Here is a 143,631-nt window from a genome sequence, read left to right as displayed (position 1 = left end):
AATCCAAAATTGCACACACATAACCAAAGTAATCATGAAGTTGCAGCCATAAAGCAATCCAAAGTAATCATGAAGTTGCAGCCATAAAGTAACAGTGAAGTAACCTAGACAAGTTTGGTTACTAAGCCAGAGCATGAGCATCAACATTAAGTAACAGTGAAGTAACCTAGAGAATCCCTTGCCAAGACTAAAATTTAGTCACAAAGATCATAGTTAAGCAAAGAATTGGATAATGATCCTGTAAACCAATCTCTACATCCACCTCAAAGCTTTAATCAACGAATGAACAGAGAAATTAAAATCTAAGAATCACTTTCCTTAGACTCACTAATCTGACCAACTTGGCAGCATCAACAATTTTATGTCTAAGTATACAGAGACAGATGAACAGTCACATTTACCTTGCCAAGACTAAAATTTAGGCACAAAGATCATAGTTAAGCAAAGAGTTGGATAATGATCCTGTAAACAATCTCAACTTCAAAGCTTTACAGGACTACTTTACAGGACAATCGGAACTAAGCTCAAGATACATGTATAACAATGGTTTCAGCTAGAAAAAGTAATAAATTAGCGACATTCATTCTTAGTTTAGGCCAAAATTAGCTTAATTCAGATCAAAATTTAGGCACAAAGATCGTAGTTAAGCAAAAATGAACCTGTAAACCAATCTCTACATCGACCTCAAAGCTTTAATCAACGAATGAACAGAGAAATTAAAATCTAAGAATCACTTTCCTTAGACTCACTAATCTGACCAACTTGGCAGCATCAACAATTTTATGTCTAAGTATAGAGAGACAGATGAACAGTCACATTTACCTTGCCTAGACTAAAATTTAGGCACAAAGATCATAGTTAAGCAAAGAGTTGGATAATGATCCTGTAAACAATCTCTACTTCCACCTCAAAGCTTTACAGGACAATCGGAACTAAGCTCAAGATACATGTATAACAATGGTTTCAGCTAGAAAAAGTAATAAATTAGCGACATTCATTCTTAGTTTAGGCCAAAATTAGCTTAATTCAGATCAAAATTTAGGCACAAAGATCGTAGTTAAACAAATATGAACCTGTCAACCAATCTCTACATCCACCTCAAAGCTTTATTCAACGAATGAACAGAGAAATTAAAATCTAAGAATCACTTTCCTTAGACTCGCTAATCTGACCAACTAGGCAGCATCAACAATTTTATGTCTAAGTATAGAGAGACAGATGAACAGTCACAATTCCCTTGCCAAGACTAAAATTTAGGCACAAATATCATAGTTAAGCAAAGAATTAGATAATGATCCTGTAAACCAATCTCTACTTCCACCTCAAAGCTTTATTCAACAAATGAACACAGAAATTAAAATCTAAGAATCACTTTCCTAAGACTCACTAAACTATCACTTTCTTTAAGACTCGCGCTAAACTGACCAACTTGGCTCTCAGCCCTAAAATACATATCCCAAAGAAAGGAACTCAGAAAGCCAATGTACAATCCACAAAGTTCATCATTATCCCAAAGAAAGGAACTCACAAAGCCAATGTACAATCCACAAAGTTCATCATCATCTTGCTTTAAATTTTTTAAACTGTTACGAATAATTGCAGCTGCCGTAAACCAGTTAGCATTTACATCTAACAAAAAAATTGAAACAAAAACACACACTAGTTCAAACAAACACACACTAGTTCAAACAAACACACCAAATCCATCAAATCCATGTCTTCCAACGTGTGCTCGGCTCTAAATCAACTCCGGTGGTACGTTAACATTTCTGTCAAAATCAAAGAAGAAAGAAAACATTAGAAATCTACTTCAATTTTATTAATAATCTACAAAAAACATACAAAACTTACTCGAGTACAGTAATCCCGTTGTCAGCGGAATGGCAAGTGAGAAGGCCAATGCACTGCCAAATTGAACATAAAGCATTCGGTTGTAATGGCAAGAAAAACCTCCTAACGATTCAGAAATAGCTTCAGACTGGCATTTCAGTGAATGAAGAACATTGAGCACTGATGCGGTTCTTTGCAATGGAAGATCCGCTACTTGACCGGAAGAGACAGCACCAGTGGGTTCAGTGGGTCCAGAAGAGGGACCATCAAAATTCTCCACTTCTTGAAAGAGCTTTCGATTACGTGCACTCAAACCAACTACCACTTCCCCCAATTTCCTTAACGTTTGGTATGAGACAATAAAGGGTGGGATCATGCCAAGAAAGAATCCGAAAAAAAGAAGCATAGTGACCCCAATGATGAATGAAACATTGGTATTGTCTTCATATGGGAAGATTAAGGTCATAAAAGCAATCAAAATACCATACAATGGCATTTGCATAGGCAACAGAATAACATCATTACCTTGCTTCGTAGCAGCTAATTCTTCATTTTTAAGAGCAGAAATCCTTGAACCCAAACTAGTAATCATTGCCTTATCATCATCACCTTGCTGTGGCTGACACTTCAACTCTCTCCTCATTAATTCCTTCTCTTTCGAATCTACTGCTATCTCTCTAATTTTCAGCAAGTGGAGCATCTCAGTATTCTTAATTTCCAACGAATTGAGCATCTCAGTCTTCTTAGTTTCCAGATCGTGGAGGCCCGTAATCTCCTTCAGAGAGAGCTCCATCTGACCCAGGGCCAGGACCTTCTCCTTCTCCTTCAGAGAGAGGGAGAAGGCCAGGTCTTCTTTAAGATTCTTCACAGCAGAATCCATGTCTTCCTTCAAAGACCTCAGAGACACAGTCACATCATCCTCCAGAGCCTTCAAAGACACAGCAAGCTCATCCCTCAGAGCCTTCAAAGACACGGTAAGCTCATCCTTCAGACCCTTCAAAGATACAGCAAGGTCATCCATTGACATTTGAAGCGATAAACAAGAATTAGGGTTTAGCGGATGCTCTGGTTAGGGTTTAGGTTTTTCTGTAGAGAAACAATTGCAAAATTTACAAACTTAAAAAGAAGGCTTGGTGCTGGGCCAAAACATACATTAGTAATAAAATTACTGGGCCAAAGGGGAGAATTCTGTAGCAAAAAAATTACATTTAAACTGGTTCAGAAGCAAAAATTTAAAATTTAAAGTATACATTTTCAATAATTAAAGTAAATCAGCAAATTAATCTGGTATTTAAATAATGAAACTTACTCAAAATTATTAAAACTAAACTAAGCATTAACCGAAATTTATTAAAACCTAACTGATACTTGATCTAAACTACCAAAAACTTGAATGGGGTAACATTAGGTTAAAACAGTAAAGTAACTTTTGTTTATCAAAAAGAGTATAATAAAATTTTAACAGTTAAAAATAAAAAGAGAGAGTATTGGGTGTTATTATTTTAAATGTTGCTCAAAAAATTACAAAACTTACAAATTAGGGCTTAGTAATAAAATTACTGGGCCAAAGGGGAGAATTCTTGGGAAAAAATTTACAAAACTTACAAATCAGGGCTTAGTAACATCAATTCTACCCTTCTAAATTTCAAAAAAATTAAATTGAGTTTGCTTTTGGAAAGTGTTTAATTTTCCAGCAAGACTCAAATCAAATACATGTTTGAAAAAATTGAAAAACATTAAACGTTTTGAATAGAACCGAAAAAGATAGATCTTGAGAAGAAAACATTCAATTAAAGAAAAAAAAATGAACATGATTTGTCTAAAAAAGATGTAAAATTTAACAAAAATGCAAAATCAAAGAAGCAATTAAAAGTACATATAATTAGAAATTGAAAGCAGTAGAAACCAAACCCAACTGATTATTCAATTGGATTTGGTTTCTATTGCTCAAATCTCTATTTTTCTCAGAGTCTTCAGAGAGTTTAGAAGGAACTTTAGATCTAGTTCATAGATTGTGTCGTACATACTGATTGCAGATATATACTCCTATTTTAGGGTTAAGAAGCCCTTCCCAAAATACCCATTCTACCCTTCTAATTTTCAGTTTTTTTCAATTAAGTTTCCTTTTGGTGTGGGCTTTTAAATTGGACGAGATGTCAGTTCAGCCCTTTTTGGCATTATATTTTCCATTAACTTTAAATTATTAATAATTAACGTTCACAACAAATTTAAACTGAATTCTTTTATTAATTAATATTATACTGCCACTCTTTCATTCACTTTACATTTATATCTTTTTAATTAATTGGTGATATATATTTACATATCTCTAATTAATCTAACCATTGTATTGGTATTTTGATTATATTATTTTCATATTGACCTCCTTGAAAACCATATATGCTAAACTTTTCATTTTTTCTTCATAAATTTTATTTTTATATACCATATGTGATTTTAATATTGATTCCTTTACAGCTAAAGATGCTAATATGTTTTTACTTCTCTTCATGAACTTTACTTTTTAATATTATACTGTTGATATATTTTGTTTTCAAAACAATTAACTAAAATTAATTTTGACACAATTTACGGGTTTAAATTTATTTATGGCTAGTCACCTTCTTATAATATGCAAATAATTTATAAATTGTAATTATGAACTATAATTAGATAAAAGAATTAATTTATAATTTAAGTATTATTAAATATATTATAATCAAAAATGCATGGATGATTGAACTCTGCAAAAGCATTGAAAATAAAATACGACAATCATTAATGTAAAAAGGTAAATGAAAAGTTACAAATATTTTTTAAAATAACCAATTTACCATAACTGAAATAGTTTGATAATTTGATTCCAATACATAAAAGTTACGAAATTAAAAATGAAAAGTTTCAATAAATACATTAAAAAAAAAGGTCTACCCTTAAATGCATGCACAAAAATATGGAAACACTATTGACCTAATGATATTTGCATCAAACAGCCCCGATATATTATTTCTTTTTCGATAATGAGAGGCTTTTTGATGAAAAAACGAAGTGTTTCTGCCCCCCCCCCCACCCCTCCCTCTTTAAGCCGAATGTTTGTAGACCGCTGTCTCCACACACCTCCTCACACCGAATAAATTTATCAAGGTCTGCTTCAACTTTTCGATGTTTTTCCGACTCGGTATAGTTTAAGACATTCTGTTGGAGCTTAAATAACTTCTCTCACGTGCCTCTAATTCTCCCATCCAGGTTTCCAACCACATTCTTATTCCAATCGGACAGGTTATTGAGACACAATCCAATATTTTCCCAAGCATCCATACATCCCCTTTTGCTATTATGAAGCCAAGCAGACCTCACAATCATCTCTACGGACCCGCATCGCCTCGAATCTTTTCACTCTAGGACTCTTCCTTTTCTGGTTAATTAGGGACAACATCGGTGTCTAATTAAATTGGAGCGTGGTTAGAGCATTCTCGCAACAAAATATAGACATTATGCGGATAACGAAAAGACTCGCTCATATTGGAGAATAGATTCACAGGATTTTATCATAAGTTTTCATCAAATTTATTAAAATTTTGAGTTGTTTTTTTTATTCTCATTTGTGTTCTTTAATTTACATCTGGCAGTTTCACAATTATATTCGTTTTTATTATATTTTTATATAATTTTTTTAATTAACATGGTACGATTTAATTGGTTGTTAATCTAATTTTTTTTATTGACACTTCGTACTTTTACAATCATTCTTATATTTTATTTTTTCTAATTATTTTGAAATGACTATAGTAAGTTTCTATTGATTTATTTATCTAATTTGATAATATATTTTTTAAAAAAAAACTGCTATATCTTTTCTTTTCAATATATATGGCAAGATTGAATATTTCAAAGTATTATTCATTAACTTATCAAATTTAATTATATTTTTTTAAAAATGCTAAATAATTTGGTAACATTGTTTCCTTTAAAATTGCTTTGGCATTTCTTTTTAATTGGCATTGATAAAATTGGTTCATAAATTACTTTTCTAAGATAATTTGTAACATTGTTTTCTTTTAAATACATTGGAAAATATAACGTATTCATTTGATTAATTGTTTATATTAATAACTAGGGGTGGGCAACGGTCAGTTCGATCATCGAACCGTCCAAAAATTTAAAACCGTTCAGTTTTTAAAAATTTCGGTCACCGAACCTTATTAACCAAAATTATATCAAAACCGAATTAACCAAACCAAAATATTTCGGTTCGGTTGAAAACCATAATATTTTTTGTATGATTTTTTAAAAGAGAAAAAACAGTTTTTTCAAAAAAAGAAAGAAAATGGATAAATTTAATCTAGAATGTACATTTGCTTTAAATTTAACCTATTTTTATCATTTTTATTCTAAAACTACAAAAATAAACATATTTAATATATAAATGTATGTGTATAAAAGCTTAAAACAACGTAGTTTTGAAATACGGTTGGTGTTTTTATTACGGTTATTTTTTTTTTCAAAACCGTAAACCGAACCGAATAGCCAAAATTTTAAAAAATTGGACCGTAACCATAATGTATTTTCAAATTATATTTCGGTTTGATTAATTTGGTTTGATTCGGTTATTCGGTTTTAACCGTTTAATGCTCACCCCCATATGTAACATTATTTTATGGGTGTCGGTATTTCCAGATCAAATTTTTATAGGATCAGAGCAATTTTTAAATTTTAGACGTTATTATCTTTTTATAATTAATCAAGTATTTCTTTATTTTGGTTTATTTTCTTTATTCTTATATTAGCCTTTTTTTAATAATAAACAAACACTTAAACATTAATTAGCAAATTTGTTCATCAAATTGATTAGGTAAGAAAATATTTTTAATTTCTTTAGTTACGAATTTTGACAATGAAACAACATAATTAGTGTCCGGTATATTTCTTTTTATTGAATGCAAGTGCTCTTTTTTTAACAATCGCATGTCAGTTGGTATTGTATTTTCATTTCATGTAATTAATAAAACACCGGATTATAATTATCGACAGTCCCCGACTTTAGGCCCTCCGATCACGAAAGTCCTTAAGTTTAATTTTCGATTACAAAACCCCTTGAACTTCGATTTCACAATCACGGATGTCCTTTTTTCCGAAAAATTACTAAAATACCCCTAAAAAAATCTAACCATATTTAATTCAATAAAACCAAACCTAAAACCACATAATTAAACCTCTGACCACATAATCAAACCAAAAACCACCTAATCAAATCTAAAATCATCTAACCATATCTAAAATCGACATCCGCCGTAAAAAAAATTCCAATTAATTTTTTTTAAGACGAAGGAGGAGCAGCTCAGAGCAGATATGCTCCTCGCCTTGTTCCTCAGGCGAGGAACAGATATGCCCTCGCCTGAGGATCTGCTGCTCCTCAACAGAGGAGGAGCAGATGCTCCTCGCTTTGTCTTCATATTCTCAAACGAGAGGAAACGAACCTGTTAGGTTCGTTTTCTCGTCTGAGAAGACGACCAAGTTTATTTGAGACGAGCCACAGACGACGAGGTTTGTCCGAGACGAACCTCAACAGATTTGTTGACACGTATTTGTTGATATGTGTTCATCAGACCTGTTGAAACAGATCTGTTGAACATAGATCTGTTGATCTGTGTTTAATAGATTTGTTGAACACAGATCTGTTGATCTGTGTTCAACAGATTTGTTGAACGGTGGCGATACATGCCGTCAGATTATTTCTTTTGCGGTGGGTAGGTGGTAGCGGAGTAGCTTCCGGCGGGTTATGGCAGTTTTAAGTGGGTTTTGATTTTAGATTTGGTTGGATGATTTTAGGATTAGTTAGATTTGGTTTTGTTGGTTTAACCGAATTTGGATTTTTTTGTTTTACTCGTATTTAGGTGTATTTTAGTCATTTTTTGGACAAAAATATATTCGTGATTGTGAAATCGAAATTCAAGAGTTTTGTGATCGAAAATTAAAATTAAGGACTTTCGTAATCGGGGCCTTAAAGTCAGGGACGATAAGTGATTATAAGCCTAAAACCCATGAGTAAAGAGTACAAAAATATGGCGATCAAAAAGAAAAAGAGTACAAAAATATTAGAATAACTAATGATTATGATGAATAGAAGTGCAAGTTAGAATATTAATTTTACAGGATTTTGTTTGATTAAAAAGGGCTTAATTACTTAAAAAAACCCTCACCTTTAATCTTTATTTCGTTTATACCCTGAATAGGAAAAATGACACATATACTATTGACGTTGTGATTTTGTTTCACCTCTACCTTCAAGGTATTAAATTGACCTTTTTTCTATTGAAAAAAGTGTAAAATAATCCTTCATTTTCAGCATATATTCTAATTACAAGTTAATTTTATTAATTATACCAAAACACCTTCTTCTCTAAAAAAATTCACCTCATGCTTTTTAATTAATTTATATTAATTATCAAAAAAATTAAAAATTTAAAACTGTTAAAAAATAATTCAATTCCGACCTACCACCATACTCCGATTTAAAAACCCGCTATACAACAAAAAAAATCATTTTTCCGGACGACCGCCAGAAAGAGGAGCAGCGGAGGAGCCGCTGCTCCTCCTTCCACCGGAAGGAGGTTGTTCCTCCTTCACGGAAGGAGGAACAGATCGTTCCTCCTCCTGAAGGAGGAACCATCGTTCCTCCTCCTGAAGGAGGACTCTTGAAGGAGGAATAATGAGGAATAAATTTTCTTCCTTCCGTGGAAGAAGGACGCGGCGGCGGTTTTAAAAAATTCCGGCGGCGGGTTTTAAAAATTCGGGTGGCGGAGGAAGTCGGATGGCGGTTCGATTTTTGTTTTTAAATAAAAAAATTAATTAAATTTTAGGACTTATTTAAACATTTTTAAATGAAGGGTTTGTTTGTACTTTTATTAATTGAAAAAAGTATAAAATAATCCTTATATTTAGTTGTTTTAAATAAATCATTTTTTTTTTTGAATTTTGAGGTAGAGGTGAAACAAAATTACAACGTCAATAGTATATGTGATAATTTTTCTAGGTCAGGATATAAACGAAAAAAAAGTTAAAGGTGAGGGTTTTTTAAGTAATTAAGCGTTAAAAAAGACGAGACTAATGTGAATAAATTAGTCAGGTTTAAAAGACCAATTTAAAAACAAAAGCAAAAAATAAATAGAAGAAGGAAATAATTTACTAACTATTAAAGGATATAAATGTCTAAAATCTAAAAGTTGTTGTGACCCATAAAAATTTGATTTGAAACTGTCGTCATTTTTATTTTATAATCGTATTTTATTAATTAAGTGACAAGATAAAAAAAAAGGAAAATTTAGTAACTAGTAAATTTAATGTATTAATTACTAGTTTTTTAATAGGTAATTTTTTCCTTTAATTAAATTGGTCAAATTTAATGTATTTGTTGCTTTTTCTGATTTGTAAAATTACTGAAACTATCTTGATTTTGCTAACATAATTACGCTTGTTATCAAAATTTATTCACTGATATAAATATATAATTACATTTGCTCATTTCACTTTTACTAACCTAATTTGGAAATCAATTAATTATCAACCTTAATTATTTGATATATATTAAAATGAGAAATCAAGAGCATTAAATCAATGTAATTAAAAGAAAGTTTAGGTTATACAATATTTATTGTGGAATGTGAAAAGCATAGCTATTAATAAAATGAAAAAAAAAGTGAATAATTGTAGAGATGGCACATGTCAATTATAAAAAAAAAAAGCATTTTGCTTTATATATATATATATATATATATATATATATATATATATATATATATATATATAATTGATTTATGTATATTATCTTTATTTAAATTAAACTCCAGCTTATTTTATATTTTTAATATAAATTGTATCCTTAATAAAAATTATTATCGTAATTTTGCATGTCCCCTTCCCCCTGCCCTAGAGCTGATCATGTACCGAATCAGCCCGTGAATCACTCCGGTCAAACCCGGTGTAGATTCGGTCAAATTCAGAACCGGATCAAAATCGGCCCGGAACCGTATGAAAACAGATTTCAGGCTGGTTTCTATTTTTTTTGAATCGGAAACCGGCGGTTCCGGGTCGGAACCGACGCTCCAAAGATCTGAACCGTATATTTTAAAAAATATATAACTCAAAATTATATATTATATGTTTATATATGATTAATTATAAAATTACCATACTATATTTATTTATATTACATACAACTATAAATATATTAAATATTTTTTTATTTATGTTTATTATATTTTAATTTATCATTCCATTCAAAATACTAACTATTAATTTTATTTTATTTTTATATATATAAATAATTAAATATTAAAATTTACGGTAAATTAAATGAAAATTTTTAATCTAAGTATAATAAATCATTTATACTAAGTTTAATTTTGATTGTAGCTTAATTTAAAATGTTTGGATTAAATTTGCATAAAATAATTTTGTTGACTTTTTGAACCGTCTGGAATTTGAACCGGGACCTGCCGGTTCCAAACCGCATAGAACCGTTCAAAAGGAGGTTCAGAGTCGATTTTATTTTTTCTTGAATGTCGGGTTATTAACTCTGGCCACCTCTACCTCCTCACCACATATAAGATAGTTATAGATAAATATAAGCCTAAAAAAGTTGGCACAATCCCAAAACAAAATAGAGTATTAGGATTGGGATCAGATAGAAAAAATAAAACCCGGACCAATTGAGATTAAGTAAAAAACAAAAGGGCTTCTTACTCAAATAACCAACATTCATGTTGGATTTACTTTTATACCAACACATATTTGACATTTTAAAACTATCATGCAAGGGAGAAATTATTACTTTTATACCATCCATATAAATAGAACCCTAATAACACAAATCTTCACAATTACAATTATTTTCTCTCTCCTCAAATTTCTCTCTCCTTTCTCTTTCAATTCACCTTTCACACAAATTTCAGATTTGTTCTTCACACCAATCCGCCTCAGCCGTTCCATTTTTGCCGTTTTGCCTCCGTCGTTTCGCCTCCGCCGTTTTGCCTCCGCCGTTCCACCATCTTTCTTTTATCATTTTGATTTCAGATCTCATTTTCAGATTTATAATTTGTTTATTTTTACAGTTGTTTTCACCATTAAACATGTATAAAGATTATCTTTATAGAATCTAATACTCATTTCATGTAATGTAGAATAATTTTGTGATTTTATGGAATAAAATTCTGTTATTTCTATATTTTCTTGTGTTTCTGCGTTTTTTTTATTCTGCAGAACGATTTGTTGATGATGATTGATTGCTGAATTATTGTAATGTTATAGTGCTGTTGATTTTATGTTAACTTTATGTTGATATCAACTGATTTTTTTTATTTTTACATTGACAACTAAGATAACATTGTCTGTGAAATAAACTAAAAAAAAATAAATTGAGACTAGATAATGATATGGTAGCATCGGGGAAGAAGACATATAATGATGTTGCATTATTGTAATGTTACAATGTTGATATGGTGTTGATTTTAGCATCGGTGAAGAAGACAATAATGATGTTAAATTATTGTAATGTTACAATATTGATCTTATGTTGATATAGTGTTGACATAGTGTTGATTTTGGTATAGGTAAAAAATATAAATAATGATTTTGTATTATTATAATATTACAAATTTGAATTTATGTTGATATTACGTTGATTTTGTGTTGGTATTTTAGATTGGAAAAATAATTTTTTAATCTTTGATTAATTTAATGTTGATTTTATATTGATATATAAAAAAAATAAAATATATGATAAATAATAAATTTTGATTAATTATTAGCAAAAATAAAGATAAATAAATATTAAAATATAAATTAGTGTTAAAAAAGATTTACAAAATTAATACTATCCAATTTATTAAATGTTGTTGATATTATATTGCTATTGTGTTGATATTTAAACTAACAAAAATGTCAACAATAAATAATGTACATAGGTTGATTTTATATTGATTTTGTGTTGATTTTGAGTTGATATTTGATTAATTTTAATAACAAATAGTATACACATGTTGATTTTACGTTGATTTTGTGTTGTTTTTCAATTAATTTTAGGGATATGTGCATGTTAATTTTAGGTTGATTTTAGGTTGACATCGAATTGATCTTGCGTTGATTTTGATTAATATAGCTTAAATAATTGTACATCAATAAAATTCAACATTGCTTTTATAATAAAATTTGTACATAGAACATAATATAAGGAGCAAAAAAACCAACCAAATTTCAAAAATACCGAAATGAATTTAGTACATTCTAATAAAATAACACTCTAGAAAATGAAAGTTATATAAAAATGGCTGAATACCAATAACATATGTTTATGTAGGAAATTTCAGAACGTTTATCGAAAAAAAAAACACAAAGAGATCAATCATTCAAACAAATATGTGCACTCCACATTCCATCCTGCTGCTTTTCAAATAAACATCTATTCCGCAAATTTACAGGAGGCATTTATTTCATAGACAATATTATCTTGTTTGTTAATGTTAAAATAAAAAAAATAGTTGATATCAACATAATATCAACATAAAGTCAACATAAAATCAACAACACTGTAACATAACAGTAATTCAGCAATCAATCATCATCTACAAATTATTCTGCAGAATAAAAAAAACGTAGGAATACAACAAAATACAAAAAAATGCAGAGTTAACAGAATTTTATTACATAAAATCACAAAATTATTCTACATATCATGAAAGAAGTATTAAATTCTTTAAAAATACTCTTTATACATGTTTAATGGTGAATAAACAGTAAAAGATAAACAAATTACAGATCTGAAAATGAAAACATAAAAAACAAAAAAATTTCAGATCTAAAATCAAAAAGAGAAAAGAAAGATGGCGCGGCGAGACAAAGGTGGAACGACGGAGGCGAAACGACGGAGATGGAACAGCAAAAACGGAACAGCGGAGGCGGAATGGCGGAAGCGGAACGGCGGAAGCGAAGAAATAAGAACATGGAGAAACTCTGCTGGACTCATGGAGAAAAAGAAGGAGCCGCCAAAATTCAAGTGAAAAAGAGGAAACAGTAGAAAAATAAGAATTTAAATAAATTAGATTACAATTTTTTTTTATTTTTTTTTTATCAAAGGCTAAAACTTTCATTGATGAGAATGAAAATTACATAGATGAATGGTTCTTCAACATATTGAACGAACTATTCTAAATTAATGATGAGAACTGTTAATACAGTCATCGATTAGAGTTTTTTCAACCATTAAAAGGTTACCCAAAACATAAATGAATCAAACTGAAAATAAAATTTTGAAACCGCTTGATTCGTGGAGTTTCAAACTTTTTCAAACCTCATCTTCAACATGGATCCATAAGTTATCTTCCAACTCTTAGATCTACAACAACATTCAATCAAAATAAAATTTAAACAAACACCTTAAAAGAAGACTTATTGAAATAAGAATAACAATAGTAGATCTACGATTAATAGTATTATGGGCAGAGAGAAGATGATTTTCCGGTTAACCGGAAAAATCTTCTTCTCCCACCCTTAAAAAGATGAAGAAGAAAAAAAAATTTGGGCCAATTTTCAGCATATTAGGTAAAAAGCCCAAAACAAAAAACCTGATAGATCCGGTGCGGACCCGACCCACGAGCAGGTTTTAACTTTCAATTGTATACTTTCAAAAATTTAGATATTTTAAAATCTAAATTTTTTTTTAAATGAAAACTGAAGATTAAAAACATATCAATAATTATAAACTATGTGTAAAATCTTAAATGAAACTCCAATTAATAAAAAATCTCATTTTAATTTTTTTATGAACGATAATAATTATTAATTTAAAGTTAAGGGAAAATATAATTATTAATTTTTCTATCTATTAAGAAGTTTAAGAGTTAGAAGGGTAGTCTTTGAGGAATGTGCCAAAAAGAGCCGAACTGATAGGTCGTCCAATTTAAAAGCCTAGGCTATACCTAATGAAGAAGAAACTTGATTGAATAAAACTGAAAATTAGGATACTCTCTAGGACTGAAAAAAATAGAGATTTGAGCAATAGAAACCAAATCCAATTGAATAATCAGCTGAGTTTGGTTTCTACTACTTTGAATCTCTAAATATATGTTGAGGGTTGTTTTTGTGATATTTAATTTTAAATGCATAAATTTTAGAAAAACAGAAACACTTATTTCAAAAGTACAAGTTTTTTAACTTCCCAAAGTGCAAGATTTTTTTATAGTTTAAGTACGAACAAAGGCTCAATTCACCCCCTCAACTTGATACGAAATATTAAATAAATCAATTTAGATGATTTTAGTACAATTTAACTCGCAACTTAATAAAACCGGATCATTTCAACCCACAACTTAGCAAAACCGATCAATTTCACCTTCCCGACTCAAAAAAGGAGAGTAGATTTTCTAATTTTATAAAATAAATCTTAATTAATTTTAATTAACATTAATCAAAATTTCATATTAAACATTAATCTAGAAAAATTAATCTTTTAACCATTCTTCTTCCCTTCCACCTTCCACAGCCACCGCCGCCGTCCACCTTTCCACTGCCATCAGATCTGCTCCAGAGCAGATATGCTCCTTCAAAATGAGGAGCTGCTGCTCCTCAATTTTCCGACGAGAAATTGGGTGGAAAAAATAAAAAAGAGTCTGGATTTTAGTTTTAAAAATTTGATTTTTGAAGTTTTGAAATATAAGGAGAAAAAATGAAATTTAAAATACATTAAGTATTAAATCAAAAAATGAAAAAAAAATTGAGTACTTTTTAAATTTTTTGCTCTTAAAAATCAAAGAGTGTTGCACTCTATTAGGGAGAATGCGATTTGTTCGATTTTAAAGTTGTGAGTCTGTTTGTATCTAAATCGTTCAAAATGATTTTTTTTGATATTTTGTGCGAGAGGGTGAACGATCCTTTGTTCGTTTTAATTAAGCAACTAGTCGAATACCCGCGCAATTGCACGGGATGATCTTAATAATTATTTTAAATTTATATTATTTTTATTTTGTTTAAATAAAAATTAAAAATATAGTAAAATTATAGATAAATTTGATACAAAAATAAAATAAAAAATATTTCATATAATCTATAAAACTAATAAAAATACATTATTAAATCTCTTAAATTTAGTGTATTTTATTTTACTTTGACTTATACTAACTCTAATAATTGATTTTTTAAAAAATATTATATATCTATATTACAGTTTGTTTTAATTTTCACTTCACTAAAAAAATATTTGTTGGACATTTGGATTTATCTTTATGAAATAGCTTCTTGTACTGCTCAATATTTTTTTTATCTTGTTTTTTATTAAGGGTGGATCATATCCTATTATATTCTCTATAATTGAAAATAAAATTAGTCTCTCATTATAAAAAGCAAACTTTTGAATTTGAATTGTAACATAGAGTTCGAATGAATATGTTAAAGAAAATGTAAATAAAATTCTCACTATTTTTATTTGATGAATTTCTCACTACTATTTTAAATATGTTTGTCTTTTCTACGATTAATAACAATTTTTTTTTCATTATAAAAAATTTGGTTTTGAATTTTGATTGTATATATTCGAATTATGACACATTAAAAAATATAATTTTTTGACCATTTTCTAATTATAAGTAATTTGTTAAACTTATTCTACAAATATTATAGGATTTTCCATAGTTTTAATGTAATTTGCAACTTACCTATTAAAAGGACAATTCAAAATATTATCTCATTGTTAATTGTGTCTCAAAATTTATATAATATATTAAAACAAATAAAAATTATGATAATAATAAAATTGCATGTTTAAATTTTTGGGTTTGCGAGATTTAAATAAGCAAATTCAAGTATAACTAAATTCATAATTACCAGACAACTAAAAATAGTCACAAACAACAACAAATCAACTAATAGCATAATAGTTGTCATTCAATCACATAAATAATGATAAAAATTCTTAAACTTTAAAAAATTAAATAAAAAGATTATAGACATAAATACCAAAAGCTGGTTGTTAATCCCATTGTCCTATATTACAGCCTGCAGAAGCACAAAAATGAAGAAGACAATACCCTCTATAGATTTGAGAAATAAAATAGACATAGCATGTATACAAATATCAATACATTATTAATAAAATACAGAATAAACGATCTACGTGCTTCATAATAGCAGGTCGGACTCTTAAAATAAACTATTCCTCTATGCTGCGAAAAATAAATCACCAAATTCCCCATGTTAATCAATCTATAATACAATATATATATACACTAAAATTGAATTACATATTTCATATATGATTGTGGCAGTGACGTATAAGCCACATTCCAAGCTATTTATTTGCTTAGGTGAAATAGTAATCATCAAATTGAGAAGAATTAAATAGAAATCAAAAGAGAGTTTGTAGTGTAATAGGAGTAGATGTTTGGGATAAATCTAAATACTATAACGTAGTAATCTTCAAAAAAGAGAGAGAACAAATGTAAATATTAAAATCAAATATAAATATTAAAGGTAAATAATTTATCAAATCGTTAAAAATATTAAAAGTAAAATAAGTGTTTTTGAAAAGGTGGAAACTATAAAAATGCTCTATTTGGTGAGAATCAATGTGAGGGCTCCGTTGGTCCTCTCAATTATATAATATATAGATATAGATGTTTTCAAATCTGAACCGGAACTGAATCGGTACCGGTTTAAGGTTTAACCATTTATCGGTTCAACCATTAGTCCAACGGAAAACTATATCCTGTACTAGATAAGTGTAGAGCATTAGGGGTTGGTGCAATAACCAACGTTGTATCGTGACATTACTGCTTTCATCAATTCCAAGAAGAAACCCATTTTTATACTCTTTCTCTTGCATAAAGCTGCAAAAACCCACATGATAAGATCAAAACCCACTAATTATTTCAAACGGTTTAAATCACAAACCATGTAAATTAATTATTTCAAAATTATATTTGAAAATAAATTAATCTAGCAAATGTGATAGGAACTGTGAATCATGTTAAATATATAATCAAATAATTAAGGTTGATAATTAAGTGATTTCCAAATTAGGTTAGTAAAAGTGAAATGAGCAAATGTAATTATATATTTATATCAGTGAATAAATTTTGATAACAAGCGTAATTATGTTAGCAAAATCAAGATAGTTTCAGTAATTTTACAAATCAGAAAAAGCAACAAATACATTAAATTTGACCAATTTAATTAAAGGAAAAAATTACCTATTAAAAAACTAGTAATTAATACATTAAATTTACTAGTTACTAAATTTTCCTTTTTTTTTATCTTGTCACTTAATTAATAAAATACGATTATAAAATAAAAATGACGACAGTTTCAAATCAAATTTTTATGGGTCACAACAACTTTTAGATTTTAGACATTTATATCCTTTAATAGTTAGTAAATTATTTCCTTCTTCTATTTATTTTTTGCTTTTGTTTTTAAATTGGTCTTTTAAACCTGACTAATTTATTCACATTAGTCTCGTCTTTTTTAACGCTTAATTACTTAAAAAACCCTCACCTTTAACTTTTTTTTCGTTTATATCCTGACCTAGAAAAATTATCACATATACTATTGACGTTGTAATTTTGTTTCACCTCTACCTCAAAATTCAAAAAAAAAAATGATTTATTTAAAACAACTAAATATAAGGATTATTTTATACTTTTTTCAATTAATAAAAGTACAAACAAACCCTTCATTTAAAAATGTTTAAATAAGTCCTAAAATTTAATTAATTTTTTTATTTAAAAACAAAAATCGAACCGCCATCCGACTTCCTCCGCCACCCGAATTTTTAAAACCCGCCGCCGGAATTTTTTAAAACCGCCGCCGCGTCCTTCTTCCACGGAAGGAAGAAAATTTATTCCTCATTATTCCTCCTTCAAGAGTCCTCCTTCAGGAGGAGGAACGATGGTTCCTCCTTCAGGAGGAGGAACGATCTGTTCCTCCTTCCGTGAAGGAGGAACAACCTCCTTCCGGTGGAAGGAGGAGCAGCGGCTCCTCCGCTGCTCCTCTTTCTGGCGGTCGTCCGGAAAAATGATTTTTTTTGTTGTATAGCGGGTTTTTAAATCGGAGTATGGTGGTAGGTCGGAATTGAATTATTTTTTAACAGTTTTAAATTTTTAATTTTTTTGATAATTAATATAAATTAATTAAAAAGCATGAGGTGAATTTTTTTAGAGAAGAAGGTGTTTTGGTATAATTAATAAAATTAACTTGTAATTAGAATATATGCTGAAAATGAAGGATTATTTTACACTTTTTTCAATAGAAAAAAGGTCAATTTAATACCTTGAAGGTAGAGGTGAAACAAAATCACAACGTCAATAGTATATGTGTCATTTTTCCTATTCAGGGTATAAACGAAATAAAGATTAAAGGTGAGGGTTTTTTTTAAGTAATTAAGCCCTTTTTAATCAAACAAAATCCTGTAAAATTAATATTCTAACTTGCACTTCTATTCATCATAATCATTAGTTATTCTAATATTTTTGTACTCTTTTTCTTTTTGATCGCCATATTTTTGTACTCTTTACTCATGGGTTTTAGGCTTATAATCACTTATCGTCCCTGACTTTAAGGCCCCGATTACGAAAGTCCTTAATTTTAATTTTCGATCACAAAACTCTTGAATTTCGATTTCACAATCACGAATATATTTTTGTCCAAAAAATGACTAAAATACACCTAAATACGAGTAAAACAAAAAAATCCAAATTCGGTTAAACCAACAAAACCAAATCTAACTAATCCTAAAATCATCCAACCAAATCTAAAATCAAAACCCACTTAAAACTGCCATAACCCGCCGGAAGCTACTCCGCTACCACCTACCCACCGCAAAAGAAATAATCTGACGGCATGTATCGCCACCGTTCAACAAATCTGTTGAACACAGATCAACAGATCTGTGTTCAACAAATCTATTAAACACAGATCAACAGATCTATGTTCAACAGATCTGTTTCAACAGGTCTGATGAACACATATCAACAAATACGTGTCAACAAATCTGTTGAGGTTCGTCTCGGACAAACCTCGTCGTCTGTGGCTCGTCTCAAATAAACTTGGTCGTCTTCTCAGACGAGAAAACGAACCTAACAGGTTCGTTTCCTCTCGTTTGAGAATATGAAGACAAAGCGAGGAGCATCTGCTCCTCCTCTGTTGAGGAGCAGCAGATCCTCAGGCGAGGGCATATCTGTTCCTCGCCTGAGGAACAAGGCGAGGAGCATATCTGCTCTGAGCTGCTCCTCCTTCGTCTTAAAAAAAATTAATTGGAATTTTTTTTACGGCGGATGTCGATTTTAGATATGGTTAGATGATTTTAGATTTGATTAGGTGGTTTTTGGTTTGATTATGTGGTCAGAGGTTTAATTATGTGGTTTTAGGTTTGGTTTTATTGAATTAAATATGGTTAGATTTTTTTAGGGGTATTTTAGTAATTTTTCGGAAAAAAGGACATCCGTGATTGTGAAATCGAAGTTCAAGGGGTTTTGTAATCGAAAATTAAACTTAAGGACTTTCGTGATCGGAGGGCCTAAAGTCGGGGACTGTCGATAATTATAATCCGGTGTTTTATTAATTACATGAAATGAAAATACAATACCAACTGACATGCGATTGTTAAAAAAAGAGCACTTGCATTCAATAAAAAGAAATATACCGGACACTAATTATGTTGTTTCATTGTCAAAATTCGTAACTAAAGAAATTAAAAATATTTTCTTACCTAATCAATTTGATGAACAAATTTGCTAATTAATGTTTAAGTGTTTGTTTATTATTAAAAAAAGGCTAATATAAGAATAAAGAAAATAAACCAAAATAAAGAAATACTTGATTAATTATAAAAAGATAATAACGTCTAAAATTTAAAAATTGCTCTGATCCTATAAAAATTTGATCTGGAAATACCGACACCCATAAAATAATGTTACATATGGGGGTGAGCATTAAACGGTTAAAACCGAATAACCGAATCAAACCAAATTAATCAAACCGAAATATAATTTGAAAATACATTATGGTTACGGTCCAATTTTTTAAAATTTTGGCTATTCGGTTCGGTTTACGGTTTTGAAAAAAAAAATAACCGTAATAAAAACACCAACCGTATTTCAAAACTACGTTGTTTTAAGCTTTTATACACATACATTTATATATTAAATATGTTTATTTTTGTAGTTTTAGAATAAAAATGATAAAAATAGGTTAAATTTAAAGCAAATGTACATTCTAGATTAAATTTATCCATTTTCTTTCTTTTTTTGAAAAAACTGTTTTTTCTCTTTTAAAAAATCATACAAAAAATATTATGGTTTTCAACCGAACCGAAATATTTTGGTTTGGTTAATTCGGTTTTGATATAATTTTGGTTAATAAGGTTCGGTGACCGAAATTTTTAAAAACTGAACGGTTTTAAATTTTTGGACGGTTCGATGATCGAACTGACCGTTGCCCACCCCTAGTTATTAATATAAACAATTAATCAAATGAATACGTTATATTTTCCAATGTATTTAAAAGAAAACAATGTTACAAATTATCTTAGAAAAGTAATTTATGAACCAATTTTATCAATGCCAATTAAAAAGAAATGCCAAAGCAATTTTAAAGGAAACAATGTTACCAAATTATTTAGCATTTTTAAAAAAATATAATTAAATTTGATAAGTTAATGAATAATACTTTGAAATATTCAATCTTGCCATATATATTGAAAAGAAAAGATATAGCAGTTTTTTTTTAAAAAATATATTATCAAATTAGATAAATAAATCAATAGAAACTTACTATAGTCATTTCAAAATAATTAGAAAAAATAAAATATAAGAATGATTGTAAAAGTACGAAGTGTCAATAAAAAAAATTAGATTAACAACCAATTAAATCGTACCATGTTAATTAAAAAAATTATATAAAAATATAATAAAAACGAATATAATTGTGAAACTGCCAGATGTAAATTAAAGAACACAAATGAGAATAAAAAAAACAACTCAAAATTTTAATAAATTTGATGAAAACTTATGATAAAATCCTGTGAATCTATTCTCCAATATGAGCGAGTCTTTTCGTTATCCGCATAATGTCTATATTTTGTTGCGAGAATGCTCTAACCACGCTCCAATTTAATTAGACACCGATGTTGTCCCTAATTAACCAGAAAAGGAAGAGTCCTAGAGTGAAAAGATTCGAGGCGATGCGGGTCCGTAGAGATGATTGTGAGGTCTGCTTGGCTTCATAATAGCAAAAGGGGATGTATGGATGCTTGGGAAAATATTGGATTGTGTCTCAATAACCTGTCCGATTGGAATAAGAATGTGGTTGGAAACCTGGATGGGAGAATTAGAGGCACGTGAGAGAAGTTATTTAAGCTCCAACAGAATGTCTTAAACTATACCGAGTCGGAAAAACATCGAAAAGTTGAAGCAGACCTTGATAAATTTATTCGGTGTGAGGAGGTGTGTGGAGACAGCGGTCTACAAACATTCGGCTTAAAGAGGGAGGGGTGGGGGGGGGGGGCAGAAACACTTCGTTTTTTCATCAAAAAGCCTCTCATTATCGAAAAAGAAATAATATATCGGGGCTGTTTGATGCAAATATCATTAGGTCAATAGTGTTTCCATATTTTTGTGCATGCATTTAAGGGTAGACCTTTTTTTTTAATGTATTTATTGAAACTTTTCATTTTTAATTTCGTAACTTTTATGTATTGGAATCAAATTATCAAACTATTTCAGTTATGGTAAATTGGTTATTTTAAAAAATATTTGTAACTTTTCATTTACCTTTTTACATTAATGATTGTCGTATTTTATTTTCAATGCTTTTGCAGAGTTCAATCATCCATGCATTTTTGATTATAATATATTTAATAATACTTAAATTATAAATTAATTCTTTTATCTAATTATAGTTCATAATTACAATTTATAAATTATTTGCATATTATAAGAAGGTGACTAGCCATAAATAAATTTAAACCCGTAAATTGTGTCAAAATTAATTTTAGTTAATTGTTTTGAAAACAAAATATATCAACAGTATAATATTAAAAAGTAAAGTTCATGAAGAGAAGTAAAAACATATTAGCATCTTTAGCTGTAAAGGAATCAATATTAAAATCACATATGGTATATAAAAATAAAATTTATGAAGAAAAAATGAAAAGTTTAGCATATATGGTTTTCAAGGAGGTCAATATGAAAATAATATAATCAAAATACCAATACAATGGTTAGATTAATTAGAGATATGTAAATATATATCACCAATTAATTAAAAAGATATAAATGTAAAGTGAATGAAAGAGTGGCAGTATAATATTAATTAATAAAAGAATTCAGTTTAAATTTGTTGTGAACGTTAATTATTAATAATTTAAAGTTAATGGAAAATATAATGCCAAAAAGGGCTGAACTGACATCTCGTCCAATTTAAAAGCCCACACCAAAAGGAAACTTAATTGAAAAAAACTGAAAATTAGAAGGGTAGAATGGGTATTTTGGGAAGGGCTTCTTAACCCTAAAATAGGAGTATATATCTGCAATCAGTATGTACGACACAATCTATGAACTAGATCTAAAGTTCCTTCTAAACTCTCTGAAGACTCTGAGAAAAATAGAGATTTGAGCAATAGAAACCAAATCCAATTGAATAATCAGTTGGGTTTGGTTTCTACTGCTTTCAATTTCTAATTATATGTACTTTTAATTGCTTCTTTGATTTTGCATTTTTGTTAAATTTTACATCTTTTTTAGACAAATCATGTTCATTTTTTTTTCTTTAATTGAATGTTTTCTTCTCAAGATCTATCTTTTTCGGTTCTATTCAAAACGTTTAATGTTTTTCAATTTTTTCAAACATGTATTTGATTTGAGTCTTGCTGGAAAATTAAACACTTTCCAAAAGCAAACTCAATTTAATTTTTTTGAAATTTAGAAGGGTAGAATTGATGTTACTAAGCCCTGATTTGTAAGTTTTGTAAATTTTTTCCCAAGAATTCTCCCCTTTGGCCCAGTAATTTTATTACTAAGCCCTAATTTGTAAGTTTTGTAATTTTTTGAGCAACATTTAAAATAATAACACCCAATACTCTCTCTTTTTATTTTTAACTGTTAAAATTTTATTATACTCTTTTTGATAAACAAAAGTTACTTTACTGTTTTAACCTAATGTTACCCCATTCAAGTTTTTGGTAGTTTAGATCAAGTATCAGTTAGGTTTTAATAAATTTCGGTTAATGCTTAGTTTAGTTTTAATAATTTTGAGTAAGTTTCATTATTTAAATACCAGATTAATTTGCTGATTTACTTTAATTATTGAAAATGTATACTTTAAATTTTAAATTTTTGCTTCTGAACCAGTTTAAATGTAATTTTTTTGCTACAGAATTCTCCCCTTTGGCCCAGTAATTTTATTACTAATGTATGTTTTGGCCCAGCACCAAGCCTTCTTTTTAAGTTTGTAAATTTTGCAATTGTTTCTCTACAGAAAAACCTAAACCCTAACCAGAGCATCCGCTAAACCCTAATTCTTGTTTATCGCTTCAAATGTCAATGGATGACCTTGCTGTATCTTTGAAGGGTCTGAAGGATGAGCTTACCGTGTCTTTGAAGGCTCTGAGGGATGAGCTTGCTGTGTCTTTGAAGGCTCTGGAGGATGATGTGACTGTGTCTCTGAGGTCTTTGAAGGAAGACATGGATTCTGCTGTGAAGAATCTTAAAGAAGACCTGGCCTTCTCCCTCTCTCTGAAGGAGAAGGAGAAGGTCCTGGCCCTGGGTCAGATGGAGCTCTCTCTGAAGGAGATTACGGGCCTCCACGATCTGGAAACTAAGAAGACTGAGATGCTCAATTCGTTGGAAATTAAGAATACTGAGATGCTCCACTTGCTGAAAATTAGAGAGATAGCAGTAGATTCGAAAGAGAAGGAATTAATGAGGAGAGAGTTGAAGTGTCAGCCACAGCAAGGTGATGATGATAAGGCAATGATTACTAGTTTGGGTTCAAGGATTTCTGCTCTTAAAAATGAAGAATTAGCTGCTACGAAGCAAGGTAATGATGTTATTCTGTTGCCTATGCAAATGCCATTGTATGGTATTTTGATTGCTTTTATGACCTTAATCTTCCCATATGAAGACAATACCAATGTTTCATTCATCATTGGGGTCACTATGCTTCTTTTTTTCGGATTCTTTCTTGGCATGATCCCACCCTTTATTGTCTCATACCAAACGTTAAGGAAATTGGGGGAAGTGGTAGTTGGTTTGAGTGCACGTAATCGAAAGCTCTTGGAAGAAATGGAGAATTTTGATGGTTCCACTGAACCCACTGGTGCTGTCTCTTCTGATCAAGTAGCGGATCCTCCATTGCAAAGAACCGCATCAGTGCTCAATGATCTTGATTCACTGATTTGCCAGTCTAATGCTATTTCTGATTCGTTAGTTGGTTTTTCTTGCCATTTCAACCGAATGCTTTATGTTCAATTTGGCAGTGCATTGGCCTTTTCAATTGCGATTCCGCTGACAACGGGATTACTGTACTCGAGTAAGTTTTGTATGTTTTTTGTAGATTATTAATAAAATTGAAGTAGATTTCTAATGTTTTCTTTCTTCTTTGATTTTGACAGAAATGTTAACGTACCACCGGAGTTGATTTAGAGCCGAGCACACGTTGGAAGACATGGATTTGATGGATTTGGTGTGTTTGTTTGAACTAGTGTGTGTTTGTTTGAACTAGTGTGTGTTTTTGTTTCATTTTTTTTGTTAGATGTAAATGCTAACTGGTTTACGGCAGCTGCAATTATTCGTAACAGTTTAAAAAATTTAAAGCAAGATGATGATGAACTTTGTGGATTGTACATTGGCTTTGTGTGTTCCTTTCTTTGGGATAATGATGAACTTTGTGGATTGTACATTGGCTTTGTGAGTTCCTTTCTTTGGGATATGCATTTTAGGGCTGAGAGCCAAGTTGGTCAGTTTAGCGCGAGTCTTAAAGAAAGTGATAGTTTAGTGAGTCTTAGGAAAGTGGTTCTTAGATTTTAATTTCTGTGTTCATTTGTTGAATAAAGCTTTGAGGTGGAAGTAGAGATTGGTTTACAGGATCATTATCTAATTCTTTGCTTAACTATGATATTTGTGCCTAAATTTTAGTCTTGGCAAGGGAATTGTGACTGTTCATCTGTCTCTCTATACTTAGACATAAAATTGTTGATGCTGCCTAGTTGGTCAGATTAGCGAGTCTAAGTGATTCTTAGATTTTAATTTCTCTGTTCATTCGTTGAATAAAGCTTTGAGGTGGATGTAGAGATTGGTTGACAGGTTCATATTTGTTTAACTACGATCTTTGTGCCTAAATTTTGATCTGAATTAAGCTAATTTTGGCCTAAACTAAGAATGAATGTCGCTAATTTATTACTTTTTCTAGCTGAAACCATTGTTATACATGTATCTTGAGCTTAGTTCCGATTGTCCTGTAAAGCTTTGAGGTGGAAGTAGAGATTGTTTACAGGATCATTATCCAACTCTTTGCTTAACTATGATCTTTGTGCCTAAATTTTAGTCTAGGCAAGGTAAATGTGACTGTTCATCTGTCTCTCTATACTTAGACATAAAATTGTTGATGCTGCCAAGTTGGTCAGATTAGTGAGTCTAAGGAAAGTGATTCTTAGATTTTAATTTCTTTGTTCATTCGTTGATTAAAGCTTTGAGGTGGATGTAGAGATTGGTTTACAGGTTCATTTTTGCTTAACTACGATCTTTGTGCCTAAATTTTGATCTGAATTAAGCTAATTTTGGCCTAAACTAAGAATGAATGTCGCTAATTTATTACTTTTTCTAGCTGAAACCATTGTTATACATGTATCTTGAGCTTAGTTCCGATTGTCCTGTAAAGTAGTCCTGTAAAGCTTTGAAGTTGAGATTGTTTACAGGATCATTATCCAACTCTTTGCTCAACTATGATCTTTGTGCCTAAATTTTAGTCTTGGCAAGGTTAATGTGACTGTTCATCTGTCTCTGTATACTTAGACATAAAATTGTTGATGCTGCCAAGTTGGTCAGATTAGTGAGTCTAAGGAAAGTGATTCTTAGATTTTAATTTCTCTGTTCATTCGTTGAATAAAGCTTTGAGGTGGATGTAGAGATTGGTTTACAGGATCATTATCCAATTCTTTGCTTAACTATGATCTTTGTGACTAAATTTTAGTCTTGGCAAGGGATTCTCTAGGTTACTTCACTGTTACTTAATGTTGATGCTCATGCTCTGGCTTAGTAACCAAACTTGTCTAGGTTACTTCACTGTTACTTTATGGCTGCAACTTCATGATTACTTTGGATTGCTTTATGGCTGCAACTTCATGATTACTTTGGTTATGTGTGTGCAATTTTGGATTAGCATTTCTTGAGCTATAGTACTGCTTCTTCTCATGTTTTTTATATGAACTTCTTCCCAATTGTTGATATACTTGGGCATTATATGTATTGACAGTTAAGGGTTATGGCATTAAAAAAATATCCTTTGAATTGTAGTTATCTTTTGTTTGGTACTTGACAATGGGTACATCAAGTCAAGTGTAGCCGTATGGCGTATATATCGGTTTTGATTTTGGTGAAGTGTGTAGGGTTCTGCAATATGTTTTTTGAATCTGAAATACTGGTTTGAAATAATTTCTCTACTGGCTATATTTTCATATATTTTGCAATGCAAACATATGGTTAGTACAAAATAATGTTATAATGTTTCTATATCCAAACTTTGATTTTCTGACATGAAAGTCCCCTGAGAAGCATTCTAGCTAGCCGTAGAGAAATCTGCTGGTAGTTTTTTTAGTCATTTTTGGCTTTTTTTAATTTGTTTCATTTGCCATTTTAACAGCTGATTAAACATGAAGGACATGTTATGTGCACTTTAGACGAATACGTGTTTATAAGAAAAGTTCACTTGGATTTTTGTTGTTGAAAAGATATATGCTGATTAATTATATAAATGTTACAAGTTTTAAAATCAGCAGGATTTGATAATAGATGTTAAGAATTGCTAGTTTAGATCATAAATTGATTGATTATAGATATTGCTTATTTATTCATGATTCTGCAAATGCATATGAATGGGATCATTTTATATATGTTTATGCAAACAAACTAATCATAAGACTCCTAATTCAGAGCCCAGAAACAAAAATAAAATCAAAAACATCTAATCTAAAAACTACCCATCAAAGAAATCAGACAAAATTAACACCATAATATCAAACTAATTAATATTCTAAAGTATAATAAAATCGTTCACTTATATATATGCAACTAACAATTTTATTTGACAAAGTATACATATACCTGATTTTTGTTCAATTGTGCTGGCATCCAATGTTGTCCGGGAAACTTTTCGGATACAAAGCTTGCCAAAGCAAATAGCGTTTGAGATACTCCTTTGTGATTGGTTGATAAAATTTCATATTTCTTGCTCACTTCTTCATATTTGGCTGTCATCTCTTTGAGTGTTTTCTTCAGTATTTCCGCTTCATTTAAGTTGCTTGAACTTGTAGAAGCATTCCATTTTTCACCCACATTTTAAGACAATGCTCCAATATAACTTCTCGGGTCGGTCCCAACCCTAAACCCCTCACACGACCATTGTGCTCTTTACCCATTACTTCTCGAAATATTCGCTTGTTAATTTAAGCTATGCTACTATTGGATTTTTGACTACAATCAGCTTGAAGAGCAAATACCTTATCCTGTAAAAACAATATATTATAGTTAGTACTAATTAAAATTTAACATATTTGATTTTAATGAAATAAGAAAAATAACTTACCATTAGACTTTTAATGATGTCATCCACATAAGTGGCATCTCTCTTTTTATGAGTGACATCAAAAGCGGTTATCTTCGGTTGCCAATGTAGGAGAGGCAATGAACGAAGAATTTTGCCATTGATTTCACCAAGAGTATAATGCTTACCTAACTTCTTGAGATTGATAGTAATAGAAAGAAGCCTAACACTCTCATTGGGCTTGTTTTTGAACCTTTCATATTCTCTAATGAGAAGGTTAACCTTCTTGTTCTTGACTTGAACCGTTCTCTCATGGTAGTTCTAAAAAATTCTCCATATATCTTGAGCCGTTGTGCAATGTTGAACCCTTCCTTACTCCTCTCTACCCAAGGAAGAAAAGATAACACAAATAGCTTTTCGGTTGAGAGCATTGGCTAGAATATATTCCTTGGTCCATTCCTTTAAAGGTCAAGGTATGATATTTCCATCTAACTCTTGTGTAGGAGCAACATAACCATCTAGAACAATATGCCATAGGTTGACACCATCCATATCAAGATAATTTTCTATACAAAATTTTCAATTAGGAAAATCCGTTCCATAAAAAAAAGGGACGAAGAGTGTGAGTGAAGTTTTCGGTAGCCATTTGGATCGACGAACTCGCAATTAAACAATAAGATGAGTAATCAAGCTTTGATACCAATTGAAATCCCTTAATAGCTACCTTAGAGGGGGGTGAATAAGGTTTAGTGGGTAATTAAAAATTAGAAGGAGTTTAAGAGAAGAGAAATTGACACAAGCAATTTAGAGTGGTTCAGATCACAAGTCGATCCTACTCCACTACTCAATCAAGGATTGAGATTTTAGAATTCACTAATTGGGATTGTGCTTTAAAGTTAAACACAAACTTTATAAAGAAATTTCTAAGAGATAATCTCAAACTCACAATGTGCTTTTCTAAGACTAAACATAAACCTACAACACTAATGATTGAATCAAAATGATTAATCAATCAACAAAGAAAATAAGCTATCAATAAATGATGCACAATAAATATAGAGAGGATAAATTGAATGCTTGAGAATTTTTGTTGTTTTTTGAGTGTCTAACCTCATAAATGAGGTAGACAAGGGGTATTTATAACCCCACAACAAACCCTTGAAGCTTCTAGAAGAAAGCTCAAAGTTGTGCTGAAATTCTGCCTGTGCGCCCGTGATGCATAACATCGCGCCCGTGATATTTGAACTTCATGATTTCCACTAATGGGAGAAGGCCATGTGTCATTATTTGGTAGGGTTGCTCAGAAAGAGCCGTTGGACATACAACGGTCATATGCATCGCGCCTGTGATGGATTTGTAGCGCCCGTGATGAAAGTCAAACACAAAGGGTTTTTAGTCGTGCCATTAATCACGCCCGTGATGAATTGGTAGCGCCCGTGATCTATGTATCACGCCCGTGATGAAAAAGGAATTTCGGGCGCGAAATGCTACAATACCTAGTTTGAGATCCGATTTTTTGATTCTCGCTAGAAAGCTCATATTCGACTCACGATGGTTTCTATATGTAATACCCCAATTATTTTAAGATAAATAAGTCGTGCCACGTGTCGTAATTTCCGATAAGTTAAGTTAAGAAGAATTTAATTTAATTTTATCGGGAGTTTAGAATAATGTTTAGAAAGCGGATTAGCGGGATTAAAGGAATTAATTTTGACAGTTTGGATGTGGATACATTTTGGGGCTAAATTGTAAGTTTTGAAAAGTTTAGGGGCTAAAGTGCAAATTAGCCAATTAAGCCCGAAAATAGAGATTTGAGGATTTTTGATGGAAATATGTATTTTTGAGTTAGTATTATTTATTTGGAGATAAATAATACGTAGTTGAATTAATAGAAAGATTAATTGATTTCGATTTGGACTAAATTGAAACTTTTGAAAAGTTTCAAGGACCAAAGTGTATTTTAACCAGGTTATATATAAGATAACCTTCAGAAGGAAGGATACAGATCCTTCATTTCATCTTCTTTTTCTTTCTTTCATTCTCTCGATCGTTCTATACGGTTCCGACGCTCGATTCCGTTTCTCGTCCGTTTTCGACGTTCTATAACTCGAATCGATCGTATTCCGAAGGGCAATCACGGTAAGCAAGTCGTTTCTCCGTTTATTTGAGTATATTTGATGGTATATCGAGTTAAACGATAGGTTTTTGTAATATCGAATCGTTTAATCGTTTTAAACTCGTTTTCTATCGTATTCGCGTGTTTCCGACTAGCTTGATTGATGTTTTGATGAATCTAATGGCTCGGGAATGTTTTAGCACGTCGGGAGGGCTGTTTTCAGCGGCCTGGGTCGTGCCCACGAAGGTGCACGACGTGCACAACATCAGTGCACGTCGTGCAGGGGCACGACGTGCACCAGTGAGGTGCACGACGTGCACCCAAGGTGCACGACGTGCACTAGGGGGGTGCACGACGTGCACCACCCCTCTTTTGAAGGGAATGACCCTAAAAACCTATTTTGATGATTCCCCATCCCGATATCGACTCCCGGACTCCGAAAATGCGAGATTCGGACGTAAAACGAGTAAATTATGACTAGTTGTTTGGGATAAGTTAGTTTATGGATATCAATTGGTTTCATTGAGAAAACCTATATTCTCTATTGAGAATCAAATTGAAAAGTGTTAAGATCGGAAGAAGTATGAATCGCTTATCGGAAAAGATTACGTTTGAAGCACGACGGCTTATGTTTTGTGTCTTGTCGTATCTCGAGTCTAGAATGTCTATCGAGTTAGACTCTCACTCGAGTTATGTTTGTCTGTTTCTTAGGTCCGGCAAGGCAACCAGCTACCGGACAAGGAGCTTGACGGAGGTCGCGTAATAAAGTTTTTGGGGAAAAAGCAAGCAGTGAGTTTATATGTGTTTACTTTTGATGTATTGAAAATGCATTGCTTTTAAACGTAAAATGATTTATATGAAATACATGCATCATTATCTTGAAACCAGTATAGATCCGATGAAACATGCTTTCCTATTGGGCGGCAATAGGAACTACGTGATCACTAGTTAAGTTCAAGCTGTATACTCCCTCGGTTGTGTTTGAAAATGTTTTGTTTGTTTGAATATGAAATTCATATCGATCGATCGTTGGACTTTGAGATGGACAGTCACCTTGGTTGAACTATCCCGGGACTGTACCAAATGGTATTGGTTGATCTGGTTGAACTATCCCGCAACCTACCAGCAAGATTAAGATATATCGTTTTGTTTGAAAGAAAGAATTTGGTTTTGATAATTCGATGAATCAAGGATTAGGGTTTCAATCGGAAGTTATATTTGGATGCATATGAATGAATGATTTATTGCATTGTTTTGTTTTATAGAATACTCAACTGTAAACTTATGAACTCACTCAGTTTCAACTGACCCCGTTGTTATAACCATTTTTCAGGTATATAGTCTTTTGACGTGACAGGCTTCTATTCTTGCTTCAGAAGTCTACTTAGAAGTATATATAGAAGAAGTAGGTATCAGTAGTGCTGCAGTAGACCAGTCCTAGATATGTATATAGTTTTGTCAAACGGTCTAATGTATATTTATACTCTGATGTTTGTAAACTTGAATGGTGTTACTGCGCTTTAAACCGTTTGTTTTTGATGTGCGAAACAGGGCAATGCTTGATGTGGCATCGCATTGTAAGACCCTAATTTCTATTGATGGTTTTCAGAAAATGTACATAGATGTTTAATATCTTTCCTTAAAAAGCTTTTCTGAAAACGCTTGTTTGTTTTTATCGCAAAAAGTTTGTAGTGGTTTTAGGCTTGCTACGGGTTTCGGAGCTACCACTCCCATTCCCTAGCGCCGGTCGCGGCTCGAGTTTCGAGGATGGAAATCGGGTCGTGACAACGTTGGTATCAGAGCAATGGTTTAGTTTCCTAGGCCATTGCCTTATATTTTGTGTGTTATGTGATCCTAGGATTGACAATGCCTTTAGGTTAAGATAGGAACTACTGCAGCTATAGGATTCGAATTATGTCATTGAATTGTCTTCGTTTGTTTTCGCGCTTTCAACTCTTATCTATAGGATGTGAGTTTGTTGTACGTGTAATCGATAGTATACGGATGCCTTTGTTTGCATATATGATTAGTTTTGCACTTGGAAGTAAGAATATGTTCATCGTATGATTGCTGATCGGGGCGTTGTTTGCTTTGGTCAGGATGGCTGGCCAGAGACAAACTAGATCGCGTAGCGCTATGGCACGAGCAATAGCTGGAGAGGCTCAAGATGAGTCTTCTGTCCAGGGTGGACAGCAGGAACCGGCTGGAGCAGCTGGAGGAGGCAGAGGACAAGCTGCCAATGTGCAAGAACCAGTGCAGGCACCAGGAATGCCTCAACCAATGAATTTTGGAGGATTTAATATGGAACAGTTTTTAACTGGAATTGCGACTATGGCAACAACTCACGTGGAGAACCAGACTATGCAACGGGAGCAATTGCTGCAACAACAGCAACATCTAATCGGGAATGTGGATAGAGATATTACTTTGGCTTACATGCGTCTTAAGCCAACTGCATTCAACGGTACTGGAGATGCGTTGGATTTTCTGGACGAAGTGGAGCGTAACGCTAGACGTCTCCAAGCTAATGAAAGGCATTCTATAATGATGATAGAAATGTCGTTGAAAGGACCAGCAAAGGATTGGTTTCAACGTGTTATTCAACCGACTATGGATCAGATGACATGGGCTGAGTTTGTTAATCGCTTTAGAGAGTCCTATCTACCGTACTCAGTAACTGAGCTGCATCGGGATCGATTACTGAATTTGGAAAAGGGAGATAGGTCGGTGCAAGAGTATGTTACGGATTTTACAAGATTGAGTCGTTTTGCACCAGACCTAAATGTGGATCCAGTTAGAGTGAATACGAGGTTCGTAAAGGGATTAGGACCTGAGTTCGTGAGCTTGATGTCGAGTGTGACTAGGGATTTGGTTCAGCTGATTGATAATGCTCAACAAATTGAGTCTACCCTGATTAGATACGGAAGACTTCCAGATCCCTCTGGTCGAGTACCGACTAGAAATAAGAATGTGCATGTGGTGCAGAGTGCTCCAGTGCAGTCTCATGAGGGAAACTTCCCTAGACCTCAGCGTAATCGAGAACGTAAAAGAGCTAGATATGATGCACAAGCTAATACGTTTGGAGAAGGATATAGTGCAAGGACAACAAGTGATGCAGGAGTTGAACCTCCTATTTGTGAGACCTGTAACAAGAGGCATTACGGAGTGTGTCATCTTGTCTCAGGAGCGTGTTTTAATTGTGGTCAATATGGTCACTTTGCTAGACATTGTCCGAGACAGATACCTCAAGGCTCAACGACCACTGTGATGCAACCTTCCTACAACCAACAGAGGACTGCATATCAGGCAGCATCTGGATATGGTCAGACAGGAAGTACTTTTACCGGCCAGAGAGGCCGTGGATATGGAAATCGTGGAGGAAGGAATGGTGGAGGTCGTGGTGCTGGTCAGACTTCACAGGCTGGTGGGGGTCAGGCCAGAGTTTTTGCTTTGAATCCGCCAGAGGCGCAAGAGTTTGACGATAATGTTCAAGGTACCTTTTATAACTCTTATGGACGTGTTAGTTTGTTTTGATAAGTATGTGGTTAAGATTTAAATTCGAGGACGAATTTATTATAAGATGGGGTGAATGTAATACCCCAATTATTTTAAGATAAATAAGTCGTGCCACGTGTCGTAATTTCCGATAAGTTAAGTTAAGAAGAATTTAATTTAATTTTATCGGGAGTTTAGAATAATGTTTAGAAAGCGGATTAGCGGGATTAAAGGAATTAATTTTGACAGTTTGGATGTGGATACATTTTGGGGCTAAATTGTAAGTTTTGAAAAGTTTAGGGGCTAAAGTGCAAATTAGCCAATTAAGCCCGAAAATAGAGATTTGAGGATTTTTGATGGAAATATGTATTTTTGAGTTAGTATTATTTATTTGGAGATAAATAATACGTAGTTGAATTAATAGAAAGATTAATTGATTTCGATTTGGACTAAATTGAAACTTTTGAAAAGTTTCAAGGACCAAAGTGTATTTTAACCAGGTTATATATAAGATAACCTTCAGAAGGAAGGATACAGATCCTTCATTTCATCTTCTTTTTCTTTCTTTCATTCTCTCGATCGTTCTATACGGTTCCGACGCTCGATTCCGTTTCTCGTCCGTTTTCGACGTTCTATAACTCGAATCGATCGTATTCCGAAGGGCAATCACGGTAAGCAAGTCGTTTCTCCGTTTATTTGAGTATATTTGATGGTATATCGAGTTAAACGATAGGTTTTTGTAATATCGAATCGTTTAATCGTTTTAAACTCGTTTTCTATCGTATTCGCGTGTTTCCGACTAGCTTGATTGATGTTTTGATGAATCTAATGGCTCGGGAATGTTTTAGCACGTCGGGAGGGCTGTTTTCAGCGGCCTGGGTCGTGCCCACGAAGGTGCACGACGTGCACAACATCAGTGCACGTCGTGCAGGGGCACGACGTGCACCAGTGAGGTGCACGACGTGCACCCAAGGTGCACGACGTGCACTAGGGGGGTGCACGACGTGCACCACCCCTCTTTTGAAGGGAATGACCCTAAAAACCTATTTTGATGATTCCCCATCCCGATATCGACTCCCGGACTCCGAAAATGCGAGATTCGGACGTAAAACGAGTAAATTATGACTAGTTGTTTGGGATAAGTTAGTTTATGGATATCAATTGGTTTCATTGAGAAAACCTATATTCTCTATTGAGAATCAAATTGAAAAGTGTTAAGATCGGAAGAAGTATGAATCGCTTATCGGAAAAGATTACGTTTGAAGCACGACGGCTTATGTTTTGTGTCTTGTCGTATCTCGAGTCTAGAATGTCTATCGAGTTAGACTCTCACTCGAGTTATGTTTGTCTGTTTCTTAGGTCCGGCAAGGCAACCAGCTACCGGACAAGGAGCTTGACGGAGGTCGCGTAATAAAGTTTTTGGGGAAAAAGCAAGCAGTGAGTTTATATGTGTTTACTTTTGATGTATTGAAAATGCATTGCTTTTAAACGTAAAATGATTTATATGAAATACATGCATCATTATCTTGAAACCAGTATAGATCCGATGAAACATGCTTTCCTATTGGGCGGCAATAGGAACTACGTGATCACTAGTTAAGTTCAAGCTGTATACTCCCTCGGTTGTGTTTGAAAATGTTTTGTTTGTTTGAATATGAAATTCATATCGATCGATCGTTGGACTTTGAGATGGACAGTCACCTTGGTTGAACTATCCCGGGACTGTACCAAATGGTATTGGTTGATCTGGTTGAACTATCCCGCAACCTACCAGCAAGATTAAGATATATCGTTTTGTTTGAAAGAAAGAATTTGGTTTTGATAATTCGATGAATCAAGGATTAGGGTTTCAATCGGAAGTTATATTTGGATGCATATGAATGAATGATTTATTGCATTGTTTTGTTTTATAGAATACTCAACTGTAAACTTATGAACTCACTCAGTTTCGACTGACCCCGTTGTTATAACCATTTTTCAGGTATATAGTCTTTTGACGTGACAGGCTTCTATTCTTGCTTCAGAAGTCTACTTAGAAGTATATATAGAAGAAGTAGGTATCAGTAGTGCTGCAGTAGACCAGTCCTAGATATGTATATAGTTTTGTCAAACGGTCTAATGTATATTTATACTCTGATGTTTGTAAACTTGAATGGTGTTACTGCGCTTTAAACCGTTTGTTTTTGATGTGCGAAACAGGGCAATGCTTGATGTGGCATCGCATTGTAAGACCCTAATTTCTATTGATGGTTTTCAGAAAATGTACATAGATGTTTAATATCTTTCCTTAAAAAGCTTTTCTGAAAACGCTTGTTTGTTTTTATCGCAAAAAGTTTGTAGTGGTTTTAGGCTTGCTACGGGTTTCGGAGCTACCACTCCCATTCCCTAGCGCCGGTCGCGGCTCGAGTTTCGAGGATGGAAATCGGGTCGTGACACTATATGTTCCTACACACTAATAGACATGATTAAGATCTTTAAATTGATTTTCAAACTCAAAATTAGGGTTCAAATGGGACTTGGTCCAACAAGCACTAACTAAAATATACTACTTGTAGTATTTAATAATTAATATTTCAATTATTTTTTAATCATATAATATTTTAAATAAGATAAACTACTAAATTACTATTTTAATTATTTTGATATTTTGTATTTAAATTTTCTACAAATATAAAATTTAGATACCAATTAAAAATGTTAAACTATCAATAAATTATTTAAAATATTAAATGAAATAAACTATTTCTAAGTAACTACTATTTTAAATATAGCTTGATAATTTGACGAGTCACACTACGAACCACGTGTGAAACACGTAAAGCGACACTAATAATATAAAATGAGGAGGGTGGAAAATTAAATTAACCTTCATAAATAAATAATTTTGATAGAGTTTAATCTATATCTACATCTATACCATATGTAAAAGTACGGATGAAGGAGACACAAGCAACTTACCGAGATGTCCTTTATAATTTATTACTAAATAATAACTTCATCAAAGGTTTTATTTTATACATTAAGAGATCTAATTGATTATTAAATATTAAATACAATTAAAATTAAAATTTGATTTGAATTAGAAATTAATATGTTTGTGTCTAATTTAAATTCTAATGATGAAAGATAAAACAATTAAAAAATAAGGAAGCACTTTGAATCGAATAAGGAGTGAATTATTTACCTACATGTATTTATATTTCAATTAAAACACCGACTTTCTTTTAATGGAAATCGCCCCTTTTCAATTATAAATTATAATAAATTAGTCGTAAGCCCGTGAATTTACGCGGAATAAAATTAATATTTAATTTAAATAATAATTTTATTAAAAAAAAACAAAGTCCAGAAAGTAAATATGTTGATATATAAAATTTATTATTTTTTTTCTAATAAGCATCCTTCATTTTCATATAAATTTGTCTGAAGTTACTTTTTGTAACAAATTGTGGATCAAATATCATGATTTTAAATATTTTATGATAATTATCAAATATGTTTGGGTTTTATTTTTTTTGCAAATCTTAATAAAAAAATTATTCATTTTAATAATAAAGTGTGCGTTTGATAACAGTATAGACAAATTTTTTGTTTCTTCTTTATTAATGCTCTAGATTATGAAATCGTTAAACTGTTTATCTTGTTCAAAATTAGTATATTCCAATAATAAATAGCGCATATTTACTTTTTGTTCTTTTATATTTTAATAGCAATATCACTGTCACGACCCGATTCTCGGTGTCGAGACCGGCGCTAGGAAATGAGAGTGATTGCTCCGAAACCCGTAGCAAGCCTTAAAAATAAATTAAAAATCACTTAAAAATTTTCGCGGAATTCAAAACACATTTTCGAACATTTTAAAATCGCAGTTTAAAACTTTCTGATAAAAATTACCATTTAAAACATGCACATAATTTTCTCTTTAATTATTGCATTTTAATTTCAAAACCATTTCTCTATGGTTTATAATGCATCTCAATATGCATACCATCTTACTATGGTAATTACTGCATTTCACTGTGCAGACCATTTCTCTATGGATTTAACTGCATTTCATTATGCAGATGCGTTCATCACTTTCGCACAACATTCACATATTACATTATATCAGAGTTTAAGCGTTATAAAATATAAAGCATAAATAAGTCCAACGACTACTAAGGTATCATCGTTCATTTATTCTAGCTACTGCAACTCTAGACACACAAAGGAAAGTCATTCTCACTTTATTCAAGTTAGGGATTTCCGGAACAAGAAATTGGAAATACACACCTCAAATTACTCGCCTGTAAAAAATTATAAATTCAACGGGGTCAGTTATAAAAACTGAGTGAATGCGTACAACATGTACTAATAAATATTAATATGAAAGCAATGCATTCCAGATTACCGATTCATATGAAACTCTAAACCATGATTCATGTTCCTATATGCTTTCAAAATAGGAAACATAAATATTCCACTTTTTCCGTTCCATTCGGGTTAACCTTTTATTTTCCTTTGGCCGTATTTATTTTCTCTTTTTGTACTTTTAGCCAGTCAAATCCGATTACTCTTATTTTACGTATTTGAAAGTCCCAGACTCTTCTTACAATACAACGGATTTCGGCAGTACATAAATACCGTCGCCAATTGCACTTTTTTTTAATAAAAGGTTCAACCTCTCAGATCTCGGCAGTTTCTCTACCTGCCTTTGGTCGTCTATATTCCGTTGCCTCTGAAGATCTGTTTCCATATGTTTAGGCCGTCGCCTGACTTCCAGACCGTCGTCCAGATTTCCACATACCATTTTCACATGCAAATACATTCTAAATGCAATATCGGTGATCACACAGCACTATTTCCGCCCAATAGTAAGCATGTTTCAAGGAATATAAATCGGTTTCAAAACTATGTATAATAGTTCATGCGATTTAAATTCAAAATAAAATAAAGCATTTGTAAATCATGTAAAGCAGTTCGCAATATTTTTAATACTAATATTTAGCAGTATAAGTTATAAACACACTCACAATACTCGCTTATTCCAATTTAAAAATATCACTCGTCGAATATTCAAAACCTTTGCTCGCCGGTTTCCGCGAAAAAACTCGCTGGATCTAGTTTAGAGATTTAACATTAATAAATGCATTAACTCTAAATTCTAGGATAAACTCTAGACCGACTCAACCATATAAACCACATAATCACATAACCAAATTTGATTCCGACTATCTCTTTCCACGTCATCGTATTTCTATACGATACACCATATAGTTTATTTATTCATTAAATGAACATAGAATTATAACTCCATATAATTCTAACACACATTCAATTCACATAATTTTCTAAAAATACATTATTAGAAAATATCAACAAACACATAACAATTTAAATATATCCAAAAATATTTTTCCGTAAAATATTTTTGACCCGGGGCTCGGCCCCCATTATTTTCTGCCAAAAATATTTCGGCACTAACTGCTGCCAACTGAGCCAACATGCTTTATCCTCTCTGCTCATTTTCCGGTCACCGGATTCCGGCGGTTTTGGCCGGAAAACTCAAAAACGCTAAAAACGCTTAAAAATCCATTTAAGCCATTTTTTACACCGAAATTCACCAAAATTAGTTTCAAATACATTTTTAATTTTCATCTTGTAAAAACAGCAGCCCATAATTATTAAAATATTTATTTTCCATTATTTCAACAATTAAAACCGAAATAGCCCTTACTAATCAAAACCGGTTTTAAATCCGTCAAAACACTTCACAAAAATCATTTAAACACCACAAATAATTATCAAACATATTTCATAAATTTTTCATAAATAATTTCTGCCCATAAATTAAAATGACAAAAATACCATTTTTCAACGATTTTAGCAGAATAAACAATTATCAAAATTAAACCCGATTATTAAACCATTAAAAATTAACCATTAAGCATTTAATCACATCAACCCAACACTTAGATCAATCATAAACAAACTCATTTACAGAAATTAAAAATCCACTTATTTACCATTTTAAGCTATTTTTAAGCTTTAAAATCATTAAAAATCGAAACCCAAATAATTAAATTAACACCCGAAATGTTTAACATTTTTAATCCACAAAAATCACACTTTAAAGCACATTATAACCTCATCATATAGATCATCCCAGAAATTTAAATAAATAATTTAATTTTCACGGAAAAATTATTTAAAACCGAAACCCATATAAACAATTACTAAAACCAACCAATTAATCAATTAAACATCATTTTTAACAATCCTAAGCATGTTTCTAAGATTCAACCAACATCAGCAACTAAAAGTAAAGATTTGAGCTTGAGATTTCACCTTGATTCAACATGCAAATAGAGATTAATAATCTACGGGAAATTTGCTACGTTTTTTATTAAGGAATTTTTGTGAGAAAATTAAAGAATAGAAAGTTATGGTTTGGTCTAGAGAGAATTCGGCACCCACACAAATGGAGAAAGCAATGTATTTGCTTGGGGAAGAAGAAGAGTCAAAGTAATAGCTAATCAAAATGGGTTTATTTACAAGTTTGCCATTATGACATTCTTGTAAATAAATCGAACTTCTAGGGGAAAAATAAATTCAAATTTCTCAAATATTTAAAAACATTAAAACATATATTTTATGGGCTGAATTAAAATATTTTTGGGCCTTTAAAAATATTTAAAATAATTATTTTGACGGTTTTTAGTGAAAAATCGCAAAATTCACTTTTACTACGTAAAATTGCCAAAAACCAAACTTAAGGCAAAACACACACCAACCCTTATTTTCACACATATAAATTCATCACATAAATTTATTCACTATTTTTGAGGTCCTAATCAATTAAAATTGGACACGCGCGAAAATAAATACTATTAATTTTACGGGGTATTACAATCACATTAGCTTTTCTTTAACAATAACCTCCATTGTTCATCGTATAATTTTTAATCCACTGGTTCATATATAATTTAAAAGATATTACCATTTACAGTTGAACTAAAAATTTCTATAGATTATGTATTCAATATAATTTTTTCGTCCTAATCTATATAATATATATATATATATATATATATATATATATATATATATATATATAAACATTCAATATTTATTAATAATATTTTGGTTGCATTATTTTAATTTAATTATTAAATGTTCATAATATATATTATCCATTATATATAATATTATATTTTTTAATAAATTATTAATCATTATTTTTTGGGTAAATTATAGTATTTCTTAGTAATTTCAAATTGTATATTTGTTAAATATAATCGCATAAATCATGTGAATATGGATGGATTTAATTAAGTGAGTTTGTTTTTTTTCAATTAAATACATATGAATATTAACTTTATGAAACACTATAAGCTATAAGTTATGTAATACCCCAAATATTTAAGTGGTGCCACGTGTCGTAAATTCCGATAAATTAAATCAAGAAGGATTTAATTTAATGATATTGAGAATTTGGAATAATTTTATTAAGCGACATTAACAGGATTCGAGGAAAAGGTTAGAAAATTAATATAAAATAAATTATAAATTTCGAGTTAATAATTATTTCGCCGAAGTCCGCGAAATATTTTATATTAATAGTAGTAAAAGTCTCGAGTCAATCGGAGATTGTTTAAAATTTGGACGCGGAAGCATTTTGGGCTAAATTGCAAATTTTGAAAAGTTCAAGGACCAAAGTGCAAATTAGCCAATTAAGCTTCGAGAATAGTAAGTAAACGATTTTTTGACGGAAAATAATAATTTTGGATTAGTATTATTTATTTGGATATAAATAATACGTATGTAATTGAGTTAGAGAAATAATATAACCGTTTGGTTAAATTATAAAGTTCGAAAGAGAAATGGTTTAAGTTAAAGAAATGAAGGATTGAAATGGAAAATTAGCCAAACATATATGTAAGCAAATGAATCATATGGATTTATCCGGAGAATGCTTTAGAGAAGAAAAAAAATATGGCGAACGATTTCGATCCGTCGCTGTTTCGCTGTTTCTCGTCCGAATCAAGTGATTCTCGCGCCGATGGATCAAAAATTTGATTCTCTATCTACTACGAGCATCAAATCAAGATAATTTGATGAAATATCATTTTGAAATTAGGCTTTTGAGCGGTTTTACCATTTTAACGATTTAGGATCGATTTATAGCGTTTTGAGTTTAGATTTTGAGTTATCGATGTATTTGAACGCGTTAGGAGCGTTTTTAAGTTGGGAGCATGTCGGAAATGGCCCGAGAAATGAACCCCGGGGATGCACATCGTGCAGCCAGCAGGCTGCACGAACGTGCAGCACAGCGTACTGCACGAACGTGCAGTACTCTGCTGCACGAACGTGCAATACTTCGCCAAAAAGGGATCGTTAGTGTGGGCTTTTCGAGGCCCTGACGCGACGCGGAAAGTTAATTTCAGACAATTTCAAGTCGCTTTATCAATCGTGATTCGATTGAATTGCAAAACGTAAACTAGGACGTTTAAGAAAGAAATGTGATTAAGAGATTATCAATGATAAGAGTCGTATTTGAAATACGATTGTGTTAACCTAAGTTTATAACTTAGGGTTTTGATACTAAGCTTACATTTATGGATTAAATGTACATGTAATTCAACTAAGTAAATGACATACCGACGAGCTACCAAGCCAACGAGCTGGAGTAGCTAGTGGATCAGGCGACGCATGCGACGTACGTTTGTGGAATCGTGATAACGCGGTTTAGGGATAGCGGTCACAGTGAGTTGCAATTTAATTTCTCGTATTATTTATAAAAGTTATTTTCATTTATTATGAATATTATGATTCTATACATCGCATTTATATGATTCGATGATTTGAATGATTGTTTTTGAACTGAGACTCTTATATACGATCCGAAGAAACTAGCTACCTATTGGGTGTCAATAGGCTGTGTGATCACTAGAGTCAGTCTAGTATGTCTGAACAAGTAATAATAATTTGATATATATACATGATATGATTTTGAATATATGAATTCGATACGAGCGAGAACTCGGTTACGGTGTAGTGTAACCTGAGCCCCGTGTCTAGTGGGTTGAACACACCGCTCGAGATTAAGAGATTGGTCGCGGCCGACGTGGTTGAGTGTAAACACTCCCGGGACGGACCATTTGGATTGACTTGATTTGAATATTTTGTGAGTTGTGTCATGTTTCAGGATTTTAGTTTCGAATGGATCGAATACTTGCTCATATGTATTTTTATATTATTACTTGATTTGATATGCGATGTTATGTTTCTATAATACCGTTAGTAATTTGCAAACTCACTCAGTATTTCCCCAAATACTGACCCCTCACTATTGATGTTTTCAGGTGATCAGAGTCGGATCAGACAGACCATCTCTTTTGTGTTGGAAGTCATTTGACTTGCACAAAGCACGTTTTCCTTTAGAGCTGCAGTAGTCCGTATATGTCAATATTAAGTTTATGATTTGATTTCAAACGGTATTTGATATGTGAATTCTGATATAATGCTATAATTAGTTGTTTATAAAGATAATGTTTTATCCGTTTGAATTCGTCAACCAATGGCCGTATGTGGAATTGGTAGTGACTATGACTAGAAGCACGGCAGTGCTAGATATGAGATATCACACTGTAATACCCTAGCTATGACGAGACATATTGCAACAGTTTTCCGAAAAGTAATGTGAGATTTTGATATTTATCAATAAAATGTTTAAACGAGCTTTTATAAAATGTTTTATATGTAATAATATTTTTTATTCGCGAAAAATTTATAATGGTTTTAGGCTTGCTACGGATTTTGGAGCTACCACTCCCATTCCCTAGCGCCGGTCTCGCCTTAATAATTTGGGTCGTAACAATGTTGGTATCAGAGCAGTTGGTCCAGCTACCTCTGGTAATATGTGTTTTGTCAGTTGAGTGACCTAGGAACTACTGCAGATATAGAGTTGAGTTCTGTCTGATCCAAGTAGTTTGCGTTGACGTTTTGTGATAACTATGATTGATTGGTTTGTGAAGTTCTTGTTTATTGTTGTGACATACGTATATAAGGTACACGCGTGTATTCTGTTTTCGATAAGATATGCATGCGTGACATGCATATCCAGATGGAATCTCGAGGAGATGAAGTTTTACGATGAGACGGTTCGTGTTTTAGCATGTCTAGGATGAATGAAGCTCAGCCACATGCTACATCGGACAAGGAGAGAAGGTCTTCTGTAGATCGAATCTAGTATTACTAGAACTTGATTGAAGGACGTGCATAGTTATCATCGATATTGCGAAAGATGCTATTGAATTCGATCGGTCGAAATTTCAGGAAGAGTATGAAGAAGGAATGCAAAGTTATAGAAGTTGAAGAGCTTTCCAGATGCAGAGTTTAAAGATCTAGAGAACTTACAGAACTCGAAGTTTATACTTTTTGAAAGTTGTTTATTTAAACGATTTTGAAAGCATAATTGTGCCTAGACCCGCGATTGACATTGACAATTTCCATGGCATTGATAGAAATGCATCACTACATGCCTTAATGGGACATGCACCATATGCATTATGCTAAGACAAAGAGGTGAGATGTGACAACTCTTTGGGGATGAGAGACGTCATCACCCTATTGCACAATTTTGCTAAGATTTAAAATGGAATTTCGACTTAAATTTTGAAACGAGGCATTTTCTTGAAAGAGTTTTCAAAGAGTTTTGTTTTTATGTGTAATACCCCAAAATATTTAAGTATTTAATGGGACCATGTGTCCAGTTCTGATTCGCTAGGGTGGCGATATCGGAGATACTTTTCAAGAAATTAAAATGAATAAGTCCTTGGTAGGTCGGTTCTTGGAAAGTAATTATGCGGAATTTAATATCATATTCCAATTCTAAAGTTGGAATTTGTATTAAAAGGAAAAATGTCAAGAAAAATCTCGAACTAGAGTTTAGGGACTAAAATGGTAATTTAACCATATAAATCTCGAAATGAAAATTATCTCGCCAATGTCCGCAAAATGTTGTATAGTATATGTGATAAAAGTTTCAGGTCAATCGGAGACCTTTTAATATTTGGACGCGGATGCGTTTGGGGCTAAATTGCAAATTTTGAAAAGTTTAAGGACCAAAGTGCAAATTAGCCGATTAAATCTCGAGAATAGAAATTAAAGGATTATTGACGGAAAATTAGAAAGTTTAAAAGAGAATTAGTTTAAGTTGAAGAAATGAAGGATTAAAGTGCTAAATTAACCAATATATATATATATATATATATATATATATATATATATATATATATATATATATATATATATATATATTCCTTAAGAATAAGGAAAGAAGAGAATTAGAAGGTTACAGATGAAGCGAGAGAAAATGTGACGATCGATTCGATCCGCCGCGGTTTTGCCGTTTCTCGTCCAAATCGCGTGTTCTTTATATCGATTTGTTCAGAATTCAATTCTCTATCTACCACGAGCATCAAATCGAGGTAATTTGATGATTTTTGATATTGAAATGATTGGATTAGGGTTATTTCGTTTAAACGAATTAAACGGATTATAATCGTGTTTCTATTGTCATTTTTAATGAATTTGAAGTTGAATTTGAGATAGGAGCATGACGGAATCGGGATAGGACGTTTTAGCACGTCAGAAATGGCCCGGGGAGTGAACTCCGGGGTTGCACATCGTGAGCCAGTCTGCTGCACGAACGTGCAGCACAGCAGTTGTACGATCGTGCAACACAACAACTACACGTTCGTGCAGCGTGTTGCACGAACGTGCAGTCCTTCACCAGCGGTAATCTTTAATACGGACTTCCCGAGACCCTGGCACGACGCGGAAACTTGATTTCAGACAGTTTCAAGTCGCGTAATCAATCGTGATTCGATTAAATTTAAAAAAGTAAACTAGGACGTTTAAGAGAGAAATGTGGTTAAGAGATTATCAAAGTTAAGAGTCGTATTTGAAATGCGATAGTGTTAACCTAAGTTTATAACTTAGGATTTTAGTATTAAGTCTACGTTTATAAATTAAACGTACGTACGATTTGAATAGGAAACAGATGTATCGACGAGCTATTAGACCGACGAGCTGGAATAGCTACGGAATAGAATGGTGCATGGAACCTGCATGCTTGGATGATCATATTACGGCTTTGGATAGCGGTTACTGTGAGTTTGCTATTTATATTTGTGTATTATTGTTATAAATTGTTTACTTTACCGCTGTTATGAGAAATGCGTTGATTGATTAATTATTATACTGCTGAGTGTGTTATTATGAATTTGAACACATTATTATGCTGTGAACTTTGTGATAATGTTTATGGTTTGTATGAAATGTGAGATTAGTTTGTGCGATTTGTATCGAACACATCGGTTGGCTTTACTATCGATGTCAGGTGTATTGGAAATATCGGTTGGGTTTGCTATCGATGTCAGGCATATCAAACACATCGGTTGGCTTCGCTATCGATGTCTGGCATATCGGATACATCGGTTGACTTTGTTATCGATGTCAGACGGGTGTGGTCAAATATGATAATTATGAGATGAAATCATAAACTATGTTTTAAGATTAAAGTCCTGATTAAATGATACGTTTGGCTAAATTATCTGATATATGGGATATTAACAGAATACTTGGGTTATTCAGTATATATCTTTCTATATACATGATTTATAATCATAATACTATTTTGTAAATACGAACTCACTCAGTATTTCCCCAAATACTGACCCACTCATAGTGTTTTGTTTCAGGTGGTCGGAGTCGGATCAGACAAACTACCTCCATTGTGCCAGAGGTCATTGGACTTGCACAAGCATGAGTTCCTGGAGCTGCAGTAGTTAGTAGGTGTCAGTATTAGATAGACATTTTGACTTCAAACAATATTTCATATTGTAAACTCTAATATGATATTTTAATATTTATTAATGCATTATCCAAAAGAGATTTTCCGAAAATGTATTATACATAATATTATACTTTTAAATGCAAAACAATATTTATGGTTTTAGGCTTGCTACGGGTTTCGGAGCTACCACTCCCATTCCCTAGCGCCAGTCTCGGCTCAATAATTTAGGTCGTGACATTATGTAAGCATACCTAGACCAGAACTCTGTGACGGAAGTGAAGTGCTCACGAGCAAGCTGCGATCAAGGCCACGAGGTGAATGAATACGTATAATTGCGAGAACATAGAAGTTATGCTTCTAGGATATGAACATAGTATCGAGTTAATGAGCTAGAATTTAGCTAAAATTCATGAATACGTTGGAAAGTGATGTGTACCCGATTTGTGGTAAGCTAGAAAGTAAGTATCTCTTTGACAGGATGCATCATGAGAAACATCTTATAGATGACCGTCGTTAAACGACGATAATAAAGGATGAAATTGCATAAGGTAAGTAAATAAGACCTACGAGGATAGCGGATAATAGGATTAAGTTCCCAACACCACGACGATTAACAATCAAACGGCGGCACCGGTAATGCGAAAGAGACTACGTAAGTAGTGAAGCACGAGCCATTTGAGTATTTACATTACTCAACAAGGAACAATGATACAATTAGATATATTGGACAAAAGTAAAGAATTAAGAACGAGGAATCGCAGGTACATATGTACACGACTAATGTCGTCATAAAAGAGAGATGTCGAATGACGAAGATTATCACCTTTAGTTATAAGACATCATTAAGACGAACTACCATTGGACTTCAGTAATAAAATGAAAGTTCAATTACAAGTACAAAAGTTTATAGTATATAAGAATACAACTGAAGTCGCTATGGAAGAAGATCATATAAGGAGCTAATGATATGATGATCGTCAATGACGATTGACATTAATGTACAAGAAGTACAGAACTGGAATAATAGTTCCACGCGCCAACAAGCGTCATAAGATGAACACAGTGTACCTATTATGAATATAATTCAAGATGTTAAGGGTTCAAGATAAATCAAGAAGTTATATGAAAATTCGAGGACAAATTTTTATAGGGGGGAAGAATGTAATACCCCAAATATTTAAGTTGTGCCACGTGTCGTAAATTCTGATAAATTAAATCAAGATGGATTTAATTTAATGATATTGAGAATTTGGAATAATTTTATTAAGCGACAGTAACATGATTCGAGGAAAAGGTTAGAAAATAAATATAAAATAAATAATAAATCCCGAGTTAATAATTATTTCGCCAAAGTCCGCGAAATATTTTATAGTAATAGTAGTAAACGTCTCGAGTCAATCGGAGGCTGTTTAAAATTTGCACGCGAAAGCATTTTGGGCTAAATTGCAAATTTTGAAAAGTTCAAGGACCAAAATGTAAATAAGCCAATTAAGCTTTGAGAATAGTAAGTAAACGATTTTTGACGGAAAATAATAATTTTGGATTAGTATTATTTATTTGGATATAAATAATACGTATGTAAATAATGTAATTGAGTTAAAAAATAATTTAACCGTTTGATTAAATTAGAAAGTTCGAAAGAGAAATGGTTTAAGTTAATGAAATGAAGGATGGAAATGGAAAATTAGCCAAACATATATGTAAGCAAATGAATCATATGGAATGATCTAGAGAATGCATCAGAGAAGAGGAAAAATATGGCGAACGATTTCGATCCGTTGCCGTTTCGCCGTTTCTCGTCCGAATCAAGTGATTCTTGCGCCGATAGATCAAGAATTTGATTCTCTATCTACTACGAGCATCAAATCAAGGTAATTTGATGAATTATCAATTTGAAATTAGGGTTTTGAGCGGTTTTACCGTTTTAACGATTTAGGATCGATTTATAGCGTTTAGATTTTGAGTTATTGATGTATTTGAACGCGTTAGGAGCGTTTTTAAGTTGGAAGCATGTCGGAAATGGCTCGGGAAATGAACCTCGGGTTGCACGATCGTGCAACGTACTGCACGAACGTGCAATCCTTCGCCAAAAAGGGATCGTTAGTGTGGGCTTTTCGGGGCCCTGATGCGACGCGAAAACTTAATTTCGGACAATTTCAAGTCGCATAATCAATCGTGATTCTATTGAATTTCAAAACATAAACTAGGACGTTTAAGGAAGAAATGTGATTAAGAAATTATCAATGTTAAGAGTCGTATTTGAAATACGATTGTGTTAACCTAAGTTTATAATTTAGGGTTTTGATACTAAGCCTACGTTTATGGATTAAACGTACAGGTAATTCAACTAAGTAAATGACATACCGACGAGCTACCAAGCCAACGAGCTGGAGTAGCTAGTGGATCAGGCGACGTATGGGACGTACGTTTGTGGAATTGTGATAACGCAGTTTTGGAATAGCGGTCACAGTGAGTTGCAATTTACTTTCACGTATTATTTATAAAAGTTATTTTCATATATTATGAATATTATGATTCTATACATCGCATTTATATGATTCGATGATTTGAATGATTGTTTTTGAACTGAGACTCTAGTATACGATCCGAAAAAACTAGCTACTTATTGGGTGTCAATAGGCTGTGTGATCACCAGAGTCAGTCTAGTATGTTTGAACGAGTAATGATAATTTGATATATATGCATGATATGATTTTGAATATATAAATTCGACACGAGCGAGAACTCGGTTACAGATTTTGGAGCTAAAACTTCCATTTTCTAGCGTCGGTCTCGGCTCAATTATTTGGGTCGTGACAAGTTATGACATTAATAAGATATTTTAAGCTTTATATTGATTAGACAATTAATGAAAAATTCGTTAACTTTTTTATTAATTAATAAAAAATTAAGATAGGAAATAATTTTAGATAAGATTACTTGTATGTATGAGCTTTGTTGAAAAACAGAATAATTAGAAAGTAGAGATTAAATAGGTAAGGTCTAATTATATAAAAAAATCCATCTTATAATATTATTTCGTTTATACCCCGATCTAGGAAAATGTTCATTTGTACTTTTTTTTTTATTTTTCATTTTCATCTCTTCCCTAAAATATTAAATTGAACCTTTTTCATTTAGAATAAAGTTTAAAATAATCTTTCATTTTTAAAGTTAAAGGATTTGTTTGTATTTTTACAAATAGAAAAAAGTATAATATAACCCTTCTATTTAATTGTTTTTATTATTTACATCCTTTAATTAATTAAAATATCAAAAAATTAAATTTTGATGTAGAGATGAAAATGAAAAATCAAAAAAATGGTACAAATGAACATTTTCCTAAGTCGGGATATAAACGAAATAATGTTAAAAGATGAGGATTTTTAAGTAATTAGGCCAATAGGTAATGTATTCATACTGGTTGATAAGAACAATTATCCATTAATAATATTATTTAGTAAATGTGTTTTATTTGAGGTGGGAATTTTTGAGAATGCTCATTTAGTTCTCTTAATTATATAAGTATATAGATGTAATCCAATTTATATAGAATTAATTACACATAAAATAATTAGTATAATTTTCATTTATTTAATAAATTATAAGTACATATAATTGACTTTCATTAATTTAATTTATGAAATGCCATCCATGTGAGCTAGTTGGGTCTCTCAGAATACAGAAAAGTAAGATAAATATTTTGGCTAATAATCACTCACGGCCCCTGACTTTAGGGGTACCTTACGACAAACCCCCTGATAAAAAAAAACGATCAGTAAACCCCCTAATCTTTGTGGCGGCGCTCGCTAAACCCCTTAAACCCCAAATATGACGAAAATACCCCTGGCGCCGTCTTTTTTAGTCAACTGTCATTTTTTTGAAAAAAAAAAATAAATCTGACGGCGCCACGTCAGCTGCCATGTCAGCAAAATACCATAAAAATTTTAAACACCCAAAATACCCCTAATTTAATTTAGAAAAAGACAAAAATAAAATAAATCAACCCAATTTAAACCATTTAATTAACCGACCCAACCACCGCCACCCAACCAACCCGCCACCCGACCACCGCCGGAAAATTTTCCGGTCATCTTCTCCGAGATGACCGGAAAATTTTCCGGTCCTGCTCAGATCTGTTCTTGGAACAGATCCACCTGCTCTGGTCGGGCGGCGGGTTGATTGGGTGGTGGTGGTTGGGTCGTTTGTGTTTGGGTTGATTGAATTGTTTGGGTTAGATAGAGTTGGGTTGAGTTATTTTATTTATTTTTTAATTAAATATGGGGGTATTTTAGGTGTTTTAATTTTTTATGAATTTTTGATGACGTGTCAGCTGACGTGGCGCTGCCAGATTTTTTTTTCTTCTGAAAGTCAGTTGACCAAAAAAAACGGCGCTGGGGGTATTTTCGTCCAAAAGGGGTTTAGCGAGCGCCGCCACAAAGATTAGGGGGTTTACTGATCGTTTTTTTTTATCAGGGGATTTGTCGTAAGGTACCCCTAAAGTCAGGGGCCGTGGGTGATTATTAGCCAAATATTTTATATTTAAATATAATTTGATTCCATATCTTAATAAAGAAAAGATAAAAAAAATATTTCACTCTTTTATTATTTTTATTTTTTTACTTTAACTCATGTTTATATTATAACGGCCTACTCACTCAAAAACCCCCTGACTTTTAAACTTTTTTTCAATTTCTTACGACGTTGAAAAGTTGTTAATTTTACCCATTTTTGAATTTTTTTCGTTTTCAATTGTAACCTGAAGCATCAAATTGGCATCTTTTCACTTGGATAACATTTAAATTAAGTTTTTTTGGTGGTTAATCCTTAATTTAATTGTGCTTAATTAGGTTTTATTGATTGAGTTTTGACAGATTTAATTATATTAATTTGAGTTTTGATTGATTTAATTAGATTTAATTAACTTTATATTGGTTAAATTAGATTATAAATTTAAAATGTGATAATTTCCTACAATACATTATTCGCTAAATTATTTACAACTTTACCTTTCAAGTTTTGATTTTTCTTTTTTGAATTTTTTTATTTATGAAAAATACCTTTTTTTTTCTTTTAATTTCACAAATACCTTTTTCGGTTTCCAATTTCGGTTTTCGATTTTTTCGGATTGGCCGACCGAACTGACAGATTGCACAACCCTATTTTTCAGTTTTTAATAATTTATTTTTTAAATAGTTTTTTTTCCTAGATTTTTTTTATTTTTTTATAGTGTAACAATATTGTATATATAGTGTTTTTATGATGTTTTTATTGTGTAAGATTAATGTATATATAGTATATTTATAATGTATATATGGTGTATTTATAGTGTATTTATGACATTTTGTAGTGTTTTTATGGTCTATACCATGAAACACTGCAAATACACCATAAACACTGTAAATACACCATATATATATATACTAAAAACGACAGAAATACACTATAAATACACTAAAACATAAATATATTATAAAATTACTACAAATACACCATAAATCAATTTATTTTTTACAAAATCAGTAGCAATAAACAAATTTATGAATAAGAGAAGACAAAAAAAATAATTATATGAATAATAAAATAATTTTATAAATAAAAAATTATAGATTTACAAAAATTTATTTATAAAATATTTAAATCATTACGAAAAACCTAAAAAATTACACAAATCTAAAAACGAGTCGAGAAATTCATAGCGCGAATAGAATACGAGGAGAAATCTATCGGAAATAGACGAACGGAAGCGTGACTGAAAAGACGAACGAAAAAGACGAACGGAAAAATAATTGGATGAAACAAACTGAAAATCAAATAAAAAAAGAAGAAAAGAAGAGAGATTTTGAGAGAGAAAAGAAAAAAAAATGGCTATGTAAAAATTTAATTTAAAATGAAATAAGACTTTTTTATATAATGGGTATTTTTAGTTAATAAATTAAAAAAATAGGTAGCGTAGGAAATAAGGAAAAGATAAGACAAAATAGTGTAAATACTTTGCTAAAAACATGTATTTGGAAAATAATCCCATTTAAAATTGGTAAATAGTAGAAGCATTAAGATTTTTTTTAATTTTTTTCCTCTGCCACATCATTAATTAAGGCAGTCTATAATATGATTGACGGAGGGATTTATTTGTTGAATTTAGAAGCTATGATTGTATTATGCTTAACTAGGTTTTATTGATTAGGTTTTGATTGATTTAATTAGGTTAACTTGAATTTTGATTGATTTAATTAAAGTTAATTAAATTTAAATTGGTTGAATTAAATTATAAATTTAAAATTGGTAAATATTAAAAGCATTAAGATTTTTTTTAATCTTTTTCTCTGCCACATCATCAATTAAGGCAATCTATAACATGATGGACGGAGGGATTTATTTGTTCAATTTAGAAGCTATGATTGTATTTGTACCTAACAAGTTTAAGGGTTAATCTGTATTTTTAGGGAAACTATGAGGGTTTACTTTATACGTTTTGCTTTGCATAAACAAATTAGCTATGTACAACCTAATCAAAAACAAACGACAAGAACAATTCGGAAATAAATTTTGAAGTCTGAATAATAAGTTTTATGCGTAACCTCTGCTGATCAGTAAAGGTATTATCTTGAATCGTTAAATTGAAAGTTTGTTTGATTAATTTTATATAATTGCTTTCAAAATTCGATTCTGTGGATTATAATTAGAAGTATGGATTGTGTTGATTTGATGGATTATCAAACTAAAAGTTTACAAATTTATGCTCTAAAAGCTAACAATTCTCTGTTGTGTTATTGCTTTGATTTGTATCTGATTGATGTGTTAGTGAGTTGGGTTTGTATCTGCTTGTCCTGTTACTTTTGTATCTGATTTGTATCTGATTGATGTGTTAGTGAGAATCGTTGGGTCAGCGGTGTGGGATGATCCAACTCGAGTAATGCTGTTGAAACCATAGTGCAGCGTCGAATAAATTTTGCTAAGGCGCATTTCTTATCATATTTAACTCTAGACAGAATAGATCTCTAACATCTTCTATGTTTGGTTAGTTTGGCTTTGGACTATTTACTGTGCTACATTTTTTAAATTGGTAAATTATATAGAAAATGTGTTATTAATCAGTGAATCAACTTTTATGATTAGGAATTTTTTGGTTTCGAGCTGTGATTTTCATGTCCGAAAACCTCTGATTTCGAACTTCTTATATATAGTGTGGTACTGCATAACTGCTTCATTTGGTCAACCAGTAAACTTTTAGCAGTTAAAAAGATAAAAACAAGAAAAGTAAACAACTTTTAGTAAGATGATTGGACAATATTCAAGATGATTAAATAATAATAGGCTGCTTGTATCATGCTTGTTTAGGGCTAATGGTGGAATTCGTTTTCTGTACTGTGGTGATGCAACATTTTCATATATATTTGTTTTGTTACTGAGTTGTGTACATTGATCATGATGATGATTTGCAGAGACACAAACGGTTGAAAAAGATATTTGTTGTACTTCATGAAGAATTAGAGGTGAGTTTGTTGAAATGCAGCCAACTTTTGAATATCTGGTTTTTCCTGCTCTTTAATTGAATCAAATCGAAACTTTACTTTTTTTTCTTTCAAAACCGAACTGAACCAAATTACAAGGATGTAAATTTTTTCAAACTGGATCAAACCAGTCAGTTCTGTTCAATTTGCATTAAAACTTAATTGAAACTTTTTTATGTCCAAAACCGAACCGAAATGAATGTTTCGGTTCGGCTTTTCAGTTTAGTTTGGTTTTGCACACCCATATTTCTAGTGTTGTATGTTTAATTCTGTAAGCTAACAATTAAGATTAACAATCCGCAAGTGGTGATTGAATGTTGTATCTTGTTTCTTTTAACTTCAATTGATTATTAATCTTAAAAAGGTCTAGTGGATGGGTACTGTGTTTATACGTGGATTCTAGCTTAACGGTTCGGGTATTAGTTGGAAAACATTTGCGCAAATAACTAAAAACCTTCTACTATGCTATAAATTTATCATTGTTTGGTTTCATTCCTCTATATATAAACAGTTCAAATGGTTTTGTTGGTTCAGGGCAGCATGGAAATTGAATGCTTCTTATGGATTGGACACCTGTTGAAAGAGGTAATGAGCATCTTCCCCGGATTGAATGGACACAATGTAAAAGCTCTTCCGGGCGAAATCATTTTTGAAATACTATCTAGGCTTCCGGCAGATGAAGTTCTCAAATGTCGCAGAGTCTCTAAAGAATGGAGGGCACTTGTTCCCACTCCATATTTTTCTCAATACCACCTTACACGAGCTTCCCCAATTGTTCTTATACAGTGTTTAGTACCGCAGAAACTAAGTAGTTATGACGGTAAATTGGAATTTTATTTTCTTGATCTAGGAGCTAAAAAGAACCAAATGGTCAAAAAGTATTTCACTAAGCCTTCTTCCACCGTGCGTGAGTACTTCTATCGTATGCTTTTTAGCTGTAATGGATTAATTGTATTTGAGACAGAGTATTTGAGAGCGAAATACCCAAATTTCTCTATTTACAACCCGATCACACAACAGGATATAACTTTGAAAAAGCCATTTGGGACGGGTTTTTTATGTGGTATTTATTTTCACACTTTGACGAGAGAATACAGACTGATATATACATATAAAACTTGCAATGCCAATTGCTGGCACTATGTAATATTAGCTGGCGGGGAGTGGGTAAAGCTTCAGAATGATAGTTTTGCGCCGCCTCTCAGGGATGGTCCTGTAAACATAAATGGGTTTGTTTATTGGATGATTTGGAAGAAACTTATAAACTATAGAGCTGCCTTTCCTCTTCTATGCAGTGCATCTATTATCACATTCGACACCAAAACAGAGGAAATCCGAGTTATGGCTCATCCAGGGAAGAGATGTCATAGCTGTTGCGATGAGCAACGGGATATGCAACTCTTTAATGTGGAGAATAGGTTAGTTTATGCTCGCGTATATTCGGAACTCATAAAGATCTGGGTGCTTGAAGATTCTACGAAATGGCTTTGGGCTGAAAGGTATAACATTAATCTTGATTTAACCGTGAAAAAGTTCATACCTAGACAAGGACTTCGATGCCGTCTTAGGAATCTTGTATACATCCCAGATGGGCAGCTGGTAATCTTTTGGGAAAATGTAGGGTTGTTTCTATATCATCTAGAGCTGAAAACGTTCAGAAAAATGGATGTTAAAATTCGAGGAAGAGATTTAATGTCTTCAGTTGGGGCTTATATAAGCTTGATGTCTTACACCAAAAGCTTCGAGTTTTGGAGTAAAAATGTATGATAAGTTTTGCTGTCATTCTCAGTTATTCTTTTGTTGTTGGTTGTTGGTAGTGATCAGGGACGGAACCGGGCATATAGTCCGAGGAGAATTCTGACCATTTTCTCCCCGTCCGGCGAGGATTCGACATTATTAAAGAGCAGCTAGGTGGTTCTACTTCTTTAAGGAAGAATTAAAAGGAACCCTAAACCCTAACTCCTCTTAGTTGACCAAAATTGAAGAAGTCAGGGCTGTTTTATTTTGGACTATTTACAAAATAACTCTTCATTTTTAGTAAATATGTTAATTTAAGTATAATTTTCACAAACTTAACGATTATATACATGATTTTTTTTCCTCTTTCAATTGGTCGGTTCGATTTTCAATTTAATTTTTTTATCCAGTCAGTTTGATTTTAGCTATTTAGTCGAACCGTTAATTCGATCAAGGAGTTGTCGATTCGGTTTCTACCAAATGCTCATCCCTAATTAATAATTGTGGGCATGGACCGGTTAAGCGGTCCATGAAGGTAATTTGTAAACCGGTCCATAATTATACGGTTTTTAAGATTAAAAATTTAAACCTAAAATTTTAGACAATTAACCATTAAATCGGTTAACCATTTAAAACGGTTCGATTTTGTGGTTTTGCGGTTTTTAACCGTGTAACCGTTAGACAAATTAGATGTGAAAAGGATAAAATTTATAAATAAAATTTTAAATATAGTCTAATAATCAAACTTTAATTTTCATTCTAGGTAAATATTTTATTAAGGAAGATGAAGTTCTTTCAATATATATATATATATATATATATATATATATATATATATATATATATATATATATATATATATATATATATATATATATATTTATATATATATATTAAATATATAAAATGCTTTTTAAATATGTTTTTGTGTTTAGAATTTTATGTGTAAATTATAAAATGTATTTTATTTGAATCATTAATTTGCCCACCTGTTCTCCTACTTCCTAAAAATTATGCTTCAATCAGTTTTTAATGCCAGTTGAATCAGTCCTCGCTGTTGGTCGTAAATCGTTGCTCGACTACATTGCTGCAATCTTTCCGTTAGTAGTGAAGCTTCGTGATTAATCACTTATATCCAATAAATAAATTATCATCACTTTTCATCTAGTAATTAAATGGACAAAGTACATTAAAAATAAATTGTAAACAATTTCAACAATTACTAATCATTTATACAAGAGAGTAACAATTCACCATAAAATCCTCTCCAGTTGATTCAACATAACTAATGGAAGTAAAGAAGCTAACAATTGGTTGCTTTTGTACATAAATGAATTATCATGAACTAAACTTCAAAGTTAGCCAGTCCTCCAATTTCTATAGATGCAAAAATTCTCTTTGGATTAAAGTTCTCTTAAATATATGTCTCCAATTTAATGCAAATATCAAGCGAGATCAGTCTAACTTGTGGTTCTTGAGGGGGTGTATACGTACCGGGTTATTGGAGACGGAAAGAAGGTAAATTTTGACGGATAGATGGATGGGCATGCCGAAACCCCTTACTATGTACATTACCGATCACAGTCTTGGTCTCAATTATGATAATTGCGTCGCGAAGTATAATACCATTATGCACAGTAACTTAGCTCAGAAGTTACTGCCATCCAAGTCAGCAAGATCCTCAAGTCAGCAAGTCACAAGTAGCTCGTTTGTTATTCCAGCTCATCATATCACAAGAGGAGCATGTGGATTGATGACAGCTATAGCCAGCTAAGATTGCTTCTGTTAAGTAAAGGTGTTAGCAGTGTTAGTTAGGAGGAGGTAGTTATTTTAACAGAATTGTAGATTCTGTTATAGTTAGCTGGACTTCTGTGAAATGCTTGTAGTATAAAAGCATAAGCAGTTAGTCTTTGTAACACATCTTTGAAATATTAATGAAGATCAATTTTCTCTTCTCATCAAAGTATGTAACTTCAGATTGCTTGTGGGATTGGAACAAATTTACAGGTAAGCTGCTTATTGAGAGGTTCAGCAGATCATCGCTTCCATCAAACCTCCGGAGTAAGTACAGCGGACTGTTTAACCGCACATATTGCTTATTTTAAATAAAGAGACATTAAAAACCGTCTCTATTTAATCAGGGAAAACGTTTTCAGCTATGCCTATAAGCATCAAAATGGATATCTTGTATGACTTAACAGCAAACAAAATATACATTTGTACATTAAAACTACATATTAAATAGAGAAAAATATACATACTTACCATACATGATTTTTTATAGCTGCAACGTGAAAGTAATATCATTATCAATCTTACATAAACACGATTTGAGATGAGAACATGCACATCAAATTCAAGAAAGAATGGAGCATTCGAGGACAGGACTTCTCGAACCATACTTGTAGTGCAAACAAGTTAACGGACCAAAACCAGTAAACGTTCTTAGCACCAAATCCACACTCCACATTTACTGATGATAGCGATAAAGCTTCAAAAATTCTTACTCAATCCTCAAATTTGGTGGAGTGAAATATAAAGCTTCAAAATTCTTACTTTCTTCTAAATATGGATGAAACTTTAAAAACCCTGCTCGACTCCTCTCGACAGTCAGATCTACATAGTACCACACTCAGAATATTGGTTCAATCCATTGACAAGAACAGCCATAACCGGAATCTGCCATGTTAAAAAGCGGCTCCAATGATCTATCAATCATGTTGTAAACACCAACGCCTCCTCCACTGCGACACCACCAAGTAAGTTGAGAATTTTCAGTAAAATATATATGATTTGACTTAAATTTTGATTCATTTGATACATCGACCAAGTAAGAAGAGTAATATCCCAAAAATAAAGCTTCATCTCCCAAATCAGTCACCTTTCTACATTCTCCTTTCTCAAATTCAATCTCTTGAACTAAAAACTCGAAATGTGGGTGAGAATAAAGATCGTCATTAATCATCAGACGGTTATCAATTATCTCAGAATCAAGAGATTTCAATTTCCAAGTCATGATCATCAGCCCTCGAGATGATCCAACTGTCCACAAGGGACCAGCATTGTGCAAAGAGGGACCGTTAAACAACTTACTGCGTATTGAAACAGATTCAGAATCTTGAATGTCAATTTCATGAACATAAATTCCATAAAAACTAAAAACATAAGCAGTATAGAATCGACTATTGTGATATGTGATATTCGCACTTATTCCAACCAGTGCGGATTTTTCTGAATCAGTCCACTCGCGATATCCATTTTTCCAAAAACTAAAATATGTCAATCTTATTTTATATGAAAAATAAACAATCATGATTGTAAAATCCGATGCGACACTTGGACTGGACGATAAGGCGAAACCGATGATATTACATTGGACTAAGTTCTTACGTGGCAGATCAATTCTCGAGAGCGAAAAGGGATTTAAAAGACCTAATTCTACGTCAGTACCAACGATCAAATACCATCCTTTTGAAGATTAAAGATACTGTGATTCCTTAAGATAAGAATAATATATACTTTTACTAGGTTTTGGTATATTGATACTGTAAATTGCATCTTTTGAAAGCTTGAGGAATTTACGGCGGCGATCGTGTTCTTCCTCTTCGTTTTGATCATCGAGCAAAAGCCATGGAGTTTTGGGGGATTTATTGAATTTTTCCGGCGAAGCAACTGATCGCCATGACCGGCACACCGCACCGAAGATAATAAAATCTCGTAGGCATTTAATTCGATCGGCGGTTTGAGATAAAAGATCGGTATGTATATCGGACCAATTGGCCACCGTCTTCCTCATTTAATTCGATCAGTAATGATTTTGAATCCATGAACTGCACCCAAATATATATACGTTCGAAACCTAATTTGTCTCTGATTCTGTTTCATTGGATTATTTACAAACTAACCCTCCATCTTTAATAAAAGTAGTAATTTATACTCATCTTTTCAAACTTTGACAATTGTAGATATAATTTAATAAATGTTTGCAATTATATATACATGACAATCGGGATTCAATTAACTTACCATGTCCAGGTAGAATCTATATGATAGTTTCATATGAGAAATTTTGCAATTAAATATACCTCCCTTCTATTATTTTTCTAACAGCTATAGTTTCAGGCTGCAGCTTTCAAGTATTACATATGTTTCGGGCATCTTACTTAGAGAAGACGAAAATAATGGCAAAATGTATTTGCAAACTCACTCAGTATTTCTCCAAATATTGCCCCTCACCATTGATGTTTTCAGATGGTCAGAGTCGGATCAGACAGACCATCTCTTTTGTGATGGAAGTCGTTTGACTTGCACAAAGCACGTTTTCCTTTAGAGCTGCAGTAATTCGTAGATGTCAATATTAAGTTTATGATTTGATTTCAAACGGTATTTGATATGTGAATTCTGATATAATGTTATCATATGTTGTTTATAAATATAACGTTTTATCCGTTTGAATTCGTCAACCAATTGCAATATGTGGAATTGGTAGTGACTATGACTAGAGGCAGGGCAGTGCTGTATATGAGATATCGCACTGTAAGACCCTAGCTATGACGAGACATATTGCAACAGTTTTCCGAAAAGTAATATGAGATTTTGATATTTATCAATAAAATGTTTAAACGAGCTTTTATAAAATATTTTATATGTAATAATATATTTTATTCGTGAAAAATTTATAATGGTTTTAGGCTTGTTATAGATTTTGGAGCTAAAACTTTCATTTTCTAGCGCCGATCTCGGCTCAATTATTTGGGTCGTGACAAGATATGACATTAATAAGATATTTTAAGCTTTATATTGATTAGACAATTAATGAAAAATTCATTAACTTTTTTTATTAATTAATAAAAAATATAGATAGGAAATAATTTTAGATAAGATTACTTGTATGTATGAGCTTTGTTGAAAAACAGAATAGTTAGAAAGTAGAGATTAAATAGGTAAGGTATAATTACTTAAAAAAAACCCAACTTATAATATTATTTCATTTATATCCTGATCTAGGAAAATGTTCATTTGTACCCTTTTGTTAATTTTTCATTTTCATCTCTACCCTAAAGCATTAAATTGAACCTTTTTCATTTATAATAAAGTTTAAAATAATTTTTAATTTTTAAAGTTAAAGGATTTGTTTGTATTTTTACAAATAGAAAAAAGTATAATATAACCCTTCTATTTAATTGTTTTTAATATTTACATCCTTTAATTAATTAAAATATCAAAAAATTAAATTTTGAGGTAGAGATGAAAATGAAAAATCAAAAAAATGGTAAAAATGAACATTTTACTAAGTCGGGATATAAACGAAATAATGTTAAAAGATGAGGATTTTTTAAGTAATTAGGCCAATAGGTAATGTATTCATACTGGTTAATAAGAACAATTATCCATTAATAATATTATTTAGTAAATTAATTAAGTGTTTTATTTGAGGTGGGAATTTTTGAGAATGCTCATTTGGTTCTCTCAATTATATAAGTATATAGATGTAATCCAATTTATATAGAATTAATTACACATAAAATAATTAGTATAATTTTCATTTATTTAATAAATTATAAGTACATATAATTGACTTTCATTAGTTTAATTTCTGAAATGCCATCCATGTGAGCTAGTTGGGTCTCTCAGAATAGACAAAAGTAAGATAGATATTTTATATTTAAATATAATTTGATTTCATATGTTAATAAAGAAAAGATAAAAAAAAAATTTCACTCTTTTATTATTTTTATTTTTTTACTTTAACTCATGTTTATATTATAACGGCCTACTCACTCAAAAACCCCTGACCTTTTAACTTTTTTTCAATTTCTTACGACGTTGAAAAGTTGTTAATTTTACCCATTTTTGAATTTTTTTCGTTTTCAATTGTAACCTGAAGCATCAAATTGGCATCTTTTCACTTGGATAACATTTAAATTAAGTATTTTTGGTGGTTAATCCTTAATTTAATTGTGCTTAATTAGGTTTTATTGATTGAGTTTTGACAGATTTAATTATATTAATTTGAGTTTTGATTGATTTAATTAGATTTAATTAAGTTTATATTGGTTAAATTAGATTATAAATTTAAAATGTGATAATTTCCTACAATACATTATTCGCTAAATTATTTACAACTTTACCTTTCAAGTTTTGATTTTTCTTTTTTGATTTTTTTTATTTATGAAAAATACCTTTTTTTTAATTTCACAAATACCTTTTTCGGTTTCCAATTTCGGTTTTCGATTTTTTCGATTCGGCCGACCGAACTGACCGATTGCACAACCCTATTTTTCAGTTTTTAATAATTTATTTTTTATATAGGTTTTTTCCTATATTTTTTTTATTTTTTTATAGTGTAACAATATTGTATATATAGTGTTTTTATGATGTTTTTATAGTGTAAGATTAATGTATATATAGTATATTTATAATGTATATATGGTGTATTGATAGTGTATTTATGACATTTTGTAGTGTTTTTTATGGTCTATACCATGAAACACTGCAAATACACCATAAACACTGCAAATACACCATAAACACTATAAATACATCATATATATACTAAAAACGGCAGAAATACACTATAAATACACAAAAATACACTAAAACATAAATATATTATAAAATTACTACAAATGCACCATAAATCAATTTGTTCTTTACAAAATCAGTAGCAATAAACAAATTTATGAATAAGAGAAGACAAAAAAAATAGTTTTATGAATAATAAAATAATTTTATAAATAAAAAATTATAGATTTACAATAATTTATTTATAAAATGTTTAAATCATTACGAAAAACCTAAAAAATTACACAAATCTAAAAACGAGTCGAGAAATTCATAGCGCGAACAGAAAACGACGAGAAATCTATCGGAAATAGACGAACGGAAGCGCGACTGAAAAGACGAACGGAAAAGACGAACGGAAAAATAATTGGATGAAACAAACTGAAAATCAAATAAAAAAAGAAGAAAAGAAGAGAATTTTGAGAGAGGAAAAAAAATGGCTATGTAAAAATTTAATTTAAAATGAAATAAAAAATTTTTATATAGTGGATATTTTTAGTTAATAAATTAAAAAAATAGGTAGCGTAGGAAATAAGGAAAAGATAAGACAAAATAGTGTAAATACTTTGCTAAAACATGTATTTGGAAATAATCCCATTTAAAATTGGTAAATAGTAGAAGCATTAAGATTTTTTTTAATCTTTTTCCTCTGCCACATCATTAATTAAGGCAGTCTATAACATGATTGACGGAGGGATTTATTTGTTGAATTTAGAAGCTATGATTGTATTATGCTTAACTAGGTTTTATTGATTAGGTTTTGATTGATTTAATTAGGTTAACTTGAATTTTGATTGATTTAATTAAAGTTAATTAAATTTAGATTGGTTGAATTAAATTATAAATTTAAAATTGGTAAATATTAGAAGCATTAAGATTTTTTTTAATTTTTTTCTCTGCCACGTCATCAATTAAGGCAACCTATAGCATGATGGACGGAGGGATTTATTTATTCAATTTAGAAGCTATGATTGTATTTGTACCTAACAAGTTTAAGGGTTAATCTGTATTTTTAGGGAAACTATGAGGGTTTACTTTATACGTTTTGCTTTGCATAAACAAATTAGCTATGTACAACCTAATCAAAAACAAACGACAAGAACAATTCGGAAATAAATTTTGAAGTCTGAATAATAAGTTTTATGCGTAACCTCTGCTGATCAGTAAAGGTATTATCTTGAATCGTTAAATTGAAAGTTTGTTTGATTAATTTTATATAATTGCTTTCAAAATTCGATTGTGTGGATTATAATTAGAAGTATGGATTGTGTTGATTTGATGGATTATCAAACTAAAAGTTTACAAATTTATGCACTAAAAGTTAACAACTCTCTGTTGTGTTCTTGCAGAGCCAGCGGGTTATTGCTTTGATTTGTATCTGATTCATGTGTTAGTGAGTTGGGTTGAGAGTTGAATTTGTATCTGCTTGTCCTGTTACTTGGACTGCCTTTCGATCCATACTCGAACGCTACAGGTGTGCAAGTTTATCTTAGATTGTGCTTTTGTATGCGTAATTAACACTCTCGTCGTTCTTTGAATTTCTCGATCCGCAAGTGGTGATTGAATTTCATATCTTGTTTCTTTTAACTTCAATGGATTTTTAGCTGCAACTAATTGATTATTAATCTTAAAAAGGTCTAATGGATGGGTACTGTGTTTATACGTGGACGGAGCTAGTTATTCTAGCTTAACGATTCGTGTATTAGTTGGAAAACATTTGCGCAAATAACTAAAAACCTTCTACTATGCTATAAATTTATCATTGTTTCGTTTCAATCCTCTATATATAAACAGTTCAAATGGTTTTGTTGGTTCAGGGCAGCATGGAAATTGAATGCTTCTTATGGATTGGACACCTGTGGAAGGAGGTAATGAGCATCTTCCCCGGATTGAATGGACACAATGTAAAAGCTCTTCCGGGCGAAATCATTTTTGAAATACTATCTAGGCTTCCGGCAGATGAAGTTGTCAAATGTCGCAGAGTCTCTAAAGAATGGAGGGCACTTGTTCCCACTCCATATTTTTCTCAATACCACCTTACACGAGCTTCCCCAATTGTTCTTATACATAGTATCCTACCGCAGGAACTAAGTAGTTATGACGGTAAATTGGAATTTTATTTTCTTGATCTAGGAGCTAAAAAGAACCAAATGGTCAAAAAGTATTTCAATAAGCCTTCTTTCCCCGTGCGTAAGTACTTCTATCGTATGTTTTTTAGCTGTAATGGATTAATTGTATTTGAGACAGAGTATTGGAGAGCGAATTACCCAAATTTCTCTATTTACAACCCGATCACACAACAGGATATAACTTTGAAAAAGCCATTTGGGACGGGTTTTTTATGTGGTATTTATTTTCACACTTTGACGAGAGAATACAGACTGATATATACATATAAAACTTGCAATGCCAATTGCTGGCACTATGTAATATTAGCTGGCGGGGAGTGGGTAAAGCTTCAGAATGATAGTTTTGCGCCGCCTCTCAGAAATGGTCCTGTAAACATAAATGGGTTTGTTTATTGGATGATTTGGAAGAAACTTATAAACTATAGAGCTGCCTTTCCTCTTCTATGCAGTGCATCTATTATCACATTCGACACCAAAACAGAGGAAATCCGAGTTATGGCTCATCCAGGGAAGAGATGTCATAGCTGTTGCGATGAGCAACGGGATATGCAACTCTTTAATGTGGAGAACAGGTTAGTTTATGCTCGCGTATATTCGGAACTCATAAAGATCTGGGTGCTTGAAGATTCTACGAAATGGCTTTGGGCTGAAAGGTATAACATTAATCTTGATTTAACCGTGAAAAAGTTCATACCTAGACAAGGACTTCCATGCCGTCTTAGGAATCTTATATACATCCCAGATGGGCAGCTGGTAATCTTTTGGGAAAATGTAGGGTTGTTTCTATATCATCTAGAGCTGAAAACGTTCAGAAAACTGGATGTTAAAATTGGAGGATATGATTTACTGTTTTCAGTTGGGGCTTATTTTAGTTTGATGTCTTACACCAAAAGCTTCGAGTTTTGGAGTAAAAATGTATGATAAGTTTTGCTGTCATTCTCAGTTATTCTTTTGTTGTTGGTTGTTGGTAGTGATCAGGGACGGAATCGGGCATATAGTCCGAGGAGCTGCCTCTGTAATCGAGTTCTTTTTAGTGTTTTGCTTGTTAAATAAATTGACGTTATATTGGAGAAGTTGAGGTACTGTGTATTATTCATTCATTGCCAAGCCACATTAAAAGTAATACAATAATTTCAAATGAATAAGTTGACATTAATAAAATTTAAAACTAATATTTCTCTATACACCAATTTGTTCAACTAACCAATGTATCCTTTGGCTCTAGTTAAAAGAATTAAAAGAAAAAAAAACATAAGATCTATGTTCAAACTTTAAAACCTGTCAAAAATAAGAAGAAAAATTGAACATGTGTTTATATTGCTCTGTTGCCTGTATCACTAACTCTTAGTGTAAAATTATGAAAAAAGTCTCTTATAAATTAGCCAGTCCTAAAATTTACTAATGTTACTTTCAAATTACAGCCAGGGCATATAACAATACATATTATGTTATGCCAAGCAGTCCCAACATCAAGGACAACACTAACAATTAGCAGGCTTTACTCAGGTTACTATTTTACTTGTTGGGGATAAGGGGTTGTGCACTGAACAAAATCAAACGAAAAACCAAACCGAATCAAAGTAACAATATTGTTAAATTTACACAGTAAATATGACAAAACCTTAGAAAAATCTATTCTACTGATGATAGGAATGAAACCAGCCAAGCATTAGAAATACCCAACCACTTCACATTTGTCATACATTACGTATATAAGTTGACTCTGCGGGAATCGGTTACACCCATCACTAAGGCTCAGGGACTTCTTGCGGGAATCGATTACTCCCATTACCTATTGCCAAGAACCAGGGTCTTCAAATCAGTAGAAAAACTCTAACACTCTACCTATGTCATAACGATTACACCCGTCACCAAGGGTTAAGGTCTTGGTTCGATCCATTGACTAGAACAACGATAACCAGAGTCCGCGTCAGTGAAAAACGGCTCGTATGATCCATCCATCATGCTGTAAACACCAACGCTTCCACTGCTTTCATACAAAAAAGGGTGTTGAAAGTTTTCAGCAAAGTAAATGCGATTAGACTTAAATCTCAATTCATTCGATACATCAACCAAGAAAGAAGAGTAATATCCCAAAGATAAAGCTTCATCTCCTAAATCACTCACCTTTTTACATTCTCCTTTCTCGAAGTTAATCTCTTCAACTATAAACTGAAAATGTGGGACATGAGAATAAAAATCGTCGGTAATAATCGCACGAACATCACTTGACACATAATTCAATCTCCAAGAGACCTTCATAAGCACTCGAGATGATTCAACTATCCAAAATGGATAATGAATACGCGTAGAGGGATAAGAATCTGGAAAAGACTTGCTGCTTATCAAAACAGATTGAGGATTTTGAATGTCAATTTCATGAACAACAAATGTTTCTCCAAATTCAACACCATCAACAATATAGAATCGACCATTGTGGTATGTGATATTCAAATCAGATATACAGAATTTGAGGTCTAAGTCAGTCCACTTGCGATCTCCATTTTTCCAAAAACTTAATTTTATATCTCTCATTGCAGATGCATAGTAAGCTATCAATATCATGAAATCTGATGCGGCGCTTGGGCTGGACGATAAGGCAAAATTGAGTAAAACTTTAGATTCCAAATGTGGTAGATCAATTGTTGAGAGCGAAAACGGATTCAAAAGACTTAACCGTAAATGATTCTCAACATTCAAAAACCATCCTTTTGAAGAGTAAACGTAGTGCTTTTCCCTAATCGAAGAACGAACACTATATTTCCAAAGATCAAATTGAGTATAATCATACTTTGGCAGATTCATTCTGTAAATTATATCATTCGAAAGGTCGAGAAACTTACGGGAGCTGTGATCATCCTTATCTTGATCAAGCAAAAGCCACGGAGCTTTCGTCGTTTTGTTGAAATTCTCCGGCGAAGCAACTGATCGCCATGACCTGCAAACCGCGCCAAAGATGATAAAATCTCGCAGACAATTAATTCGATCGGCGATTTCAGATAAAAGATCGCTGTCCAATTCTGACCAATTTCTCACCGTCCGGCGAGGATTCGACATTATTAAAGAGCAGCTAGGTGGTTCTACTTCTTTAAGGAAGAATTAAAAGGAACCCTAAACCCTAACTCCTCTTAGTTGACCAAAATTGAAGAAGTCAGGGCTGTTTTATTTTGGACTATTTACAAAATAACTCTTCATTTTTAGTAAATATGTTAATTTAAGTATAATTTTCACAAACTTAACGATTATATAAATGATTTTTTTTCCTCTTTCAATTGGTCGGTTCGATTTTCAATTTAATTTTTTTATCCAGTCAGTTTGATTTTAGCTATTTAGTCGAACCGTTAATTCGATCAAGGAGTTGTCGATTCGGTTTCGACCAAATTCTCATCCCTAATTAATAATTGTGGGCATGGAACGGTTAAGCGGTCCATGAAGGTAATTTGTAAACCGGTTCATAATTATATAGTTTTTAAGATTAAAAACTTAAACCTAAAATTTTAGACGGTTAACCATTAAATCGGTTAACCATTTAAAACGGTTCGGTTTTGTGGTTTTGCGGTTTTTAACCGTGTAACCGCTAGACAAATTAGATGTGAAAAGGATAAAATTTATAAATAAAATTTTAAATATAGTCTAATAATCAAGCTTTAATTTTCATTCTAGGTAAATATTTTATTAAGGAAGATGAAGTTCTTTCAAAATATTAGATATATATATATATATATATATATATATATATATATATATATATATATATGTAAATACTTAAAATGCTTTTTAAATATGTTTTTGTGTTTAGAATTTTATGTGTAAATTATAAAATGTATTTTATTTGAATCATTAATTTGGCCACCTGTTCTCCTACTTCCTAAAAATTATGCTTCAATCAGTTTTTAATGCTAGTTTAATCAGTCCCCGCTCTTGGTCGTAAATCGCTGCTCGACTACATTGCTGCAATCTTGCTGTTAGTAGTGAAGCTTCGTGATTAATCACTTATATCCATTAAATAAATGTACTAACCAATTAATAAATATCACATTAGTTGTTTGTATTTTAATGTAAATTAATATGATATTTATTGATTGGTTAGTACATTTATTGTGGCCACGTGTCACACGATAAATGGATGGTTCATAATCCTACGTAGTGAACTAGGTTCATCTAAGAATTTCTCCCAAATCAGTCACCTTTCTACATTCTCCTTTCTCAAATTCAATATCTTGAACTAAAAACTCAAAATGTGGATGAGAATAAAGATAGCCATTTATCATCATCGGACGGTTATCAATTATCTCAGAATCAAGAAATTTCAAATTCCAAGTCACAATCATCAGCCCTCGAGATGATCCAACTGTCCACAAGTGATCAGCATCGTGCAAAAAAGGTCCGTTAAACAACTTACTGCGTATTGAAACAGATTCAGAATTTTGAATGTCAATTTCATGAACATAAATTCGTATAGAATCGACCATTGTGATATGTGATATTCACACTTATTCCAAACAGTGCGAATTTTTCTAAATCAGTTCACTCGCGATGTCCATTTTTCCAAAAACTAAAATATGTCAATCTTGTTTTATATGAAAAATAAACAATCATGATTGTAAAATCCGATGCGACACTTGGACTGGATGATAAGGCGAAATCGATGATGTTACAACGGAGTAAGTTCTTACGTGCCAGATTAATTCTCGAGAGCGAAAAAGGATTTAAAACACATATTTCTAAGTCAGTGCCAACGGTCAAATACCATCCTTATGAAGAGTAAAGATACTGTGATTCCTTAAGATAAGAATAAAATTTAATTTCACTAGGTTTTGGTAGATTGATGTTGTAAATTACATCGTTTAAAAAATTGAAGAATTTACGGCGGCGACCGTGTTCTTCCTCTTCGTTTTGATCATCGAGCAAAAGCCATGGAGTTTTGGGGGATTTGTTGAATTTGTCCGGCGAAACAACTGATCGCCATATCCGGCACACCGCACCGAAGATGATAAAATCTCGTAGGCATTTAATTCGATCGGCGATTTGAGATAAAAGATCGGTATGTATATCGGACCATTTGGCCACCGTATACTTCATTTAATTCGATCAGTAATGATTTTGAATCCATGAACTGCACCCAAATATATATACGTTCGAAACCTAATTTGTCTCTGATTCTATTTCATTGGATTATTTGCAAACTAACCCTCCTTCTTTAATAAAAGTAGTAGTTTATGCTCATCTTTTCAAACTTTGACAATTGTAGATATAATTTAATAAATGTTTGCAATTATATATACATGACAATCGGGATTCAATTAACTTACCATGTCCAGGTAGAATCTATATGATAGTTTCATATGCTAAATTATAGTTATATTTTTTTATATAAAACATTGCATGATTATTAATAATTTTAACAATTTGATCGCCCCTTTCTAATTTTAATAATTTTATAATATAAAATTTTAAAATTTTATTTTTTATTTTGTTTAATCATGTTATATATATTTATAGTGTATGGTCTGCCACATGACATGCCACGGCAATGAAACCGCCCCTAATATTTTCCGATGATGCATTTAAAAAAAATAAAAAGTTGTGTCTGTGACTGATACTTTTTAAAGATCATGTTTTTTTTTTTTTTGCAATTTGGTGTAAAAATTGTGATTTTATATATAATTAACCTTTAAATAAATGATCATTACTTTTTTCTAATAATTGAATGGAAAACGTATATTAAAAATAGAATAACCGTAAATAAATTCATCAATTACTAGTTTGTGCTAATAAACACTTCACAATAGTTAAGCTGCCTCCAACGACCATATTTTGGCAAATATTTTAATGTCTATAATACAATATCTCAAATGAAAAAATGTCGACATATAAAAAGATTAAGAATCTTATTCATTTAATATTTGTCGGTCCTTAGCTCTTTTTACAAAATTAAAAGAAAAAAATGTAAGGACTTTGTTCAGACTAGATCTCCAACATCCTATAATGCTCGAAATATGAAATTTGATAAGCAAGGCACATAACATATTTCAATCATATGTAAGTTTTAGCGTGTAAGGACTTTGTTCAGACTTAATTGCTTTACAGTTTACATATTATAAATGAATAATTATACAACGCAACAATGCCACTTTAAGTTTGATAGTAGTAATCAAGAGAGGAGACGATACCGTTGAGGCAGTGTTCAAAACTACTTATCAGAATTGGTTTGACTGATTAAGGGGTCAAACAAAATATTAGTAAATTGCCAAGCTGAAACTACTAATTATGTGCCAGCAGTTATAGGACTGAAAAAAAATAGATCCGGTAGCTGTCGAAAGGGATATTACCTGTCCTGTTGCCACAATAACAGCATGATCTCCAACGTTATTGGATATAGGATTGACCGTCAAGCTCCACGTTTTCATCAAATTTTCCAAGAAGATCTGTTATTTGCTTGATACTTTCAGCGTTTTTCACATCTCCCTTTTATTAGTTTTCTAACAGCTACAGTTTCAGGCTTCAGCTTTCAAATCTGCAATGGTATACCAGTTCTAACTTGTTTGGCCAACCTTTCAAGTATTACATATGTTTCGGGCATCTTTCTTAGAGAAGACGAAAAATAATGACAAAATGTATTTTTCAAAATCAAAAATAGTTAGAAGTAGAGTGTTGGAGAATTTCAAAACAGTTAAAAGCAAACTCAGTCCAGTTTCAGTGGTGCTTCACGACATCTTCCATAGAGTAGATTATGTGAAATCTGCTAACATGAAGGTGCAGCAGTTGGTGTCCAATAATATTAGCAAGTCTCCTGTTAGTATTAGCTGGAAGTGTCCGCCTAGGTCTTGGGCCAAGATTAATACTGATGGTGCACTAAACCAGATTACGGGAATTGCTAAAGCCGGAGGGGTCGCTAGAGATGATAATGGTAATTGGCTAGGGAGTTTCACGACGACTATCGGTGTGGATTCTGTTATGGGAGCGGAGTTTAGGGGAGTGCTTCACGGTCTTCAACTCGGCTGGTCGCTAGGCTTGAAGAAGATAATTCTAGAGGTTGACAACTTACTGGTAGTGGAGAAGATAAAGAATAATTCAGAGGCAGGACAGTTCTCTGGTATTTTGGCAGCTATTCGAGCCATGTTGGCCAGAGATTGGGAAGTTAAAGTTCTCCACATTTACAGGGAAGCTAATTATACGGCGGATCATCTAGCCTCCATTGCTAGCGACTCTATTACTGGGTTTGTTTCGCATGGTACTCCTCCAACTAGTGTTCGTGCTTGGCTTGCGCATGATCTTTATGGTGTTTCGTACACTAGAAGTGTCGTTAGTATGTAATTTCTTTGTTTAGGCTTTGCCTCCTTTTTTTTGTACCAAAAAAAAAAAAATAAGATTATGCTGCAGAAAATAACCTAGCATTTTGTTGCTTCTGAACATAGATGATTATCATCGACTCTCCTACAATTTCAAATTATAGCTAATTCCAACTTTTAACAATAAAGCAATAAAAATAACCTTGTAACAGGGCATACAACAATACATGAAAATTATGTTATGCCAGGCAGCCCAACTGCATCAAGGACAGCACTAACAATAAATTATATAATATCTTAGAAATTAAAAATTAAAAAGAAACAATCTACTGTACTAAAGATAGGAATATAACCAACCGATCATTAAAAATACTAACAGTAACAATAATGTTAAATTTACACAGCAAATAAGATAATACCTTAGAAATTAGAAATTAAAAAGAAACAATCTACTCCACTAATGTTTGGAATGTAACCAGTCGAACACTAGAAATACCCAACCACTTCACGTTTGTCATATAAGTTGGTCTTGCGGGAATCAGTTACTCCCATCAGTAAGGCTCAGGGAATTCTTGCGGGAACCAGTAACTCCCATCACCTATTGCCAAGAATCAGGGTCTTCAAATCAGTTGAAAAACTCTAACACTATACCTATGTCATAACGATTACACCCGTACCAAGGGTCAGGGTCTTGGTTCGATCCATTGACTAGAACAACGATTTCGAGAGTCTGCCTTACTGAAAAGCGGCTTGTATGATCCATCCATCATGCTGTAAACACTAACACTTTCTCTACTTTTAAATGGAAAACGTTGTTGAACGTTTTGAGCAAAATAAATGTGATTGGACTTAAATCTTGATTCATTCGATACATCAACCAAGAAAGAAGAGTAATATCCCAAAAATAAAGCTTCATCTCCTAAATCACTCACCTTTTTACATTCTCCTTTCTCAAAGTTAATCTCCTCAACTATAAACTGAAAACGTGGGACACGAGTATACAAATCTGGGACATGAAAATAAAAATCGTCGATAGGATAATAGCATGACTCATAATTCAATCTCCAAGACACCGTCATAAGCACTCGAGACGATTCAACTATCCAAAATGGATCACGAATATGCGTAGAGGCAAATGACTTGCGGCTAATCGAAACAGATTTAGAATTCGGAATGTCAATTTCATGAACAACAAATGCTTTTCCAGATTTAACACGATCAACAATATAGAATCGACCATTGTAGTATGTGATATTCAAATTAAATGTACGAAATTTAAAGTCTAAGTCAGTCCACTCATGATCTCTGTTTTTCCAAAAACCTAATTTTATATCGCTCGTTTCTAAACTATCGCTCGTTTCAGTTGAACAGTGAGCTATCAATATGCTGAAATCTGATGTGACGCTTGGGCTGGACGATAAGGCGAAATTGAGTAAAACTTCAGATTCCAAATGTGGCAAATCAATTCTTGAGAGCGAAAAAGGATTCAAAAGACTTAACCGTAAATGATTCTCAACATTCAAAAACCATCCTTTTGAAGAGTAAACGTATTGCTTTTCCTTAATCTCAGAATGAATACTATATTTCCAAAGATCTAATCGAGTATAAGCATGCTTTGGTAGATTCATTCTGTAAATTGAATTTTTCGAAAGGTTGAGAAACTTACGGTGGCATTTTCTGCGATCATCGTTATCTCGATCAAGCAAAAGCCACGGAACTTTGGTAGATTTGTTGAAATTCTCCGGCGAAGCAACCGATCGCCACGACCTGCACACCGCGCCAAAGATGATAAAATCTCTCAGGCAATTAATCCGATTGGCGATTTCAGATAGAAGATCGCCGTTCAATTCTGATCAATTCGTCACCGTCCAGCCAAGACCGGCCATTTCAAAGAAAAGCTTGCTGTTCCTACTTCTTTAAGCCCTAATTTATAAACCCTAACTCTTCTTATTTGACGATAATTGAACAAGTCTAGGGTTTTCCTTATTTTGGACTATTTACAAAAGAACTCCTTATTTTTTATTAAAATTACCAATTTAAGTATTCCTTTTCAGCCTTAAAAATCATATACATAAATTTGTAAAAATTAGATATATAAATTTATATAAATTTATAAATTTATATAAATTCATTTTCAGCCTTAATCTTTAACAATTAGATACATAAATTTATAATCTTTAACGATATACAAGTTATTTGTAAAAATTATATATTGTATCACGTTTCGTATCACTACCATGGGTCGTTCTACTATACCACTAAACATCAAACAACAAAGTACACGCCATAAATGGAAAATAATAAATTAGGTGTGCCATTGTTCAATATGGAAGCAATAAATAGTTAAATTAATATTGTAAAAACTTCTGAAGAATGAATCAGTATATTGATTCAAAATAATGATGTTGCAAATATTGTAAAAGCTACAGAGTATGACATGATTCAGTTCGGTATATTTGCAAACAATGAGAAAACATATCTTTCAAAATAAAATGAGTATATTTGCAAACGTGAAAACGTAGTTTGATAAATAGACAATATTTTTTCGATGAGTTAAACTACTTTCGGATCCAAATTTCTCGAGGCAGGTTGTTGTACAATGAGATTATGTTTAACGTTCATGCTGCATCTTAGGCTAAATCAAATTCAAAACTATGTTATGGTACCAAGTTCATTCCAAATACACTACACATTTCACAGACACTAAAAACTTACATATAACAAACAAGTTTATGAACATAAAATCATTGCTAACTAGTACAGTATTGGTGTACTGTGTTAGTGTCACATTAGCAATCAGCCTAAATCACAAGCCAAGTTCAACCAAAGTTCTGGGTGCTGCCTGACATTTTACAGCAGCTACCGTAATTAATAAAAATCAACCTGATATGAATCAACAGCAAAATCATAACCGTGAATTTCCAGAACAATATGATAATCTCCAAGTTCAGTAAAAGAATTACATAAAATGTCATGCTATGCAACCAATCTGTACCTTCAAATTCATCAAATAGAATACAAAATTATGAAAAATAAAAGTATTAATCATTTCGGTTTTAGAACTTCTCAAGCTAATACAGTAAAAGTGAACTATTCAAGTTTGTAGTCCTTCACGTCTCTCCACCATTTTATCTTCTCTTCTCCACATGCCTTCTTTCTCATCCAGCCACACTGAACCTGTTACGACGAACCTCGGTTCTAGTGCTCGGCCTCAACGACATCGCCTCGTCTCTTGATTACTCAATCAGTGTTTACCAATCAGTACTTGGGCAGTGGTGAGATGAGGAAATTGGAGACCGACGGCAGCAATGAATTTCATGGGAACAAATCAACATACAGACTATATTGAATGTGACCATCGCTGAATTGAATGTGACAGGATTAAATTCAACTTCTCTGAAAATAATGACAAGTAGAGTGTTGGAGATTTTCAGAACAGTTAAAAGTTAATTAAATAAGATTATGATGAAAAAATATAGGTGCAAGTAATGGAAGTAAATAACCTAACATTTTGTTACACAGATGATTGTCATCGACTAAACTTGAAAATTAGCCAGTCCTACAATTTCAAATTATAGCTAGTTTCAACTTTTAACAATAAAGCAATAAAAATAATCTTGTAATAGGGCATATAATGATAGGAGTAGAATTACTCCTATATTACCGTTGTTTTACGAGTTATTTACGTGTGTTTAGTGATCATTTTTATGCATATTGGGTCTCATTTCTTATTTGAGCGTTTCAGGTACTACTACGTATATTTCGCGGAGTTTCTGACTAAATTAGAGCAATACGGTGAAGTTTATGCAGGACCGGAGTCGGATAGATTTTTCGAGTGATTTCGGAGCTGTTTCAGAGAATTGGCCTAAGGGAAAATGGAAGGCATGATGGAAGCATAGTGCCTCGCATCGCGCCCTAGTTGATTTTGCTCCTACAGGTGCTAGGGAAGATGGAAGGCGCGATGAAAGTATAGTGCTTCGCATCGCGCCTCAGAAGAAGAATAGGTATTAGTTGCAAGGCGCGATGGAAGCAACGCGCCTCCCATCGCGCCTAGCTGCTGAATTGTTTGGAATTACGTTTTTGATCCTGATCTTTCATTCCGATGCTAAAATTATGAAGGGGAAACTTCGGGATTTCACCAAATACGAATCTAAGACTGACAGCGGGTATACATAGTGGTTTTTACAACCAAATTAGGGTTCGCTTAGTTAGTTTATCATTGTGTTAGACTATAAACAATAGATTAGCTTTATTTTCAGTATTAGTTCCTCGTTCTTCGATTTGATTACTCTTTGAGCTGGATTTTATTCTTCGATATTATATTGAGATTTTTATGCAAGTAAGGTACGATAATTCAGAGAGATCTTTTTCATTTTCATTGTTTACCTTATCAATTATGAATTCCATATATTATATTGTTGGTTTATTTTTGATCATGAGTAACTAAACCCATCGTGGGGATTATTAATGAGATTTATGTCTGTTTAAACTAATTGGATTTATGGGTTGTTGTTGTTATTATGTTTTAATTATTGTTCTTAGTGAATTGACAAATACGTGTTCCTAGGGTTTGCTTCACAAACATCAATTGTTCAATAGTTAGGTTAATCATTGTGCGAGAGTGAGTAATTAACCTGGTTTTAATTCGTTGGATGTTTTTGCCTGCAATTGCTCGAGAGAGAATTTTAGGTGCTTACGATTAGCCTAAACCTTAGTAAAACAACCAAATCCATATTCCAATATGATTAAACAACATAATGAAAGTTAATAATCCCTGCTTTTCCCATTATTGTTTAACATCAATTTAATTACAGCTTTAGTTTATTTAATTTATATTACTTTAATTCTGTCTTTTAATTCACACAACAGAACAAAAATATCTTTACAACTATCTAAATCGAGTCTCCTAACTTGTTGTATTTAGAAGCTTTCTCTGTGGGTACGATATCTGGACTTCACAGTCTATATTACGGCATACGTACGACCAACATATAGCAATACATGAAAATTATGTAATGCCAAGCAGTCCCACAACATCAAGGACAACACTAACAATTAACGGTAACAATAATGTTAAACACATTAAATAAGATAATACCTTAGTAATTAGAAATTAATAAGAAACAATCTAATCTACTGATCATAGGAATGTAACCAGCCGAGCATTAGAAATACCCAACCACTTCACATTTGTCATACATTGCGTATATAAGTTGATCTTGCGGGAATCGGTTACTCCCATCACCTAATGCCAAGAATTAGGATTTTCAAATCAGTAGAAAAACTCTAACACTCTACCTATGTCATTAAAATTACACCTATCACCAAGGGTCAGAGTCTTGGTTCTATCCATTGACTGGAACAACGATAACCAGAGTCTCCCTCATTGAAAAGCAGCTTGTATGATCCATCAATCATGCTGTAAACACCAACACTTCCTCCACTTGGATGAATAAAAGTTAGTTGAAAATTTTCTGCAAAGTAAATGTGATTTGACTTAAATCTTGATTCATTCGATACATCAACCAAGAAAAAAGAGTAATTCCCCAAAAAACAAAGCTTTGTCTCCTAAATCACTCATCTTTTTACATTCTCCTTTCTCAAAATCAATCTCTTGAACTAAAAACAAAGCTTCATCTCCTAAATAATTCACCTTTCTACATTCTCCATCCTCACCTATACACTCATCATCCAATCTCCACGTGACAACCATCAGCATTTGAGAGGATCCAACTATCCAACATGGATTACAAATATGTAAAGAGAAACGAGGATCGTCAAATGACTTGCTGCTAATCGAAACATTTTTAGAATTTTGAATGACAATTTCATGAACAACAAATTCTTCACCAGATAGAAGACGATCAACAATATAGAATCGACCATAGTGGAATGTGAAATTCAAATTATATAAAGGAAATTTGAGGTCTAAGTCAGTCCACTTGCGATCTCCATTTTTCCAGAAAGCTAATTTTTTATCTCTCATTACAGAATCACAGTAAGCTATCAATATCATAAAATCTGATGCGATGCTTGGGCTGGAGGATAAGGCGAAATTGAGTAAAACTTTAGATTCCACATGTGGCAGATCAATTCTTGAGAGCGAAAAAGGATTCAAAAGACTTAACCGTAAATGATTCTCAACATTCAAAAACCATCCTTTTGAAGAGTAAACGTAGCGTTTTTCCTTTGGTAGATTGATTCTGTAAATTAAATCTTTCGAAAGCTTGAGAAACTTACGGAGGCTGTGATCACCATGATCTTGATCAAGCAAAAGCCATGGAACTTTGGTCGATTTGTTGAAATTCTTCGGCGAAGCAACTGATCGCCACCACCTGCACACCACGCCAAAGATGATAAAATCTCGCAGGCAATTGATTCGACCGGCGATTTGAGATAGCAGATCGCTGTCCAATTCTGACCAATTCGTCACCGTCCGGTGAGGTCTCGTCATTGTAAAGAAGAATTGAGAGGAACGCTAAACCCTAACTCCTCTGATTTGACGGAAACTGAAGAAGTTTAGGGTTTGTTTTATTTTGGAATATTTACAAAGTAACTCCTCATTTTTAGTAAATGTACTAATTTAGGTATTAGTTTTTCAGCCTTAACAATTACATATACGAACTTATAATCTTTAACAACTACATACACGAACTTATAATCTTTAACAATTACATACACGGACTTATAATCTTTAACAATTGTATACACAATGAATTACCAATTATATGTGAAACAAGGTTCTCTGTTATGAAAACAGAAGAATTAGCTCTCGTAAAGCAAGGTAATGAAGTGGTTCTTCTGCATATTCAAATGTCTTTGTATATGAGTTTAATCTTTCCATATGAAGACCCTGCTGTTGTTTTACTCATCATTGGGGTTACTATGTTGCTGTTTCTTGGATTCTTCCTTTTCATGATTCCACCTTTTCTGGTTTCATACAAACCTTGAGGAAATTGGTGGAAATGGTAGGTGTTTTGACAAAACATAATGCTCAGCTCATTTAAGAAATCAATAACTTTAATCTTGTGGCTGCTGCTGACTCTGAATCCACTACAGCTGTTGACTCCCTTGATGTGCCCTCCTCTGAACCCACTGAAGTGGTTCCCCTATTGCAAAGAACCAATGCGGTAGTCAGTGCTCTTGCTTCACTGGAGTTTCAGTCGCTAGCTAATTCTATCGCATTTGAAGGTTTTTCTACCCATTTCAACTATATGTTTTATATTCAGTTTAGGAGCGCATTAGCTTTCTCAATCGACATTCCGCTGACAGCCGGACTGATTTACTCGAGTTAGTTTGTATATTTTTTGTAGATTTTGTTACTAATAAAATTACAATATATTTCTAATGTTTTCTTCTTTGATTATTTGACAGAAATGTCAATGTACCTTAGATAGTAACAGAATTGATTTAGAGCCTTCAGTTGATGAGAACATGTTGGAGACAGCTAATATTCTTGTTGATATATCTGAATTTTTGGAGTTGATCTAGAGCCTTCAGTGAAGGAGAAAGACCAGACTGTGAAGGAAAAATACTTGAAAATGAAGCAGAATGAGAGTTATGATCAGCAAATGGGGCGGCCACCGCAGCTCGCCCCACACTATCTCCACCACTCTATATGACATTATATTGCATTTGTGTCTATCATAAATCATAGAAGTCATTAAATTTAATTCAATGTCTATTTTAATTCTTGTGTTTATTTTCTTTTGTCAGATTTCTGGTTAAATTAAATGTTTTTTTCTCAACATTTATTTTTGAATCGTCGGCTCAGTTTTATAAAATTTAATGTCATGTGAATTTTTCTGATCAAATTTAAATGTTATTTATTAACACAATTTTTCAAAGATTAACATAAATTTGATGCATTAGATAAAGCCACAATGAGTAATGCTGGAAAATTAAAGCCCTTTGGCCCAATAATTTTTTTAAATGATGGACATTTCAATAAAGAAGGAGAAGATAGCTGTGAAGGAGGAGGACATTCTCATTCGCAACCAAGTCTTTCAACCACAGCAACATCAAAGTGAAGATAAAGCTATGATAAACAACTTTGAAATAAAGATTGCTAAGAGAGGAGTTATCTCTCATTAAGCAATGCAACAATATTAATTGCTGCTATGAGTGATTATGTTGCTATTTTTTGGGTTTTTCCTTGGGATAATTCTAACATTTCTCGTTTCGTACAAAACGTTGAGGATTCCGCAATTTCTTTGTTTATTTGTATGAAATTGATCATCTGTAGTGAATGGAATTCTTTCTTTGAAACATTATTTATTTGTCTGAAATTAATCATTTGTAATATGGTGTTACAAGTGTCAAATTCTTTGCAGCTATCTACGTATGTAGATAAGGGTTCAAAAATGTGATCAGTCTAGCTTTTTCTAAACCCCTTCATTATAGGATTTATATTTTTTTTTATAGAAATTTCCTATCTCTAAATTTCAACCCTCGGTTTATCAAGAGATGCTGACAAACCCTATTTTTATGAAGATCTTTATTTCTACTGTTTAACAAATAGATAAGTGACAGACATAAACATCTTGCAATGAAGGAGAATGACCAGACTGTAAAGGAAAAAGACTTGACAATGAAGCAGAATGAGAGTTATGATCAACAAATGGGGCGACCACCGTAGCTCGCCCAACACTATCTCCACCACTCTATATGACATTATATTACTTTTGTGTCTATCATAAATCATAGAAGTCATTAAATTTAATCCAATGTATTTTTAAATTTTTGTGCTGATTTTCTTTTATTAGATTTCTGGTTAAATTAAATGTTTTCGTTTCAACATTTATTTTTTGGACTGTCGGTTCAATTTTATAAAGTTTAATGTCATGTTAATTTTTCTGATCTTTTCAATTTAAATTTTAAAAAATTGACACAATTTTTCAAAGTTTTGATGTGTTAGATAGAGCCACAATGAGTATTGTTGGGAAATCAAAGACTTTTGGCCCAATAATTCTTTTAAATGATGGACATTGCAATGAAAAAGGAAAACATTTTTGCTTACGAAACATTTTTCCATTAATCTGTTGTAATACCTTTTTTATTGACATTCATCTAAGTGGATTTTTGAAAGAATCGACTTCAGGTAAGTTATCTGGTGCAAAACAAATTTGGCTGCTAACAATAAATGTTAAGTTTTTCTTCACATCTAAAAGGTGATTTTTAAGTAAATATAGAGAATTACAAAAGAAAAATAAAACCATTTGTTTTAAAAGTTTTCAAGTGTTATGTTCACAATCATAATGAATGTTTTCCTTTGTTTTTTCCACTAAATGTCTTGCTTTTGTGATATCCCTTTTTTTTATTTGATCAATATTTATAAGTAAGGAATATACATAGTTTTTTCGAATAAAATTTAAACTTATAAAACTATAAATTTATAGATATTTACACATTATGAAAAATAGTTTTTTTATATAATTTTTTGTTTTTTTGACTATGATATAATTTATATAGTTAATAATTAATTTCAAATTTAGTTAATTAAAATTTAAATTTAATTTTTTAAATTTTATATGGATATGAAATTTAAAGAGTTTAATATAGGTTAATGACATTTTGAAAAGTTTAAAATAAATTACGAAATTATAAGAGATTTATTACAGGCAAGAGGTATAAAAAAATCCTCATAGTTATTACAAAAGTACAAATCAGTCCTTTTACTTTTTTGAGTATAATTAAGCCCTCTTTGTTTTCAAATAGAAAAAATAACCCCTTTCGTCCAACACCATTAGAAACACTCGTTAAATGCTAACATATCTCTCATAATTATATAGGACAAAAGTTCAAAAATAATTTTAATGTCTAAAATATTTACCGAAAATTTGAGGGGGTAAGTGTACCAAAAGTAAACTATAAGGGTTTATTTATTCAATTTTTAAACAACGAGAGTTTAATTATTTAATTTTAAAAACACGAGGGCTTAACTGCCCAAAAAAGTAAAGGGCTGATTTGTACTTTTGAAAAAAAGTCGAGGTGGGCCATGAGAATAAAGATCCCCGATAATAATCAGACGGTCATCTCCTATCTCAGAATTCAAAAAATTTAAATTCCAAGTCACCACCATCAGCCCTCGAGATGTATGACGCAAAGAGGGAATGATAAATGTCCTAACACGTATTGAAACAGATTCGGAATTTTGAATGTGAATTTCGTAAACAATAATAAGTGATGGAGGAAAAGCAACTTGAATTTAGGCTATATAGAATCGCCCATTGTGATATGTGATATTCGAATCTTCTGCGCACAATTGAAGGTCTTCACGATCTCCGTTTTTTCGAAAACTAAACTTTGTAGTATTTGTTTGACATGAATATAAACAATCATGATTCTAGAATCCAATGCGACACTTGGGCTGGACGATAAGGCGAAATCGATGATATAACAATCGATTAAATTCTTACGTGGCAGATCAATTCTCGAGAGCGAAAAGGGATTCAAAAGACTTAATTCTAAGTCATTACCAACAGTCAAATACCATCCTTTTGAAGAATATAGATACTGTGATTCCTTAACGTAAGAATAACATGGCGATACCTTAACATAAGAATAAAAGTGATTTTCACTAGGTTTTGGTAGATTAAAGTTGTAAACTGCATCGTTTGGAATATTGACAAATTTACGGAGGCTGTGTTCTTCTTCTTCGTTTCGACCATCGAGCAAAAGCCATAGAGTTTTTGGAGATTTGTCGAATCTATCCAGCGAAGCAACTGATCGCCATGATCGGCACACTGCGCCGAAGATGATAAAATCTCGCAGGCATTTAATTCGACCGACAATTAGATAAAAAAATCGCCAGGCATATTTGACCAATTCGCCATTGTGTTTGTTCATTTAATTCGATCAATGTTTTCTCTAATTCTTTATTAAGGTCTGACGAGATTTGAAAACTCATGAACTGCATCCAAATATATATATACGTTCTAATCTGATTCTAATTTGTCTCTGATTTAAATTCTATGGATTATGTTGATTTGGTAATCTACTGGAATCTTGAAGGGTTGTTTCTATATCATTTGGAGCTGGAAACGTTCAGAAAAATGGATGTTGAAATTGGCGAGATAATTTTGGCTGGTAACATTAGGAAAATCACTTCAACAGAGGCTTTGAAATGGCAGCGGACTGTTCCCTTAGGAAGGTTGTGGTTGGAAGTGAAAACCCCGACCTTTCATCCCTTTTCAATCCTACTCTAACGTTTATTTTATCCTATTTTGTATTTTTTTATTACAGTTGTATCCTGAAGCATAAATTTGACCTTTATTTATTAGATTGAATTCACTCAAGTTCAAATAAATTTGAGGGGTCATGTTCACGATCTACACCATTTATTATAAAATGAACGGTGTAGATTAATTTGATTGAAATTATACTTTTTTGATCTACACTATTCATTTTTGTAACGAATGACGTGAATATGACCCCCTCAACTTCAAAATAAACTTGAGGAAATCCCAATCTTTTTTATTTGACAAAAGTTCAAAAAATTTCTAAAAAATAGTTAATTTAATATAAAAAATTAATCTAATAAAAAATGTTCAGTTTAAAGAATCTTTTTTGAATTTTTGTCAAATAAATAAATTTCAATTTTATGCTTAATGGTACAATTGAAATAAAAAAATATAAAATAAAATAAAATTAATTGATTTTTAACGTCAGGATAGGATTTAAAGAGATAAAAAATCATGGTTTTTTTAAGACAGGCCTTTCAACAATTACTAATCATTTATTAAATCATACAACTATTGCTAACAATTGGTTGCTTTTGTACATAAATAAAGTTCAAAGTTAGCCAGTCCTGCAATTTCTTAATTTTATTACTTTCAGATAGCTATAGCTATTTTAGCAATAAACCAATCAAAAAAAATCTTGTAACAGTACATGAATACTATGTTATGCCAAGCAGACGTCACATTAAATATGTGCACAGTGCACTTGTATCATCAAATGTATTAATAAGTAGGCTTAACTACTTAAAAACACCCCACCTTATATTTTTTTTGTTTATATCCCGACATAGGAAAAATTTCAATTGTACCCTATTTCGGGTTTTTTGTTTTCATCTCTATTCAAAATGGATAACAAATACTAGAGGGATCAGGATCTGCAAATGACTTGCTGCTTATCGAAACAGATTGAGAATTTTGAATGTCAATTTCATGAACAACAAATGCTTCTATAGATTCAACACGATCAACAATATAGAATCGACCATTGTGGTATATGATATCCAAATTAAATGTACAATTTTGAAGGTCTAAGTAAGTCCCGTCGCGATTTTTCCAAAAACATAATTTTATCTCCCACTCCAGATGAATAGTAGGCTATCAATATGGTGAAATCTGATGCGACGCTTGGTCCGGAGGATAAGGCGAAATTGAGTAAGACTTTAGATTCCAAATGTGGCAAATCAATTGTTGAGAGCCAAAAAGGATTCAAAAGACTTAATTGTAAATTATTCCCAACATTCAAAAACCATCCCTTTTGAAGAGTAAAGATAGTGTTTTTCCTTAGTATCAGAACGAATTCTATACACCGTAAATAAGATAATACCTTAGAATTTAAAAAGAAACAATCTTACCTTAGAATTTAAAGAAAATAAACTACATTTGAATAAATGAGGATTCAAAAAATTATCAATGTCAGCATTTTTATCCAACGTGGCTTTATTAAAGGAAAATGCTGTTAGTTAAACGGAGTTTGAGTAAACCCGATCTCTGTTCCGTTAAAAAAGGACTTTTTGAAGAAAAATTGGTAAGTTCAGGGACTTAAAGTAGTAAAAAAAAGTACAGGGACTAAATAATTAAAAAATGTGTAGTACAGGCCCCGAGATGAGTTAATCCAAAATCAAAGTCATAAGCCTCTATCAAAATTATACAGAAACAATAGTGTTAAATTTACACAGTAAATAAGATAACACCTTAGAATTTAAAAAGAAACAATCTACTCTACAAAGTATAGGAATGCAATAGACCGATCAATTGAAGTACATCCTTGGCATTAGCCAGTTCAGGCAATAGATTCTGTGAGAACTTCCATATATCATTTCCGATGAGTTAAACTGAATGTCAGATCCAAATTTCTCGAGGCAGCTAGCTGCTGCACAACGAGATTAGGACTGGTGATAGGAGTGACTTCGAGCTGGGGTTGGACAGCGCCTTGCAATTGGACATAAGTTGGCTGCCGGGACAGGAGATGCTGCAGCTCCGCTAGGAATGGAAGGAGGAGGAGATTGGTGGTGCTGCTGATTTTGATTGGTGAGGATGTACATCATAACACTGCCACTTTCGGAACCTGAAACAGGATTAGGATGAAGAGAGAATGAGCATGTGAAGTGTGTTTTCCGTGGTCGGCTTATGTTAAATATTCATGCTGTTGAGCTGATCTGGAATCCTATCCAGAACTGCATCTTAGGCTAAAACTAATCTAAAACTATGTTATGTACTAATCTGTTAAGTACCATGTTCATTCCAAATACACTACACATTTCACAGATATCACATACTAAAAACTTGCATATAACAAACAAGTTTATGAACAGCAAATCATGGTTAACTAGTACAGTTATGTATTGGTGTACTGTGTTATAACTTATAACTTATGTAAGAATGGCAATTCAATGATGATATATTCAGACATGCTAATGCAAATGTCCTTACAGCTGCAGTCTAAATATACAGTGTCGCATTAGTAATCAGCCGAAATCACATGCCAATTTAATCAAATAAATATTCCATAACAGTTGCTACATATAATACACAAACACATAAGCAGTAAAACATTGCTAAAAACAAAATAATTTGAGCACATTACTGACATTTAGATTAACACTTTTGTAAAATAGGCCTGAATGTCATTGTGAATACCGGCTCGAAACGACATCAGTTCATGGAGGGACCTCATAGCGATGGTACACCTGCATTATAGAAATGAGTTAAATGAAACGAACAGGACTGCACCATAGCCGACCATGGAAAGCACAGTTCAAGATCATTGAATACTTACATAAGTACGGGACTCGATTACACCCATCACTGAGAGTCAGGATCTTCCAATCAATAGAAATACTCCAACACTCCACCTTTGTCATATATTAAATACATAAGTCGATCTTGAAGTGTTACGATAAGGGTCAGGGTCTTTGTTCGATCCATTGACTAGAACAACCATAACCAAAGTCTGCCTCGCTGAAAAGCGGCTCCGATGATGCATCGATCATACTGTAAAAATTTGATAGCCACTCCCTTCGTGTCATTTAAGAATGAATATATCTCTCACTATTTGTCCCACTTTAGAAGTTCATTTCACGTTTTTAATGCCATTTCATATGAATTTCTTTTACCTTTATTTTTAAAATTTAAGACTACAGCTCTAAATAGAATCTAGAAGAACATTAATAGGGGTAAAAATGAGAAAATACATATGCAAAAGACTTAGATTTGATTTCTAAAGCAATTAACTAAATCAAACAAGATTTTCAAAACAGTTAAAAATAAACTCAATTTAATAAGATTATGATGCAGAAACATAGATGCAACTAATGGAAGAACATAATGACTGAACTTGGAAATTAGCTAGTCCTACAATTTATTAATAATACTACAGCTAATTCCAACTTTTAACATTAAAGCAATAAAAATAATCATGTAGGGCATTTAACAATACATGAATATAATGTTATGCCAAGCAGTCCTACTGCAACATGAAGGACAACACTAACAATTAGCAAGCTTTACTCATGTTACTATTTTAGTTGTTGAGGATAAGGGGTTTGCACTGAACCAAATTAACTGAAAAAAGTCGGTTCAGTTTTAATTAAATATAAATATTCACCAAAGTAAAATAGTGTTAAGTTTACACAGCAAATAAGATAATACCTTAGACATTAAAAAGAAACAATCTACTCTTGGTTTGTTTCACGAATGACATGACGCAACGGTTGTGTTGTATAATTTTTCCTAGATTAATATACAAATTTAAAAATATGTGGGCTTTTTATCATTTATAATGTAAGAATTAGTAATCACGTAATGGTGATTGAACTGCATGCTCACAGTTTCCGTCTATAAAAATACTTATCAAACAAAAGACAAATAAAATAGAGACCTCGATCAAGAAATATTTTCCTAGAGGCTTCCAACTGTTCGAGCCGAGTCTGAATATGGTACTTTAAAGCAGCAACATTTTGAGAACTGAAATAGAATCCATGAGAATTTATTACTATCAAATGAAACTCAAAGAAGAAAGTACATAAACATGTTTAATAATTAGTTTATTTAATTTAATCATTCAAAAAAGAACAGATAAAAAAATTGCTTCTACATTTCAAACCCAAAATAATAAAGTTTTCACAATTATTTTAAATGATGGAAACCTTTATCTTGCACTATTAGTTCATGAGTTTGGCTCAGATTCATTTGCTATGATAGAAATAAAAAACACACATGGTCTTGTTAACAATTAAGCTCTTTTATTTGTTTAAGACCTGATTTAGGTGTATTGGAGTGCCTGTAACACACCAGCGGTACTTAGCAGACAATCGAAAAGCCATTTCAGCTGCGGCTGCTGCTGCATTACTCTCTGCCATTTGAGCCTCATCCAAGCATACTCTCCACCAAAATATCCTACAGCATATGGCCACAGATGATTTTTGCATACTCAGCTTTTAAGTACTGAAACTACAAAATCTAGCCAGAATAATTATCTCGATTCTCGAATAAATCACAATAGTCTAGAACCTTTTTAATACTTTACTAGCAGTTGAGAAGCTAGCATCAGTAGATATGAAAAGACATTCATGCACCGTGTTATTATTATGCATATGATTTACCGTATAAAAAATATAGTGAAGCGCTTAGTCAGAACCAAGCAAGATACCTAAGAATTAGCGATCACGTACAAAGAATGCAAATATAAGCCAATTTCAGGGAATGCAAAAAAAGCTCTCTCTAATCAAACAATCAAATCACAAGGTTTATAATAAGAACCTCTTCTAAAGTCTCAGGAAGTGCGGATCACCTTCATGCCTATTAGAGTCATGTGATAAATCCTCTTTAAGCACATCAAATGTTGTCAGTGCGATGTCCGCATTGACAAGTTCATTAATATCTATTACAGATGAATTTTTTTTTAAACATCCCTCACACCTTCGTATACATAGGTTTCTAAAGAGCCTGGACATGTATGAGTAAGAAAACAAATTAAGATGATCAAGTCAGTACCTAATTTGATGCATTGGAAAATCACTTATAGGTATAAAATTAAACAAGTAATGACATAAAATTGAACATTCCCCACAGTAATTAATTCACAAACACATAATGTAAATGGATTCATCATCTCGACAAAGGAACAAGCAGAACATGTTCTTTAGGACTAGTTACATACAAATACTTTTAGCAAGACAATATACAAATATAAAAAGTGGACGTTTTGTTATAATTTACTCATAGAAAGGCGTTGTGGCAAATAAAGGATCACTCTCAATATCCTAAGGAATTTTAGCTCAACAAGCAACAGATAAAACATGATATCTGTACTTCAAGTTCTGAAATATGCTAGTGTAACAAATAAATAACTAGAAGTTAATACCGTGCAATTTCAGAACACCACTAGGGCAATATAGGAGCTGGACAGACAATAAGAGTGTCAATGGGAGAGTGAGTAGCTTGTATCAATTCAGAGCACATCCTACAAACAAGCTCTCCGTATCTCTAAACAAAGTTGACTCTAGTTTTATTTCTATGTTTTTGTACCAACACAATCTGCATGTTGCCAAGCATCACAAACGTCACACTGTACCCATAGTCCAGTATCTTCCCATCATCCCATGCATTATGAATGAAGATGTTATCCTCGGACTCTGACTTCCGATGAGCAAATACGCAAGCAAGCAGTTCAACAGTCTTACCAAACTCATCTCATCTCATGCAGTCACAAAAGATCAAATTCCCGATATTAAATCAGATTAAGCCCCCCCTGCAAACATAGCTGTATTTAACCTATTTCATTTCAATTAAAGATATTTATAGATCAATTATGCTTTCATTGTCACTGTTACTAAACTTTTAACATGTCAATAGGTGAAAATAGAGTATATATACTGATCCATAATTCACTGAAAAATTTGAAATCCAGTTTGAAGAATCCAAGATTATCTGCATTTAAACATTCCTAACACTTGTTCGTTAAGGACCAGTTTCCCAAAGACATTTACAGGTCTCATTTAACTTAAAAAATTATATTCCCATGGTTGATAAAATTTTGATTCTATGCAGATATGAGTAGAAGGGTATTACAAGCTCATAAGCAGGAATTTTGACAAATGGAGGACAGAGTATAGCTATGAACATACCAGCAAGAATCCCACCAAAAATATACGGCGAAGAAAAATCTGGGCACAATGAAACATTGCGACTGCAGAAAACTTATAGTAAATATAAGTAAGAGACAAAGAGCGGTTGGGAGGACGAAGGGGTTTATCTTGGGAAAGGTATGGCAACTTTGAACCATCTATCCCGAGCCAATAATTCTCAAGTTCTCCACTGTCACTCTGAGAGACCAGAACGATTAAACCACAATTTGAATTTCACAAGAAGAAGCATATAAAGTACTACAAAAATTGCAAAAACCAGAACATTGCTGGACAGGAACAAACAATAATTGAGTAAAGTTGTGGCTTTCATTGAAGAAGTAATATAACTGCAAGATTTGGGAAAGACTAGCATTTATTAATTATCAGATATAGAGATCAACCTCACTATTTTTCATACTTTACATGACAGTGCTAAATGCTAATAAGAAGTAGCTAATACAACAGGTTTTATTTATATGCCAATTTCAGGAGCTAAATATCATACCTCTGTTTATTAGCAACATCATTCCTGATCACTTGGGAAATGGAGGTCGGGAATATGAGAAATCTTATCCCACTCAGAGCCACTCTTGTTCTTGCAATTTTCCATAAGATATGGAGAACAACCATAAATACCAAGACTTCTCAATTTAGAGAGGCGTTTCACTGCTGCTGCTGTTGGTAGATTCTTCAGATTACAACATTTAGCAATAACAAGGTCCTGAAGAGAGGAAATATTGCCCAACCACTCTGGCAAAGCTTCCAATTTATCAAAACTCCATATATCCAAATACCTGAGGGAAGTGAGCCATTGAATTTGATCTGGTAGAGACTTCAGATTATGACCATATATTTCTAATCTTTCAAGACAAGCAATGTTCTGGATTGAGTTCATATAAGAGCAATCTTCTAACTTTTCTGAGAAATTTCCAACTTTCAAACGCTTCAATCCGGTGAGACTGCCTAAAATCTTCTCAGAAAAATTACTCAAACTTTTACAGTTTCTGATTTCCAAAAAAATTAGAGAATTCAATCTCCCCAAGTCTTCATGAATAGATGTAAGCCCAATACAATCACGGACTGACAATTTCTCCAACAACGTCAAGGATTGCAGCGTGCTTGGAAGACAAGTTAGTTTACTGCATCCAATCATCGTCAAACTTTGAAGACAAGTGAACGATTGGATTTCATCAAATAAATAATTCAACTGGTCACACCGTTCAACTCTCAGTTCTAAGAGGGAAAAAGGAAGACTTTGCATTGGGATCTTTGTCAAATTTGAACAGGCGTCGATTCTCAACTCTTCAAGGCAAGGAAAAACAACAACTGCCTTACTATCGCCTAGCTCTGGTGCCCTCCATTCAAATAGATTCTCTAAATTACTTAAATTGATACTTTTTAATGCAGGAAACAGCCTTTGTCCATTGCTTGTGCCACCACCACTATCAATGCCATAAAATCCATTGCCTATAATTTTTAGTTTCTTCATCCAGCTTATCTTGAGATATTTAAGATTTTGAAGATATCCGAGACTTGGGATTTGTTCACATTCACTACAGTGTTTTAATGTCAGCTTTACCAAGTTATTAAATAGTGTGGAACTACCACCTTCATCGGGAACTTGCATCATCAATACCCACGCTGGAAAATTTTCACCCAAATAAGCCTCAATCTTTATGCTCTCAATGTTTGGATGAGGCTCTAGTGCTTCCAACACTTCTTCATTGTTGCTATTTTCTATAGATCCACGAGTCCATACAAATTTCAAGGATGTTATCTTCTGCTTCTTCTTTAGATTCGTTTTCTCGGCTTCTTCTTTACCTCTCACATTCTCGAGATGGTTTAAGGTCAACTCTTCTCTTAGTTCATTTAAGCTTTCTAATTCTTGAATGCTCCCTCCCCAATTACTACCCACAACAAATAATGGCAACCTTTCAAGGCAAGTTAACCTCCCCAACCCACTCGGCATCTGCTCATCCTCAGAAAATTCAAGATTCTTCAAGCTCACTAGATTGCTCATTTTATCTCTAGGAAGCTCCTTAAGTGACCAGCATCCAAGGAATCTCAAAGTTTGCAAACCATAAAGAGTGGTGATAGATTCAGGCAACGCTTTAAGTTTAGTGTATGAGACATCGAGATATCTCAAGAGTTTACAGTCACCAACTGGAAATGGCAACTCTTCAATATCACTGCCTTTCAAGGTTAGAGTCCGCAAGTTTTTGAACTTCCACCATGACTTATCAAGGACTGTATCCTTCCGTAAAAAGACAGTGCGTAATTTTCGAGCATGAACCACACTTAAATAAAATGCATTTTGACTTTTTAAATTAATACGGCGAATGCAAGACAAATCATCTTGTGATGAAAAGTTATCTGAAGTCAATACTTCCAGCTTAGAAAGAGACATCGCAAGGTCGTGCACAATATCATGCATCTTGCAACTTACTATATTCTCAAATTCATCCCTTCCCACATCTTGAAAGAAAGAGTTACAGAGTAAGGCATTAAAGTACTTACTGCCCACATCTGCATTGCATGGCTCAACAAAACCTTCAGCCATCCAAAGCTGAATTAATTGTTCTTTTTGAAGCGAATAATCTTTATGAAAAATTGAACAGTATGCAAAGCATTGTTTCAGGTATGAAGGTAAATGATCAAAACTTAGTTTCAATATAGACTTCACATTATCCTTATGATCAGAAGCATCCAAAACTTTGTTATTGTTAATCAACAGCCAAGCTTCTTTTTTCCTCTCAAGACCACTTAATGTCCCACCTAAAACTTTTGCAGCTAAGGGTACTCCTCTACATTTTTTTGCAATCTCCTTCCCAATCACCTCCAAAGCTGAAGAAATAGGCATTTCTCCATTCGCTTTCACTCTTTCCTCGATAATGGACCAGCAATCATCATCACTCAACACATTCAAATTATGCCTAAGCTCATATGAAGACTCCACCAAAGACGCCACTTCCTCACTACGAGTGGTGACAATAATAGCATTTCCCTTACCGCGATTGGTTCTCAACAAACGCGTCTTCAAACTATCCCACCAAGTAGATACATCTTCCCATACATCATCAAGAATGAGAAGAAATTTTTTCCTCTCTAATTCCTTTTCCAGCTGTTGAAGAATGGCTTCTTTGTTAGTTAACCCACCTCTATCTCCATTAAGAGTTTGCAACATTTCTCCAAGAATTTTGTGGTCATTAGCATTATCCGAAACACAAACCCAAATCTTTACATCAAACAAATTTCCCATTACATTCTCGCAAATTGATTGAGCTAACGCGGTCTTTCCAAGACCGCCCATTCCCACAATGGGAATGACGGCAAGAACTTGTTGATCACAAGAGCTAGTCAACAAGTTAACAATTTTGGACACATCACCCTCCCTCCCAAGAATAGGGTTTTCAGGTACCGAGTCAGTAACTCGGTTAAAGTCAATCCGTGACACTATTCTTTCTCTAGTGATGACATGAAGTCCAAAAGCACTGGCGTTCTTAATCTTATCCAACAACTCATTCACATCCCTAATTTTACGAGCAAATTTTGTGCGACAACCAGCATTTTTAGTAAAACGAGTGATTTTGGAGATTGGATTAAGTTTCCGTACCGTCTTTTCGACTTTTCGACGAAGATCCTCAATGATTACCTCGTCAAGAATATCTTCAGCATCATAAGCTGCTTCTTTGAGCTGATTCAGCCAGCGATTCACACTCTTAAGGTTAAGAGTTTCCTGTTTCTCTTCAGCAACCAATAGAATATCACGAACTTCATCGACTGAGTTTTTGAGGCGATCCAGCTCATCGCCAAGGTACCGGAAAAGTTCGATCTCGCCGGCGACAAGAGCAAGGATCCGAGTGAGAGTTTGTTCCACGACGTAACTTAGAATAATCTCCGCCATTTTTGTATTCTTCTACTCAGAAAATTGACGAATACTTGAAGTGGAGACGACGTCGCCTGTAACTGCATTTGGTTTTATTTTCAGAAAGGGATTATTATAAATTTGGTGTATGAACTTATTTGAAAATAACAATTTAGTGCTTGAACTAAAATTTATTACGATCTAGTGTTTTTTTTTTTTTTTTTTTTTGCCAAAGATAACAATATATAAACATATAAGAAGAAAGGCCATCTCATGAAGATGATGAACCAATCTTAAACAAAAAAACTAAAAGTGGACTTCGCGGCTACTAATTGAGCCATCCAAATACACGTTCGTTTAACAAATTAAAATACTAATACGTAAAAATTTGCTAAACGAACGGTAACAATATAAAACGATAATATTTTAAAGGAAAATTACTTACTGATGGTAACGATTAAAGTAATATAAGTATTACCTGGAGTTTGTAGAATACGGAATTGAAATGTTGGGATCATTCATGACATGACACACCATCTCGTACCTGATCATTTAAATTAAAAAATAATATAAAAATTTAGTTCAATCTTACCTGATAGTAGAGGCGTTCCATCAATTGACGACAGAGTAAGGAGTGCTTGGTAGTCCTTTTTTAAAAATACATGTCCTAAAAAGTTACTAAAAAGTTACAAATTGGTGTTTAAACTTGCTAAAAAGTTACAAATTGGTGTTTAAATTCACTAAAAAGTTACAAATTGATGTTTAAATTTGCTAAAAGTTACAAATCAACAGGTCATCTTTAGATTATAGGTTACCACTATTAAAAAACACTATTGATAAGTATAAAAAGAAAAAATATTTTCAATTTAGTCCATTTAATGAACAACTATATAATTTTGTTTATGTGGCGCTGATGTGTGGCATATGCACATCAGCGTCACGTAGGCCATATGAGTAAAATTACGTATTTGAACGTTATTGAAACGAAGTCATGTGTGTAGCACAAATTGGATAAAATTAAAAGATTTAAATTTTTGTGAATTTTTTTTTTAAAAATTAAACCTTTTTAATCATTTAGCCAAACAATGATATTTTTTAAGTTGAAATAAAAAATATTAATATTTTTATTTTTTAAGTAAATATATGAATACAAAAAGTAAGTAAATTTTTAAAAATAATAAAATAAAACAATGAGTATTAGTTTCTTACATTTCTTGCAAACCATGCAACATCAGGCAGTAACACATCACTAGAAAGAAAGAAAGAAAAAAAGTTTAGATATAGTTAAAGAGGTACGCAATCTGTAAGATAAATTAAAAACCATACTCTAAAACATTCTTAATTCTCTTGTTCTTGATCATTCTTTAAATTTAAAAAAATTCATTTTGTATTTTAGTTTAATTCTGTATAGAGTCATATAAATTAATTCTTGTGGAAAGATCCAATTTTGAAGAAATGGGGAGGCTTTTTGTGGTGAATCTTGAAGGGAAGATCTATAGTTGTAAGCACTGTAGAACCCATCTTGCTCTTTATGAAGATATTGTTTCAAAGGTTTGTTCTTTTTTAAATTTTTTTATTTAATTTGGATTTGGATTGATTGTTCTTTATTGAATTTCTGATCTTTTTGTAATATTTTGGGTTGATTTTATATGGATTTTGTGTAATTTTTATGGGGTTGACTGTATGTTTTGATGTGTTCATGTGATGTGTAGAATTGAAGACTTGTTTGATTAAAAGAAATGAAATTTTAGTTGTGATTATGTAGAACTTTGATGAGATGGGTTGATTAATTGATTGATTTTTGAAGTTTAAATGGATCAAGATATGATCTTTGATTGATTATTGACCTTTAAATGATTATTGTCCTATGAATGATTTTTTTTCATTTTGATATAAGTTGAAAAGTGAGGATTAGATCATAGTTGATAGTTCCCTTTTCGATTAGTTGGTATTGGGGATTTTGGGTGGCTATATATGATGTTAGATGGTGTGTTCGGTTCAAATGAATTTTACAAATTTTGTAGAATTCAATTATGAATGATTGTGACTGTGTTTGATTTACTAGAAAATGAATTTATTAACTCTATTTTTAACGTTTGTTGAACTGATCGTATGTTTTTAATTATTCCTTCTCCGCTTACATGCAGTCTCTGTCTGTGAACTTCTCATCGAAGATTAAAACTCGTAGATTATATGTCTGAAGTGAAGATATATCTCTTTTAGGAAAGTTTGTACATATCTATCAGAGTACATGATTACAGTAAAGTAATTCTTTGTCGGTTTTGAACTAATTCAAAGTAATTTCTCACCATTGCACAGCTTATCCAGAGCCAAACCTGTATAAATAGTCTGATTCATGTGCATAGTTTGGCTGAGATAAACTTCAATATTAAACATGTTTATCCACTAAGAGCATTTAGTAGATGGTGTGGCTTTCATGGCAAACCTCATTGAATAAGAAATATTTTACTACTATCATTAATCGCGTCTTAATAATGTGTAGAATTGGGATGGACTGCAATCGGATAGTTTCATTGTTCAGCTTGTGTTCTGCATCATTTTATGCTCTTAAACTTATTGTTTGACTGGATGTCTGTATAGGAGTAATTATCCTCGCTCATCTTCCAACTTTTTGTTTGACTTAAAAATCTTCATTAGGCCTATGCATGTTTGTTGTTTGTGCTTGTTTGAGTGAAACAAACATCAAACCGAGAGGGATTGAGGTGAGATGTATATCAAGAAAAGCGCATAACCCGATAGCTCGAGTTTTTAGGTGAAAGATGGAGTCCAACTGTATATGTGATCCACACATGATTGTCGATGCAAGGTCATATTTCCCTGAAGTTTTTCTAGTGGTGCTCAAATTATGGCAGTAACAGGTTTGACTGAAATCTGAAGGCTTTGACAACTCGAGTATGTTCTCTCTGTTTCTCTTCCTAATGATTGCATGGTTTATCAACATCTAATTTTCGGGAAAGGTGGTTTTCTCATTGCTGGGGGAGTTGAGGCTCTTGCAGTTAAGACTAATGTGCTCCTCCTGATATACAAAGGATAGTTACACTGATAGAAGCTTTTTGTCTGAGGGAATAAGGTTTCAAGATAAGAGTTCATACATGAAGGGAATTTGCCGTTGTAACTCATGTGACTTTATCTCTCTAAATCTCAAAAGAGAGCGAGGGATCTATATATAAACACAACTAGCCTTACTTTTTATCCGACTTTATCTTACTATGTTTATCGTATGGAGTCTTTGTTTAAGTTCTGTATAGGTGACATTTGTCATACATACATCATACATTTTTATGTCATCACAAAGTGATATAGTGAAAAGGGTTTGGCTCATTGAGGAATTTGAAATGATATACTAGACATTTTCTTGTCATTTTTGGGTATTTGGAACTGAATTTCATGGTTTTGCTTTTGAAAAAAATGAAATTCTTTTTACCTTTGATGCTTTCTCGTTGTCCAACAAATGTTTTATTTGCGGGTTATTATAGGACGTAAGCATCCTGACTATGTGCTTTGACTGTGTTCTTTCATTCAGTCTTTCCAGAGCAGGCATGGGAAAGCTTATCTCTTCAACAAGGTGTAAGTTTTTCTAGATTTTGGAACCTTTTACCATAGCGTTCGTCAATTTAATTTCGATGTTACTTTTTGTTGTGCAACAACCCTTAAAAAATTTCCCATGCCAAGGTGCCAATTACTTCTTTTCCTCCCATGCCACCCGTAGGTTTACATGTGAAAACATCTTAGTAAGTGTTCAACCATGTTTGAAGATGTACAATTATCATTTGCTGTGAGTATTGAGTTTGGGCTTCCACTTTGCGAGGTCTAAGCTGCAGGTCTGGATTAATTGAGGGGCCAACTTTGTTGTTATTAGACATTAGCATGGAAGTTATTCAAATTTCCAGTCTTGGTATATAATAATTTTGATATGAATGATCAGTTTCTGTTTCCGAAAAGTAAGTCTGGTTTAAGCTTTGTTTTACATGATGTTGCACAATGGACTTGCTTGGAAGCATGATCATCATTCATTTAGTATTAAGGTGGCCATAAGGAGTTAATATTATGCCTTTGTAAAGTTGATTGATTTTTTACGAATATCTGTGCGCAAAGTAAGAAGAGACGATACATCGTCTTGTTGAAGTATTAATCTTTTGATCCCGTAGATGGCATTCTAGTCAGTATTTCTGGATAGAACAAGAATAATTCAAATGGTGAACTAGGTCGGTCATTAGTTCTCCGAACTTCGATTTAACCAACATGAGTTACAAGGCATTCTATTCTTATAATGTGGCTATTTAGCTTCAATCATCTTACCCTGTTTGACAGAGTGAATACCTTCGTCGGAGACAAAGAAGAGAGAATGATGATGACCGGATTGCATACTGTTGCTGACATTTTCTGTGTTGGATGTGGATCAATTATAGGGTGGAAATATGTAAGATTATGATGTAGAGATTAAAAATTTTAAAAGAAAAAATGGATATGAATAAGAATGATTTTTCGTTATCTATAATTATTTGGATGGTTTCTTTCAGGAAACTGCCCATGAAAAGAGCCAGAAGTACAAGGAAGGAAAATCCGTTCTTGAACGGTCAGTAGAAAATAGATACTTGGAGGAAATTCTACGTTCTAACTGTAGATTATGTGCTTTCTGCAATAAAGTTACATGCTTATAGGGTTTTACAAAAATTGAACTGCATAGAAAAAATGAAACTGGATCGAACTAAAAATATAGGTTTGGTTCGGTTTTTAAGTTATTAAGTTCATTTTTGGTTTTTGCAATTATTAAAAACCAAATCAAACCAAAAGTTTTTGCAATTATTTAATCACAACGTTTGAAAGTTTGTAAATATATACACCGATTACCCTTTTTTGGCAAATCAATATACCGATTAGAAATCATGTGAAAATTGATGACGTGGAAGGTGGATTACCGAAACGCATTGTCTTGTGCGTGAATGATGCGGCCAACTCTTCTTCCACATTGTCCATTTTCACCAGATTTTCAACCGGTGTGTCGAATTTGATATGCTTGCCAAAACGTGTATAGTTTGTGAATATATATTGACAATAACCCTATCGAAAAATACCAAGCCGAACCCTTACATGCTTGTGTGGAAGTAAAAAAGTTGAAGGGCGTATACGGTTTTGTTGTTGAGCAGGTTTAAGGTATCTGGTCCAGATGGAAGCAGTTATTGGATAAATCATGAAGCACATGTTGGTGGAAGTGATGCAGATGATGTCTAGTTAACCCTTCATTTCCAAATTGTACATTCTTTCTCCTCTGATCTCATGTCATTACTTTTAACTCTGTGAAATTGTGAAAACAAGAATCTTCATTTCGACAGCGCCACAATATCGCTGTTCGACGATATGATTTGTAGACATTGAAGTTGCTGATTCTGATGTACTTCATGTTTAAGGGTCAGTCAGTCAATGTTAAGAACCTCATTCTATTGTTCAATATTTTACTTCAATTTCAAAGTTGTTGGTATTAATATTATTATCTTTTTGTTTTCGGAATAATTTCTTAGATTGGTGCAATATAATAGAAGGCATATGGTAAAGAATTTGACAATTTGGTTGATTTGTCCATTCATAACTAAAATATTAACATATGGTCTGATTAGTATTCTTACTTCGTATCGAGTTTGAAGTTTATCGCTTTTGTAGTGAAAATACGGAAATTAGCTACTTTTTAATATTTAGCCCGCACGGCTTGTGAGACCTCTAAAAAGTAAAGGGAAAATTTTGAATCTTATTCATTTTTGGTCGCATTTAAGCTTTGAACAATGAGGTACTCAGACTGATCTATTGGCTAAATGCTGAAATGTTATTTTAATTGATAGCTCCAACTGTTTTTTAAAAATGCAAACTTTTTAGCTTAGCTTACAATTGCAGAGAAAATATGTTTGATGGTGAAGGATAAACAAGTTGAGTTGAGTTTAAAGTATGTCAAGTTTAAGCTCGAGCTCGAAGGAGCTTAATTTTGAAGCTCGAGTTCAAGCTATTCAAAGCTATTTGATTAAGCTTGATTGCTTGAATTCAATTAAAAAAAAATTCTTATCTAACGTATTTGAAATCCAATTCATTATAATATTTATAACTTAAACCAATTAAAATATTATACATCTAAATTTAGAGAGGTAAAAAGTCAATACAATAAGAAAATAATTGATTATGATGTACGTAAAAAATCCGTTTAGGCTCGCAAGTTCCAGGAGTTTTTTGTTCAATACTTGATCAAACTCAAACAGCTCAAGCTCGATTTTGAATTTTTCGACTCCAAAATAAAAATATTTTACTAGATTTAAAGAGCAAGTCAAGAGGTGGTTAATAGTGAACATTTTCCAAATCATCAGAAATTGATCATTCATGAAATTATGTGTATTTATTCTTCATGTTGGGTTTTCCAAGTTTGACATATCGTCTTGTCTTTTTACAGCATTGTTATAGACAGCATTATCCATTCACTGTACCCGCCACCATAAGTATACCTTTACTTCTCTCTTCATAACATGTTCTCTATTTCTCTCCTTCCAATACACCAAGGAGGGAGGAGGTGTGCAATAACGAAACAAATCGAATAATTTGATATTATATTAAAATACGAACCAGTATTAGCACTCAACTCGAATAATTTGAACCACCAATTTCATGGATTTAAAATGTAAGAAGAATTGATCAAGAAGTTAAAAATGAACATGTTTCCACTTTATTGTAAAATAAATTGAGATGCAGAGAACAATCTGAAAAGAACCTGTAATAGAAAAGACGACCTGGAGAAATCTCAACTCCAATGACAAGAAAGTTCATTTACCTCGATTTCATATTTGTAAATGAGACTGATCAGCGGAGAGTACAATACATACACACCTGATCTTTGTACAAAAGTGTTTGCAAAATGTAATAGATTCTTTTAGCCTTCAATATGATGACCGCACATGATTCAATAGAAACCCGAGTTTGCAAAATAGGATACACGTCTCCGATGGTGATGAGATATTCCCACGGAGAAATTGAATCACCCAAGTGAGTAGACTATTCGCTTGGCCAATTCTGCACCCACTACCCTCTTATATATATGCAATTGAGTTTCCAAGTAACTCCTTTCACTGGGGCCAAAAGCTCGCTGTAGATCCTTCAAGAAAGTAATAACAGTCAGAAAATCGGATTACTGCTTTATGCGACTATTGAACTATAGATTTTTTACAGAATAGTTGCTATCATTTCATTTGTTATGTTTTGCTAAGTGAACTTCCAATTTTACATCAACGAGAGGTTATCATAGCAAATCAGGCCAAAATTGCTTATGTGGCAACGGACACGTTGATTAACCATACAAATTTCTGTTGCCACACAAGCAACTTTTTACCTGAAATAATAAATCTAATGAAAGAAAAGGATGGTAACCGTTCTGTAAAAAGTATATAGTTCAGTAACCTTGAAAAAATCATAAATGTGATGAACGTTGAGGTGCTAACCAAACATTTTTATCTTTGGTCATTATTAAAGATTCTAACTTGTCCATTGTTTTCTAAATGATAGAAAGTACTCCTAGCTAGAGCATTTTTCTGTTCAGTTATTGGAGCTTCTAAACTAAACTTGAACTTACAAATGAATTCGAACCAACTATTTTTGAGCCGAGCACCAACTAGTTTGTGAGGGGCTTGGTTCATTTACAATTCTATGTATCACCTTAAATAATCATTTGATCTGTAAGTATCTAGAGTGGGAGCCAATAACAAGAGGAGAAAAGAGAAGGGGCAGAGCTGAATTTGCATACCTCGTATCTCACTTGAGATTTCTTCAAACCGATTAACACATCACCGACATCACCATCTTCCAAGGTTTGGCTACTCATTTCTGAATCTGATTCATCATCAGAATTTTGATATTCAGATTCAATCATTTCTTCACCATCATCCATAAGAACATCATTTGAGTATTCATCACCACTGTCATCATGTTGCACTTCAGCCTTTTCAGAAGCATGAGGTGGCAAAGGCTCTGCATCTTGTAGAAGTGAATAATCTGAAAGGATAACATATGGCTTTCTGTCAAGCAAAGGCCTTGCAACATCAAATGAAACCCACCTGGAAAAGATAAAATCAGCTCATCAAATTTTTGATTCAACAAAGAACTAACAAGTTTCAAAAAGCTGGTCATATCAATGTAGAACGACTTTCTTTTTTTACCGGTTACAATCGTTTGATTTTTTAGATTTGGTAACCCAGCTTCTATTTCCCAAAAACGGGAGGTTCCTATCGCAAATCCAACCAATAATTGCTTATGTGGAAACTGAAAAAATGGGTGCCACATAATTTCCATTGCTGCATATACTTCACTTGAATTCACCGAATAACCTCTCGTTGTTGAAAAAATGGAAACTGGGTTACCAAAATGTAAAAACTGAAACAGTAATGTAAAAAGCACATAGTTCAGTAACTGCAAGAAATATTAACCCAATCAATGCAACACTGAAACTGTCTTTCAGGAATATTCGCCAACCCGCTCAATCTAACCAGGTTTCAGCCTTAATCACTCTTTAACCTGCTATCTCAAAGCCATATATGAGAGAAAAAGGGACGATTTAACTATTTTCTACCTCTAAACCAACAAACAGACCACTATCTTTCATCCCAAGCTTGAGTAAAGTTGCAAGTAATTTATCTGTATTAAACAAGAACTTGCCTAGCAACTGAAAGTTAGAGCTGTCATTCAATTGTCTAGTAAATAAAACAGTTATTTGATGGTCAAGGCTCTGAAGTTCTGTAGTTTATTTCGCAAACTGAGAATTTTTATATCCCCAATATCATTTCAGCACAGACAAAAGCATGCTTGTTGCAGATTACTACTGGATCTAAAAGTAGAATTGCGCAAATGGTCTTTAGATGATGGCCTGATGGCCAAATGTAAATAAGGAATATAAATGCTGTAATCAGAAGTTTGAAACTATCCTACTAGCACAGATAATACTATGTGGTCGTAAAGAAAGGAGAAACTTACTGGTAACGGAGAGGACAGAGAAGCTCAGATGGGTGATATGCTGCTTTATATCTCATCTTGCTGCATGAATGAATATAATAGCCAAGATAATAATACTGAAGACTTGGGCAATAGACTTGATTGTCCTTTACCCAACTTATCTCCTGCAAAGCTGAATACTTTCCTAATGACAAAAAAGCAAAATCTGGATCCCAGAATAAATATTTACTGGACAAACATTTAGGAAGAATATCAACGACACCAACAGCAACTAGCTGGCCATCAATAACGTATTGCTGATGAAATGAGCCAAATCCACATGAAGGAACACTTCCATCACCAGATGGTGGAACAGAAACTAAGGGAGTATCGACTAGAAACCTCCTGTATGCGCTTTCAGTAACATGATCTGGAGCATCATTATGCACTTTCATCTGATATCTTCTATACAATTCAAACTCTTCCGGATCAAAGCTGGACCTTTTCAAATGTATCTCTAGCTTGCGCCTCTTTCCCAGAGGATTTTTGACACTCATCCTCTTACAGCAGGCTTTTCTTTTACAACCTGCAGCAGATTCTTTGGAGTCAGTAACAACATGCACACCTTCAGTGGAAAACGCCTGTGCTTTAGATGCATAAAAATTAATGTGTCCATTGCAAGCCCTGATAGTCAAACCACTACTTTCTGAAAACTGATTTAATGAAGCAGTCAGTTTTTCTGCAACAACTTGAGGTGACAACATATCATACTTAGCGCTGTGTGGTGCATCCTCTCCAGCTGATTCTGTCCGTCTTATAGTGGCTGCTATTTGAAATGCAATGTTGCTAGAGTACAAGAGACATTCTGCTCCTTCAACTAACAGCTTGCTTTTGGCTTGCGAAACTTTTTTGACAGAAGCTTTTGGTAATTGTATACTTCTAGGGAATTCCCCACTTTCTGCACAAGTACGAATCACAGCATCAACTTGATCTGATAAAGAATCAGCAAAACGCTCCGCCATATTCTTCTCAATATTTGCAGCCGAAGTTTCCTTTGTCCCAGAGCCTGAAACTTCATGACAGGCACAATTGCACATATCTTTGGAGACATTTGTGTCTTCTACAGCCTCCATTGTTTTTTTCACATCCAGCGTACCATCTAAAAATCTAGGTATTTAGCATAATCAGTATATAAATATGGAACTAAATTTTATTAAACATTAGATGATTCAAGGAATTCATTGAAGCTACTAATGAATCATTAGAACAGAGGATTCCAAAACCCCTGTGGTCCTAACATAAGATCCTGATAATTGGTTACTAAGAAGCTCTCATTTGTTAAGATCCTATAGTGCACCAAGTGACAATAATACCTTATATGGAATTCAGGTTATAGACGTTACTTTTGCATGTTCTACAAAGACTTAATGCAATCTGCAAAATTAAATGAAATCATTTTTAACAAGCAGAGCTAGTGGCGTACCTTTGCATTTTTCTAAAGACACGGAGATGTTCCTTCACAGGATGAAAATCACCAGCCCTCAAACGAATAGTATAAGATGGGCAGCATGTCCTTTCCATCTCAGGTTTGTACAGAAAACAACCCGATCTTCTCCACCCCCGATCAAGAAGATCTACAACCAGAGTATTAATTTGAAAGAAAAAGTTAATCAGCTTTATAAAAGCACAAAAAGTGGCAGCCGTTATGGAATGTTGCTCAGGGAAGAGAAAAAATTAAAAGGAAAAGCAATGTCCTTAAGGAGAACCTCAATAGTAAAACTTTTAGCTAATAATGATAACTATCATGCAAGGTTTTACAGCAGTAAACTCTTCCAACTTGGTCGAGGCAACATAAATTGCAACAGAGGTTTTATTTGATGGACAAAACATGTGAATGAAGAAGCGGATACTACGTACCTTGATAGTCATCAACAGTAATGCTGCGTGCCCATAGACCTACAATAACAAAGAAAAATAGCAGAAAAATATTAAACCAGCATAACTGAGAGACTGAAGATGGAAAACTTTACAGTGTCTTTGGATTCAATCAAATTGGTAAATAGTTGGTCAATTCTCAAATTCAATTCATTTCTTTGAATTGAACATAGTTACTGATATTCACGTCTTCTAATCTTAAAAAAAAAGAAACAAGCATTTTGAAAAAGCGAAATCGCATCAAAATTGACATCATTCGACAAGATATGAACTCAATTGACTTGAATTTTTTTATCCGATTTACTCCGAACAAGGAAAGTGTGCTCAGAAAGTCTTAAATCTACATTTATTTACTTTTCATTTTCAAAAAGAGTATAATCTCCAAAATTCAATTGTTTCAACTCCAAAAAGATTACAAGCAGTTTAAATGAATGCAAATTCAAAATTAATTCTCGCACTTTATTCACTCGATACAACGTCTAATAGGAGAACTGATCATCACATGCATTACAGCTACCTATCATACTTCTCTCATCCACAATCAAACTCACAAATTCGAAATTCTACTAGAAAGTAAAAAAAATCGGCAATTTAAAAAAAATGACATCGCAAACAAATAATCGAGAGAAATCAACGATCAAAACTGAATTTAATTGAAAAGAAAACGAACCGTGAGAGATACTAGTGTTACCGGAGGATCTACAGTAACCGCAAGAGCTTCGCCGGCGACCGCAATCAACCACCACAGTTTCTCCTCCGATAGTACTGCTTGAACTGGAACCTGCGTCGTTTTTCCTTATCTTCCCTGCCATTTTGTTTTCTCTTACGATTTTCTCAAACACAGCTCGTCTTCATCGAATCATTTTTCTAGTCACGGTCTGACCAGATTTATACGACGTCGTTTTGAATGTTAATATTCAAAGTCGTCGCTCGTCGTTTTAAATTTGGAAAGTTTTGGTTTTGTTTTCTATATAGTCCTTATTGTTTCTACGTTTTACATGTTTTGGCTAATCATAACTAGTTTTGATTATTTCATCCCTGACTTCACTTGTTTAAGTTTAGATTTTCAATGTATCCAAAAGGCATTAAATTCATGTCTACTTGAGCAAGAACTTAATACAGTCACAAGATTTCTATGGCGACTAGGGGTGCATTTGGTTCAAAATTTCAAAATCGAATAATATGTAAAAGAATTCAAATTCATTCGATCAGTTTGATTTTTTTTTTTGTCTGACTTAGATTTTAAATAATTTTTATAATAAAATTAATCAAATTCTTTTTAAATTTAGAATCAAATCGAATTTGTTGATTTATTTAGATACTGGATTTATCCTATTGGCAAAAATGACAAATAAAGTCATGAACTAATGATAGGTTTTATTTGGCAAAAAAATGACAAATAAACTTATAAATTAAGTTAGGCACATAAACTAAATTTTATTTTCTTTTTATTTGATGTGCCAACTTGCTAAGAAGTTGCAGTTGAAGGAGGGCAATGTACTATTAAATTTAGTGGTTAGTTAGTTGTGTTAGAAGATGTAAAGGTATTGAAAGATTAATTATATAGCTAATGTAGTGAAATTGCTTGGTAGGTGGCGTTGCTAATGATAAGAACATTCACAATAGTCGGACTATTTCTGAGATCAATCTCTCAATTTCGTTGAGTGTTCTCTAATAGAAAGCACTCAACAATAACCACATATATAGCGGTAAGGACATTCTATTATAGATGCCATATAGATCAATTCGACCTATAAATACAAAGTCAAATAACCAAAAAAGACGAAACCTTTCATAATAGTTTCACAAAAATCCAAACTTTTTAATTTTATTAAATTTGTCTTTATTTCAGTTTTGTCCAATTATATAATTTTACTCATGTGTCACCTAAGTGGCGTTGATGTGGCAATGTCATGCATCAGCGCCATACAAGTAAAATTTTATAATTGGACAAAATTGAAATGAAATCATGTATTTCAGAATAAATTAGATAAAATTAAAAGGTTTGGACTTTTATAAAATGTCATGAAAAATTTGACCTTTTTTAGTCATGTGGTCTAAATGAAATAAAAAGATCAATATCATATATGCATCAAGTATAAATGTTGCTTGGATAATTTAAGTCACCATTTGCCTCCCCTTTCTCTCTATGATTATGAATATATAAATTTTCTTCTCTAAATTTTGGTTTTCTCAATGACATTTTTAGATTGAAAGTCACAATTTTTTTTGAGTTTATTTACATTTTATTCTGTTTTTTTTTGTAATTTTTCTTGAATTATATTACTCCTCCATGATTTTTTTGCCGATTTTAGTATGCTCTAATATTATTTTGAATTTGCATGTCTAAATTGTTGGTTTTTTTTTGCGTTTATTTGAGATTCAATCTGAACTTTTTTTATAATTAAAAATGTCTTGCTGTTTTATCGAAGTATGTTAATAAATGAAACACAACTAAAAATGAAAAATCTAGTATAAATAGTGTATGAATATAAAAATTAAACTGAAATTGTATCTAATTATTAAATTATTTTAATGTAATTGATCAACACTAAAATTAAATAAAATGTTTAAAATATCTACAATAATAAATTTGAAAGATAAAATTGTGTTATCCTAAAATAAAATATAAAATAAAATGTGAATAATTTTATAAAAATAACAAATATTTTCAGTTGATTGTATTGTTAAAATTGAAAAATTATATCATTTGATTATATTGTCAAAAAAAAAATTATACCGTTTATAATCTTACAAATAAGTTTGTCGCTTTTGGAGAAGTTTGGTCAAATATTGCACTTTATTAACATATCAATTAGTAATTTATTTTTTTATTTTTTTAGTATATTTACGAATTAGCCAATGTACATTAACATAAATTGTCTATTTTCATTTTATGTTATAAGGTTTAATATTTGAATGTTACCAAATTTCTTATAATTGTATACATATAAGAAAAAGGGTCAATTCGTTCTCTAAACTTGTAATACAGGATCATTTAATTTAATTTTAATTTTTTTAAGCAACTAAATTTAAAATTATCCTAAACTTAATCTTTATAATGAAATTTAAATTATGAGATAAGTTATTCTAAAATTGAAAAATTTAAGAGTTAGTTGTTAAAAAAAAAAATTAAGTGATCCTATACCGTAAGTTCAAGTGGCGTGTTCAAACATATAGTTTGATGAATTAAAAAAATGAAAGAAAAAAAAAATCAAAGTATAGGCGTCAACACAAATAGCAAAATTCAACTATCTTCAACCTTTGGCAAAAAAAAACTTTCTTCAACATAAAATAATAAAAAAATCAAAATAGTGAGGGTAGAATGGTAATCAAAATAAATAATAATATCCATCCACGTTAAAAAATAAAATTGAAAAAACGTAGACTTAAAGGCAAGCGAGAGAAAAGAAAAGAAAAAAACAACCACCGTCTCCTCTCTCTCTCTAAAACCATTCTGACGGTTGTACCTTCTCTAACAACAAAATCCCACCATCACCCATAAGCAACCTCTCCCTCTTTACCATTTTACCCTCCATTTCTCCTCTTATTTCCACTCATTGCCACTCTTCACTCTTCCCTTCTTCCACACTCTTCCTCTCCTCACAGCTACTCTGTGATCTCACCTCTCCACTTTTCAAATTTCCTTTCTCTCTCTAAAAAAACGTTTCGCGTTTCATTTCACGTTTCGTTTAACAACAATGCCACTGCTCTCTAGTTTAAAATAATTAAAAATTTAAAACTATAGAAACTAAAAAATGCAGCAGTTAGAGCTTGATTTTAGATCTAAAACTTCAGTAGTTTTGCTAAGCTATTAATTATTTGATCTGTGATTTTTTTAAAATTTTAGAGAAAATGAACCGGAGTTTTAGGTCTTCACAGCAGCTGGACTCCTCGGCGCCGTCGTCGTCGTCGTTTTCGCAGATGAAAATGGCGGCAGCGGCGGTGAAGCAGCGGCAGCAATTGAGAGCGACGATGTTGAAGGAGAAGGAAGAGGAACTAGCGTTGTTTTTAGATATGAAGAAACGCGAGAAGGAACATCAACAGCTTAATAATCTTTTGCTTTTGAATGACTCTGAAGATGATTTTGATTCTCCTTTAGGTATTATATTTTATTATCTTTGATTTTGTTTAGCTAATTTTGTGTTTAAATTAGTGTTTTTGGAATTATATTATGTTTTTTTGAATTGTAGGTTCGAAAGCTGGAAGTTCGCCTTTGTTTAATATATCATCTACAACGACAGCTATGCCTGCGCTGCCGCCGCGGAAAGTTAGTGGTGCTGAGGAGTTTCTTAATTCGGAGAATGATAAGAATGACTATGACTGGTAATTGGAATTTCTTTCTTTTTTTGTCTATATGAGTGATTGTTATGATTTGATATTAAGTTTAGAGGTCATAATCAGTAATTTGGAGATTTATATTAGGAAAGACGAACTTTTGTTTTTGGTAATTTTTTTATTTTGTTTTAGTGTAGTGTAAGCTTGTGAATTGAATAATTGGACACTGAAATGAATATTATTCTATTGGAAAGGTCAGAGAATGAGTTCATAATTGTTAAAGTATATGTGATTATCGACTGCTTTTGTGCGAATAACTCATGGAGAAGTTCGAGTCATAATTTTTCTGATATTGCAACTTGATAAGGTTCTTGCGGTTGAATTTATCTTGCAAGTTTTGGATAATTCAGTACATATTTAAATCAAAATTCATATCCTACACTCATCAATTGGTGCTTTATGCTGTTTGAGAGATCGTCTTAAATTAAAATTCCTTTTGTCATCCTCATTTTGTGCTATACTCCCTAACGTAGAGATGTTTCCAAGGTTTCTAGAGCCAGTAATACATATCGATTTCACAAAATTACATGCCAAAGTTATCTCCAGAGAAGGGGAGCCTGGACTTTCTTTTATTGATGGGATACCAATTGTCCTCTTAACAGACTATAGAAAGCTAATGAGGTTTTATTTGTAGTGAGTTTTGTGTTCAACATGCTAAGTAATTGATGGGTATAGCTGGCATAACTGCTAAATTTAATTCAGATCATTTTTTTGCTTACATATAACAATTTAACTCCGGTGATAAGGTAGATATGTTCTTTTTTCAGGCTTCTCACACCTCCTGGTACTCCTTTGTTTCCTTCTTTGGAGATGGAATCACAAAAGACGGTTATGAGTCAAATTGGTACTCCAAAGGCTCGCCCCACTGCCCTCAAATCTAGGGTAAGTGCATTATCGTACAACCTGGATATTACTCCCTTTAGTTGGACTTTATTGTGATTTTGCTAGTATAATTGATAATGCTGAACATAACTTCTTTTTCTTCTTGGTTACGGAGAATTGTTTAATATTTTGGATAACATAGTTCCCATTGGATTGGATTTAGTTTGGACATCAAATTTTGGAATCAATAAAGACTTCATTTTTTTTATATCCCTAGCTGCTATAAATTGAGTCTACTATTGGTTGTTTCCTTTTCTAATGCATTGGCTTAAACTCATTCTAGAGTGGTGCATTAGCATGGTTTGGGAATTTGCTCATGAGTCAATAAAAAACTAAATGTCCGAGAAGTTATGAGCTCTTGTGATTCTCTGGTTCTTGAACTGATGAGGTCGGTTTCATTTGTTCCATGTGGTTATAGCTAGCAAACCCTCAGCCAGAACCTGCCGCTAGAGGAACTTTAGTATCTAAGCAACCAGTTTCCTCTCCTGGGTTGAACTCTTCTGCTGCAGGGATGCGGAGGCCTTCGTCGTCAGGTGGTCCAGGATCACGGCCTTCAACACCAACTGGGCGCCCTACCTTGACGCCAGCTTCAAAGCCTTCTAGATCGTCAACACCTACTTCACGGGCCACTCTACCTTCATCGAGATCATCAGCCACTGCAACTAAGCCCACTGTCTCTGCCGCTAAGCCTACCCCCTCTACCACAAAACCGACTGTTCCTGCAAGATCTTCAACACCAACAAGGCCTACTGCAAGATCATCAACACCTACAAGGTCTACGGCGAGATCGTCAACACCAACACCAACTGCGAGGCCCTCCATACCTCCAGCTAAATCCACATCAAGAGCATCAACCCCAACTCGACGTTCATCCGCACCAGCTAGTGCACCATCAGTATCTGCTCCTCCAATTAGGTCATCTCCTTCAATCACCAGGACAACACTCACAGCAGCAAGAAATCCAGTGCCATCGCAAGGAACTTCTCCAACAGTGAAATCTAGGCCATGGAAGCCATCCGAGATGCCTGGTTTCTCTCTCGATGCTCCCCCAAATTTAAGAACATCACTACCCGATAGGCCACTTTCTGCATCTAGAGGAAGGCCTGGAGCGCCCAGTTCACGATCTTCCTCCGTTGAGCCAACATCTAATGGAAGACCAAAACGGCAATCATGCTCTCCTGCAAGAGGACGAGCCCCTAATGGCATTTTGCATGCAAGTGGGAGCTCTGTTCCCGCAATCAGTCGTCTACATGCTAAAGCTAATGACAATGTGAGCCCTGCCCTAGTCGGAACTAAGATGGTTGAAAGAGTAATAAATATGCGAAAACTGGCACCTCCTAGGCAAGATGATAAACTTTCTCCTCATGGTAACTTGTCTGGGAAGTCATCGTCACCAGACAGCTCTGGCTTTGGAAGATCACTTTCGAAGAAATCTTTGGATATGGCTATGAGACACATGGTATGTATATTGCTCTAATTTTATATTCTCGTCGGGATTTGAAGCTACATATTACGCTCCGCTTTTTTTATTGTCCATTTAAGTAAAATTACTAATATGAAAAAGTGCTTTTGTCTTAAATTTACAAGTGTTAAGACTAATATAACCTTATTTATTAAGCCATTAGTGAATTAATGTTTTGATCCATTGCATGGTGTGATCTAAGAAGGACGAACTTGGAATAGAATTGTAAATGTCATCTAGAAATCGTAAAAAATCATCTGTCTATAGACAAATGTCTTTTCTTAAATGTACAATTTAGAAAAAAATGGCGGAAGTACAGCTTATATCAAATCCCGATGTCCTATAATTATTGCATTATATATCTTAAGTTGATGGGGAACCATGTCTAAATCTTTATTTGATCTCATAATGTGTTGAGCAGGACATAAGGCGAAGCATTCCTGGCAATTTACGGCCTCTGATGACTAATATTCCAGCGTCGTCTATGTATAGTGTAAGATCGGGTTCTACAAGAAGCAGAACGATTAGCGTATCAGACTCTCCTTTGGCAACAAGCAGTAACGCCAGTTCCGAGTTAAGTGTCAACAACAATGGTATTTGTTTAGACGGGATTGACATAGAGGACGAAGTTGGCAATGAAAGAGGCGGACGTTCTCCAATACGAGGCAGGTGATAGGTGGGATCAGCCGATCAGGCAGTTTATAAATTCTTGGTTTTCAACCTGATGGATGGTTAAAGAGAACCGATTTACCAGAAAAGAGAGGAGAAAACTGACCAGAGTCCATTACAGACTTACAATGATGTAAAGTTTATTATTAGAGTTATCAGAAATTTAAAGATTTAAGTAATTGATGATCTTTTGTATTATTAGGGAAACTAATCACAAGTCTTACAGTTGCTCTTTCCCAGCTTAGAAACTTGCATAGAAGTCCAAAGATTAATTAACCATTGATGTCTTTATTTAAAGTTGAAGAGATTGTTTTCGGCCAGTTAATTTGATTTAACTGATCTATTTTTGTTAAATTTAGTTAAAGATTATAGTAATTCAGTCGATTTGATTTGGTTAATAAATAAATTCATGTATGTCATGGTTAAAAAAATTAAAATTTGATTACTCGAAATTTAGTTCAGTTACAGTCAACTTTTTTTCTTCTTCTAACTTTTATCATTTTAACTGAATTTGGTATGTTCGGTTTTGTATTTTAAGATTTTAGTTAAAATTACTAATTTGTTCGATATGATCGAAATAAAATAAAATAATTTAATCTAATTTTTGATGGGAATTTTTAATGGAACCAAATTTTGCTCTTATTAATATTATAACGAACTGTAACTATCTTTTGACAAGGAAAGAAAAGGTGAAGGCAGGCAAAAAGACAAAAAAGTGCAGAGGTTTCACATTGGGGATTCTACTTTAAGAGCACAGTATCACATGGTTTAGCAGATGAGCAATATTGATAGTAACATGCATAAATTATTATGTCATTGGACTCACTCTGCAATTTTTCGGTTTGACTAATGCTAATAATTCTTCATTTATAGAATAATAACTATGATTAGGAGTGTCAAAATCGATTGACGGATCATATTTGTATTGTGTCGATTTATTCTGTTGATATAAATAAGGTCAATATTAATATAATTGATTTCATAATCGTGTCAGTACAAATGCGATATGAAAATTATATAAATTATGTATGTCAACACGTCTGTTGCGTGAATTATATCAACACGACATGTTTAATTTGTTATTTAACGAATTGAATAGATTTGTATGTTAATCCGAACACGACACTATGTGATAAACAAATTGACTCGTTTATGACACGAATACATTTAACTTTAATTTTAATCTGTTAATTTTTAGCCTAATTACTCAAAAACCCCCCACCTTTCACTTTGTTTTCGTTTATACCCTGACCTAGGAAAAATGTCATAAATACTACTGACCTTGTCATTATGTTTCGCCCGTACCCTCGAGGTATTAAATTGATCTCTTTTCATTTGAAAAAGAGTTTAAAATAATCCTTCATTTTTAGCATATATTCTAATTACACGTCAATGTTATTAATTATACAAAAACACCTTCTTCTTTAAAAAATTCAACTAATAATAATAATTTAATTTATATTAATTATCAATAATTTGTTAAAAATAAAAAACCGTAAATTTTTTTACATCAGACTAATTAATTTCAACATAATACCGTACTTTAATTTTAAAATCTATTTTCAATTTTTTTTTTTAAAAAAATTAAAAAAAATAGCTCCTCCTCCCATGGAGGAGGAGCTTCTCCTTCCTTCCATGGAGGAAGGAGCTCGCAGCTCCTTCCTCCATGAGGAAGGAGGACGCTGCTCCTTCCTCCATGAGGAAGGAGCACGCTGCTCCTTCCTCCATGTGAGGAAGGAGCACGCTGCTCCTTCCTCCATGTGAGGAAGGAGCAGATCTGCTCCTTCCTCACATGGAGGAAGAAGCAGATAAGGAGCAGTGCGAGCTCCTTCCTCCATGGAGGAAGGAGCTTATTTTCGTAAAAATAAAATAAAAATGAAAAAAATAATATTAGCGGTTTTTTTAAATAGGAATACGGTAATAAATAGGACTTAATAAAACTATGTTATTTTATTTATTTATTTTATTTAAATTAAAAAATTAATTAATTTTAGGACTTATTTGAACGTTTTTAAAGATGAAGTATTAGTTTGTACATTTTTTAATAGAAAAAGGTATAAAATAACCCTTAAATTTAGTTGTTTTTAAAAAATCATCTTTTTTTTGAAATTTGGGGTACGGGCGAAACATAATGACAAGGTCAGTAGTATTTATGACATTTTTCCTAGGTCAGGGTATAAACGAAAATAAAGTGAAAGGTGGAGGGTTTTTGAGTAATTAAGCCTTAATTTTTCATGTTAGGTGATTTGTATTTAATAACTCTAACTAGGATTTGGTTAATTGATATTGTTAGTTTTATTGAAATAGAAAAATGACAAGACATGAGAAAGGAAAATGAAAGAGCAGAAAAAGAAATGGAAGTTGCACATGGGATGTAGGCAGCTTTTTGCAACTATCTTTTTTATTTTTTCTAATGGAAGCAAATCTAATATGGTACCAAATATGGACAACAAGCGATGGTAAAAATCCATAAATAAGATAAGGCATCATATGCTATGGAATATTTTTCAAACATGGACCACATATATAATTATATACACATTACACACCTCTATTTACGATCTTGTATCGATTGGTTCGGTCACTAAATTTGAACCGAATTAATAAAAAGTAGTAATTTTTTTGTTATCCAAATTAAAATCTATATAAAGCAAAACCAAACTGAAATAATTATTTGGTGTTATCGGTTATTTTGATTAATCGAACTTCGGTAACCACAATGGTGTCAATTATTCATTACATTTGAATTTAGAAGATTAATTACAATTTAAGTCCTCTAGAACGTATGAAAGTGCCTTAATTTTCTAAAGAACTATACAGTTCACCTTTTATTATATAAATGTAACTCGATTATTTCGGTCAATTCTTAAAAAACGAATCAAACCATGGTAATTTAACTTTTTAGAAAATTTAACTATAGCCAAATCAGATTAATCAAAAACCAAACTAAACTAAAGTTTTAATTTAAATTTAAATCGATCTGTTAATTTGCACGCCCCATTGCTACCTCAATTGTCAAGTTTGGGACTGCGGTCCAGAGTTTAGACATTAATTTTGATCCACCTGCAATTTGCAAAAACAAAAATTGGATTGCTATGGGTTTTCATTTATATCCAGATGAAATCATATCAAGTAGCTTGGACCACTTTAGATCGACTGATAAATTTAATTAATTAGTTGGACCACAAATTATATATACACACACACACAATATCATTGACTGCTGTTATAGAAAATATTAGAAATAAACCAAATTGAATTTTAGTTTAATTCAGTTCAATTTTTCGATTAGTTCAGTTCGGTGACCGATACGATATAGACAGAGCATAAATATAAGTTTAGTAATTAGAATATCCAAAAGTAAACTCTGCAAGAGTAATTTTTCTTTTTTACATAGAAACTAACTGAGATAAATATAGTCAGAGATACACTACGGATTAAGTCTAGTGAAACTGTTATAAATACCCACAATTAAGGCAATGGAATAACAACTAAGCAACAGCTACTGCCTCCGGAGTGGTAATTACCGGGGCAGCTTTAGCTAGCGGAGCTGCCTCATCGCCGGTCTTAGCATCCTTACTAGGGGACGGTGCTGATGGTGGAGAGGGCTTTAGATGCGGAGGTGTGTTGTGCTTCAATTTTATAAGTATCTGCCTCATCCGTGAGAGTTCCGTCGGTTTCCCGGGCTTCGGACCTTGGATCACGACAATACCAGGCTTCTTCTCCTGATCCTTCTTCCCCCGTTTCTCTATGACTGGCACTTCGTTAGGAATGAGCTCTGCGATCGTCTTCCAATAATTCTTGTCAGCCTCAGCATGGAATTTCTCCTGACTAGACACAAATACCTGATACAGAAGACAGACATGTTTCAGAACTTTATTGCGGCATCTACCACAAGTAGAGGTGTGTAATCCGTTATCGGTGATTGGTTCAGTTCGGAAGCGAGTTTTTTCAATAACCAATCTGTTTTTGAAGGATTTATAAACCGAACAGAATCAGAGGAATAAAATTCAGTTTAGTTTAATTTGGTTTTTGGTTTTACTGAAATGAATATCTAATTCTTTTTTTCACAGAACTTAAAAGAAAAAATGCAAGAAAAATAATAAAAAAGAAACATGTAAAATTCAGAATCATTTACAGACCAAACAATAGTATATTGAACATTTTAATATTTCAATAATAAGGATCTAATACTTTTAAGTCTAAAGTCTAAACATAAAATTACATTATACATTGATAGTTCATGTTTTTTTTAAAAATTGAAAACTGAACTGAACCGAAATTGCTAAGAAAATTAAAGTAAACGAACTAAACCAATCATTTTCAGTTCGGAACGAATTATTTTTTTCAGTCGGTCAGGTTCCGTGCACACCCCTAACCGCAAGGGGTTAGAAATAGCATTGCTTTTCTCAAGAACCTATTCTTATCTAAAAAGAGATCAAGTTAAAAGAACAAAATAGGGCGTGCTTAAATTAAACAGTTTTTAGAATACATTTTTGGAAGCCTGTCCTCACAAAGAGTAAGTTGCACCCTTTATTTATTGTGCAATTAATATTATGACAATAATAGTTTTTTAAAAAGTACGATACATAAAAGGTCCAAACAATTTTTTGAAAGTCATGAAAAATTAAGGGCATGCCTAAATTAAACAGACACAACCATACTTGAATTTAATTTCAATTTGAATAAATCATCAAATATAGGACCAAAGGACCACACTAACTGCCTAATGAATGTTTCTTGTAATATCAACTAAGGCTACTAACTAAGGCCTTCTGCTCAAGTACACACTCTTTTTCCCATTCAAGGATATACTTCAATATGAATTTGACACGCAATAATAACTCGCTATTGGTCTGTGTACTCGTAATATGCTTAAAGAAAGTACAAAACTATGATTTAAAAACTAATTAATAGGTGAAGGAAGATATGAAATACAGGAAATAACTAATGACGTGATAGTAACCCTAAAACAGATGTGATGGTAACTCTACAGCCAAAGAGATGCCTCAAATCAGTAATCATCCACGTTACCAATATCATTGGCTCTAATATCCTAATCAATTTACCCCTGCGTGATTATAACATAAAGCCTAATAGAAGTTCTAATTTCTAAGATCTCTGTGGTAGTTTACTTCGTCAAAGGGCAAGCCAATCTCACACGGGATCTCATAAAGGCTCATCACTGAAGTTTAGATGGCGAAAAACAGCAATGATCTTAGTACAACGAATATTTCTTTTCCAAAATAAAGTTCACTTCCGTAGACTGTAATCGATTCAATTCAACCACCCTCAGCAAATGCACAACTAAATCCTACCATCTGTACTGTCACCATTGAGCTGGTATGTCAACAAAAATGAAGACAACACAATACACAACAACGTTGATTTTGCGTACTTCTTAATCCTTAGTACTATTGCAAACTAAATACCTCCTAACGTCATACTGCGTATAAGCTTAACACTAAAATAGACAATGCAACTATCTATGCCATGCACCTCGTCATTCACAAAGTTAATACACTTGGATACGGACACAGTGAAATAATGTTTATGTAAGGTTTTCTATGTTAAAAACGAGTTTCGTGTTTGAAATGCCACTTTTCCAACACGTTTCCGAAGCGGAAAACGTCGATTAGATGAAGTGTCCATGCTACTTAGAAGTTACGCAAAGCAGGAAACTGATGCAGGGCATCATTTAAAGCTAAGAAACAAACAACAAGAAGCTATGCCAAGACTAAAAACACGAAGTTCATGCTTACCTTTTCCTTTTCCCTGTTGAAAGCTTTATTATTCTCACAGGTAATCTCCCTCTTCCTATGGAACTCAACCTTATATTCATCAGCTTCCTTGAGTATTTGGCTCAGTATCTCCTTCTCGTTCTTCTCTTTCTCCTCCAACTTCAACGCGTTCTCTCTATATATCAAATTAAACCACAAGAGTAATCAGTATCCTCTACTTAAAATCAAAGCAACACATTCAATCAAATACCTTTATTAATTATTACCATATATTGGTCAAAAACACAAGTTCCAAATTTGTAAGTATGATTAAACACGACAATAAAATGTCAATATTCAAAATTCCTAATCCTAATCAAAATAACATAATTCAAACTTTCTACACTAAAATTACAAAAAATTACACTTTGATATTACATAAAATTTAGCATAATTTCACTTAATCAAAAAATAATCCAAAATTTACACTCGCTTAACATTCATAACTACAAATAACCTTAATATTAAAAAATTGTACATGCTAATTAATGACAATAAAAAAAATAAAAATGACCTAATTGCTCGAAAACCTAATAGAAAATCGAAAAAACAAGAGGATCAGATCTACCTTCTCCATTCTCTAAGAGCAAATCCTTCCTCAGCTTGCATTTCCAACGGAGACGGTAAAACCGGACCGTCCGATCCTCCATTTTCCTCCGATACAATATCGCCGTAAACCGGCGGATGATAATCACGATCAGTTTCAAAAACGTCGTCATTTCCAGTAAACGATTCGAATTGTTGAGATTCGGAATTATTGTCGTTGTAGACGACGTCGTCGTCGTCAAACGGACGAGTTAACTCAGTTTGAGTCAACGAGTCATGATCTAACGAGTCAGCAAAATCCGACATTATTGTATGTGCAAATCGTTTTTTGTTTGGTAGGGACAGGTTCGGGAAGATGGTGCGACTCTGTATTAAATTATTAATTGACTGATATATCAAGAAAAGATGTGGGCTTTGTTGATACCTTGAATACTTGGGCTTAGGCCTATAATAACTATGGGTCATTGGGTCCATGTTTAGATGTTCAAAAATTTCGCCACGAGCAGAAATAGACAACATAAAATAAAACAATTATTAAAACAATTAGAAATAGACAACATAAAATACTTGGGCTTAGGCCTATAATAATATGGGCCATTGGGTCCATGTTAATTTTTAATTTATTAAATTTTAAAACAAATTAAAAAATTAATTTATTAATATTCAATTAAATTCTTACTTATGACTTATTTGAATTTTTTTTATAATTAAGAGATTTATTTGAATTTATTCAAGTGGAAAAGAATAACATATTTTCTTTAAATCTTAAATGTTTTCATCTTTATAGTAATAAAATCGTTAAAAATTTTCAATTTAAGGTACAATCAAAAGTTAAAAATGCAAAATAGCATAAAATTGATTGTTTTTTAACGTCATGGTGCAATTGAAAAAAAGTTTAAAGGTCCGATGTTTCTGAGTGATTAGGCTTTTTAACTGTATGTCCAACTTTTAAACAGGATTGAAATAAAAAATAAAAAATAAAAAGCATAAAAAATAATTTATTAGTATTTTTATTTGGATATTACATACTATTAATGTCAAAGAAGTAGAATTTTTATAAACCTTATCATTAATTCTACTAGGCTGAACTTGGTCTTCCCTCTTCATTCAATTTAGTTTCTTCATTGTTGCATTGGCTGATCTCTGTAGCCCAACCATGTAGTTGTTCAATAGCTGCCTCATCTGCTCAACACACCAACATAAATTAATTTTATTTTATTGCCTTACTAACACTAGAAAAATAAAATACTATACCTTATTTCAGTTACATTTCGAGCTGAGCTGTAAACGGATCGAATTGAATCAAAGTTTGAAGTTTTTATGTTCAGCCTGTTATATGAATGAGAATGCTCACGTTCAGCTCGCGCTTGATTTGAGTTCTCAATATCGAACTCAAAAACTCAATTCAAGTCCGAACCCTGTTCATTTTAAATTTTATAATGTTCATATTCCGCTCGAAACCGATTTGTGTTGTTCATTTAGATGAGAAATGAGCCGAGCTTAATTTCGTTCATTTATATGCTAAACGAGTCGAATTTGTTGATTTAGGTGCTAAGCGAGCTGAGCTCTAACTCGTTCATTTGGATATTAAACAAGGTGAGTTCGAAACTCTTAATTAGCATAAAACTATATAGTTTAAATTAAAGACTACATTGTAGTTTTAATCGAAACTATACATAAGAGCTAGCTCACGACTTCATATATGAGTCAGCTTACAGGCTGGTAATCGAGATTATTTACGAGTCTGTCACGAGCTTATATACGAGTCCGTTTGCGAGTTCATGTACGGGTTCGTTCGCGAGCTCATAAATAAATTGTTCGTGAACGTAAATGAGCCGTGCACCGTCGATTTGTTTAAATAAATAAATTTAAATTCAAACCCGTTCATTTAAACTAGCAAACGCGTTCAAGCCGAACTGCACTTGAACATATCGATTCATTTACTATCTTATTCATAAGGCAGTAAATTAATTAAAAAAAATCACTTACCAAGTCTTGGGACAGTATGACCTTGAGGGTGCCTTATAATTAGAGGGCTATCAAATGCAGTACTCAGCTCTTCAGAGGGCAGTTTTAACCAATCTTTAGCTCCTATAAAATGGACTGACTTGACCTTAATTATATCCTTGTAGGCAATATCACATATTTTTGGATCCCTAAATTTTGATCCTGATATTGATATAAACAATTTCATTGGTGGATGCTCCTTCAATACTTTGCCCTGATCAACCAATTAATATTTTATTTATTTAAATAGGAAATGTATTAGTTTTTTTTTTATAATAGGAAATGTATTAGTTAAGAATAAGCATAGTGTGCAATTAATAAAACTAGGGCAGCCAATTGGAATATTACTTGAGCTTGGTAGCCTAGCAACAAAGCTGAGAGTGTTGCACCCTGAAAACATTACAATATGTCACAAAAAAATGTTATAAATATAAGGGCTAATTGTAAAATAAATTAGAGTTTTTAGTCTATTTTATAATTTTAACACGAATTTTAAACTTTGATGATTTCATATGCGAACTACTATGTTTTTTAATTTATAAAGAACGAACAGTTTTTTGATTAAAAATATTATTGTGGACATCATAATATTATATTGTTCCAACGTCCATATCAATATCTTTTTATAAAATAAATTGTTCGGTATTTTGAATCATAAAAAATTAATAATTCTCATTTTAAATTGCTAGAGTTACAATTTTGTGTTGGAAGATTTAATCACTGGAAAATCAAATTTTTTTATTTTTTTTGTTTATAGTCAAACTTTTAAAATCATCAATTTTATCCAATTTTTTAATTTTCAGCTTCAATTGTGACCATTTATTTAAATTGGAGTGAAAGAGGTTCAAATATGCCCTTTATTTTTGAAATTTTTATAATAAAAAGGCAATTTGAAACAACATAAAACAATATAATGCACATATTTAAGTTTTTTCCACTCTAATGTGAACAAATGATTACACTTGAAATTGAAAATTAAAAAAAAATATAAAATTGCTGATTTTGAAATTTGAATTATAAATAAAATCGAAAAAATTAGACATTTTTTGAATGATGAAGCCGTGTCAGAATTATAAAGTGGACTACTATTTACCGCCCCAAATAACCACCCACCGCCCAACTTTTGACCAAACTACCCCTAACCTATTTTCAGTTTTTTTTTTTAAATCAATTCTTTCAATTCAATTAAAAACCCAACGAATATTCAAGCGGATTTATAATAAAAATGTTAAAATCGACTAAAAATAAATCTAACAATTAATCGGTTTTAAATTTGTTCATTTAAAAATTTTTAATTTTTTTTTTAAAATTTTTTAATGGACAATCGCCTTAAGATGGCGATGGTCCAATGGACCATCGTCCAGCTTTGGCGATGGTCCAATGGTCCATTGGACCATCGCCATCTCCCGTCGATGGCCCATTAAAAAATTTTAAAAAAAAATTAAAAATTTTTAAATGAAAAAATTTAAAACCGATTAATTGTTAGATTTATTTTTAGTCGATTTTAACATTTTTATTATAAATTCGTTCGGATATTCGTTGGGTTTTTAATTGATTTGAGAGAATTGAATTTTTTTTTAAAAAAATGAAAATGATTTAGGGGTAGTTTGGTCAAAAGTTGGGCGGTGGGTGGTTATTTGGGGCGGCGAATAGTACTACCCATTATAAAATGTGCTCAAATTTATGATTTTTTTTTGCAATTATTCCTAAATATAAAATTCCAGAGTCCTTATAATATCTTAAAAAACCATAATGAAACATCAAAATATAAAACTCGATAAATTTCCATGAAACATAATACTGAGAGTAAAATAGATTGAAATAAAGATACATGCATGAGAGAATCCAAGCAACCCATCAAAAGGACCTTTACTTGTGATGTAGTCACATAAATAGGCAATGCATTCTTCCAAATTTGTATATTGTGTAAAATCCTGATTAAATTCAATAGATTTCATTTAATATTTATTTTTCTGTAGCATATTAATGTTATTTTACAGAGGAAAATTTACAAATTAAAGGAAATGCAGAGAAGAAAAATTATAGTTACTTCATTAAATTGGAACCACTCAAAGTATGGAGGTGGAAATATCCCTTCAATATCTGACTTTCCTCCGGCAGCAAAAATTCCATCCGGAAAATCCTACATTTTTGTTAATTTGTGTTAATTTTTTTTCAGTGAAATACTAGGATATAAAATTTTAAAAACGTACCCGATCATCTCAATTAGATTGGCACTCTTTTAGCATATGCATTACGATTTTAATGCCCATGAATATCATAAAAGAAAAAAAATAAAATATCCATATAGATAAATTTACTCATATGTACATGCATATAGTGCATTTTAAATTGTTTTACCCCCTCTTTAATTTAGTGTAATATATAAGCAATTAGTGTAAATTGTTTTATCCGCTTTACAATTTAGCGTAAAATGTAAACAATTTAGTCTAAATTGTTTTGTCCCCTTCACAACTTAAGTGTAAAATATAAACAGTTTAGTTTTTGGTCTAATAGTCTAAAAAAATTCAATTATTTTCACATTTGATTTTGCATATCTAACCAAAAAAATCCACTTTGATAATTTTAGTCCAATTTGTAAACTTAACTATAATTTTAGGCAATTTCACTAATCGTTCAATTTTGGATTAATATCATAAAATTTTGAAAATATAACTTCTGAAAATAAATTTCAAACGCATAATATCGCATGGCAATTAAGAAATTTTGAAAATTTGACTAGAATTATAAATTTTTAAAATTAAGCTAAAATTATCAAAGTTAAAAGTTTTGTTAGATGACATAAAGGATTGAAATAAATTATTATTTTTACCATTAAACCTTAGTCTTGTAATAAACAGGATTCGAGCCCCAATCTTTTTGCAATCTAATGTATACTACCGACACCAAAAAAAATAAAAAATAAAGACGAGAAAAAATAAAAACGACCAATGATTAGAAAAACAATCGAGATAAAACATGAAAGAGAAAAAAAACAGAAAAGTGTAAAATGATTATGTCGGATCAGATATGTATTCAATATATTAAAATAAAAATGACATACCAAATCAAATTGAGCAAAAATAGAAGGATCCCATTTGGTAATTTGCTTGTGAAGAAAACTTCCACTGGTTCTAAATCCATGAAGGCAAAGTATCTTCATCTTCTTTGCATTCTTCATTTTTATTTTCTTATCAATTTTTATTTAGTTGAAAACTTTGAATTTTCAGTCTACATTACTCAAGAACCATGAGAACTATATTAATATTGTTGGTACCTACCATAATATTTAATGCTACTTAGCTACCACTACCAACCTTTTGATGGTTTAATTATATTTCATTTTATTGATGGTTCGGGTGAGCATTCGGTTGAAACCAAACATAACTAAAATTATTCTTTTTTAAAATAAATTATGAGAAAGTGTAATTTTTTTAAATTGAATTGGATCGGTAATTCAGCACGATTTGTTTGGTTAGGTTTACGTTAAAATTAACTGCAATTTTTATAAGGTTACAACCGAATCAAATCAAACATATAACTTTTTTGTTATAAGATTAAATTAAATTGAATCAAATTTGTCGGTTCGGTTTGATGGTCCTTCCACACCCATAGGGGGTGGAGTACGTGCCTCGCAAATCTTGCATTTACAATATGCATGAACCCTTTAATATAGGCTTCTTTAAATAAGTACCCTACATGGCTATACTTAATTAGATTTTTACTGTTGACCAAAAAAAAGTTGATGACATACTTTTTAAGTTTCTAAATTGTACAAATAACTTTATGATATTTGAGGATTACTGTCAACTATAAAAAAGGAAGGAAGTGGTTACAAGAATCAAAATCTCCTACAAAATCTCAAAGCATAAATATATAGCAATTAATATTCAAAAATCTTTAATAATCCTTAATTATAGCAACTGATAATTTGAATTATATGCCATAAACGGCAAAAGGGAAACCAAAAAAATAAAATGATTAAAAAAATGAAAACAACAAGCATTTGAGAAATAAAAAAAATCCAGCAAAACAAGAAATTCAAATGTAATTCCCATATATAATGGCAAATACATGATTATTCAAATACATGATTCTTAAAAAACAAATAACAATTTTTTTAAAACTAGCTGTATTATTTTTTCAACAAAAAAACGATTTGATTTTTTTTAAATAATAAAATTTTACTAATAGTTACCTAATGGTTAACTAATATGAAAATTAACAAATTTTTTATTTTATAAATGCAAGAATGACAACATTGAAAGTTCTGATATGACGGAGTATGGAAGGAAGATCTTTATGTAGACATTGGTTTTACTTTTCAGTTAACTAATAGTATACTATGAATCATTAAAAATATCAATTTGTTCTTAATAACTTAACATTAGGTTGAAAAAATAAAGTTAATATGAAATTAACATGCAGTTAACTAATAGTATGCTATTACTCATTAAATAGGCACAATTAGTTAACTATTAGTCACATATTAGTTAATTGTAATTAAAAAAAGTAATTATCAATATATATTCATATTTTATATAAAAATTCATAAAAAGTCAGTTAACTATTAATTAACCATTAAAAAACATATAGTTAACCTTAATTATTTGTACATCATTGCCAATATCCCAATTATAATAAAAAAAGACAACAGCTGCCAGACACCGCGCCTTCGTTTATCGTTCGCTTTCGTTCATCATTCGCCTATCTTCGTCCCACTCCAACGACTGCTTTCTTCGTTCAACTCAAACCGCCTTCGTTCATCGTTTTTTTCATCAGTTTGCAGAAAAAAACTGCAATATAAAAAATAACAAAGACGATTCAAAAACTTTAGAAATGCTTGCAGAATTAAAGTTTCTGTTATGAATTAACTAATAGTGTACTAATAGTTACCTAATGGTTAACTAACATGGATACTGACAGTAATTATTTTTTAAAAATGCAAGAATGACAACATTGAAGGTTGTTGTTTATTATAAGATCAAAGGAATTTTAATTAAAGACGATGTCGGATTCTGAACTCTAAAAGCAATAACATATAAGGATTTTTTAGAACAATTACCTTGACATCAACGGATTTTTTGACGTTTCTGTCGTCTCCTCCATGGCTTCATATCTGCGATTTTTGGACGTACGGCGGCAGCTTGGCAGCGGCGGGCTTGAGACAAATAGTTAGCTGAGGGCTGCAGCAAAATCGAACTCGATGGCGGTCGCGATGGCGGAGAGCTTGCGTCGGAGGCGGGCTGAGAGAGATGAAGAGATTTCTCGGTTGGAGGTGGGTTTTTTGGCAGCCCTTGTTTTCGTCATTTTCAGAAGATATTCAACCTAATTTCTAAACAAAATGGGAAATATTTTGTTAATGATAGGAGTTACAGATTGAAGGCAAGAATCTAGGAAAAATATATGAGGAAAAGGAAAGTGCATATAAGGTCCCAAAAATCTAGAGAAAATCTTAAGAAATAGGAAAGTAACGAATTGATTGTGGGTTTGCTGAATTAACAGTTAAGTATTTGTCAAATTTATAAACTTATTTGTGTAAAATATATATTGTTAAATCAAAAAAAAAAGTTTGTAACCGTAAAAAATTAAAATGAATTTGGTCACCGTAAAAATCACAATATTTTGGCCCAAAACAGTATATGGGCTAATTTTCTCTTTAATATAGGGTTTTTTAGACAAATACCTACTAATTAGCAAAATAATCTCACAAATACCTGTTAACTAAAACATGTTGAGATTTACGATTCGACCAAGATATCTTGCAAAAATATATTTTTCAATTTTGAAATATACGGTTTGATTGATATGCCAAATTACAATGCTGATCGGATGATTTTAAGGAACCGCCGGATTTGATACAACAGCCATCTTCAAATTAACACAAGATCAGACTCCAAAACTTGATCTTGGGTCGGAAATCCGCCGGCGACTGAAGACGGCCATGGAAAATCTGAGAATTGATGAAGTTAAACAATGAAAGTAGTAGCGACCGGAGATGGAAAGGAATTGGCAAAAATGGAGGTGGTGGTTGAATACCGACAAGATTTGTTTGAAAAAAGACCAACTCCACCAGCTGATAAAATATAAAAATGGGTTCTGTGATATTAGAAATCTTTGTATAAAATGTTTAAAGGTTAAAACTTTTGAATTGAAATTTCTAGAGGATGGGTTTCAACAATAGCCCAGCCATTATACTCTTGGCGGCAGCGAAAGTGTAGAACCAAATGGTGGAGGTGATGGTTTCCCGACGGCTACCTGTTAGAAAAGAAAATGATCAAAGTTGTTGTGCTGGGTTTTTTGATCTGAGAAATGAGTAGCATAAAGGAGAAGATATGATTCAGAATAATGAAAATGTGTATGATGCGTGCAGTGGAAATGTGCATGCTTAGTTTTTGATGAAAGGCAACATTATATTTTAATCTTATTTTTTTATTTTCTTAATCCAAGTATATTATGCTCATCCACTAAAATATCAATCGAAAGATTAACCTTAAATCTTTATATTTTTATAAAGATTATTTTAAATAAAAATAAAATGTATTATTATAGTTAAATTTATTATCAATTTATTTTCAATTTATCAACAGATAAAATTACTATTGATTTATTTATTTTTACTTAAAAAAAGTTTATCATCGGTTTGCTATCAGTTTAATTGTTCATTATATACTTGCAAGTTTTTAATAGCACCCAAATCTATCAGTTTGCTAATAGGTAGTTAACTATTGATCTGCTATCAATTTACTAACAGTCAACTATCGGTTAACTAATAGGTAGTTAACTATTGATCTTCTATAAATTTACTATATTTGTTTGTCCTTTATGATTGCGATTTTATTAGCTATTTTTTTTTAAAGATGGAAATAATATTTTGGTAAAAATATACAATTTATTAAAAGAAGAATTTACTATTGATTTACTATCAGTATTATAAATATATACAAAATTAGTTTATGTTTTGGTTTACTAAATGAGTAGTTAACTTACGGTTTACTATCAGTTAACTAATAGGTAGTTAACTATTGATCTACTCAATTTACTAACGGTCTACTATTAGTTAACTAATAAGGAATTAAATATTGGTATACCATCAATTTACTATATTTGTTTGTCCTTTACAATTGCGACTTTGCTGGATATTTTTCTTAAAAGACGGAAATAATATTTTGAAAATTAACTACAAATTTATCGACAGTTTACTCACGGTTAGCTAACGGTGTACTATAACAAAATTTATATTAATTTTTTAAAAATGGAAATTAAATTATAAATTTATCGACCGTTTACTCACGGTTAACTAACGGTGTACTAAAAATAAATTTATTAATTTTCTTAAATGTGCAGTATGTTTATGCTAAATATTAGCATTTTTTTATTTCATGAGTCTATCTTTATTGAAGCTCTGTAAATAGCATAGATTACGCAAAAAGATGAAAATCACAAATGGATATAGCTAATAATTTGATGGTTACAAGCATAATTTTCATCAAAAATATTATATTTAAATAAACTATTTTTTATTTTTTAATTATAAAGTGTTAAAATAAATTATTACTTATTCTATTAAAAATTTTGGTGTATCAATAGTCAACCATTAGTTAACCAACAATAAAATCATTACAGATACACAAGTGAAAAAAAAAATTACATAAAAAATCAATAGCATCACCAAAAAGATAATTATAAATTTACCAACAGTTAACTTAAAGTTTACTAACAGTATTACAAAAATAAAATTATTAGTTTACTATTAGTAAACTATTGGTAAACCAATAATAAAATTAAAATAAATTTTTTATAGACTAATACAATAGTGCATTACAAACAAAATTATTGGTGTACCTTAAGTAACCATTGGTTAACCAGCAAAAGAAATAATTACAAAATTTTATTATAAACCCCTTCACCTTCACCACCGCAACAACAACTGTCACAAAACCTAAATCGTCTTTTTTAAGTCTAAAATTATTGGTTAACCATTGGTTAACCAACGGCAAACCTGGTCATAAAAATTACAAATCAAAAACTTCATTCATCACCAAAATACTTGGCTCAACCGTCAAGCAACAACATCCAATCTGTGGCTCACTAACGACATCTGCAGCAGTAAACAAAGCCGCCGCACAACCGTTTATACTACCTTTTATGGAGGAAGTCAACTTACTTCCAGATCTTGAGAGTGACCTTTAATGGGACTCCCTGCAATTAGACATGGACAATTGGTAACTTTACACGATTTGCAACCAATATCTCCATTCTTTAAGCAAGGATTTTCAATTAGAGTTTAATTCAGATAAAACCAACCAAAGTGACATCATCCACAAAGAATCAAAATCAACAAAACACACACCTCAAACAGCAAGTTAAAAAAATATGATATTTCTTTAAAGAATTAGAAGAATTAGGTACCCACAACAATATGAGGAATAGAGAGTTCCTTAGCTAACTGATGATGAGAACTGTGAGAGCATGAACATAATTAACTTAATTTCTTCTAATCAATTTTTTTTGCACAATTTTCCCATAAAATTTAATAATTTAAAACAACAGATAAAGAAAATGAATCAAACCTTCAACACCAATCTCGTCCAAAAACCACTTGCTGCACACAATTTAACACAATATATTATTTACCTATTGAATAATAAACCACGAATGAAAGCACAGTGAGGAGGGAAACAATAGAAATGACACTTAATCTGTCTTGCTTTGAGAAGGCGATCATCATCATCATCCTAACACAAACTCAGTACTGATAGCAACGAGGAATCGAGGACCAAATTTAAAAAAAAAAATATAAAATTAGTAACCTTTTAGTGAACTGTTAGAAACTATTTAGTAAAAGATAATAGAGTGATGGAAATAGAGGGAGAAAAACCGTAGACTGTTTACAATTTGCACATTAAACAACACAAAAAGAAAAAGACAGACGACGATGGCTCTGAGTTGTTTAAAAGAATGAATTTGTTTACGCCTTGTCAATTGGCAGTGCCTGATGAACAAATACAAGCATCTCATATATTCAATCAAGTTGACACGCCTCCGCCGCAATACTGAGAATAGCAGCGTACCTTTCCATCTCAACAACAACAATAGTAGAATGGGGTCCAATTAGAAGCTCTCGACGATCTTCCCGCCGTTACTCATTCATCTGTTGATTTCAATTCAATCACAACTAAATCAAATCCAACATCGTAAGCCCTAGCCAATTCAATGGAAATTTTGTGTTATGGCCGGAGAGATCTCAGCGGATATGATTCTCATCTGAATCGATTGACACAAAAGACCTCTACTCTGCTTTGCCGTACAAATCGTATATTTCAAAAATATAAACAGTAAAAAAATCAAAGAAAAGATGTAAAGAAGAAAGGAAAAAGATAGGTGAGGTGATTTTGGAAAATATTACGCGCGTCTGTATAAGTGAGAATAAATAGGTGTTTAGTGGTGTAGAGCCTAATTTCCTCTTTAATATATTGCTCCTGTTCCTCCAAATGGGCTGAGTTTGAGTCTGTTTTCGGGGACTTCAAGATGTTACCATTAGAGCTAGAATTAGGGATGACGAAACAATCGGTTGAATCATATTAACTAAATGGAAAAACAAAAAAATATTAAACACTTTTCTTTGGATAAATAATATTAAACACTTTTAATTAGGAGTGTTAAAATGGATTGGCGGGTCGTGTTCGTGTCGTGTCAACTCACTTTGTTGATACGATTAGAGTCTAACACAAGCACGACCCATTTAACTAATCGTATCAAAATCTCCCACCCGACACGAATTTTAAACGAATGACATGATATGACACGATTAACACGTTAAGATAATAAATGGATAACACGATTAACACAATTACACGGCTAACGACACGATTATTTTGACACCCCCTATTTTTAATAGTATCAAAAATGCTAAGTTTTCAAATATTTTTCATCCAATATCTTTTTTATATTTAAATGGGTCCACTAAAAATAATACATGTTGCTTGTGTGAACGCGTCAAACACGATATTGCATCAATATGCCAGCTCACTAATTTCTTCAACACACCATCTCATCAACATTAATATCTTGATGCGTTTATAATTTTTTTTCTGATTCATGTAATATATATATATATATATATATATATATATATATATATATATATATATATATATATATATATACACACACATGTGTGTGTAAGTATTTAAAAAAACTAAAAAGTAAAAGGATGTTTTGTTAAAAATAAATAAATTACAGGGCCCCTCTAGGCATATGCCTAGTTCCGCCCTTAGACGCGTCGTAATTTTATATATATTTATATAATGAGACATGTTTTAGATGTGTTTCTATAGATGCATTTGATATACACCATTCATACATAATCTATACGTTCTTTTCACATATAATACATGATAAATACTCATTGATATATAATTTAAACATTTTTAGAGCATGCAACACATATATTTTAATTTAGGGTTAATGTCAAAAAAATCACGAGTTTTACATGTTTTCTCATTTTAATCACGCAGTTTAAATTTTCTCATTTTCATACACAAACTGCCACTTTTTCTCAAATTCATGCACGCTGCTGAGGTGGTACCCATTCATTTGTGTAAAATGATCTCCCCCTCAGCGAATTAAACCAATGGAGCCGTGACACCTCGGCACCGTGCATGAATTTGAGAAAAAATGGTAGTTCGTGCATGAAAATGAAAAAATTTACACTACGTGATTAAAATAAAAAAAAACGTGGAAAGTTGGTGAATTTTTATGACATTAACCCTTTAATTTAATATATGTTATAAACATTTTATATATACTAGTTTCACATTACGTGCAATGCACGTGGCTCGTAACGTAACTCGTCAATGAACATATTAGTAAATTTATTATAATTATATCAATTTTCTATTTATAGTTAATATTAAATTAGTTAAGAATTTTTGTAAAAGTAAATATAATACATTCGGTTATTAATTTTTTTTCCATACTGAATTTATTCTTCTTTTGGTTTTATAATAACCATAATAACCATAATTAACTTAATTATATTAATATTATCTTTAAAAATAATAAAATAGTAATTTAAATAATATTATATTGACCAAATACAATATTTTAATTTTGTAGTTCAATTAAACTAAAAGATAGGTGTTCCTACTAATTTGAAGACAATTTAGTTATTTTTTACATACTAAAAATTAAATTGGAGATAATTTAGCTACCTATTATAATTAGGACTTTAATTACAATAGTGATTAATTAAATAATTAATTAGTTAATGACTATAAAACTTTTATTTAGTAGTAAACTGAAAAGGATTATTCAGTAAATTTGCCTGTCCCCCCATCCCATCCGTGCTTTTATATATAGTAAAGATATGCAACACATTTTTTGAGCATGTGTTAGTATATATGCAATTCCGGCTTTCAACTCAATAAAAATATCTCAGAAAAATATCGGTGTATTAATTTTCCAAAATTGCAAAGTTCGTTGATGACATTGCCAAGTTTGAAAATTTATGTTGTAACTGCAAATTAAGCTAAAATTGGTGAATTTACTTGCAATTAACTCTAATGTATTTGAAAAAGTGCATCTAAATTGTGTTTGATATGTTTTCTTGAGATGTATCATAGATGTATCAAATATATTTTAAGATGTATCTCTAACGTATTTGAGGCCTTGACGCCGGCTTGATCATCATGTTGACCCAGGGTTGATGTACACTGATGCATTTTCAGATACGTGCTGACGTGTCATCATTTAATTTGTAGCATAAAAATGTAAATTTGTATTGTTTTTGGTGGGAGTGTTATATATAAGGATATCATGTATTTTAAAAAAATAGTGAATGTTTTAGAATGTTTTTGTGGTTTACCATAATTAATTTAATTGATATATTTCAATTAAGTTTATTTACATTCTTCACATGATTAGGTTTGTTTAGTCAGTTCAGTTGGTATTTCGATTATGATTAATTTTTTTAAAAATTTAGTAAACAAAAATTAAATATTGAATATATATATATATATATATTTATTTAGTTTTAACTATTATTCTTTATATTTTTATTGGTTTAACCAAATTAATAAATTATTTTGGCCGGTTCAACATTAAGTTTTTTAGATTTCTATTAATTTGATTAAATTGGCTTCAATTAAAATTACTAGCTACATTGATTCGGTTAAAACAAAACAAAAATCTACTAATTTAATTTCTATTAAATCAGCTTGCACTATGATTTTTGTTTATTTTTTGCAACTAGTTGTTTATTTTTATCTAAAAACTTGTCATGTATTCATAATTTCATTTTGTTTCGTACTAAGAGTTAGAATCCCTCCCTCTATTTTTGGTTCCGGTTATGACTTGAAATGTTAATTTCCCGAGTAAATTATATATACGGGACAAGTTTGCAGGAAAAAATAATGAAAAGCAACTGTCACATATATGCAGTTTTAGCCAAAAAAATCTTATGTTGAAATTAAATTAAAGTTTAATAATTAAAATAAAATGAATCAAAATTTAATCACCAGATTGTAATAAAATAATGATTTGGATACCATAAAAATAAATTATCCCAAATATCATGCTAAAAGGATGACTAGATGAGATCTTTAAGTAAACAGAACTTACTGATATTTAGCTCGAAATATGGGTACGTAAAAGGTCGATTTGGTTAAAAATCGATCGATTCAATCAAAATTAAATTAATATACTATTTTAGCATTAAAATAGTACTTTAATTTTTAAAATAAATATCGAAGAAGCATTTTAATTTTTTGGTCATGTTGATTAGTATTACTCTTCAATTAAATTATGGTAGATTTTCTACTTGTTCACAATAATATTATGAAGCTATATGATATAACTAATTTAGTGTGATTTGGGTGATTTTTAGAGATAATAGCTAGCATAATTCTGAACCTACTTTCAATAAAAACATTTTGTAAAGAGAGTTTAGAATCAACAAAGAAAAATATATTTTTTAGTGAGTTTAAGAAAAACTTTTACACCGATAAAAGTAAAAGAGTATATGCAAATGATAGTCATGTATATTTTTAAGTGAGAGACAAGTCAATTTAGTTCTAAAACTAAACTATGCTAAGATATTAGAGAAAACCAAAATAAAATATTAAACTGTTTTGTTATTTGAAGAGATACAAGAGGATAACAATGCATTTCTCCACCAATTTCAAAAAACAAGGCCACCCTCATTTTCCCGATGATTTCTTTCCCAGCAATTTTGAAAAGCAAGGCCGTCCTCATCGTCCGGATTGTTCTGATCGATGTAGTGAGTTACGTGCCAACAAAATTAAAGAATCCATAGAAAGGAAAGAAACCTTTAATGTTTCCACATAATTTCACATTGAACACATACGCTAATATACTACTCTAATATTGTTTAAATTCTAAAATAAAAAAATTATAGGCCAAATATTATTAAAAATTAAAAATGTTTTAACCTATCACATTATTTTATTTAAATCTTAGTAATTTGTCCAAATCTTACATTTTTTTCTTAATATTATATACAGTTGTTCAAATTAACTTATAGTCATGTACAATTGTGGACTTGATTGCTAATGAATGCATGAATCACGTGTTCTTACAATGGTTATAGACGGGAGGTTATATGCTATATTTCTTAGTCAACTTGAAGTCATGAGATACAAAATTTAAAATTTGAGCAAATTAAAAAAATTATAGTTAAAATATCAAATATACAAAAGATTCAAATTTGTTTTGAAGATTGGCTATGATTAAAAAGATAATTATTTCATTTATAATTTTCGGTTCTAGACTTATAGTTTACTCCTCCACGTAGGAAAAACAATTTTATTAATGATTTTGAACTTTAATGAATATGCTATTTTAATATTTTAATATTTAAATTTGTTTAATTATATAGATAAGTATTAAATTCGGAAGTATTTTAATTGTGTAGCCATGTTAATTGCTCTTCAACTAAAACTTCATGATTTTCACTTTCATCTACTATATATAGGATTTTCTACTTGTTCATAATAATATTATGAAACTGCATGTATAATAAATTTAGTCTAAAATGATTCTTGTGTGATTTAAAAAAAAATAGGCAACAGGTGCAAAAAGCCCTCAAACTTATATATCATGAATAATTATACCCTTTAACTACAACTCGGTTTAACTCCGCTCCCAATTTTTTTTAAATGATCAAATAAATAACCTTCCGGCATGACTCCGTCACTCTTTTCCAAACGCCATTCAATTGGTTTATTTACACAATATATTACTGTTTATTCCAAGGTGAAACATTTTCTTTTAAAACACACTGACCCACGAATGAAATCCCAAATACCCACGCTGACCCATGCTTTAACTTAAGATAAATCACTTAATTTTTTTATAGGTTATGTTTGGTTCATGGAATAAATTTGGAATAAAAGGACCTCTCAAAACCTCTTCCGACACTGTTTAAGTTCAAACAAAAAGACGGAATTGACTATGCCGCCGCAATTAACTAGAGACGAACATTTGCCTTTCATTTGCAAGATCAAACAATTGGTCGCTCATGCAAACTAGAAATCTTTAGCTTACTGTTATGGAATTCATTTCAAAAAATTTGTGAGTTAGGTTGAACCTAGTTGTAGTTGAAGGGCATAAATATTCCAGGCATATAAGTTTGAGGTCTTTTTGAACCTTTTGCCTAACAAATACTACTATTATTTTGAACTTACTTTTAACAAAAACGTTTTATAAAGCAAGTTTAAAATCAACAAAGAAAAATAATTCTTAATCAATGATTTTTTAAGTGAGCTAAGCTAAATTAATTAAGTAGCTGCTTGACTTTATATTAATCAGAAAAAAGTACTACTAAATTACTAATACACAGATTTTGATTTTAAAATCCAATACGAAGTAAGATTTGGTAGCATTATTATTCTAAAAATCTGTTGGCTAAACTTAAAGATTGACTTTTGCTATTAATGTATGAAACATTAGTAAGAATAGAATAAACAAAAACGTTTTAGGCTGAATAAATCAATTTTTTATTGATGTGTTTATTAGATTCCAATGAGCTTTTATACATTTGCAGTCATATGAGAAATGAATAGACAATATATTAGTATTATTTAACTTGCACAAATGACAGTATGGGTGAGCAAATTAAAACCGACATCAATATATACTTGTGTGAATTTAGTTCGACACGTAGAATTATAGACCATCCATTAAATACATGACACGTGGAGTAATTGAATGTCGTATTCCGGATATGAGCATGGCTAAGAATCTGCAGTATTGTTGGGTTTTCAGACTTCCAGATAAGTCTCCAAAATTTGCATGTATTATTTACTCAAAAGAAATAAATCACAATTGTACAAGACTATAAAAGAGGCATGAGAAATAGCAAAGAAAATGCTCCAATATTCAAGAGTTTAGCACACTTAAAGTTACAATTAGACATGTTAAACAAAATTGCAATCTAAAAGAGCTGGCAAAATTAAAGTAACAACATGAGAATGCTTTAGAGTGCAAATTATTCCCGTAAGTGGCATAGCCAGGGATAAGTTTTTCGTACTAACCGGACGGACGGATATAATTTTTAGTCGCCTATGTTCGAGTGCAATATACACTTCTATTTAGATTCGGATAATATTTGGTTGAAATCGAGAATGAAGAACTATACGGAGAATTATCGGGATCATCAATGAAAAAAATCCGATCATTAATGCTTGGTACTAAATCCCAATATTTATAATCTTTCAGTTTATAAATTTTGATTTCTTGATGAAAAACCGTTGATACCAATAGATAAAGATCTCCACAAGACTCCACCAAATAATTCCTCTGTAAACGCTCACCGATTAACTGATCACATACAGAGTTCATAAAATAATCTGATGATGATGAAAAACAAATAACCCAAAGACGACTCTGGAAATCAACAGCATACACTCGCCCGTTATAAACAATTATATCTTCGAACTCCCAACTTTTTCCGTTCATCTTCTTCCAATCCCAATCTCCAAATTTACAGTAAATCAAATATCCTTCTGTGATTGCAAACACCACACAGTCTTCTTTACTAGTCCGATCGTTATCCGGATAAACAATCACTTTCTGGAACAAACTAGTCATTCTTTCAGAACTCCGATCAGAAAAATGTTTGAGTGTGTGTCTTTTGCATACTTCCGATACATGATAATTTCTTGAATCAACCACCTCATTACGATGAAAAATAATATCCTTCTTGAACTTTCGCCTGACGCGGCGTAAAAGGCGTGCTTTGTGTTGCCCTAAGTGATGATGATCAACTTCAACCAAGAAACTTTTAGTACCTTTACAAGTTGGTTTAACAATATAGGTAATCGTTACGTAAAAGTTCAAGAATTTAGGAATCTTGATTCCATAATTACAGTATTTTTGAAGAGAATCATGGACAGGGAGCTCGAGAGGGCTAATAACATTACCCTTCGCACTGCTACGATAATAGGCTACTGAGTTTCGCCATGATTGACAAACGCTTCCGACACGAATAATGTCGATTCGAGCTTTTAGAAGTTCGATAATTGAAGCTATGATGTCAATTGGTAGATCAGACCAACTACATTGCCTATCTAAATTCATCTTTGATTCTTCTGATATTGTTTTTTTCTCTATAATTATGCTATTCAATATATATAGAATAAAAGGACTCCAACTTTTTTTTGTCTTTGGTATGTTTGCCGATAAATAAGAAGATGGTTAAGCACAGAATTTCCATCCAAGTTTTACCTTCCCTAAAACTCTCTAATACTCTCCTTTTCTAAATAGAATTTTATTGGCTTAAATTGCTCCAAAAATCACAAACTATCGCGTATTTTTATTATTTAACACGAACTTTTAATTTTGGCATAAAAATATACGAGCTATCTTATTTTTACAATAATAGCACGAGCACCATTTTGGACATAAAACAGCAAAAACTGATGTGCAAAAATTTGATACTTCATGTATTTTTAGCCAAAATTAAAAGTTCGTGTTAAATACCAAAAACACGCGAAAATTGATGATTTTTGATGTATTTAAACCAATTTTATTTAATAATTGACTGTTTCACCTTTAAATTTGCTCATAACTAGAGAGGAACTTTTTAAATTTTAGGAAAAATACTGTAAAACAGGTTTAGGAAAGTACTAAAAGTTGGTTACCAAAATAAAACAAATGGAATACTGAACTACTAAATTTCTAATACACATATTGTTTCTAAAATCCAATATGAAGTAAGAGTTGGTAGCATTAATATTTTAAAAATCAGTTGGCTAAACCCTAGATTGATTTTCGCTATTAATGTATAGAACATTACTAAGAAATTAAGAATAGACTAAACAAAAACATTTTAGGCTGATAAATCAATTTAAACCGACATCAAAATTAAATTAACCGTGTAGCTTTGTTCATTTCTTTAGCCAAATCTGCCAAATTAATAAAAACCAAATTAACAAAATATTAAAACATATAAAACTCAAACTGAATCTATAATCTCAGGCTCTTTATTTCAAAAATTTGATACTTAGAATTTGTAAAGGTTATAACTATCTTTTAATATAGGCTTAATTCTTTAAAAAAACTCCATCTTATATTTTTTTTTCGTTTATACCCTGACCTTATAAAAACACCACTTGTACCCAATTTTGAGTTTTTATGTTTCATCTCTACCCAAAAGCATTAAATTATACTCTTTTCATTTGAAAAAGAGTTTAAAACAATCCTTTATTTTTAACTTATATACTATTTAGATATTAATGTTATTAATAGTACAAAAATACCATTTTCTTCAAAAAATTAAAAATAATTTTAATTTTTTTTATTTTTTTAAAAAATATTTCCGAATTTTTTTTAAATTTTTAAATTTTAAAAAAAAATGTTTCCGACAAAAAAATTTAAAATAATAATAATTTTTTTATTATTTTATAAAATTAAAAGAATTAATTAATTATTTGGATGTATTTGATTATTTTTTAAGTTTAAGGATTTATTTTTATTTTTAAAAATAGAAAAAAATATGTTTTAAACTCTTTTCCAAATGAAAAGAGTACAATTTAATGCTTTTGGGTAGGGATAAAACATAAAAACTCAAAATTGTGTACAAATGGTGTTTTTACAAGATCAGGGTATAAACGAAGAAAAAGTGCAAGGTGGGGTTTTTTTAAGAAATTAAGCCTTTAATATATCATCAGTTCGCCTTTTTCCCGTAAACGGGTTAAATACTTTATTGGCTACCGAACTATCAATTTATTTCAAAAAGGTTACTAAAGGATGTTTTATTTCAAAAAGGTTACTCAATTTTCGATTTGTTACAAAAAGGATACCAGACTTTGACTTATTTCGAAAAGGTTATTAAACTATCAATTTATTACAAAAAGAATACCCAATATTTTTTTATTTTTAGATATCACCAAAAATTAATTTTTTTAATCATCCGAATCACACGAGACAATTTTAAAGTAATTATTTACTACACAAACTATACGTGTATAAATCCTCAATTTAATTAAAAAAATATTATATCGATAAAAAAATTTAATATGTGATCTGTTGTTAGCTTTTTTTTTTTAAATTCAAATAACTTTTATATAATAAGCACCATTTTTTATATAGTTGTTTTAATTTTATTAATTATTCAAATAAAACTGCTCATACTAAAATATATAATTTTTATAATGTATAAATTTAGCCGAAATTATTTTAAATGGTCTAATTATCTATAAATTCCATAATTTTAACATTTACTATGTACTGTGTCAAAATTTAATCTTTGAAGTATGCAATACATACGGAAAAAAAAAGGAAGTATGCAATACATCATATTTCTTTAGTGTAGCTTCCTTCTATTGTGCCTGACATTGCTGCAACTCTTACTGCGTTTTCTAGCATTGCCGGAACTCGAACTTGAAGAATCTGAGCCATATTCCGCATCGGATTCAGAGCTACTACTCTCTGACTCTAATGAACTAGCATTATCCCCAAATTCTGAGTCAGGTTTCTGCTGTTGCATGATAAGTTGCGGCATATTCTTCAAGTAACGGCGCAAATCTTCAGTGATCCCACCAAGGCCGATGGACGAAAAGAAGTTGATAGCAAAGCGTGTGTTCTTGGGATTATCCTTGGGGAAGATAGACTGAAAAGAGTTGCTCATAGTAGGATCTGTAAGGCGCTTATTCAAACCACAAATACCAAGATGTTCCGACAACTCCTGGAATAGAAACTTGAGGAAAATACGAGATGAGGAAGTCGTGTCATCTTCATTTAAGCATATGTAGCATAACACACGCCAAGAAAGAGCGTCGGTAGCAAGCAGATGGGCGAACATCATTGCCACATTTCGTATCTTATTTGTTTCTAATCGATGTATCATTGAATATTGCTGAACGAAGCACTCCTCAAAACTGTCCTTGTATACTTGTTTGATCATGCAAAACCTTTGCCCCAATAGACCATAAAAACGGTTGTAAAATTTCTCTTGGCTGCAGCAGTCCAAAATCATACTGCATATCACCATCTCTTGCCCTGGCTCGAGTTTGATCTTGAGTAACTTATGGCCACACTCCTCGTACGATACACTGTCCATAATGGTTAGGTAAACAGTCCTCCGCAAATCGACAAGATTAGTTTCAGTCTCGTCTTGTATTAGCATCGGCTGTTCATCATAATCATCACCAACTTCGTCTATTTTTTCTTCTTCTTCATCAGATTCCTCGCCGAGGATGTCTTTCTTTAATTTTTCATACTTCAGCTCGTTTTCAATAAAGTCAGGATCGACCTTGAAAATATCAAGGTTGACCTCAGGATCAATGTTGTCATCTTGGAGTGAGATCTCATGAGTTACCTGCTCCTCCTGCTCCACAAGGTCTAGATCAGAACGAACAGCCGGGTACCCTTTAAATCTGCTTTTTCGGATGGCAAAGAGGTTCTCAACCATATATTGGACGCGCTTATGAATGACTCCTTCATGAAGAATCCCCCGGAAGCGCTCAAAGACTCCGAAGAAACCTTTCGGTGACAAATCTTGGAGAGTAGAGCCACACTCCGTAACAAAAGAGACCGCCACTTCAATGCTATCATCCGTGGGATTCTCGAGCAAGACTGTTAGTAGTTCGAGCGCAAGAATCTCATGAGCCACCAACTGGTTAACTAGATGTGCAACGAACTTCACAGCAGCCAGCAGTTGGGGCTTGTCGTTGCGCACATAAGCTCTTTTAAGCTGTAAGAGAACTCGGCGCAATAAAAGATCACCAATTTGCGGGAATTTCGTATTAACAACAGCAACTAAAGCCGCAAATACATCAGTGAAAGCCGGAGAAGCCATCTGAGATTTCATACATGTTCGGCAAAAGAGACCTCGGCCTCTAACTAGATTTTCCGCGAACAATTCGGGGATTAAATGCTTAATGTTTGCAGCATTAAGCTTGTTTACCAGGCCGTTGATGCTCTTACGAAGAGCATCCCACGTTAGTCTCTGATACTCCTCGCTGCTTTTATTTACCATGTCGTTTAACGGATAGCTCATAATCCTGCGTGGTGAACTGAACTTCTCGGATCGAGAAATAATGTTATCAATGTTACTCATATATCTCTCGCCTTTTTTACTCTAGAAAATTTATAATACCTAATGGTACTTCCTAGCTGATATATATAGACCCAAGAGACCATAGATTTTCCTGATTTAATAAGTACTAGTAATTAGGTTATAGAAAATTTTATCAAATTTTATTTTCCAAAAATGAAAAGGAATCAAGAATCCAAATGAAATATGGATACAACAAAGTCCTTTTCCTTTTACTTTTCAGAATAACTTTCCAGGCCAATTGTCTAGTAGTAGACGTGCAATGATGCAGTCCATTCGTTACATTACAACAAATATAAAATATCTAAAATCATATAATAAAATTAAAAAATTCATTTATTATATTCCAAAATCATAAAATATCCAAAATCGCTTAACAAATCATAGAAGTTTCTATTCGAGTTTATTTTTTACTTAAGCAAACTGAAGACACAAGTGTTAACTTTAAGGTTTAGAAATTTAGAGTTTTAAGGTTGAAATTTAAGGTTAAGATTTATGATCTTCAAGCAAACGAATCAAAATATGGGTGAGCAAACGGTTGTCTTGACAACCGACCGATTTAATCAAAAATAAATCCAATATGCTATTGTATAATTGATATTTTATTTTTTATTTGTATTTTAACTTTTAAAATAAGCATAAAAGAAGTGTTTAATTTAGGGTCATGTTATTACTATATAATTTTCTACTTGTTCATAACAATATTGTGAAGGTATAATTTAGTGTGAGATTATTTTTGTGTGATGTTAAAAAATAAATAGCCAACATTATTCTGAACCAACTTTCAACCAAAATATTTTCCTAAAGCTAGTTTAAATTGAAAATTCTCTTAAAGGGTGTTTGGTTCAGCTTTTTGGTGGAGCTTTTGACTTTTGCTTTTCAAAAAGCTCCACCAAAGTGTTTGGTGAGAAATTTTTCAGAGCTTTTTGGAGCTTTTTGAACCTCCAACAGCTGCTGTTTGAAAAGCTCCATTTTGGAGCTTTTTGCCAACAGCTGATAGCTGTTTCATTATTTAGACAAAATTACCCTTACTAGAATATATCATTTTTTTATATATAAAATTATTTAAATTATTTTTAAATACTCTAATCATTTATAAAGTATATAAAATTATTTTATTTATATTAAAATAAATATAATTTAATAACTTTTTAAAAAATTTATTACAGATTTATAAAAAAAAAATATCTAAATAAATTTAAACTAAATATTGCTTCTTATAAAAAAATAATTATTAATACTTTTATTAAATAATATATGATATAATATATTCATAATTTAATATATAAAAACAAAAATTATGCCCTTTACGGTCATTTTATATATAAACAGCTACAGCTAATTAAATCTCACCAAACACTAATGGTCTATCAGCTATCAGCTACCAGCCAACAGCTAACAGCTATCAGCAACAGCTAACAGCCACCAGTTATAAGAAACAGCTGAACCAAACAGGCCCTTAGTTATTAAAAAATATTTTACTTCCAGATAAATATATTAAGACGATAGTGCAATTTTTAATCAAAGAGATTTCCAAATCAGAGATAAGCTAAACTAATTCTAAAATTATATTATGCTATGATATTGGAGAAAACCAAAATATTTTGTTTAGCAGTTTTGTCAATTCAAGATTAATACGAGAACGAATGATAATGGCTAAAATAATTGTTGTGCCAATAGAAAAGAAGTAAAAGTATAAAGAGTTACTCTAAGTGATGAATTGCTTGAAGCAATTGAGTTATAATAAAATCAACGAGCCATTCTCCCGCCGATGAGTATTTATATATTTATGGTAAAATTTATATAAAAATCCTTTGTATTTTACCAATTTTATTCAACAGACTCCTATTTCAAAATTATTTATGTTTGGATCTCTGTATTTGGTAAAATTCTGTTTTTCAGGTCCTTTTTAAAGACTTAAAGAATAAAAAAATTGTAAGTATAAAGATTGAACAAAACTAAAAGATAATCTGAAAATTAAAAACTTTGTAATTAAAGAAACTGGAAGATCAGAAACATAGTACAATGATTTCTCAAATAAAAATAATATAATATAAGTGTCTTTAAATAGATTTAGTCTATATTTATAATATCAAAAGTGAACAGTGTCATTCAGTTCCTTCATTACTATTATAAAATTTGACTCATATGGAATTTCAAAGATATGTTTACGTCTTTTTCTTTTATAACCTTTTTGTTTTTTTTTTTGCTCTATTTCAATTGTAGTGTCCTTATTTAAAAAAATAATAAAATATATCACATGATAATTATTTTTTCTTTCCTTTCATGTTGCTATTTGTCTTTTTTGACTTGAAAATGAAGTTGCCCCTTATTATAAAATAGCAAAGAAAAACGAGTGAAGGTTAAAAAAACCCCTGAACTTGGCACGGATATTAAATAAGTCTAACCTCACAAAAATAGATTAAATCACCCTAGAATTATGCAAAAACGTATCAAACACCCCCCCTTTCCCACTCTCATTCACACTCTCCGGTTTTAGATGGTTAAAAACTTAAAACAATCCTTTATTTTCATTTTATTTTTTAAATTGACATCAAAATATTTTAAAATATCAAATATATCTCCTATATTTTTAAACTTAACAAATCAAATTAATTTTTAAATAAAAGATGAAGGATCTCTTTTCACCCTTTTCATATTCAAATCTAACCTAATTCATTATCCAAAAAATATAATCCATCGCCGTCTTCTTCTTCTTCTTCATACCCATTCCCGCCGCCGTCTTCTTCTCCAACCCATCGCCGCTGCTCCTCAATCCGTCACCGCTGCTTCTCAGAACCATTCTTGGTTCGTCTTCCATTCCTACACTAGACCGCCGATTCTTCACATGACGGAGCCACATGACGGAGGTTAGAAGAACGGACTTTATAGCCGGCACCGGTGAGTTCAGAGCATAAATGGGTCGTTGTTAGTTGTGACGGTTCGACATGGAAGAAACTGCTCTGTTATTGCTGCTGCCACCGATTCCCTCGAAAACTCGTCGTCGCCGCCGATTCCCTTAGAAACTCGCCGCCGCCATCGATTCCCTCCGTTGTTGCTGCTGCTCCTGCTGCTTCGATGGATCGATGGCTCATTTTCTTTGTTTAATTTGTTTGTTTGATTTTGAGTTTAATTTTGAATTTTGATTTTGAATTCTTAGTTTGGATAGTTTGTTTGTTTGTTTGTTTGATTTTTTATTTTTTATTTTATGTTTATTATTTATAATTGCTACCGTTCGTTTAACAAATTATCCACATATTGGTATTTAATTTGTTAAATGAATGTGTAATTGGATGGCTCAAATAGTAGCCGCGAAGTCCACTTTTAGTTCTTTTATTTTAAGAGGGTTTCATCATCTTCATGAGATAGCCTTTCTAATATATTTATATATTGTTATCTTTGGCAAAAAAAAATTACAGTAATGGTGGTTGTTAACTGTTTATGTCTAACTGTGGTGTTTACTGTTTAATTAGGGTTTAATTAGGTTTAGTTAGGTTAATTAGGAAAAAGGGAAAAAAAGATCACAATTAAGATTAATTAAAATTTTAATTAAGATTAATTAAAATTAGTTGGAGTTAATTAGATTTAATTAGAGTTATTTTTTTAGATTATGTAATCCCACTCTCTTTTTTTTATCAAAAGGATGAAACCGATCTAGTTTTGTATAATTCTAGGGTGATTTGATCCGGTTTTGCGAGACTGAGCTTATTTGATACTTCGTGTTAAATTCAGGGGGTAAATTAATCATTTACTCAAAGAAAAACAAACATGTCCAATGTAGATATTTAAACATAATTCTCCTTTTACTTTTCAATTTATTTATTTGATATGTTTTTTTTAACTGAATAATTCAGCGGAATTAGTGAAATTTAGTTATATTATTAATATTAATTTAATTTTTTTTAATTTA

The 143,631-nt window shown here is 31.9% G+C and overlaps 15 protein-coding genes and 2 long non-coding RNA genes across 33 annotated transcripts; 5 read left to right on the top strand and 12 right to left on the bottom strand.

Annotated features, from left to right (window-relative positions):
* Positions 1-1,484: 1,484 nt before the first annotated feature.
* LOC126661599 (uncharacterized) lies at positions 1,485-3,839 on the bottom strand. Its single transcript, XM_050355452.2, has 2 exons — positions 1,852-3,839; positions 1,485-1,769 (listed from the first exon to the last, which is right to left on the bottom strand). The coding sequence occupies exons 1-2, from the start codon at positions 2,855-2,857 to the stop codon at positions 1,744-1,746; spliced, it is 1,032 nt and encodes a 343-aa protein (XP_050211409.1). The 5' UTR covers positions 2,858-3,839; the 3' UTR covers positions 1,485-1,743.
* Positions 3,840-22,426: 18,587 nt separating this feature from the next.
* LOC126661317 (uncharacterized) lies at positions 22,427-24,715 on the top strand. Its single transcript, XM_050355137.1, has 2 exons — positions 22,427-24,402; positions 24,485-24,715. The coding sequence occupies exons 1-2, from the start codon at positions 23,409-23,411 to the stop codon at positions 24,508-24,510; spliced, it is 1,020 nt and encodes a 339-aa protein (XP_050211094.1). The 5' UTR covers positions 22,427-23,408; the 3' UTR covers positions 24,511-24,715.
* A 27,855-nt stretch (positions 24,716-52,570) lies between these two features.
* Positions 52,571-55,705, top strand: LOC126660151 (F-box protein At5g62510-like). Of its 2 annotated transcripts, XM_050353494.2 has the most exons (3): positions 52,571-52,681; positions 53,528-53,578; positions 54,131-55,705. In XM_050353494.2, the coding sequence occupies exon 3, from the start codon at positions 54,137-54,139 to the stop codon at positions 55,361-55,363; it is 1,227 nt and encodes a 408-aa protein (XP_050209451.1). In that variant the 5' UTR covers positions 52,571-52,681; positions 53,528-53,578; positions 54,131-54,136; the 3' UTR covers positions 55,364-55,705. The 2 variants fall into 2 exon arrangements, with proteins under 2 accessions (XP_050209451.1, XP_050209453.1); XM_050353496.2 differs by lacking the exon at positions 53,528-53,578 and having other exon boundaries at positions 52,633-52,681.
* A 1,784-nt stretch (positions 55,706-57,489) lies between these two features.
* Positions 57,490-59,129, bottom strand: LOC130014983 (putative F-box protein At1g65770). Its single transcript, XM_056104196.1, has 5 exons — positions 58,853-59,129; positions 57,998-58,801; positions 57,841-57,949; positions 57,599-57,617; positions 57,490-57,495 (listed from the first exon to the last, which is right to left on the bottom strand). Exons 1-5 carry the CDS (start codon positions 59,127-59,129, stop codon positions 57,490-57,492), a joined length of 1,215 nt encoding a protein of 404 aa, XP_055960171.1.
* A 3,825-nt stretch (positions 59,130-62,954) lies between these two features.
* LOC130014583 (F-box protein At5g65850-like) lies at positions 62,955-65,126 on the top strand. The gene is made up of 3 exons (XM_050353492.2): positions 62,955-63,066; positions 63,247-63,371; positions 63,715-65,126. The coding sequence occupies exon 3, from the start codon at positions 63,721-63,723 to the stop codon at positions 64,945-64,947; it is 1,227 nt and encodes a 408-aa protein (XP_050209449.1). The 5' UTR covers positions 62,955-63,066; positions 63,247-63,371; positions 63,715-63,720; the 3' UTR covers positions 64,948-65,126.
* Positions 65,127-65,562: 436 nt separating this feature from the next.
* Positions 65,563-67,219, bottom strand: LOC126660153 (uncharacterized). The gene is made up of 2 exons (XM_050353498.2): positions 66,154-67,219; positions 65,563-66,013 (listed from the first exon to the last, which is right to left on the bottom strand). Exons 1-2 carry the CDS (start codon positions 67,081-67,083, stop codon positions 65,957-65,959), a joined length of 987 nt encoding a protein of 328 aa, XP_050209455.1. The 5' UTR covers positions 67,084-67,219; the 3' UTR covers positions 65,563-65,956.
* Positions 67,220-70,081: 2,862 nt separating this feature from the next.
* Positions 70,082-73,340, bottom strand: LOC126660154 (uncharacterized). The gene is made up of 2 exons (XR_008789743.1): positions 72,985-73,340; positions 70,082-70,543 (listed from the first exon to the last, which is right to left on the bottom strand). It is a non-coding gene; the product is annotated as an uncharacterized LOC126660154 (long non-coding RNA).
* A 3,028-nt stretch (positions 73,341-76,368) lies between these two features.
* LOC126660936 (uncharacterized) lies at positions 76,369-77,837 on the bottom strand. The gene is made up of 2 exons (XM_050354658.2): positions 77,559-77,837; positions 76,369-76,792 (listed from the first exon to the last, which is right to left on the bottom strand). Exons 1-2 carry the CDS (start codon positions 77,770-77,772, stop codon positions 76,650-76,652), a joined length of 357 nt encoding a protein of 118 aa, XP_050210615.1. The 5' UTR covers positions 77,773-77,837; the 3' UTR covers positions 76,369-76,649.
* Positions 77,838-84,165: 6,328 nt separating this feature from the next.
* LOC126662194 (disease resistance protein RGA2-like) lies at positions 84,166-92,635 on the bottom strand. Of its 12 annotated transcripts, none has more exons than XR_007635707.2 (9): positions 89,189-92,635; positions 88,684-88,881; positions 87,921-88,307; positions 87,317-87,502; positions 86,815-86,953; positions 86,436-86,521; positions 85,335-85,549; positions 85,147-85,245; positions 84,166-84,623 (listed from the first exon to the last, which is right to left on the bottom strand). XR_007635707.2 is itself a non-coding variant. In XM_050356092.1 (2 exons), exon 1 carries the CDS (start codon positions 92,585-92,587, stop codon positions 89,207-89,209), a length of 3,381 nt encoding a protein of 1,126 aa, XP_050212049.1. In that variant the 5' UTR covers positions 92,588-92,635; the 3' UTR covers positions 86,634-86,953; positions 89,189-89,206. The 12 variants fall into 12 exon arrangements, 1 of the variants encoding a protein (XP_050212049.1); XR_007635710.2 differs by having other exon boundaries at positions 87,348-87,502; XR_007635705.2 differs by lacking the exon at positions 87,317-87,502.
* A 1,103-nt stretch (positions 92,636-93,738) lies between these two features.
* LOC126662195 (protein yippee-like) lies at positions 93,739-98,038 on the top strand. Of its 2 annotated transcripts, none has more exons than XM_050356093.2 (6): positions 93,739-93,840; positions 93,988-94,099; positions 96,093-96,136; positions 96,881-96,989; positions 97,090-97,145; positions 97,717-98,038. In XM_050356093.2, the coding sequence occupies exons 2-6, from the start codon at positions 94,004-94,006 to the stop codon at positions 97,799-97,801; spliced, it is 390 nt and encodes a 129-aa protein (XP_050212050.1). In that variant the 5' UTR covers positions 93,739-93,840; positions 93,988-94,003; the 3' UTR covers positions 97,802-98,038. The 2 variants fall into 2 exon arrangements, with proteins under 2 accessions (XP_050212050.1, XP_050212051.1); XM_050356094.2 differs by having other exon boundaries at positions 93,770-93,840; positions 94,002-94,099.
* Positions 98,039-99,246: 1,208 nt separating this feature from the next.
* On the bottom strand, positions 99,247-104,350 carry LOC126660934 (arginyl-tRNA--protein transferase 2-like). 2 transcript variants are annotated; one of them, XM_050354655.1, is made up of 6 exons: positions 104,127-104,350; positions 103,439-103,477; positions 103,005-103,155; positions 101,564-102,688; positions 100,341-100,650; positions 99,247-99,695 (listed from the first exon to the last, which is right to left on the bottom strand). In XM_050354655.1, exons 1-6 carry the CDS (start codon positions 104,266-104,268, stop codon positions 99,579-99,581), a joined length of 1,884 nt encoding a protein of 627 aa, XP_050210612.1. In that variant the 5' UTR covers positions 104,269-104,350; the 3' UTR covers positions 99,247-99,578. The 2 variants fall into 2 exon arrangements, with proteins under 2 accessions (XP_050210612.1, XP_050210613.1); XM_050354656.2 differs by lacking the exons at positions 103,439-103,477; positions 104,127-104,350 and having other exon boundaries at positions 101,564-102,680; positions 103,005-103,097.
* Positions 104,351-106,847: 2,497 nt separating this feature from the next.
* On the top strand, positions 106,848-111,142 carry LOC126660608 (uncharacterized). Its single transcript, XM_050354179.2, has 5 exons — positions 106,848-107,558; positions 107,650-107,782; positions 108,562-108,676; positions 109,095-110,135; positions 110,560-111,142. Exons 1-5 carry the CDS (start codon positions 107,312-107,314, stop codon positions 110,809-110,811), a joined length of 1,788 nt encoding a protein of 595 aa, XP_050210136.1. The 5' UTR covers positions 106,848-107,311; the 3' UTR covers positions 110,812-111,142.
* A 2,992-nt stretch (positions 111,143-114,134) lies between these two features.
* LOC126660667 (clathrin light chain 2-like) lies at positions 114,135-117,506 on the bottom strand. The gene is made up of 3 exons (XM_050354266.1): positions 117,156-117,506; positions 116,570-116,723; positions 114,135-114,652 (listed from the first exon to the last, which is right to left on the bottom strand). Exons 1-3 carry the CDS (start codon positions 117,437-117,439, stop codon positions 114,299-114,301), a joined length of 792 nt encoding a protein of 263 aa, XP_050210223.1. The 5' UTR covers positions 117,440-117,506; the 3' UTR covers positions 114,135-114,298.
* A 605-nt stretch (positions 117,507-118,111) lies between these two features.
* On the bottom strand, positions 118,112-122,431 carry LOC126660668 (uncharacterized). 3 transcript variants are annotated; one of them, XR_007635407.2, is made up of 6 exons: positions 122,205-122,431; positions 121,191-121,283; positions 119,489-119,530; positions 119,123-119,354; positions 118,388-118,462; positions 118,223-118,315 (listed from the first exon to the last, which is right to left on the bottom strand). XR_007635407.2 is itself a non-coding variant. In XM_050354268.2 (5 exons), exons 1-5 carry the CDS (start codon positions 122,319-122,321, stop codon positions 118,212-118,214), a joined length of 588 nt encoding a protein of 195 aa, XP_050210225.1. In that variant the 5' UTR covers positions 122,322-122,424; the 3' UTR covers positions 118,112-118,211. The 3 variants fall into 3 exon arrangements, 2 of the variants coding, with proteins under 2 accessions (XP_050210225.1, XP_050210226.1); XM_050354268.2 differs by lacking the exon at positions 118,388-118,462 and having other exon boundaries at positions 118,112-118,315; positions 122,205-122,424; XM_050354269.2 differs by lacking the exons at positions 118,388-118,462; positions 121,191-121,283 and having other exon boundaries at positions 118,112-118,315; positions 122,205-122,425.
* A 1,257-nt stretch (positions 122,432-123,688) lies between these two features.
* On the bottom strand, positions 123,689-124,558 carry LOC126662365 (uncharacterized). The gene is made up of 2 exons (XR_007635752.2): positions 124,206-124,558; positions 123,689-123,936 (listed from the first exon to the last, which is right to left on the bottom strand). It is a non-coding gene; the product is annotated as an uncharacterized LOC126662365 (long non-coding RNA).
* Positions 124,559-134,725: 10,167 nt separating this feature from the next.
* LOC126662106 (putative F-box protein At3g25750) lies at positions 134,726-135,742 on the bottom strand. The gene has a single exon (XM_050355994.1). The coding sequence runs from the start codon at positions 135,740-135,742 to the stop codon at positions 134,726-134,728; it is 1,017 nt and encodes a 338-aa protein (XP_050211951.1).
* A 2,095-nt stretch (positions 135,743-137,837) lies between these two features.
* Positions 137,838-139,734, bottom strand: LOC126661018 (uncharacterized). The gene has a single exon (XM_050354772.2). The coding sequence runs from the start codon at positions 139,722-139,724 to the stop codon at positions 137,970-137,972; it is 1,755 nt and encodes a 584-aa protein (XP_050210729.1). The 5' UTR covers positions 139,725-139,734; the 3' UTR covers positions 137,838-137,969.
* Positions 139,735-143,631: the final 3,897 nt, after the last annotated feature.

The sequence above is a fragment of the Mercurialis annua genome, linkage group LG8, assembly GCF_937616625.2.
Source record: "Mercurialis annua linkage group LG8, ddMerAnnu1.2, whole genome shotgun sequence".
In the NCBI taxonomy this organism is placed as follows: Eukaryota; Viridiplantae; Streptophyta; class Magnoliopsida; order Malpighiales; family Euphorbiaceae; genus Mercurialis; species Mercurialis annua.
The sequence above is the reverse complement of the archived record's forward strand: the minus strand, read 5'-3'. Positions and strand labels throughout refer to the sequence as shown.

Bases quoted from the DNA above. Each gene is read 5' to 3' on its own strand.
- LOC126661599 (XM_050355452.2), bottom strand. From the start codon at position 2,857: ATGTCAATGGATGACCTTGCTGTATCTTTGAAGGGTCTGAAGGATGAG. The intron at 1,770-1,851 runs GTAAGTTTTGTA...TGATTTTGACAG, and splicing joins AACGGGATTACTGTACTCGA to AAATGTTAACGTACCACCGG.
- LOC126661317 (XM_050355137.1), top strand. From the start codon at position 23,409: ATGTCAATGGATGACCTTGCTGTATCTTTGAAGGGTCTGAAGGATGAG. The intron at 24,403-24,484 runs GTAAGTTTTGTA...TGATTTTGACAG, and splicing joins AACGGGATTACTGTACTCGA to AAATGTTAACGTACCACCGG.
- LOC126660151 (XM_050353494.2), top strand. From the start codon at position 54,137: ATGGAAATTGAATGCTTCTTATGGATTGGACACCTGTTGAAAGAGGTA.
- LOC130014983 (XM_056104196.1), bottom strand. From the start codon at position 59,129: ATGAGGAAGACGGTGGCCAATTGGTCCGATATACATACCGATCTTTTA. The intron at 58,802-58,852 runs GTATATATTATT...AATCTTCAAAAG, and splicing joins TATACCAAAACCTAGTAAAA to GATGGTATTTGATCGTTGGT. The intron at 57,950-57,997 runs GTTCTTGTCAAT...GGTACTATGTAG, and splicing joins GGCAGATTCCGGTTATGGCT to ATCTGACTGTCGAGAGGAGT.
- LOC130014583 (XM_050353492.2), top strand. From the start codon at position 63,721: ATGGAAATTGAATGCTTCTTATGGATTGGACACCTGTGGAAGGAGGTA.
- LOC126660153 (XM_050353498.2), bottom strand. From the start codon at position 67,083: ATGTCGAATCCTCGCCGGACGGTGAGAAATTGGTCAGAATTGGACAGC. The intron at 66,014-66,153 runs GTGAGTGATTTA...GTATGAAAGCAG, and splicing joins AGAAAGGAGAATGTAAAAAG to TGGAAGCGTTGGTGTTTACA.
- LOC126660936 (XM_050354658.2), bottom strand. From the start codon at position 77,772: ATGACGAGACCTCACCGGACGGTGACGAATTGGTCAGAATTGGACAGC. The intron at 76,793-77,558 runs GTAAGTTTCTCA...TTTACTTTGCAG, and splicing joins TCATGGTGATCACAGCCTCC to AAAATTTTCAACTAACTTTT.
- LOC126662194 (XM_050356092.1), bottom strand. From the start codon at position 92,587: ATGGCGGAGATTATTCTAAGTTACGTCGTGGAACAAACTCTCACTCGG.
- LOC126662195 (XM_050356093.2), top strand. From the start codon at position 94,004: ATGGGGAGGCTTTTTGTGGTGAATCTTGAAGGGAAGATCTATAGTTGT. The intron at 96,990-97,089 runs GTAAGATTATGA...GGTTTCTTTCAG, and splicing joins CAATTATAGGGTGGAAATAT to GAAACTGCCCATGAAAAGAG. The intron at 97,146-97,716 runs GTCAGTAGAAAA...GTTGTTGAGCAG, and splicing joins GGAAAATCCGTTCTTGAACG to GTTTAAGGTATCTGGTCCAG.
- LOC126660934 (XM_050354655.1), bottom strand. From the start codon at position 104,268: ATGGCAGGGAAGATAAGGAAAAACGACGCAGGTTCCAGTTCAAGCAGT. The intron at 103,156-103,438 runs GTACGTAGTATC...CTCTGGTTGTAG, and splicing joins TACTGTTGATGACTATCAAG to ATCTTCTTGATCGGGGGTGG. The intron at 99,696-100,340 runs GTATGCAAATTC...ACTTTCTTGAAG, and splicing joins AATCTCAAGTGAGATACGAG to GATCTACAGCGAGCTTTTGG.
- LOC126660608 (XM_050354179.2), top strand. From the start codon at position 107,312: ATGAACCGGAGTTTTAGGTCTTCACAGCAGCTGGACTCCTCGGCGCCG. The intron at 107,783-108,561 runs GTAATTGGAATT...TTCTTTTTTCAG, and splicing joins GATAAGAATGACTATGACTG to GCTTCTCACACCTCCTGGTA. The intron at 108,677-109,094 runs GTAAGTGCATTA...ATGTGGTTATAG, and splicing joins CCACTGCCCTCAAATCTAGG to CTAGCAAACCCTCAGCCAGA.
- LOC126660667 (XM_050354266.1), bottom strand. From the start codon at position 117,439: ATGTCGGATTTTGCTGACTCGTTAGATCATGACTCGTTGACTCAAACT. The intron at 116,724-117,155 runs GTAGATCTGATC...TTTGATATATAG, and splicing joins GCTCTTAGAGAATGGAGAAG to AGAGAACGCGTTGAAGTTGG. The intron at 114,653-116,569 runs GTAAGCATGAAC...CTTCTGTATCAG, and splicing joins TCAACAGGGAAAAGGAAAAG to GTATTTGTGTCTAGTCAGGA.
- LOC126660668 (XM_050354268.2), bottom strand. From the start codon at position 122,321: ATGAAGAATGCAAAGAAGATGAAGATACTTTGCCTTCATGGATTTAGA. The intron at 119,531-121,190 runs GTAACTATAATT...TAATGTTTTCAG, and splicing joins AGTGGTTCCAATTTAATGAA to GGTGCAACACTCTCAGCTTT. The intron at 119,355-119,488 runs GTAATATTCCAA...TTGGTTGATCAG, and splicing joins TGCTAGGCTACCAAGCTCAA to GGCAAAGTATTGAAGGAGCA.
- LOC126662106 (XM_050355994.1), bottom strand. From the start codon at position 135,742: ATGAATTTAGATAGGCAATGTAGTTGGTCTGATCTACCAATTGACATC.
- LOC126661018 (XM_050354772.2), bottom strand. From the start codon at position 139,724: ATGAGTAACATTGATAACATTATTTCTCGATCCGAGAAGTTCAGTTCA.